This window comes from Hemicordylus capensis, chromosome 5 (genome assembly GCF_027244095.1).
Source record: "Hemicordylus capensis ecotype Gifberg chromosome 5, rHemCap1.1.pri, whole genome shotgun sequence".
In the NCBI taxonomy this organism is placed as follows: domain Eukaryota; kingdom Metazoa; phylum Chordata; class Lepidosauria; order Squamata; family Cordylidae; genus Hemicordylus; species Hemicordylus capensis.
In genome coordinates, this window is record NC_069661.1 from 220,352,497 (window position 1) to 220,496,342 (window position 143,846).

General features: G+C 45.8%; 3 protein-coding genes across 4 annotated transcripts; all 3 read left to right on the forward strand.

Annotated features, from left to right (window-relative positions):
- The first annotated feature begins 410 nt into the window (after window positions 1-410).
- On the forward strand, window positions 411-26,090 carry EIF3D (eukaryotic translation initiation factor 3 subunit D). Its single transcript, XM_053257946.1, has 15 exons — window positions 411-568; window positions 2,542-2,675; window positions 3,565-3,610; window positions 5,769-5,905; window positions 7,685-7,770; window positions 9,098-9,170; window positions 9,310-9,422; window positions 10,003-10,135; window positions 11,957-12,104; window positions 12,355-12,485; window positions 13,299-13,384; window positions 13,568-13,697; window positions 15,185-15,327; window positions 24,587-24,867; window positions 25,941-26,090. Exons 2-15 carry the CDS (start codon window positions 2,553-2,555, stop codon window positions 25,952-25,954), a joined length of 1,644 nt encoding a protein of 547 aa, XP_053113921.1. The 5' UTR covers window positions 411-568; window positions 2,542-2,552; the 3' UTR covers window positions 25,955-26,090.
- A 10,843-nt stretch (window positions 26,091-36,933) lies between these two features.
- On the forward strand, window positions 36,934-51,192 carry FOXRED2 (FAD dependent oxidoreductase domain containing 2). Of its 2 annotated transcripts, XM_053254139.1 has the most exons (8): window positions 36,934-37,469; window positions 38,438-38,689; window positions 38,815-39,081; window positions 40,744-40,910; window positions 42,015-42,180; window positions 44,370-44,611; window positions 46,360-46,530; window positions 48,243-51,192. In XM_053254139.1, exons 1-8 carry the CDS (start codon window positions 36,934-36,936, stop codon window positions 48,503-48,505), a joined length of 2,064 nt encoding a protein of 687 aa, XP_053110114.1. In that variant the 3' UTR covers window positions 48,506-51,192. The 2 variants fall into 2 exon arrangements, with proteins under 2 accessions (XP_053110114.1, XP_053110115.1); XM_053254140.1 differs by lacking the exon at window positions 38,438-38,689.
- A 3,201-nt stretch (window positions 51,193-54,393) lies between these two features.
- On the forward strand, window positions 54,394-88,895 carry TXN2 (thioredoxin 2). Its single transcript, XM_053254141.1, has 4 exons — window positions 54,394-54,545; window positions 59,600-59,880; window positions 73,883-74,006; window positions 88,207-88,895. Exons 2-4 carry the CDS (start codon window positions 59,600-59,602, stop codon window positions 88,321-88,323), a joined length of 522 nt encoding a protein of 173 aa, XP_053110116.1. The 5' UTR covers window positions 54,394-54,545; the 3' UTR covers window positions 88,324-88,895.
- The last annotated feature ends 54,951 nt before the right edge of the window (window positions 88,896-143,846 follow it).

A 143,846-nucleotide genomic window follows, 5' to 3' on the forward strand; every position in this document is an offset into this window, starting at 1 on the left:
CAGCAGGTACATGTATGCATGCATAGGTATTAACTGCAAACCGCCCAGAGACGCAAGTTTTGGGCGGTACAGAATTATTTTAAATATAATCTCACATATGAACTGAGGATAACACCACACGAACCTGATTGTGCGCTCTATTCTACAAAAGTTTATGCAATAATAAATGTGCTAGTCCTGAAGACACAAGATTTTGTTGTTTGAATAGTAATAATTTGGAAAGCGACTGCCTAATAGAATACAAACAACCTCCGCCTTCTGCCAGGTCAGCCCAAGCTCCTTACTTTACGATTCCAGCACACACATAAACTCGGTAAAGCTTTGCTTTACGGCGCCAATAGGGGCCGCTTTGGGAAGCCTCCCCACACCAGATGTAGCACCACTTTGTCATGTCGCTTTTACGAAAGTTGTGGAGGCGCGGCGTAATGACGCAATCGCAGTCAGCAGTGAAGCCGCGCCGGAAGTGGGTGCAAGCTGGAAGCCGATGTGCTGCTGACTACCGCGTTTTTATTACCCGTACCCCCTAGGACCGAATCTGTCGCCATCGGGGCCTGACTGGGTCGCACAGGTGAGAGGGGAGTCTGGGGCCGGTCCTGGGATCCTCCACGACACGGGACTCGGCGTCCTCCTCCCACACCTCGTTTGGTTGAGTCGCGCCATGTCCCGATGTGGGGCGAACCTCCGAATACCCGCCTGCCGCTTTCTGCGTGAAAAGAGCGCCCTGTACCTTGGCAACAGGCCCTGGCCTATTTGAGACCAGGATATCGACCCCATTCCGTTTTAGCTCCCGACCGTGACTGTACCCCTGTTCTTCATACCGCTGCCTTGATCTATGCTTTTAGGATTAAATAAAATGGCGCTTGACACCCATGGGTTTTTTGCCCTGTTGCAATGGACCACCGCCTTCGTGGTGACTGCCAGCATCGCGAGCTACTTGGTGAATCTCCATTGTCCCTAGCCAGTGGTCCAAATTGGTAGCTGTTCCCTGTGGCATATGCCAGAAGCTCCCATCAGTAGCCCCTCAAATATATGTGAGGACATGCAAGAGCCATTTTAAGACAATAATAGGTGGGATTAGTTCAGTTCTTGACAAATTTTCGTTGGATCTAGGAGCCAGCCAATGGAATTAGCAGATTTCACAACGGACGTTGTATGGGAGTGGGGGAAATTGGCTTCTGTTACCCTTACAACTTAGAGCTGAAACAGGACTGCCTGGAACAAATAAAGTCTAAATATCCTAGTCTAGGCACCACAGTTAAACCACAATTAGGTGCCATGGCTCCCTGGCATCTGGGATTTGTCAAACCCTGGACTAAATGACATTCAGCTCTCACCCAGACCTGTTGTTCAACATATGGAATGAAGTCATTAAGAGAGAGACCATTAAATATTGTGTCTGTGCACATGTAGCTACCTCTGTATGTAATGTGCTGTCTGCATGTAACTCACTGCATCTGTTAGTTCCAAAGTAAATATAAGCAAAAGTTTGTTAGCTGTGCTTATAGTTAATTATACCTTTTTAAGGAGAACATTTGAGAATTAAGTGGTCTCTGATGAAAGATTCTGGTTTTAAATTTAAATTCAGACTTTTATGTGTTTTTAAAAAAAAAATTCTTAAAGTATTGTGGATTTTAGGTACAGACATATAATCCCTAAATAAAACTTGATTGGGAGAGACCTACGGCCATGAAGCTCAGTACTATCTCATTACCATGGCCTAGTTGCTAAAGCCTAAAAATGGCTGGCTTTGCCGTTTTTAACCATAGGTCTGCAGTTACATCACCTTTGTTAAGACATAATTTACCAACTATAGCAATTGCTTAAATAAAGTGAATTGCTGTGTCTAGTATTTTTGTAATCTTCCCCATGAAGCCTGTGGTAGAGCTGTTTCTGGTGCATGATGAAATGTTGTGGCTTCCTGGGCTAATCGTTAATCATTAGACAAATTTTAATTTGTGATCTTGGTGATTAGTGTTTAGTAATGAAAAAAAGTATGAACTTTTCAAGAGAAAAGTTAAAAGGTACATTTCTGTTCACATGTTTCTGTTCAGCTGCCTTGGCAGTGCAAATCTTAAAACATTGAAAATCATGAGATACCACCTTGAAGTCATGTTTTGGATTCATTAGTTTTTTTAAGCATTAATTTTGGAGTCTTTGACCCAGAGTATTGGCACTGTATCATTTCCAAGATTTTCTTCACAATCATAAAATATTTAGAATATTAATTAATTAATTAATTTGAGATGCTCAGGAATCCAAAAGATGTCAGCAGACTGTACTGTCTTCTCTCAGGAGCTGCATTTCCTGTGCCTGCATTAGAGGAGGTATCCAGCAGCTTAAAGAGGTCATGGAGTACTCCATTCCCTGTGGATTCATTCACAGTGTAGTGTAATTTAATAATATGAATATCAAGATTTGGTCCTTCAGGTTTCCTAAACAACTTTATCCCATTGTGTTTAACTCTTGTTCCATTAAAAATAAGCATTTACTGCCCCTAATTTATTCTCTTATTCCCCCCATCACCATCTTATTTCTCTCTAGAATTATAGAAAATGGCAAAGTTCATGGCACCTGTGATCCAGGACAATCCCTCAGGCTGGGGTCCATGTGCTGTTCCCGAACAATTTAAAGATATGCCTTATCAGCCCTTCAGCAAAGGAGATCGGCTAGGAAAGGTACTTTCTGCATTGTTATGTCTAACCCAGTAAAACTGAACTGAATAAAATAAGATATTTCTGCATGTGGCCTGCCTTGCATGGCAGCCCCTGTTTGCTCGTTTTGACATTTTCTCCAAGATGTGGCTGTCCATTTAAGATCGTGTAATGTATAGACTGCAAAATTTACTGCCCTGTTCTAGGGATGTGCACAGAACCGTTTGGCGTTCCATTCTAGGAGCGCTGAACCAGTTCCGACCAATGGCATTCGAAGGGGGCAGAGGGTTGCTTTAAGGGGCAAGGAAGGCACTACCTGCCTGCCAGCCCCCACCCCACCACTTGCCCCCCACCGATGCTCCTCCAAAAAGCAGGTGTGTGGGGCTGCAGCGTACCTCCCTGCAACCGGGATCAGCATTGCCAAGCAAATGGCCAGCACACATGTGCATGCCATGCATATGCGCATCAGCATGTGTGTGGCCCCTTAAAGCGACCCCCCACCCTCCCGGATGTGTATGAAACCAATTCCATGCACATCCCTACTGTGCTCTGGACTGTTTTCTCCGTGCCATCCTACAGTCTGTACCTCAGTTCCTACAGCAGGACACAAGTTCACAGGACAGGCAGTGACTGAAGTTAAGCCAGGTCACATAACAGCATTTAAGGAGTGAACTGTGCAATGGGAAATGTCATTTTTCAATTAGTGTTGTTATGTGGCTTTGCAGAACTTTCAGCAAAGGATGAGCAGTCCTGGATTATGTGTTGGGTTGCTTGAACATTGTGTGGCCTGTCTTAAATGGGATCTGAGCCCTGAGTCAGTGGCAAGCTCTGACATAATATGTTTCATGACATTGGATGGTGTTGTGGGATACACAAGGATTTTCACTGTTGTTTTTACTTCTCTCTTGACTAGGTTGCAGACTGGACGGGAGCTACGTATCAGGATAAACGATACACAAGTAAGTAACACAGTGATTGCTCTTGCTTGGCCAGCTTCATGGGGAAGGTTACATTCTGATAGAGTGGATGTGAGCACGTATCCATAGAGGCACCTAAAGCTGACTGAATTAAATTCTCTGTTGGCTAGAGGGACTTCCTGAGTGGCTTAGGACAGGTTGTTTGTTACCTTCAGGGCTCCGTCTAAAAAATAGTAATATTACTGACCTTCAGCTGAGACTTCCAGAAGAAGTATGTACCATTTTGCCAACTCCATTGTCATGAGATGGAATGGCATTGAATATAAGGTGGGGTTTTTTGTTTTTGTTTATGCTTTCCTCCCCTTCCCTCAAATGTTTACAACATTAAGACCTTGACTCATGTCTAAAACAGACTTCTGTTGGCTAAAGCAAATAACTTTATGTTGAGATTTGATCATGTAAATACCAATGCTTGGGCATGCCTAGTCTTTCATTAGTTGAGAAGCTAGGTGCATCACATCTCTGTGCTGATCATATTAGAGAAGGAGTGTGGAGAATTCATTTTGTAAAGGTTGTTTACAGTGGTGTCGATGCGTTATGTCCAGGGCAGTTCTTGGTTTGAATTGAATCTAATGTATCAAGTAAAGGGTTGTATATGAGGCTAGCTGATTTTATGGCTCTCTAGGGAAAGGCAATAGTTTGGATTCAAACTAAAGATAATTCAAAATAGTCCAGTCAGAATTCCAGGACAGGTTGAACCAGGGCAGATATCTCATGATTGGTCAAGATTTCTCAACATTCCATAGGAGACTAGTATAAACAGAGGGGCAAAGCAGAACCCAAGAGAGTAGTTGCTGGTTCCAGGGACAAGGATGGTTGCAGATCCAGGAGGGAGAGGACCAGTGTTCTCTCTAAAATAGTTCATCTGTGTGCAGAATGAATTTTGTTCTGGGCGGCAGTATGTGCACACATGCATTCAGAGGGGAGCATTCCTGATTCAGCCTGAGCGGGATCTAAAATTAACTGAGTGGACATTAAAAGAAACTTGTGAGCACATGTACGTGTGCACACCTTAGAGGGAACACTGGAGAGGACCGCCAGAGCAGCAAAGAAGAGAAGCAGCAAAAAGTGGCAGGAGGGAGGGCAAACTGCAGGGAGGTAACACACTTAGAAGACTAAGAGGGAGAGCCAAAGGTTGAGCTTCTCTCGAGACACCTTTAACAAGCTGATTTGAATTGGTCTGACCCTGTAGACTCATCAGCACTTCTCCGTACTGGAAGACCTAGCAGTGAGATCAACAGCATATGCTTGAAGTAACTAGTGAGCAGAAGAAAAGACAAAGGAGATTAGAAAACTTTAGAAACCTGGCAGTTAAGTTGTTAACTGGGCAGAAAAAAACAGGAGCGGAACAGAATGAAGGCCCAACAGTTAAGTTGATGCTAGGCAAGGGGCAGCTCCTATGTAGAATCATAGGGCTTGAACATTCTGAGACTAAAAGAGACACGACATACGTGCACGTGCATGCATGTGCACATGCACCAGCCACTTCCGGTCCGAGGAGACACTGGGACGACAAGGAGGTATGCTGCTGCCCCGCTGGACTGTTTTTAAAAGTCAGTGCCAGCAGGGGAAATGCAGCAGGAGGGGTAAGAGCACCTTCCCCTGTCCTTAAAGATATCTTCCCCCACCTTCGAACCACCGGACATTTGAACCAGTTCGGAGGCCCGTAAAAGACCTTCGAACCAGTTCATGCACATTCCTAATGGTCACCTTTCAGAGGGCACTTCCTTGCTTTTCTCAGGATGCAAAGGTGAAAAATTCCATCTTCATTTTGTGATCCAGCCATGATTATATACAGGTATACCTCGTTGCTCACGATGGTTCCATTCCTCACCTACTACCGCGAGTAACAAAGCCACAAGTAACAAGGCACTCTGCCTATGAAAAACTGGGTTACATTCGGGGGCGGGTGGCAAAAGATGACCCCAAAGGCATTACCGTACTGTGTTAGACACCTGCGAACATGCAGAACCGCAAATAGCAGTTCCACGAGTAACGAGGTTTGCCTGTATGTGACTGTTCATCAAAAGTGCACAATTATGTTACAGCTCTCATTCTTAAGAAGGACCGTTCCAGTCCTAGGCCTTCTAGAAAATCCCAATTCTTAGCCGTAAAGTGGCTGATGTAATTATATTTCCAGATAAGTATTCATCCCAGTTTGGTGGAGGAAGCCAGTATGCTTATTTCCATGAGGAAGATGAGACCAGTTTCCAGCTGGTGGACACAGCACGAACACAGAAGACGGCATACCAGAGGAATCGTATGAGGTTTGCACAGGTATGATGTGGGTTGATTGAGCCCGCAGTGGCTGGTGTGCCCATTGTGGATGTATATGTGAAGCTGAACACCTTCTGCTTGTTGGATAGTTCCTCACTGGGGTTTGTAATATATTTCCCCACATACTCAACAGCACTAAACTCCTTCCTAACCAAATGCAATGTTCTGCTTGGAGTGATGGCAAATGGGGAATAGGGTGGATTTAGCTGAAGAGGTAATTATCAGATGATAAGCTTAGCACATCCCAGACTGCGTCCTGTTGACATTGGCCTGCAGAAGGTGACCAGCAAGGCTACTGCAGGATAGCCATTAACTGAATTTGACATAGGCATTAACTGCAATTTGATATGGGCACAGGTTGCTATAATAAAGTGGACCATAGTGCAGTGTTGAAATGCAGGGTGACTTAACAGCTGATGATTTAACAAAAACATGCATTTTAGCCAGATGTTTTGATTTAGAATCGAGTTCTTAAAATTTTGGTTTAAAGTATATAACAGATATATCTTTTTAAAATAACCTGCTTTAAAATGAACTTAATACAAACATAGAAGGCAGCGTCCAGCCTAAGAGGGTCATTACTACGTCCTGTTGAAATTAACAGGATTTAAGGTAGCCATGACTATCGCATCTCATTGATTTCAGTGGTGCTTAATCATGACTAACTAGTCTGGATGTGGCCCAGCATCTCTTAAAATGCAACTGGTAAATTTATTTGTAAAGTAAAGGGCACCGTTGAGTCGGTGTCGACTCCTGGCAACCACAGAGTCCTGTGGTTGTCTTTGGTAGAATATAGGAGGCGTTTATCATTGCCATCTCCTGTGCAGTATGAGATGATGCCTTTCAGCATCTTCCTGTATCGCTGCTGCCCATAGTCTGGGAAACACACCAGCAGGGATTCGAACCAGCAACCTCTGGCTTGCTAGTCAAGTAGTTAGCTTTAAAGAACTTATGCCTGTCTTACACCAAATAGTTTTGTAATTTGTTCAACAAAAATACAGTTTTTGTGCTCTGTGTGACATGACTGGAATTCTAATGCAGTTTGACACGATCACGAACATTAAGTTATCTGAAAATAAATATTGTGCCATATATCATTTTATAAAACAATAAAAATGTCAGATACTCAAAGTATATCCTTTGAGGTTGTATAAAGGCTTGATTCAATTGTAAGTGAATAGTTAGGGCTGTAGCCATCAATTTGCCTGTACTTTATGCACTGTTTCAAAGGCTTAATTTTCAAAGGCTTAATCCTCCTCCTTCAGCTTTGCTGGGCATTGCAGTCCTGATTGCAGTATATTCTACTCTTTTTGACAGGAGTCTGTTCATGACATTCCTAGCAATCCTTGTTGTTACTGTATCGCCATTCTGACTCCACAGCCACCCTTGTTTTTCCAGCCCCTAATCACTTTCTACAAAATTGGTGTTGTTTTCAGTGAAATTAGTGCTATGCAGCTGCCTGGAAGCAGTTTCAAGCCATTCTGCAGCTACCCCATCGCACTGCACAGTCGGAGCTGCCTTTCAAGTTGCACAGCAGCCTCGGCATGTCCCTAACGCCAACATTCCACTGTGCAGTATGTTGGCCACTGATCTTCTCATAGGTTTTTGTTACGTGAAACAATCGTTCTTTATACATCCAGCTTGCTTTTGAGTGTGCATCTCATACTTTGAAATGAGTAGACATTTTTAGTGTTGCTGTCCATTCCTTTTGCATTTCAAGAAATAATCCTGAAATGGAGTGTGTGATGCTCTCTTGTTCATATGAATGTCCCATTTCAGAGGAACCTTCGGAGAGACAAGGACCGCCGGAACATACTTCAGTTCAATCTGCAGACGCTGCCTAAGAGTGCTAAGCAGAAGGAGAGGTGAGCTTGCTGTGCCTAAGAGAGCTCGTCCTTTTTCATTTCTGGAAGCCTTAATTGGCTATTGTGCTAGGTTCCCCCCCCCTTTTTGATTTTAATTTATGCATATATAATTCTTCACATTTTCAAAAACACAACAAAAACAAATTCAGTATAAAAAACAAGGACACAATGACCTTGAGAGTGTAAGAACAGTATAACGTATCTGTCTTATAAAGAGAATCAGTTATACATACTGATGTCTTTGTTATATTTTGTTTTCCAATAAAAGGTTGCCTTCATTTTAAAATAGACTGGCTTGGTTTTGTCTGCCATCCCTTAGCCTTACTTGCTCTTTAAGTTCAGGCAATTGTGCCAGCACAGAGCTAGTCTTATAAATTATTTTATTATTTATTTATTTATTCAATTTTTGTACTGCCCTTCCAGAATGGCTCAGGGCGGTTTACAATTAAAACAAAACCATTAAAATCAGTTAACAATTAAAACAGTGTAAAACAACAACAATTAACAATTAAAATAGCAATATAGCAATAGCACTTACATTTATATACCGCTTTATAGCCGGAGCTCTCTAAGCAGTTTACAATGATTTAGCATATTGCCCCCAACATTCTGGGTTTAAAACATTCTGGGTTTAAACATTCTGGGTTTAAAATTCTTTTTAAAAACATCATAAAACAACAATCAAACAATAAGAACAATTTAAAAACCCGGAAAAACCAGGTTTCAGTATCAAGACCATTTACAACTATTTAAAAATCCTGGAAGGCCAGGCCAGACAGATAGGTTTTAAAGGGCTCTCCTGAAGGTCAATAAAGAATTCAAATTGCGTATTTCTGCAGGGAGTGCATTCCACAGTCCAGGAGTAGCTACAGAGAAGGCCCGCCTCTGAAGGCCCACCAGATACACTGGTGGTAGCTGGAGACAGACCTCTTCAGATGACCTTAACGTGCTGTGAGGATCACGCAGAAGAGAATCAAATTACCTGATTCTCTTGAAAAAGCGAATCAGTTACTGGGCAATTTTGTTGGCCTCTGCTCTGATATATTCTGATAGCTGAGTGGATTTTATGATATGGTTCCAAAACCAGGGGGGAAATCAAAACTGTCATTTTGGTCTTGGAAACCATAATATAGGTTTGAAATATCTTCACTACATTTGTGGGTGGCTGTGTGGAGTTACAGCCTAAAGCCACTCTGGGACACTAAAGGTCAGCAAATGTCCTTAATACCTAGCAGTTTAGGTACTGATTCCTCTAACGGCAATGAATGGTTTGGGGTCACCAGAGGCCCTTTATCGTAATTGAATTATTGGTTTTCTGTCATTTCAGAGATAGACTGCGTCTGCAAAAGAAGTTTCAGAAGCAGTTTGGAGTGAGGCAGAAATGGGACCAAAAGTCGCAGGTAAAGTAAATTGCTTCCTAACCAAGTGGGATTTTTCTCTGCCTGCTATTATCACATTGCTACTCTCCCACATTAAACACTGGTGTGTTGTCTCCCCGCTCTCTTCCATCTGCTTGTACTTCCACGTTCTGCACAGCAGAAGCCTCGCGACTCTTCGGTTGAAGTTCGCAGTGATTGGGAGGTGAAGGAGGAAATGGATTTCCCTAGGCTGATGAAGATGAGATATCTGGAAGTATCAGAACCTCAAGACATGTAAGTCTGTAAGGCAGCTGGAGATCTGGGCCCTGTGATTGACAAGTCTGTGGCTTATACACTCTTTTTAAAAAATATGCCCCACAACCTTTTACTGATTCCACTCTATCCTCACCGAGACGCAAGCTACAATTTGATGCCTGGGCACCTTTAAAAAGTTTCAGCAGCAGATTCTGTTATCAGTCTGTATAACTTCACTGTTTGTTCTGGGTTCTGACATCTGGACATGGGAAGACCTTGGTTAATATCCCATGAGGTTTTCACTTCGAGCAGGAAGATATTACAGCATATTGGGAGCAGTAGTTTGTCAGTTAATCTGGGCCTAGTCTAGATTCTGTGATAGCTGTGTACATCGTCTCTAAAGCATGGCTTTGCTGCTTAGAGATTGAAGCTAATGCCTAAGCTTCAGTTCAGTCAGTGTAGAATCAGAGGAGAGGCAGAGAATATTGTCTAATTCCACAGACTTTTCCTAGTGATTCTTGGATTTATTCCTGACATTAGTTACTCTGCTTTTGTCAGTCACTGTTTTCTCAATTCACTTAGGAGGCATTTCATGATCTCCTTTTCTTTGTACCTGCAGCGAGTGCTGTGGGGCCCTGGAACACTATGACAAAGCCTTTGACCGCGTCACTACAAGAAATGAAAAGACTCTTCGTAGCATCAAGCGTATCTTCCATACTGTCACTACTACTGATGACCCTGTCATCCGCAAGGTATAATATATATCATGCAAACTAGTTTTCTCTTGTTACAATGCTTGGATTTAAAAGCATGTAGGTGAGTGCCTTGTGCTTCAGATAACAAGAAAGTGATTTCCCTAACAAAGTGTGGTGTATCGGACAAGGCAAAGCTGTTGTTAGTAAAACATGCCTTTTGTAAGCCTGAGATTAGAAATTGCAGCCAGACGTATTAGAGAAATGAGTTGCCAATATCCAGAACAAGGAACTGCATGTGGAACAAGTACTGTTGTGCCAGTGCAAGATGGTTTAGTTGCACATGTGGGGATTTGTGCAAGAGCGCATATAGCTCTATAGCGCTCTCGGGCAAAAGTTCCCATTAAACCCAATGAGGCATGCCATGGTTATTATTATTAATTATTATTATTATTTACATTTTATATCCCGCTCCTTCTCCAAGGAGCCCAGCGCGGTGTACTACATACTTAGGTTTCTCCTCACAACAACCCTGTGAAGTAGGTTAGGCTGAGAGAGAAGTGACTGGCCCAGAGTCACCCAGCAAGTCTCATGGCTGAATGGGGATTTGAACTCGGGTCTCCCCAGTCCTAGTCCAGCACACTAACCACTACACCACGCTGGCTCAACACTCATTTTGAACACAGGAAAGGAGTTTCCCTAGGTATCCAAGTAACCAAGACCATCTTTCTAGATGTAGCACAACAGCATTGCAGTAGCATAGTGTCCTCCCACAAGTGATATGGTGCTCTGCAGGTCAGCCAGTGTATTCTAGGAATGTACACAGAACCGGTTCGAAGACCCTTTATGGGCCTCCAAACCGGTTCGACCGACCGGCGGTTCTGCCAGTTGGTGGGGGGGGGGATAACTTTAAGTGCGGGGGAGGGTGCACTTCCTCCCCCCACCTCCATGTTTCTCCTGCCGGCGCTTGGTTTTCTAAAAGTCCATCATGCACCAGCTACTTCCGGGTACATCCGGACAACAGGGTGGCAGGGAGGTATGCTGCCACCCCCGTTGACTTTTAGAAAACCAAGCACCGGCAGGGGAAACGTACGTGTGTGTGTGTGTGTGTGTGTGTGTGTGTGTGTGTGTGTGTGTGTGTGTGTAAGTGCACCCTCCCCCGCCCTTGAAGTTATCCCCCACCCCACCGTTGAACCGACCTGCACCGGTTCCGTGCACATCCCTAGAGTATCCTGCTGACTGAGAAAGATGGTCTTGGTTACTTGGATACCTAGGGAAGCTCCTTTCCTTGGAGACTTGCCAAAATCCAAGTCAGAACCCTTTCCAAAAGTGGGGTCGGTAATTTCTGTTTGAGCTACTTTTTGATGGTGAGGATTTTCATATATATTGGGTTTGGGGTACTGGAAAGAAGGGACTACATATGTTATGTTGAGTGTTTGAGGGGTGGGGTTCTATTATCTTGTAATTTTTCATATGAGTCTTGTAATTAGACTGATTTTAAAAAATCAAATTGAACAATAGATTAGGCAAGTGGCCATTTGTTCATTTCTGCCCAGTTTGCCAACTAAAACTCTCAAAGTGGTTTTGAAAAAATGATGGAAAGTTGAGGGGATATAGATCTTATCCTCACTTATATTAGAGACAATTATTTGCTTTAGTAGGCTTCCTGGCTTTCCCCCCTTGATTTTCATTGCTGCTGGATGGAATGTGTAGGGCTCTGATAATCTAGGAAAGGTCAGCTTTGCTACAGTTTCAGCAGCACTTTCTGCAGAGACCACATAATGCTACAGATATTACTTTGGAGGGCCATTTAGCCCTTCAAAGGGCCTTGTTTGGGTGAGGATTCCTTGTCTCATCCCTGTGGCTCTTTTCTCTACACAGCTGGCCAAGACTCAGGGGAATGTATTTGCTACAGATGCCATTCTAGCCACACTCATGTCCTGCACTCGCTCTGTGTATTCCTGGGACATTATTGTCCAGAGAGTTGGATCCAAGCTCTTCTTTGACAAGAGGGACAACTCTGACTTTGGTGAGTGGTTGTTGTTGTTGTTGTCTTTCCCTGATCATGAACGTCAAGCAGGAGGGTGGGTCATGATTGGGGATTTTTGGCTTATGTAATTCGCTACTTCTTTGAAGGAAAGCTTAATCTTTGGAGCAAGCTGTGCCTGGGGAAATCAGACTATTGCAATGTTTGAGACTTTAGTACTAACCAAGTTCAGTGTCCCTGGGACACAGTTCTGACCTTTCTGATCACTGTTTTTTCTTGACTGTATCTTCAGATCTCCTGACAGTGAGTGAGACCGCTAATGAACCACCACAGGATGAGGGCAACTCCTTCAATTCACCCCGCAACCTTGCCATGGAAGCCACTTACATCAACCATAATTTTTCCCAGCAGTGCCTGAGAATGGTACGAGTAAAGGAGATAATGGATTCAGAGCAGCTTGTTTTGGGCAGAAAATATTAGAAACTGGTTTTGGCTATCGAGAACTTTCTGCTCGAGAGAGGGTGTTTCACCTTTACAAGGAGAAACAGATTTATGTCCATCAGAAGGGATACTTTGCTTTTATAAGGCTTCTAGGTTAGAGAAATTACTATACATCTTGAAGTACCAGAAAAATAATGCTGATGTAATAATGGGGAATATCTCATTAACCCTCCTCAGACATTTGTGAGCACCACCGCACTTAGGGTTACAGCTTCTAAAGCAGGGAGAAAGTCCAGCCCAGAGCTGTCACTCACTCACTCCAGCCAGCTGTTCACGATTACAGCTCCATTTGTCTGCAGGGGGAAGCGCTGTAACTGTGATAGCCAGCACTTTTGTGAGCAGCAACCTCAGACGTTCCAGGTTGCTGCTTATGGAAGCGCCAGCCATCACAGTTAGGGTACTTCCCCTTTCAGACAAACGGAGCCATAAACGTGAGTGGCAGGTTGGAGTGGGGGACTGAGCGCTCCAGGGCGGGACTTCCTCCCCGCTTTGGGGGAGATAGCCATGAGTGCAGTGGCGGTTCACAAACATCTAAAGAGGGGGCTTTTGAAGTGGCGGTATCAAAGCCATATCAAAAAAGACCGAAGGAAGAATTTGTTGAAGAGGCAGTGGTTGAAGCTTTTCGTGCCAAAGCTGGACACTAGAAAATTACTCCGCTGAGGCTGCCAAAACTGTTGTGACCACATTAGCTCATGTAATTTGTTTGGTAAATATTCTCCATCGATTCTTTTACAGGGGAAAGAAAAATACACATTTCCCAATGCAAACCCATTTGTGGAAGATGACATGGATAAGAATGAGGTGGCTTCTGTTGCGTACCGGTATGTTGTCGCTTGTAGTCTGTTGGTAGATATTTGGGGAGGCACAAAATGTGCCTTCACAGCTGCCTCCATGAAAACTCACTGTTACTACCTTTGTGTACTGTTGTCATGACAACAGGGATTTCTCACATGCTTGCGTAAATCCCTAATGGTAAGATTACTGACTGGCTTCTTTGGTTGTAGGTACCGAAGGTGGAAGCTGGGAGATGACATAGACCTGATAGTGCGCTGTGAACATGACGGAGTGATGACCGGAGCCAATGGAGAAGTGTCCTTCATCAACATTAAGACACTGAATGAATGGGACTCAAGGGTGAGGAAGACAAGACAGTAAAGCTTAAGTCTTTATACTTTTCATGTATCCTGTTGCAGCAGACAAGGCCTGAAACAGACTCATGTATCTGCCATGTTATTGGAAGAGCATTGCTGGCCAGTCTTTTTACTTGCTTACTTTACTTCTGACAGCCAATGTATTTCTCCTGTCCTTTTCAGTGAAGTGCTTGTTTATTTAATACAGTAATATGCCGCTTTTCTGCCAAAGCACTGACAGCAGTTTATATTTGGGAGCAAGCACTGCCTTCTTTCTTCCTTTCTCAGTGATGAAGATCTGCCAATCATGCCCTTCCAGACTGAGAGCATAGGTTACAGAAGACGCTCCTCTATAAAGAATTGGACCATTGGTCCATCTAGTTCAGTACTGTCTACACCAGTGGTTCCCAAACTGGGAGCCTCCAGATGTTGCTGAACAAGAGCGCCCATTCCTAGCCACAATAAATTGTAGCTGGGGCTGATGGGAGTTGTAGTTGAACAACATTTGGGGGCTCCCAGTTTGGGAACCACTGATCTACACTGACTAGCAGCAGCTCTCCAGGATTTCAGATGGGTCTTTTCTAGCTGACCTGGAGATGCCAGGGGTTGAACCTGGGACCTTCTGCATGCAAAGCAGAAGCTCTTCCACTGGCCTACAGTTCTTCCCCAACCATTGTGAAATCAGTAGAGTTGAAAGAAACCAACTCTATTTATTGCACAATACATGTAGTGTCTCAGCTTTGGCTGATAAGCCTGCTGCAACCGTTTATTGAGATAAATGACCTCAGAACAGTAGTATATCTGCTGGACCATTGTAGTATATCCAGACTGGATTACTGCAATACGCTCTATGTGGGGCTGCCTTTATACGTAGTCCGGAAACTACAGTTAGTCCAGAATGCGGCAGCCAGGTTGGTCTCTAGTCATCTCAAACATACCATATCACTCCTATCTTAAAAGATCTACACTGGCAGCCAATAGGTTTTCAGGGCAAAGTACAAGGTTTTGGTTATAACCTATAAAGCCCTCAACAGCTTGGGCCCTGGGTATTTAAGAGAACGTCTTCTTTGCTATGAACCATACCGCCCATTGAGATCGTCTGGAGAGGTTTGTCTGCAGTTGCCACCGGTTTGTCTGGTGGCTACTTGGGGACGGGCCTTCTCCATTGCTGCTCCGAGGCTTTGGAACACACTTCCTGCTGGAATAAGAGCCTCCCCATCTCTTATGACTTTTAAAAAGGCAGTCCAGACGCATTTGTTCACCCAGGCTTTTAATTAGATAATGTTTTATCGTGTTTTAATAGTTTTGACGTTTTAAATTTTAATTGTTGAAATGTGTTAAACTTTTTATTGGTTGTGTTTTGTTGTTGTTATAAACCACCCAGAGAACTTGCATTTTGGGTGGTATAAAAATGTGTTAATCAAATAAATAAATAATATGGCATAGCTGCTGCTAGTTGTAAAGCCCTAATCTATATGTTTCCCTTTCCAGCATTGTAATGGAGTAGACTGGCGTCAGAAGCTGGATTCCCAGAGAGGAGCTGTGATTGCCACAGAGTTGAAAAATAACAGCTACAAACTTGCCCGCTGGACGTGTTGTGCGCTGCTGGCTGGATCAGAGTATCTTAAACTGGGGTGAGACTAGAAGGAGTGTGTCTGTCAAGTACTTTTAAAATGATTTCTATGCATTCTTCGGGTGTGCAACATATGAACAGGCCTGCTGGATCAGGCCCAAAGCGTATCTTGTCCATCATCCTATTTCACACAGTAGTCCACCAGATTCCTCTGGGAAGCCCCCAGACAAGAGCTGAGGGCATGTCCTTTCTCCTGCTGTTGCTCCCCTGCAACTGTATTTAGAGGCATCTTGCTTCTGAGGCTGGAGGTGGCCTATAGCCCTCAGACTAGTAGCCATTGATAGACTTGTCCTCCGTGAATTTATCTAAGCCTTTCTTAAAGCCATCCAGGCTGGTAGCTGTCACCACATCTTGTGGTAGAGAACTCCATAGGTTATTTATTTGTTATGTGACAAAGTACTTCCTTTTGTTGGTCCTAAATTTCTTGGCAATCCGTGTCATGGGATGACGCCTGGTTCTAGTGTTCTGAGAGAGGAATAAAAATTTCTCTCTCTCTCCACACCATGCATAATTCTGTAGACCTCTGTCATGTAGGGATGTGCAGAACAGCTCATGGTTGGAACATTCCAACTGCGAACCAGCCGTTTTAAAGTGTTCCAAGCTCGGAACAGACCGCCCTTTAAAGGCCTGTTCTGAGCTTGGAACAGAACAATCCTGTTCCGACTCAAAACGTTCCGAGCACCATTTTGGACTGCACACAAATGGTCAGCACCACCATGCAAATGGCTGCCGCAAATGCAAAGAGGCCAGAAAAGTGCCATTTTGGAGTCCAAAATGGCGCTCAGAACATTCTGAACTGGAATGGCATCTTTCTGACGGAACCACCGGCTCGACCAGTTGTTCCAGCAGAATGTTCTGAGGATTTTGTGTTCCGTTCCAAGCTTGGAACAGAATGCAAAATCCATTCCATGCACATCCCTACTGTTGTGGCTCCTCTCAGTCTTTTTTCTTAACTAAAAAGCCCCAGGTGTTGTAGCCTTACCTTGCAAAGAAGGTGCTCTAGGCCCCTGATCATTGTGGTTGCCCTCATCTGCACTTTTTCTAGTTCTGTAATGTCCTTTTTGAAATATGGTGACGAGAACTGTACAGAGAAGAGCATTATGATATTAGCAGTTTTATTTTCAGTCCCCTTGCTAATGATCCCTAGCATGGAATTGGTCTTTTTCGCAGCTGCCACAGATTGCGTCAACACTTTCAACAAGCTGTCTACTACAACCCCTGGATCTCTCTCCTGGTCAGTCACCAACAGCTCAGACAGCTCAGAACTTGGGTTTTAACCCCAGTATGCATCACTTTACACTTGCTAATGGTGAACTGCATTTGGCAGTTTGTTGCCGACTCCCCCAGTTTGGAGAGATCCTTTTGGAGCTCCTCACAATCTGTTGTGGATTTCACTACCCTGCATAGTTTGATGTCACCTGCAGTTCTCTGCTGCTTCAGTCCAAGGGTGTCTCAAATGTGAGTTATACTCCTCCATATGACTCTAGAGGCAGGACTGTGTAAATTAGGTTAGGCTTTTTATGGCTGGGAGGAGCATGACCCCTCCAGTTTTTCGTTCTGTGAGGCTCTAAGGCAGCTTCTCTTCAGCTCTAGCTTTTTTCCTTTAGGCTCTCTTGACTTTTTCCCCTTCTTTTACTGTCTTCCTTTTTTCTAATTCTCTCCTATATGTAAAAAGAAGAAGAAACCGCCTGCTTTGCCTTTATAATTTCGTTTTCCCCTTTGTGCCTCCACTTGTTTTTCCTATTCCTTCCATTGCATGGAAAGAGCAACCAGGCTACTCCACATGAGAGTACCAAAGGGAAAACAACAACAGGGCCTTCAGAAGGCCATTAGAGCAGCCGGGAACCCACCCCTGAGGTCCCGTTCACCGGCCTGCTCAGCGCAGCTCCTTGGAACACTCAGCCCCTGCTGAACAGCTGACGGGGTGGTGTTCCAGAGCAAAAGAGCGCTAGCTGCCATTTGTGAGGGTAGGGAAGTGGCACAGTCATTGACCTTGCTGCCGTTTCCCACCAGCCCTGTGGGCAGCCCGCCTTCAATGGCTGCAGCCCCGCTACCCCCGCACACTCCAAGAAGCCTTGCAGGGCGCACAGAGGAACGCCAAAGCCCAGAAGTACCAGATATGGCCTCCACCAGTGGCCAGAAACCCCAGAGGGAAACGGGGGTTCAAAAGGCAGTGGTGGCGCCCAAAGGTGTTGAAACAGGCCCAGCGGCGTCCAGAGCTGCAACAACACACACATTACTGACCAGGAGTGCAGTGACGGTAGCAACTTCACATCCGCTGAGCCCAGCCCAATTTGGGCTTTTGGTTTTTTCTACTTCCCCCATCCCTCAGGGGCATCCATGCTTGCCCAATCTACTCCAGTGAGTGAAGCCTTCTCCCAAATGCCAGGAGATATGCCACCTACCAGGGGCACTTGGTTTGGGTCCTTGTTGGCAAGCTCATATGAAAGGTATGACCAACTAAGGTCTAAAAAGCGAAAGTAGTCCAAGTGGGCTTCCTCTTCCTCCTATATCGCTGCTTCTTCAGTCTCAGAGGTGCCAGCCCCTGAAAAAGTGAAAACATGTTAAGAAAGCCAAAAAGTGGAGGTCTAAGTCAAACCAGAGGGATAAGAGTGTGCATTCATCTGAACACTCTGGCCCAGGCTCCTTCAACCCGATCCCTGTTACTCCACTTGATGAGGAACCCTAACCTGCTTCACAGGGTTGTTGTGAGGAGAAACTTAAGTACGTAGTACACTGCTCTGGGCTCCTTGGAGGAAGAGCGGGATATTAAATGGAAATAAATAATAACCCACCTCCCCAGAAAATCCAGATCCCCCTACAGACCCTTTGCGGGGAGGTCATCCTGATCAACCAAGAGAGGAAGGAGAATGGTCTGATGGTGAAGAACCTGAGAGCTCAGAAGCAACACAGCAACATTTTCAGTCCATAGACTTGGCTCTGCTCATGGCAAACGCGGTGCACACCCTGGAGCTGATATCCTCCTGCATCTCAGGAATCCCAGCCAATGAGTAAACCTGCGCTGGTGTTCCTGGGGTCAAAGTCAAGTAATATACTGCTGCCTATTCCTAAACAATTTGTGGAAGTGGCAAAAAGAGAATGGGTGGTTTCCACCTCCTCAGGAAGGGCTAATACTACAGCAAACAAGCTGTAGTCATTCTAACAGGAAAGGCGGGGGGAGATTTTCAACATGCCCCCCACGGACGCCCCTGTCATGGCTATGATCTCTGGTTCGGTCCTGACTAGGGACAGGAAGTAACACGAAGTGCAAGCCTTTATGGCGGATGCTATGCTTGACTCCCTCCAATTTGCATCCTGGGTGGTTATTGCTTCTGTGGTGGGCAGTTGCAATTTATGGCTAAAATACTGGCAGGTGGATGCCGCCTCCAAAACTAACATTACTGCTGTTCCCTTTGAGGGGGGAATCTTGTTTGGGGATGAAGCTCTAAAAGACATCTTAGTGGAGTCAAAGGATAAAAAGAAGGCCATGCCATTCTCGTCACGGAAGCATAACCGCCCCCAAGGATGGTGGCCTTTTCAGTCCTTTCGTCCCTTTAGATCAGCATTTGGGGGCAGGGGCTTCCTGTCACAGCACTCCTACTGGGGCAGATCTAGATCAGCCAGGCAGAGTTTTGGTAGTAGAGTAACCTTCAGCGCCCAAGCCAAGCAATCTAAACAGGCATGACTCGGGGGCAGTGCCTCTAGGTGGTCACCTCTCCTCACACTGGCACATCTGTGAGGCCACCACCTCAGACCTTTGGGTTCTCACCACCGTAAAAGAGGGGCTATGCCATAGAATTGACCAAGCCACTCCCACTCCAACCTCCTGCCTTCAACATAAACACCAGGGTTTGCAGGGAGCAATTCAATACCTGTTAGTAATCGGGGCCATAGAGCTGGTCCCAATAGAACAACAGGGCATGGGCATTTACTCTATAATCTTCACAGTGCCCAAGAAAGACGGCTCCCTGAGGGCAGTGCTGGACCTAAACTGCTTCATGCACAGGAGGAAGTTCTGCATGGAATCCCTGAGGTTGAGTGCGGAAGCACTACAACACATAGACCTGCTCTCCTCTATAGACCTCAAGAAGACATACTTGTATGCACCTATACAACAAAACAGCCACCACTTGCTCCATTTCTTCTACACAGGAGTCCATTACCAGTACAGAGCTCTCCCATTCGGCCTGTCATCAGCCCCACACATATTTATAAATATCTTATCCTATTTCCGGTGATTGCCCATCTCCGCCTTCAAGACGTGAAAATTTATGCTTAGCTGGACAATCTTCTCATAAAGTTTCCTTCAACCCAGACGGCCCTACAGTCTACAGGTGCTCAAGAATCACGGCTTCCTGATCAACAGGGAAAAGATCCTGTTGAGCCTGGCATACCAGCTTCTTCACCTGGGAGTCCTCATAGACACATAACAAGACAAATTGTTCCTGCCAGCAGAACGCAGGCACACATTGGAGGCCAAGGTGCACCACGCTCTGGCAAAGAGGTTACTCCCCCCTCTCTCCCAGGCTTCTGGGTCTGATGGTGACGAGTTTGGAGTCAGTTCCATGGGCACACTTCCACCTGAGGCCCCTTCAATGGTTCCTGCTGCCCTTCCACCCAGAGATAGCAGTGAAGTCCAGCAGACAGGTGACCTTGACTCAGTTCTACAATCAGTGCCTTGGTGGGTCACTGTCCCACATCTCTCAGTAGGAAAAGAATTCTTAGACGACCTGCCAAGGGTCATTGTGACCATGAACGCCAGCAAGAGAGGCTGGAGTGCCCATTGTCTCCAGCAGTTGGCCCAAGGCAGGTGGTCAGCAGGAGTGCCAGCACAGCATCAACTGGCTAGAGCTCAGGGCGATCTGCATGGCTCTTCGGGAGTTCCGTCCATCATTCTCCACCACGTCCTCATACACACAGACAACACCACGATCTCTGCAGGCGGAGACGGTCCTGCTGTTTCTATCGGCAGAAAAACATATAGCATCTTTGGCAGCCCATCACATGCAGGGGGACCTAAACACAGTGGCAGACTGGCTCAGTCAGTCAGATATCCTCCCAGAAGCTTGGCACCTGAACTCGGAAATATTGCATCTGATAGTAGCTCACTTGGGCCAACTGGTGGTGGATCTCTTCGCAACACGATACAATGCTCAAGTTCCCCACTTCTTCTCCAAGTTCCCCTACCAACAAGCAGAAGAGGTGGACGCACTATCATCGCCATGGCTAACAGGTCTCCTTTCCTCCCACACCTCTCCTGACTCGGGTGGTCCGACGAGTCAAGCACCTTGAAACACAGGTCATCCTAGTTGCTCTGTTCTGGCCAAGAAGACCATGGTTCGCGCTGCTCTCCAACCTAGCCATGGAAGCGCACCTGCTGCTCTGTCTATCTTTACTAGACACTACAAATTGGATGCCTTCGCCTCTGCCCAAGCAGCTTTTGGGAGGCGAGTCCTCCAGCAGGTTCTCCCTTTGAGTAGGCACGGGGCTCCCTCCCTGGTTGGACTAGGGCAGCAGCATGCCCCCACATGTGAGATGCCCTTGGACTGCAGCAGCAGAGAATGAAGCATTGGTTACTCACTGTGAAGGCTGCTTCTTGCTGCTGCATCCAAGAGTGTCTCAACCTACCATGCAGCACTGGCATCTACTTTACAGGAACCCACTGGCGGTACCACTTCTTTTTATTTGACCTACTCCTGCACGTTTTTAAAAAGAGAGAGCGAGAGAGAGAGAGGACTTTCCCCCTCTTTTTTCCATAGGAAGTTCCAGTCAGCTTGAGCTCGTTTGTACTTAATTACCAGTAGTGTACATAGTTTTTCTTCATAGAAGAACTCTTCACCTCTAGGCCTAAAAGAACTGGAGAGGTCATGTTCCTCCTAGTCTTAAAAAGCCTAACTCAATTTACATAGTCCTGCCTTAGAGTCACATGAAGGAGCATAATCCACATGTGAGACGCCCTTGGATGCAGCAGCAAGAAACAGCCTTCACAGTGAGTAACCAATACTCCAATAAGTTTTAAAAGCACTGGTCCCTGTACAGATCCCTGGGGGACCCCACTTCTTACTTCCCTCCATTTACAGAACTGTCCATTTATACAATTTTTAATTTCCCCAGACAGTTTAGAATGTTGTATCTCATCACCCCTGTCTGATTCAGTTCTTTAGCCTCCGGCCCTGAAACACTCTGTTCAGGCACAGGTAAATCTGTGTCCTCTGCTATGAAGACAGATGCAAAGAACTCATTTAGCTTCACTGCAATCTCCATATCCTCCTTAATAATCCCTTTCATTCCCTCATCATCTAATGGACCAACCGCCTCTCTGGCAGGTTTCCTCTTTCTGATGTATTTAAAGAAGTTTTTGTTATTCCCCTTGCTCTTCACTAAATGTTCCTCAAACTCTCTTTTCACCTCCCTTATTGTCTCCTTGCATTTCTTTTGCCAGAGTTTGTGTTCCTTTCTGTTCTCTTCATTTGGGCAGGCCTTCCAATTTCTGAAGGAAGTCTTCTTCCCCTTTATACTTCGTTGGCTTTACTTGTTGGCCGTGCTAGCATCCTTCTGGACTTGGTGGTACCTCTCCTCCTTTTTGGTATAATGTACATTCTTAACTGGGCTTCTATTATTGTGGTTCTAAATAAACGCCATGTGTTCTGGAGTGAAGTGACTCCTGATTTTCCCTTTCAGTTTTCTTTTCACCAAACTCCTCATTTTAGAGAAGTTTCCTCTTCTGAAATTCAAAGTGGCTATGTTAGACTTCCTTGGCAATTCTCTCCTCGCATATATGCTGAATTGAATCACACCATGGTCACTGTTCCCTAAAGATTCAACAACACTGACATCTTGTACCAGGTCCTGTGTCCCACTCAGGATTAAGTCTAAGAATGAGGCAGGGGATCTTTGTGTGGTCTCAAGGGCTAGATTTTGAATTGGAGCAATCAGCGTGTACCTTTTTTTCAAAAATAAATGGTTAAATTCTAGAACTTTGGTTTATTGTATTAGGCTGGTCCTTCCGTACCTGTCCCCTTGAGAAAGGACTTCAGGTGCCTGACACACCATGGTTTGGGTCATGTTTCCTTTGCTCATGTTTTGCAAAGACTACCATGTGTGAGCAAGCAAGACATTTGAGTCATACGGAACCATTCATTGCTTCATTTTTCTTCATTTGAACAAATATTTCTGTGGTACTGTGATAGTAAAGGATCTCTTTTAATTTTACTGAAACACTGATATTAGCTCATGGAATATTAGAAGCCACCTGGGCCATCCATCAGAATGAAAATCCTCAAAGTCCCCATTGTCTGTTAGTCAAGTAATTCACTGCTGATTTGACAGCCTTTACAACATAAATCCACAAAGAAATGTCACAGATAAACTAGCTCCTCTTACTAATAATACCTTGTGAAACTGGATACAGGGTCCTCGGGGGCATCAACACACATTTTATTCTTATAAGATTCCATCTAATTTTGGCTGCTGTGCAAGCATATGCCGCCTCCTTATCGGTCATGGTTTATTAGTCTCCTTGGCCCCATTTAGGCTGTGAATACTGATGGTGTTAATTAGGTCACAAATATTCTGGAGCATATGTAATGCTGTTAGTATATCAGTGGTAATAACTGCACAGAGGGGATGCAAATTCACTATGCTATTGGTATGCTGCTGGTGTAGTTGTGCATCTCCTAGAATGAGCATGTGCTCAGGTCACATGCTCTTTTATATGTGCTGCAATGTATTTTTCTTTTTTGCACGCACACAATTTCCTTAGTGTGCTGGAAACAGCCAGTTTTAAGTGCATAGCTGTGTTAAGTGCCACAGCAATGTGGGAGCGCTTAAGTACAGGCCTGCTCAACTTCAGCCCTCCTGCAGACATTGGCCTAGAACTCCCATAATCCCTGGCTAATGGCCACTATGGCTTGGGATTATGGAAGCTGGAGTCCAAAAACAGCTGGAGGGGCCAAAGTTGAGCAGGTCTAACATAGTACTTTCCCACATCATGAGGGTAACTTGAGAATACAAATACAATGAATATTTATATACCGCTTCTCAACAAAAGTTCCCAGAGTGGTTTACGTAGACGGATATAAATAAGTAAGTAAGTAGAAGCTCTGGATCATGTGGGAGCAGCTCACACTGCAGCTCCTCCTTGTGTCTGTTCATTAATTTTCAGGTGTGCTTTCTTCCATTGCCTCTGAATAGCATGGGCTGCAGCTCTGTAGCTACTTTATACCTTCTGGAACAACTCAGAATTGCTGGGCTCAGCTGATGTGTCTCTAAATGTTAGGCACTTGGTGGGGGCTGCCTGGTTTCTAGTTGCTGCTCTTATCTGTTCTCCTGATCCCCGCAGGCTCTAAGCAATTTGTATATAGGGGGCAGCTAGAACAATTGAGCCATGCAAGTAAAACTTAAACCAATTGACCTTAAAGCAAAATTTGGATACAATTAGTTGTTACACTGAAGTGCTTTTAAGGAGAAAAAGAAAAAAGAGGGGCATTAAAACCACCAGTGCAGCACAGCAAGCAGGGGCAAGGGGAGAAGGCATCAACAGAGGCAAGAATCGCCTGCACTGCCAATAGGCATATCAGTGCTGCGCTCACCTGCCTCTGTCTCTTGGAGTAAGTGATGATCAAGGTTGTAGTGATGGGGAATGGTTCTGCCCTGCTAGCCTAGAAGCCAGCATGTCCTTGGTGTCTTGCTCTGCTTTCTTCTCTCCCCCCACCCCACCCCCGCATACCCCCTCATATTGCAGAGTATGCAACTTAACTACCGTATTTACCCAAATCTAAGATGAGGGGGTTTTTTTCCCCTAGTTCTTGTCTTTTAAGGTTAAAATAACAGGAGGAACTTCCAGGCAGGAGGAACATCTTAGATTCAGAGTCCTCTTTCTTTTGGGTAAATACAGATATAACCTGTGCTTAACCTCTCTCTCTTTTAAGGCATTGTCTTACATTCAGAGTCACTTTCTATTCGGGTAAATAGAAGTTCTTTTTTGTGTGGGTTTTGGTTTTTTTTAACCCATTGGCGGGGTTCATTTTCCATTTTAAACATTCAGATGGATTACATCTTCACAATTGGAACCCTCCTTCCTGTTTTTACCCCTTGGGAAAGGATAATGCATGGAAAAAGGCTTCCTGCAGGAGTAAAAATGACGGAGGTGGAACTTTGTCAACACTTAAAGTGGCTGCCTTGCTGTCCCTCTAGTCTTCTAGGAGCTGCTGGGCTGGGCTGCATCATGGATTTCCCTGACTCTCCTTTCTCTTTCCCAGGTATGTGTCCCGATACCATGTGAAAGACTCTTCCCGTCATGTGATCCTGGGCACCCAGCAGTTCAAGCCCAATGAATTTGCCAGCCAAATTAATTTAAGCATGGAGAATGCCTGGGGCATCCTGCGCTGTGTCATTGACATCTGCATGAAGCTGGACGAGGGCAAGTACCTCATCTTGAAAGACCCAAACAAGCAAGTCATCCGTGTCTATAGCCTGCCTGATGGTACCTTCAGCTCTGATGAAGAAGATGATGAGGAAGAGGAAGAAGAGGAGGAGGAAGGTCTGTAGAGTAATAAAAATTTTCAGTGCCTGTTAGCTTCAATAATGCATGAGATCTGTTTCCATTACAATGACACTTATCACTGAGATGCTGATAGGTATTCCATTAAAGCAAAGAGAAGGAAATGGTAGCAAACTGACAACTGTGCTACATATCCACAGATAGAAAAGGAGGCCGTTTGAAGGCTGTATAAGAGCTGCGGCTTTGACTGTCACACTCGCAGTGTGTGGTATTTAAAGGTACCTCAGTGAGAGTAGCTGTTCAATAGATTGCACCTTTTCCCTTGTGCAGTAGAAAGATGAGTTTTGATACTCCTCCCTTACTCAGTTGAACACAGGAAACTTGCATTACACTGCTTTCATCCAATTAGTTCCTAGTCTCTTTAGCCCTCCCCATTCCATTTTTCATTGATCCTTCTTGCCTTTCATCTACTTTCACCCTTCTGTCTTTTGTTGGAAGGAGGCAGTCTTGCTTTCAAAAGCTCCCCAGTATACATGAAATAAGCAGTTTTCCTTTTAAAAAGGAATGTCAAGGTTCTTGAAATGCCAAGTCTGCAAGAGTGTCATGTGTCTTCACATGTTCTACACTCCTAGAACTTGACGTGTAGGTTGCAATTCTATGCACACTTTAAAAGCACCATTTTCTATTCACGCTTAAAACGTGTGTGCGTGTGTACACACATTATGTATGTATGCAGAAAAAAGACACAGAGAGATGCCTCTATAGTTCTCCGTGTATCTATTGGATCTTCTGAAAGTGAAATAGTTTTTCTGACTGCAGCGGCATGCCGACCTCGTTGGAACTTGTCAATTTCTGTAGGGTTTCTTATAAATTGTTTGAAGTGCAAGACTTGCATTTTTGCAGATAGGTTTTCAAATGATTAGCTAGTGGTGTGCTAAAAAGTCTTCTATATGTAGAAAGTTATAATCTGATTTTGCATATAGTACTAATTAACATTAATACAACTTTATTAACACAAATTGTCTTTTTTGCTTCCTTTTGAATGTTTTTGTTTGGTGGTCTGACTTGGGGTGGCAAGGAATGTTCCATTTCAACTTGTCTTTGTGTTACAGAGGAAGAGAGCTGAATATTGCAGCCAGACATCGGGGCAACAGCGGCCTGAAGACACATTTAGCATTCATGTTCTTGGCAGATGGAGCAAAGCTGGATCTGGAGCACATTTACTTGCTTAGGATCCCATGAATAAAATATCTTAAAGAGTTTTCCTTTTTGTCTAATTACTCAATACGCATAGTGAGATTGACAGTTTAATAACTTTTAACTTGCCCCTACAATCAGGCTCTGTACCAGATGACTGGAGAGTAGGTAATGCAACTCCGATTTTCAAAAAGGGATCCAGGGGGATCCGGGAAATTACAGGTTAGTTAGCTTAGCTTCAGTGCTTGGTAAACTGATGAAAAGCATACTTAAGGACAACATTGTTAAACATACAGAAGAACAGGCCTTGCTGGAGGAGAACCAGCATGGCTTCTGCAAGGCCAAGTCTGAACCTTTTGGAGTTCTTTGAGAGTGTCAACAGGCATATGGATAAAGGTGATGTGCTTGACATAGTATGCTGGGACTTCCAAAAATCTTTTGACAAAGTTCCCCAGTGAAGGCTCTTGAGTAAACTTAGCAGTCATGGGATAAAGCGAGAGGTTCATGTGTGGATTGGTAACTGGATGAAACATAGAGTAGGAATAAATGGGCAGTTTTCACAATGAGGGAAGTAGGAAGTGGGGTCCTCCAGGGATCTGTACTGGGAGCAGTGTTCATAAATGATCTAGAAGTTGCGGTAAGCAGCAAAGTGGCCAGATTTGTAGATGACACCAAACTCTTTAGCGTAGTGACTCCACAACAGATTGTAAGGAACTCCAAAAGGATCTCCAAACTGCAGGAGTGGACAACAAAATGGCAAATGCGGTTCAGTGTAAGCAAGTGTAAAGTGATGCATATTGGGGCAGAAAAGATCCAGCTTCACATATACACTGATAGGCTGTGAGCTGTCAGTGACTGACCAGGAGAGAGACCTTGGGGTTGTGGTGGACAGCCTGTTTAAAGTGGTGCCAATCATTGTAGCCAATACTGACTTAGACAGTAGATGGCTATGTTCCTATCCCACCAGTTTTAGGCTTTGAATTGTTCTACCAGGTTCAATCCCTGCCATCTTCAGGTAAGAGTTGGGAAAGTGCTGCCACCACCAGTCAGTCAATATGGAGCAGGACTCATAGTCTGTATTACGTTATCTTCCTATGTTTGTGGAGGTGAGAATGTAGGACTGTCAAGGGAGGTTTGATGCAGTTTGTGTGCTGTGACATGCTGGGATAATATAATTGAAACCGTTTTATACAAAAGTGGGCATCAGTTTCCTTTCAGTTCTGTACAGTGGTATTCACACCAATGACTTCATCAAAAGCAGTAATTTCTAAAGACTGCCCTTTGTATGTTGCCGGCAGCTACTTCCTGCATTATCTATTTGAGGGATTATGCATATTATCATCTTCCTTGTTTCACCTCTGAGATTGTGAATTCAAATACAAAAGAGTGTAATGCCTCCTCTGACATGAGAGGCTATTAGGAGCTATTACCATGAGTAATAATTTAATTGATGCCATTTGTAATCTTCCCCTGCCAAAAGCATGCCTTAGATTGAAGCCTCGCACAGGAACCCACTCCCTGTCAATTTAATGAATGTTTGTGCTGCAGCGCCTGAGGGGACGATTGCTTGAACCTCTGTATGATGCTCATTAAGGGCCTTGGCAGGCAGACCTGGCTGGATGCGGGTACTGCGGGGTTTTCTCTAATCATATTCCAACATCTCCTGCATCGACTTCTCTTACCAGCTGCTGTAGCGAGGCGAACGTGTCAAGCCCAGGGCTCTATAGAAAGAACTGGGAGTTCAGTTCCAGCCGCCGCCTTTTTTTTTTAATATGCTCAGTGGGTTAACTTCCCACTGTAGCAGATCCTAGTTCATTATCATCTTAGATCCCCAAAGCGCTTCACAAGTAATGAGCAGTTGTCGTTTCACCTGCTCTTCGAGAGCAACTTCTCACTGCCTCTTTAGCGGTGCACAGCAGTGAGGCAATGCACCACTGGTGGGTGCAGCACTTCCGTGCTGCTTTAGCAGCTAGATAAGCTGGCCTGGTTTCTCTCTCGAGAGGATTAAGGCTGCAACGCAGCCCCCATTGAATTCAACAGGACTTCCATCCAAGTAGAGCGTTGTGCTGTAAGAGCAACAGCTTATTTGGAGGAAATGTGTCTGCTCTGATGGCTTCATGTGGATGTGCAATACGTTATCGGTGGCAAAATATCTGATTTGTCAAACAGCAGCTGTTGCACAGCCCTGTTTCTCCAACAGGGCCTTGTCCCAGGTTCAGTTTACACTGAACATGAGCCTGACTACACACTTGACCCAATCCTATGCATGTTTACTAGGAAGAAAGCCCTATTTGGTTCATTAGCACCGCAGTCTGGATTTTGCAACACAATCTAATGGGTATGACTCTCTGAACCCATTTGTTTCTGGCAGTAACAACTTTTTGCTGGGACTTAATGCTGCTCTTCTGCCTCCGGTGGTGAGCTTTACCCTTGAATTCTCCTTCCTACTCCACAGAAACTCTTTGGAAGGCTAAATATACAAGCTCACAGTTGGGGATTACATACAATATTTCGTTTACAGGGATGCAAGACAGACAGAGTTTGATGCTGTGACAATGGTCAGTTAGAAAAGTGGCCTCATAGAAGGAGGGGAGTTTCAGAAGGGAAAGGGGGATTTTCCCTTGCTGACCCCCACCCATCCACAAGTTCTTCTGCTGCTGCCCTATAGAGCATTAAAAGTCAATTTTGGGAGCTGGCTACCAGCCCTGACCTGAATGCTATTGCTATATTGGGGGTGTGGAGCTGGAGAGTGAAGAATGGTGCCTTTTCCTCTTTCCTTGCGCTTGAAAAATCACTGCACAGTGCAGAGAATGGCACCTTTTAACCTCACAGGAATTCTTAAAAGTAGGCTAAAAGTCAGAGATTCCCTTCCCACCCTTGACTCCCCAAGTGGTGATGAACTACACCACCCATCCCTAGCCACCTTGATTGGGGGTGATGGGTGTTATAGTCCAACATCATCTGAGGATCCAAGGCTTAGAACCCCTGCCATCAGCTGTTAGGGCTGGAGCCGGCCAATTCCCTCTCCCCCTGCCCTCTATTTGCCATTAAACAGACAAAGAAGCCTGTCCTTTGACATTCCATAGCTTACAGAGCCCTTTAGAAACATAGGCAGCTGCCTTATACCAGCTCAAACCATTCGTCCATCTAGCTCAATATTGTCTCCACAGACTGGCAGTGGCTTCTCCAAGGTTGCAGGCAGGAGACTTTCTTAGCCTTATCTGGAGATGCCAAGGAGGGAACTTGGAACCTTCTGCATGCAAGCACACAGATGCTCTTCCCAGAGCAGCCTCATCATCGTACAGCACTTGCATGTAGCCTCCCATCCAAATGCAAACCAGATCAGACCCTGCTTAGCAAAGGGGACAATTCATGCTTGCTATCTTAAGTGGCGCAGTAGGGAAATGCTTGACTAACAAACAGAAGGTTGTCAGTTTGAATCCCCGCTGCTACTATATCAGGCAGCAGCGCTATAGGAAGATGCTGAAAGGCATCCTCTCATACTTTGCAAGAGGACACAATGGTAAGTCCCTCCTGTATTCTACCAAAGAAAGGGCGCCAAGAGTCGAAATTGACTTGACGGCACACTTTACCTTATCACAAGACCAGCTCTCCTCCCACATTGTTGGGGGTGGGGTGTGTTTTCAGAGTATATACCTGTGTCCATGAATGTATCTCTGCACACCTGGAGAGTCCCCTAACTATACAGAAAACAGCCTTATTTTTGAGGTGATTGTTTCATTTCAAACCCGATCGGCACTTGATCACCCAAGTTTGCTGTTAGAAGGCATGATATAAACATACTAAGCTGCCTTGTATGAAGTCAGGTCATTGGTCCCTTACAGCCCATCCAGACTGGCTCTGTCATGCACATCACAGGCAGGGATCATTCCTAGCTCTGCATGCAAAGCAATGACCACAGAGCTTTGAGAACTCTGCAGGGTTGCTTGCAGGCTGCTGCTATTGTCTGTTTGAGCTGCCGGGGAATTTGAACCCATCTGCAGGGAGCCTTGGAGTTTATGCCCAGGGGGGGTTGTTGCTGGTCTCATAAGTGCTGAACCATGAAGTGTTATCCTCACACACACACAAACAGCATTGTTCTTCGCCTATTATTTATTAAAAGAGCCCAATCTACAGACGCAGGGTGGTGTACAAGGCAAGAACAGCATCTGAGATTTTTTTTTTTTTAAAGGGGGGAAGAGAGAGAAAGATTTAAAGGCAAACACCTGGCGGAAAAGAAACGTCTTCAAATCGAAGACTGAGATGTCATGGCTTACTTAAATTCACAAGCACAGGAGCTCTCAAACTTGGGTCTTCAGATGGTGTTGGACTACAGCTCCCATCATCTTTCAGCCATTATGGCTGGGGAGGATGGCTGGGGACCCAAGTCTGAGAACTCCTGAAGAGCTAGCAAATTTGTGGCTGAGAATGAACTGGAGACATCCAGAAGTTTCTTACACTCAGTAAATTTGTCACTTCTCTTTTGGACTAGTGGGCGGTGGTGAGGAAGTGGAACAGCCGGCCTAAAGCCGTGGCTTCACACAGCCATGCCAAGTGTGCTTACACGCTAAGGAATAGCAGTGTATGGTTTTATTTTCAGAGGGGTAAAGGTGAAGTGTGCCGTCAAGTTGGTGTCAACTCCTGGTGACCACAGAGCCCTGTGGTTGTCTTTGGTAGAATACAGGAGCAGTTTACCATTGCCTTCTCCCACCACAGTATGAGATGATGCCTTTCAGCATCTTCTTATATCGCTGCTGCCCGATATAGGTATTTCCCATAGTCTGGGAAACATGCAAGTGGGGATTCGAACCAGCAGCCTCTGGCTAATCTGTTGCAGCAAAAACAATAGAGACTTTTAAGGCACTGTAAAAATAAACAGCTTTATTGTGACAGAAGCTTTTTGGCTAGAAGTGTTATCTTTATTTGGCAGCTATGTATATGCATACATAGGTCACTGCTTATCTTGCGTACATTTGAGCTTTCATATTAATGTTTATTATTTCTTAAGCACCTCAAATGCAAGGCACAGTACAAATGTAAAACTAACAATGGCAAGACTCTGCTCGTGAGTGTATAATCTAAACAGACACATAAGGAGAAGGAAAGAAGAGTGGGATGGTCAAGGAAATGAGGAAGAGACATTAAGTTAGTCTCAGCAAATTAGGGAAGGAAACTAGGGAAGGACTCCTAGACATTGAGACACTTCTTAAAGAGTGGAGCAAAATCATACAAATATCTCAGCAATTAATTCCAAAGAAAATGGACAAGAGTAGAAGGCAACAGATGTAACTAGCCTAGGCTAGTCAGGTTAGTTAGTTGAGAGCCAGTATGATATAGTGGTTATGCTGGACTAGGGTCTGGGCATTCTTCACACAGCAGACTTTACCGTGAGTTTACAGTAAGGCTTTACTATTTTTTGAAGAAAACTACTTTAAAAAAACAACTTCAAACTCGAAGTTGTTTTAAAAAACTGATGCAAAAAGTGGATTTTTAACCCCAAATATAAATCAGGCTACACTATAACACTCAGAGACAAACCCGAATTGTGTGTGAAGTGCTCCACTATAGCTTGCAGGGACTTGGGATAAATCTGCCTGTTATGTGAATGCACATTGCCCATTCCGGAAGAGATGCAAGTTAAAGGGGCTACCTGTGTAGAAACATTTTATTGATTTGATTTGATTTGATTTCTATACCGCCCTTCCAAAAATGGCTCAGGGTGGTTTACACAGAGAAATAATAAATAAATAAATGAAATGCCCAGGAAGAGCCAGGTTTCAATCCCTGTTCAGCCATGAAACTCACTGGGTGACCTTGGGCGAATCACTTGCAGCCTAACCCTGCGGACAAGGTGGTTAGAATTAACTGCAGGGGAAAAGAACCATATATACAACCCTCCAAAGTTGAAAGGTGAGATAAAACTGTAAATTTAAAGAAAGAAAGACTGGTATTAAGAAAAATAGGAGCCGTATGTCCTATTCAGACATTCCATTATACATGTGTACAGATGTCTATACACATGCACATGTTTTTATGTATGTGCATTTATTTTAAAAGTGAACCTGCATACAGATGCCCCCAAATGCAGGGTACAGATAGGAAGTATACTACTGTACAAGCATTCATATGTGTAAATAATTCTATGTGTATAAGGATAGGTACATATATACACTGCACACAGATTGTACATGTGTTGAACTTACTGTGTGAACGGGTCTCTAGACTACACACATTCAAAAGTAAGTAACAGAATGTTAAAAGTGTCTAAAATACAATAAGTGTACACAATTAAGAGCCAGAGTGGTGTGGTGGTTAGAGTGTTGGACTGGTATTAAGAAAAATACCAAGACAGCAAGATGCAAGTTGACCTCATTCACCCATGAAACTCACTGGGTGACTCTGCGTCAGTCACTTGTCTCTCAACCTAATCTACCCAACAGGGTTGTTGTAAGGGTAAACATAACCATATATCAATCTGGGGTTCTTGGAGATAGAGCAGGATATAAAAGGTAAAAATAAAATAAAGGCAGCTAATGCAGAGAAAACCCATCTTATTCTTTTTTCTATGCAAGCTGCTTTGAGATTTTTTTTTTGTTTAAAAACCGCTAGATTTTTTTTTAATGAAAGAACCTCGTGCAGAAATGTCACTGGCCTACATTTGGAGGCAAGGTTGCCAACTCTTTGAAATTAATCCCGGAGAGGGTTCCCCCGCCCCCTCCAATATGTGTTCCATTAACTTCTCCAGGATTGCTTTTGTTTCCTGAAGACTTGATGCCTAACCCAACTTGGTGTAGTGGTTAAGAGTGCTGGACTAGGACCGGCGAGACCCGAGTTCAAATCCCCACTCAGCCATGAGACTTGCTGCTGGGTGACTCTGGGCCAGTCACTTCTCTCTCAGCCTAACCTGTTTCACAGGGTTGTTGTGAGGAGAAACTTATAAATGTAAAATAAAAAAGAGAGAAAATAACCCTTGCAACTCCAGGGTCCTGGCCAGTCCTGGAGAGTTGGCAATCCTATCTGGTGTGTTCCATGGTTCGCAAAAGCATTTCTGTGGTGAGCAAGCAATAAATCTGCTGAGTCTCAAGGTGTCCCAACAGGAAAGGGTTTGCTTGAATTGTCTTTCGCGGGACACGTATGTTTGAGGAACCTGTCTCTTTAAAAGGCACGAGCTTCAGCTTTTTCCCTCAGCACGTGACCTGTAGACAGCAGCGGTGGCGCCAGGCAGAAGTTGCTCCATTGAAGCGCCCCAAGCACAGACGGCGTCACGTGACGCGCCTGCCCGAAGAGGAATAGCGCGAGCGTTTTGATTGGGAGACAGGAAGGCGCTCTGGCTGTGCATCTCGTTGCTTCTTCTTAAGGATTGTCTCTTATTGGAGGATCGGAGGGCTGTGGGTCTCTATCATGCGGGTCTGGCGGGCACCGCTGCGGGGCAGCCGCACGAGACCGAGACCTACCTGCACGTTTCGCAGCGAGTCCGACCGGACGCTCCAGGTACGTCAGCGCGTCACACACGCGACTGATCTCTCCCTTTTCCCATTGGGCGGGGGAAGAGGGTCAATAGATGTCATGCCTCTTCCCCGCCGTGGCCAATAGGGGACGCGCCATGTTGCTAGGGGAGGAGGAGTCTTATGCCCATCTACAAGGGCCCTGCTAGCTGGCCCTAGAGTTTATGCTTATGCCCAAACCCCACTGGCCAATTTCCCTGTGGCATAAGCAGCAGTTTTAGGGTTGCCAAGCCTTTAGAAATGAACTGGGGTTTCTTGAAATTGACATAAATCTCTTGATGACTGCTGGAAACAGTCCTGGATATTTCAATGGCTTGAATTTTAATTTCACTTGATGTTAAAAACATCCAGGAATAGAGTTGGCAACTCTAAGGGAGGTGGACTCCATAAATGGTTACCTCTGTTGCCCAGTGAGGACATGGTTGAGGTGGGGAGTTCCACTCTTTCTGTAGCACAAGGATTACACCTTCCCTTTGCTCCCCCTCACCACTGTATAAATGGTTAATGGGGCCAGCCAATTCTAGTGTGAGCCTACGTGATGTGAATGTACATTTAACCAGAAATTCGATTCCATTTCAAAAGTGGTTACTTCTGCTTTCTGTGCTGCATTGAAATTCATACATGACACATGCAAATAGGACATGAGAGTCAGAGCTGTTTAAAGATGGGAGGGGACTGCAGATTATCTACCAAGTGGGAATTTATTGTAAAAATAACTGAGTCCTGTGACTCCTGTGGCACCTTAAAGGAATAACAAATTTACTGAAGCACAAACTTTTGTGAGCTAGAAGCCACTTCATCAGGTGCATGAAATGTTTTTTGTGTGTTTTTCAGTTGACTGGTATAGTGAAAGAAAATTGTAAACAGTGGGGTAAGAGACCATGTTATAATTCTATGTAAACCTTAAGTGTATACAAGATAAACATAGTGACAATTTACAGCAGCAGTAATTGGTGATAAACTTACCAAGCTGTCATATACTAAGTCAGAACAATGGTCTATCTCGCTCAGTGTTGTCTAGGAACATAGGAAGCTGCCATATACCGAGTCAGACCATTGGTCCATCTAGCTCAGTATGATCTACACAGACTGGCAGCAGCTTCTCCAAGGCTGCAGGCAAGAAGCCCTATCTTGGAGATGCCAGGGAGGGAACTTGGAACCTTCTGTATACATATGCTCTTCCCAGAGCAGCTCAATCCCCAAAGGGAAATCTCTTCCAATGCTCACACATGTAGTCTCTCATTCATACGCAACCAGGGTGGACCCTGTTTAGCAAAGGGGACAAGTCATGCTTGCTACCATAAGACCAGCTCTCCTCCCACTGGGAGAACCCAGCTCTCCAGGTTTTCAGACTGGGGTCTTTCCTAGCCCTACCTGAAATTGTCAGGGATCAAACCTGGGTCCTTCCCCATGCAGACAGATGCTCTGCCACAGCAACGGCCCTTCACTGAGGAACTGATTATACAGTCTTCTTAGCCTTACTAAGTTAATGAATCCTGTAATGTGTCAGAAAACTATTCTCTCAGTTCAAGTCCGAACAAATAGAACCAAACCATTTGGTAAATTCTAATTCATGCTGAAGTCTCCGTCCTGACCTTCCCTTGGTGAAAAATGGTGACCTTCAGATCAGCAGAGCAGGCTATTTAAATGAAGGGCTTATTCCAGTTCTTATGTTGTTCCTGTGGTGCAAGTGTTCCTGGCTGCTCGGATCTAGTCAGAGGCAGTGTTCCCTCTAACAGGGAATCCCAGATGTCGTTGACTACAACTCCCATAATTCCCAGCCAAAGGCCATCACAGCTGGGGCTCCTGGGAGTTGTCATCAACAACAGCTGGAATTCTCTGTTTGAGGGAATGCTGGTCAGAGGGCTTGTTCTGTAGCAACAACTACATTGCACAATGGCCTATGTGGTAGGTTGACTCTGTTCTGTTTTTGTATATTCATTCCTGGGGTGTCCAAACTGCCATTCAAGAGCTATGTGTAGCTCTCAAACAGTTCAAATGTGGCTCTTGGGCAGTTCAAGAAAAACAAGAGTATAAGATAATATCTATCTTATTTACCCTCTCCCTTCCTAGCCATGTGCTGGAAGAGAAGGAGGTGGCAACAACTTAATAGGGCCCAAGATAGTTGTTATGTATTTCTTGCATTTATATACCACCTCATACCAATGTCCCATGGTGGATAGCAGGGCGCTATGGGTCAGTGACCAAAGCTGGAGAGGGAAAGTAGCCTAGTTGGAGGATTTCAAAAGAGGACATCACAGGGAGTTGCAAGAGGACGTCCTATTGATATGGATAAAGTGACAAGCAGTGTGCAGAACTGTTGGGGAGGGATAGAGAAGCCATGAAAGAAAAGGCTGGATAATTGATTGAGGGTTGGAAGTAGTAGCAAGTGACACTGTGGTTCCTGCTTCATGCATCACAACATTAACAGCACACTCTTCTTCAGATGTTAAAAAGAAGGGGGCACTGTGCCCATGTGCAGCATCCCAAGAGCATGCCCACAAGCTCCACTCCTGCTCTGGCATGCTCAAAAGCCTCACCTGCACTGAACGTGCCTACAGTCTGCAGAGACAAAAGCTGTGGGCCGTGCAGGCTGAGGCTTTTGAGCATGTCAGCACCAGGACATGATTTGTGAGCATGCATTTGGGATTGATGTGCATCCCTTTTTAAAAACATCTGAAGAAGGCTTATGCAATGTGTGAAAGTGCTACACACCCTTTCTGACCATAGGTACACACAGTCAAAAACCAATGTGTATTTTTTCAGAGATAACATAATACACTGGGGTAACATGGGCATACCACAGAGTACCCATGAATCTGTCCCTGTAAAGCCAGCATTTATCATACAAAAGAGTTTGTGTATGGCTGTCATACTTAGAAGCTCTCCTTTACTTCTCTGACCACTCCTTCCTGTACCAATATATCCCAATAGAAGATATGCTAATAGGAGCATAAGTGAAAACATTTTGGAAGCAAAGTATACACAACGTAGGTCTGGAGGGGTCAAGCAGGGCCAGGCTTTGTCTTCATATGTGAGCTGTTGCGGCAATGGTTTTTCCAGTGAAGTGGAGCAAAAGGGGCAAGCACTTTTAAAAGGGGACACCTATTTACCTTTTCCTCCCTTGTAGCTTCCATCTATGGCCAGGAGAGTGTTTCTCTGAAGAAGGCACCAATATTACAGCATTCATATCTCACTTCATGTTTTCCAGGAGTGAAACCAGTTCCCGTTAAATCCTGGAGAAATGGCAAGACACAAAGTTGAACATACCATGTATCTGGGTTGTCCAGTTCACTCATGCAGCATCAGGAGTTCCCCATGAACTGATTCAACTCTTGCCTTGTGGCTCTTACAAGTGCCTTGTCTTTTGGCACCAGAAGATATCCGAACACATTTGACCAATATGATGCCATCTCCTTCCAAGTGTGCACAAGACCTCCTCTTAACCTTTGCCCTGTTTGTGGCTTCTTCCTGGGCTGATGGCCTTTCGGTATTCCCATACCATGACTACTGCATCCTTGGGGCTGGCCCCTCAGGTTTGCAGATGGCCTATTTCCTCCAACGCGCAGGCCGCAACTACGTGGTCTTTGAACGTGGCCATGCACCAGGACGTTTCTTTGCCTTGTATCCACGCCATCGTAAGCTTATTAGTGTCAACAAGCGCTACACGGGCAAATCCAACAGTGAGTTCAACCTTCGCCATGACTGGAACTCCCTGCTTAGCCATGACAGCCAACTGCTCTTCCGACACTACTCTCGTGACTTTTTCCCTCATGCTGATGCCATGGTGCACTACCTAGAAGACTTTGCTTCCTTGCTGGACCTCCAGGTGCGCTATAACACATCCATCACCCATGTGATGCTGGAAAAGGATACCAAGGCATGGAATGGCCATTACTTCATCCTTACTGACCAAAATGCACAGTTCTATAAATGCAGGTATGTTTTAGAAAGAAACCCACCTAGCCCATTAGAAAAATGTCCACGTCACAGTTCCATCTGTCGTTCCACACAATGGCTATAGATGATGGGAGTTGTAGTCCAATATTCTGTTTTCACTGGCAGCCAGGACATGTGGGTGACAGCCTTCTCGTGATTTGTCTCCAGCATCTAATATTTGGAGGAATATTGCTTCTGCATATGGAACTTCCATTTCTTATTATGGCTGCTAGCCATTGATACTATTAGACTCATTTTTGTCCAATCTTTATTATCAGAACCTTCTGAACTATTGGCCACATTCTTTTGCAGTGACTTCTATTAAGTTAAACATGCATTGCGTAAATAGGTACCTAATCCTTTCTTGTGTGACCTTAAGTGACAGAGATAGGTGAGAAGAAGAAAAATGTCTCCATATATAATATCTTCACACTATTCATAACTTCATTTTAGAAATTATAAATATTACCTTTCTTTGTCAGGAAGGTGCTCCAATTCCTCAATTTTTTGAGATGGGATGAGCTGAATTGTATACAGTGTTCCAAATGCAATTGATTTGCATGAAGGCATAGTACTGGCTGTTTTATTTTTAACCCCTCTTCTAACAACTGCAACATTGGGTTTGCCTTCTTTCACTGCTGTTGTATACTAAAATGACAAATTTTCAGGCAACTATGGACCTTTGACAACAAAGCTATTGTCTTTTTCTGGCATTTACATATTGCACTGGTAAGTTCCAAGTGCAAAACGCCTGTGAACTATCTGAAAGTGAGTTTCAGAACTTCCAGTTTGCTGTATTCTTAATCGTTATTGGATTAGTACTTCATCTGCATACATCTATAGCTGATAAACCTCCGATTATAGTTGCATGATTCCAGATAGCTTGCAATAGCATTGAGTTGGGATGGATTTTTTTTGTTTTCTGCATGTTTGCTGAGCCTGATAGCAACCCTTACCATTTGTTGCAGTGTTCTTTTAGTAGCCACGGGAACGTGGGTTCCCCATGAAGTGAACTTTCCCGGCTCAGAGTATGTCGAGGGCTACGAGTCTGTGTCCATCGATCCTGAAAATTTCATGGGCCAGTCTGTTTTGATCCTGGGCCGTGGGAACTCGGCCTTTGAGACAGCAGAGAACATTTTGGGCGTCACCAATTTTGTACACATGATTAGCCGCTCCCGGGTCCGCCTTTCTTGGGCCACTCATTACGTTGGAGACCTGAGGTAAGAGCCTCTGTCGGTATGTGTACTAAAGATGTCCAGGGCTGTATTTTAAAAACAAAAGGACCCCCACCACCAGCAAAGCTTTAAATCCCATCTGTATGTGTATTTTGTACTGTCTTCCTTAGAGCCATTAACAATGGCCTCCTGGACACGTATCAGCTAAAGTCTCTGGATGGACTCCTGGAAGGTGACTTGGAAGACCTGGTGCTCATCAAAGATAAAAAGGGAAAGCTGCACATCACCTTGCGTTTCTACCTGGAGAACAGCAATAGCAGCAAAGCAGAATCTGTCCCCCTTCCGCAGGATGAGCTGGACAACTTTGCCACAAGAGCACCCTATGACCGAGCCATTCGCTGCCTGGGCTGGAAGTTTGACTTCTCCATATTCAACAAGTGAGACAGAGCTGGCACTGGGGAAAGAAGGAGAGAGAGGGTGTATCAGGAGTAGCTAAGACATTCTCTAATTTGGAACTTAGCCTGAGGACAGGGTTAGCCTGTCCACTAGCCTGTCCACTATAAATAGTACCAAGGGCACCAGTTATTTGGTGAGGGGGGGGGCACTACACGTCTCCTTTCCCCTCTCCAAACAACCACTGACATGTCTGACTTGCTGGGTGTGCCCACTCACTCTCCTCACTGGAGGGGGATTGCGTTGGGGCACGGAGGAGGAAAAAGAGCAAACAAGCAAAGCCTGCCTGGCCTTGCCTTGCTCTCTCTTCTATCCTGAACACTGTCCTTAATTTTTGAGTGTTTTTAGCACGGTCATCCTGCAATAGGATTCCTTTCAAGGAATGAACTCATGTAATTCAATAATCATTTGCTCATACAAATGTAAGGTGAGTAAGCAAACAAGCAAGCATGACAAACATCCAAATTATCCTCTCATTTGAAAGGGCCTGCAAACAGAGAGCGAGCGCCAGATATACAGCCTAATTTAACAGTATCTCCAAGGCCAGGAGGGAGAAATCCTCATGCAGATACTCCACTGTGTCTCATCGGGCTGGGCTGTTGATTCTGCTCATGAAGCCCACTTTGTCTCTGCACTAGCTTTGAGGAACCAGTAGTTCTTTAGAATTAGATTGGAGGAGTGAGAAGGGGAGGGAAAGGATGCCATGTAGTTTTCCTGGCACAGCCCCAGGCAATCAGAGGGCAATGTTGTAGTGGCTGTATCCTCAGCTGTGTCCCAGTGACAGTGTGGATTGCCTGATCTCATAGGAATATAAGAACATAGGCAGCTGCCATATATCAAATCAGACCATTGGTCCATCTAGCTCAGTATTGTCTACACAGACTGGCAGCGGCTTCTCCAAGGTTGCAGGCAGGAGTCTCTCTCAGCCCTGTCTCAGAGATGCCAGGGAGGGAACTTGGAACATTCTGCATGCAAGCATGTAGATGCTCTTCCCAGAGTGGCCCCATCCCCTAGGGAATATCTCACAGTGCTCACGTGTAGTCTCCCATTCAAATGCAACCAGGGTGAACCCTGCTTAGCAAAGCAGACAATTCATGCTTGCTACCACAAGACCAGCTCTCCTCCTCCATGCAATAATTACATGACACAGGCAACCAAATTGAAATTTGGCCAAAGACTGAAACTGATGATGGGAACGTAGAGAGATCCCTGCCTCTCCTATGCTGCTTCTCAATATAAGCAACCAGACAAGTGTGTAAATCACGTCAATGTGGCAGAGGGTGGTTGGGTTCAAGATGCACAGCACTTGTCCTCATCTGATGATGCATACAGAAGATGACACCCTTGCAGCCTACTATGAATCCAGATTGCGGTCCCTTCATGGATGACCACTGTGGTGTAGGCGCCGCTTCTACGTGGTCTGACCCCATGCTGTACCAGCAGCATCTCAAAGAGGAGCCTTATGGCTCAGGTGTATGTATGGCGGTGGCTCCTTCCCAGCTCAGTTTTGCTGGCACCCTCTTGTGGAGAGGATCTCCTCTCTAATGACCAGCTCATTACATCCAATCAATTTGATGTGTCCAGCAAGCCTCCAGTCTCAGTTTTCCAGGTCTTGGCTTAACTCTATTTGCTTTTCTTCTGTCCAGATCTGTTGGGCTAATGAAAGGCAGAGGCAGTAAGAAGAAGTATCCTTTGATCAAGCCCAGCTATGAAGCCAAAGCCACTCGGGGTCTCTTTGTTCTGGGCACTGCAAGCCACTCCGTTGACTTCAGAAAATCTGCTGGAGGCTTTATTCACGGGTTCCGATATACAGGTGAGCCAGCAGAGGAGATGAATGGGCTGAAGGTGGTGTGTGTGTGCAAAGCCAAAAAACAGCGATTGAAGCACTGTGTGACATGACATGCACATTGCAATGCAGCATCCATGCGGTTGTGCTAGAGCACTCTTTCACTGTGTGCTAAAATCTTCTTTGAAATAGTGGCCAGGAATTGTGCAGCTGTGTTTTTGCAATTCTTGTGTATAGCACAAGAGCACCATTGTGCAACTGCATGAACTTAATGTTATTTATTTATTTATTTATTTATTTATTTATTTATTTATTTTATTGACATTTTATATCCCGCTCTTCCTCCAAGGAGCCCAGAGTAGTGTACTACATACTTGAGTTTCTCCTCACAACAACCCTGTGAAGTAGGTTAGGCTGAGAGAGAAGTGACTGGCCCAAAGTCACCCAACTAGTATCATGGCTGAATGGGGGTTTGAACTCGGGTCTCCCCGGTCCTAGTCCAGCACTCTAACCACTACACCACGCTGGCAACATGCATGTAATGTTGCACGCTACGTCAGCCAGTAGACCTAGCAGTGACTGCTGGTGGAGCACTAGCAGGTTCCATTATGGAAATCGGCTGGCATCTATGTAGCAACAGTGACCGGGTTCTTTTCCTGGGAGCAGCTTTGCTAATGGGGTGCTTCTTTCCCATTGTTGGCTGATCCACGCTTAAATAGTTACATTATTACACCAGCACTAGCTACACAGTTCCTGTTAGAATTGACAGTTCCCATTGCAAGGATGGTCAACATGTGGCTCTCCATATGCTGCTAAACCACAACTTCCATGGCCCCCAGCTACCATTTATTATAGCTGGGGATGATGGGAATTCTAGTTTAGCAAAATCTGGAGAGCCACATATTGCCTACCCCTGGCCTATAGCTTGAGGAGCTCTGGAACAGCAAGGGAATATGCACCACCACCTCTACTGCTCCTGTAGGGTGAAATTATTCCATACACCTGCTTGCTGTTTGACTGTATCCACTAACCCTCCCAGTCCCGCTTTTCAGTGGCTTTGTTGTATGAGCAGATCTCTTAACTCATCACATACTTTAAAATAGTCTGCCTTGTTCTTCCCATCTTGTGCAGCTCGTGCAGTCCATCGCTTGTTAGAAGTCCGCCATCACAGCGTCCCCTGGCCATCCTCCAGCTACCCCATTATGCAGCTAACAAGCGCCATTGTCAGGCGGGTGAATGAGGCATCTGGGATCTACCAGATGTTCAGTGTGCTAGCAGATGTCATTCTGCTGAAAGAGTGAGTACTTTATCCCCAGTCCCCTCTCTTTTACAGGCTGGTGCAACTGAGTATTCCTTCCTGCCTGAGGACTTTCAGGCCTTTGTAGTGTCAAGGAATTGATGAGTAATGTTGTGAGTTTGCCTTGGTCCAAGGTTGCACAGAGACATGCTAATACTGAATTTAAGGCTTCAAGCAGATCAAGATCCGGAATTGAAAATTGTTATTTCATGGCCATTCAGTGGCTAATAGGAAGAAAACTAGCCCAGCAAGCAAATGTCATTTCCCCACCGGCATTTGGAGAAACTCAGTTTGCTGTTAGAGCTGGGGCCTGGAATTCTACATTGTAACCAAAAACTTAACTCAAAATCTGCAGTTGGAATAAATTGGAGACTATTAGCCAGAGCTACTTGATCTGAATACACAATTCTTGCAAATCTGGAGATTCAGTTGAGATTTGGCACCTGTGACCAAGATGGGGAGGAGGTAGTCTGTCTGTAGTTTCTGACCATGCAGTTGTCAGTTGTTACCACCCCTCTATAGCTGCTTAGAAATCAAAAGAAGCAAAGGGGAAGTTACACTGGCTATGCACACCACATAATTACAGCTGCCAAACAACAAACATTGAAGTGGCTACCGTTCTGTTTGTCTCCATTCATGCTCAGTCCGTTATGATTTCCATTATTCTTTCCTCTTTGCAATAACTGCAGTACAGAAAGAATGATGAGCTGGTGTAGTGTAGTGGCGAAGAGACTGAGCTGTTAAGCAGGACTACCCTGGTTTGATTTTTACCTCTGCCATGAACTCAAAAGGTAGTTTTTAGGCTAGGGATAGACAACCTTTGTTGTCCAAATCTTGAAGTACAACTCCCATCATCTCCAGCCACAATTTGGGATACCTTCCTGAGTACAAAAAAGCAAATTTCATTTTTATTATAATTAATTTGGACTTTATCCATAAAACAACTGGCTTAATATTAGCCACTTAAGTCTTTGTTTCCTTTTCTTGTTATCACTCTTGTTTTGAAGGCAGCAAGAATAATAGGCAAAGCTGGAAATATTTCAGGTCCCTTCTTACCTGCATTCTAAAAATGCAAGAGGGGCACTGAGGAATCCAGGGCCTAGCTTCAAAATATCTGAACTGTCTTTTCAGCCTTGCTCTTCAGACTAACAACTATACTCAAAGAATATTCTGCTATAGAGCTAGATTCCGTTTTGGGTGTAAATATGGTGCATTCTCATTTAATGCAAGATTAATTTCTGAAACAGAAATTACTTGCCTATATAAATCCTACAGTATATTTATGTAGGAACAAAAATAATCAGATCTGATTTGGGATTCATGCAACTGCCTGTGAAGTTGTTTCCAAGTACAAAACTCATACTAAGGCGTTTTGTTCTCACAACCATTCTGGGGAGGGTGGGGGGCAAAGGCAGAATGCAATCCACTTTCCCCCATACGATCCATGGCGCTCTGTGATTGCTCACGCTGCACGCCCACACGGCCAGGGCACAAACAATCACTGAGTGGCGAGGGAGCAAGGGGAAAGCAGGCTGCAGCCTCCCGCATCCCACAATGCACCGCATGAGGAGTGCGGTGCATTGAGGGATTTCCTTGCTGCTGGATGCTCTAGCCTCCCAGCTCTGTGGCTGCTCAGGCTGCAGGCAGTCTGAACAGCCACACAACTGGGGTAGAAGGCCGCAACTGCACCCTTCTACCTCACTAAAAGCCCAGGAAGAAAACCTAGGCTACCCGGTGGGATAGCTCCAGGATTGGGCCCGATTTTGGCACTCCACACGAGCAGCCCTACCCGAGTAGGACTGTGGAAGCCTGGCTAGGACTACTCGTGTGAACAGCCCCATTGTGTAGAGAAGTCCTGGCTTACAGCTATGGAGTGGCAGCAGAAGGGGAGTTTCATTGGAAATCCTTGGATAGTGATTGTTAACCTCATGAGCAAGGCTGAAAAGAATATTTCAGTTTAGAAGTTAGGGCCTAAAATTCCTAGCTGCCATCTTTGCATTTTTTAAACACTGGCAACAAGGGATCTGGGGTATTTTCAACTTTGCCAACAATTCTCTCTGCCCACAGTCTCTTCTACCTTAAGCCTCAGAACAATAGCAGGGGAATCATGGCTTCTGGCTAGTGTACTGAGTACACCCACTAAAAATGATCCTTGAAAAATATATGGTTAACATGATGGTTGTGCCTAGGAATGCCACAGAATTTGAGTATCTGGAGGAGTATCCGATCGGGGTCCTGCAAGATCTGGAATGGCGCACAGGGAGAAAAGTTGAGAATGGGCTTTTTGTCATCCTGATGGAGTATGGGAAGAACTTCTCTGGGCCTGACAAGGATGTCTTCTATTATAACCGTGCAGTGGGTGAACCACAGCATGCTTGGCAGTCCAATTTCCTGCATCCTGTAATTTATTACTACAAACACCTCCCCTCTGGTAAGTGAAGCTGTTTTTGCTCCCCCCACCCCCACATATTAATTACTACTTTCATAATGGTACTTCTGTGATCATTTAAGATATTGGAAATCTTGAGTGTTCTATAGGGGAACCTTTCATTCCTTTAAGGTATCATTCACAGAACTCACAAACAGGCCAAAGATGTGGACTTTAAAATGTTGAAGCCAATAGTAGTTTAGCCGCTGACTAAAGTGTGAGCAACATTTCCTACGGGTGTGTAGATGTTGGTATACAAGGATAGTGTACTTGACATCGTTGCTGAGAGGAAACATGGCAGGCTCCTCTCTGAGGGGTCATACCATATTAGAAGCAATCTCTCCTTCACCTTTCTTTTAGGGATGTGCACGAACAGGCACTTGGCCAGTACGGTGGCGGGGGGTTACCTTTAAGGAGCAGGGAGAGTGCTCTTCCCTCAAACTGTGTTTCCCCCGCCGGCGCTGTCTACAAAACTGCTGGTGTGGGGCAGCAGCATACCTCCTCGCCGCCCTGGTCCCCGCACGCGCACCAGCCACTTCTGGTCCAACGCACCAGCGGTTTTGCACACAGCGCCAGTGGAGGAACACAGCGTGGGGGGATGAGCACCCTCCCTGCTCCTTAAAGGTAACCCGCGCCCCCTGCTGCTGATCCAGCCCAAGCTCTGAACTGGTTCGGCAGTCCAAAAAGGACCGCTGAACCTGTTTGTGCACATCCCTATTTTCTTCCTGTCTGGTATTGCATTTGATTTAGTTCAGCAAAGCAGTTCGACCATCCATTTACTGTTGAGGGCCCTCTTCTAGGGAAATTGAGGGTTTGGAAATTCGTGGGTAATTATTTATAAAAAGATGACAGTAATTCTCTGTATGACTTATTGTTCTATATGTTAAAAGTGATCTGTATATTAATGCAAAACCTCCAACAGAACTCTTAATGGCGGGGAAAGAAGAAGTCTTAGCTGTAAATAGGCTATGTCAAGAAGAGAGATATTTCTTGACAAGGTTCCCAGCCTTGGGTCTCCAGATGCTTTTGGACCATAGCCATTGTGGCTGGTATGGTGGGAGTTGTAGACCCACATCATCTGGAGACCCAAGGTTTAAAAACCCTGCCATAACCTATAGATTGCCCTTCTAGTCTGCCCTATCATGTGTTACTCTGTCCTTCCGTATCTCTTGAATCAAACCAGAAAATGTTTGGGCTAGGGCTTTGGCAGCTCTCCAGAGGAAAGAGGAATAAAAAATAAAATCTGCATACTATTTCAGGAGAGTTGTTGTGGGGGATAAGTGCACTGATACTTGATCATAGTGTAAACCAAAGGCCTTTTAAGATGACAAAATAAAGCTCCTTTGGTTTTTAGTGCTTTACTAGTACTAATTTAGTACCAGTGAAAGTGCTGTCTCAGTGTCCCAATTGAGTTAGCTTTGCTGGTGATGAAGAATAGAGGAATGTAAGTTGTCTGTCACTAGTGATGACAAATAGCCAATAAGTGCCCACAACAACCACATTCCTCTCCAAATTGCAATGAATGTTCTTGCTTAGAAGGATCTTTTTTCCTCAGAAACAAAATATTACCTTTTTATACTGGGAAACGTGGTTTCCCCACCAACTTGTATACAGCCTGGCAGAAAAAGCACTTCCTTCTGCTAGAGAACTGGAGTTGGACAAATAAACCTCATTCATTTCCTGTTCTCCTACCTCTCATCCATCTTGGATAACTTTTCTCTCTCTTGTTCCTCTGACTTCTCTCCCAACAGAGCGTGATATGAGGCTTTGCCCACCAGACTGGCCCCTGCCCCGCCCTGATGCCCTCCATCACATTGTGGAGGACTTCTTGACAGATTGGACTGCTCCAAATGCCCACATCCTTCCATTGAGACGCTTTTTGGAGAATTGCCTGGGCACTGACCTGCGCAGGTTCTATGCAGGTAACAAGGAAACATAGAGACCAATGAGGCAGGGAAACAGGCCAGGTAATCATTGCGGTCCCTTTGGGCTTGGGGATGTGAGCTCTCCTTTCATCATTGTGACTTTTGAACTGAAGCAAAGTGCAGGAGCTAGACCGAAATCACCAGAGCCCCTGGTGGCGCAGTGGTAAAACTGCCGCTCTGTAACCAGAAGGTTGCAAGATCGATCTTGACCAGGGGCTCAAGGTTGACTCAGCCTTCCATCCTTCCGAGGTCGGTAAAATGAGTACCCAGAATGTTGGGGGGCAATATGCTAAATCATTGTAAACCGCTTAGAGAGCTTCCAGCTATAGAGCGGTATATAAATGTAAGTGCTATTGCTATTGCTATTGCTATTGCTATATGATATATGTACCTCAAAGAGACCTAATTTCTTTGCTTGCTGTGAAATCCCAGACAGTGTGGGGACCATAACTCAGTGAGAGAACATTTGCTTTGCATGCAGAAGGCTCCAAGTTCAGTTCCTAATAACTCCAGATAGAGGTAGGAGAGACCCATCTGAAATCCAGAATTGCCCCTGGCAAGCTAGATAATGATACTGATCTAGATGGACCAATAGTCTGACTCTCTAAGGCAGTGAAGGTAACAGAACCTCAAAGATTGCAAGGGACCACCACCACCACCACTGTATTAGCAGTGACCATTTTAGACCAGAGTACAGTGGTATCACTATGCAGGCACTTGTTTGAACTGGATATTGAGCTCTGCAATAAAGTGAATACTTAAAGGGGTGTGTGTGTGTGTGTGTGTGTGTGTATGTAATAAATATGGAATAATTGGATGCTATTCATATGGAAGAGAGCTGGCCTTGTGGTAGCAAGAATGACTTGTCTCCTTAGCTAAGCAGAGTCCACCCTGGTTGCATATGAAAGGGAGACTAGAAGTGTGAGCACTGTAAAATATTCCCCTTAGGGGATGGAGCCACTCTGGGAAGTTCCTTCCCTGGCATCTCCAAGATAGGACTGCCTGCAACCTTGGAGAAGCTGCTGCCAGTCTGTGTAGACAGTACTGAGCTAGATGGACCTATGGTCTGACTCAGTATATGGCAGCTTTCTATGTTCCTATGTAACAGAGAGAGTGTGTGTGTACGTGTGTATGGGCACAGAGCTGCACACAAGGCACTCAAACCCTGCCTCTCACTTCTGAGATTTCAACTATATACACTGGTTAATATTATTCCAACATTAATTTGTTCAGTAATGGGTAGGTTTTTTAAATATTTTTTGGTCATTTTTTAGCATCTAGTTTATTTTGCCTAGGAAGTAAGTTATATAATCCAATATGTTCCAGGCTTTTTTCCTACAAGTTAAATACTAATACTACAATATTTATATGCCAGTTTTCAACAAAAGTTTCCAAAGCAGTTTACATAGATAAATAATAAATAACTAAATAAGATGGCTCCCTGTCCCCAAAGGGTTCACAGTCTAAAAAGAAACATAAAACAGATATCAGCAAAAACCACCGGAGGGATGCTGTGCTGGGGTTGGATAGGGCCAGTTGCTCTCCCCCTGCTAAATAAAGTGAATCACCACTTTAAAAAGGTGCCTCTTTGCCCACTTAGCAGGGGATAGATACAGTAGGACTGCCTTTCTCAGTGTCGACCTAGAAAGTGTTTAATTTTTACAGAGGGTTGTAACTTAGAGCATTTCTTTTCCTTTTACCTCCTATAGAGTCCTGCTTCCTTTTTGCCCTGACTCGTCAAAAGTTGCCTCCCTTTTGTCAGCAGGGTTACATGAGAATGCAGGGGCTTATGGGTAATGAGAGACTTAGGCATCACGCAATAGAAGCAGGGCTGCTTGAAGACTATGCTGCTGTGGACTCCCAAAATGAGCAAGAGGGTGGCAGTATGCAATCACATGAACAGCTCCTGGAGGACCACATCATACCTAATCACCAACTACAGCATCTCGTGAGCACCAAGGATGAACTTTAGCCTTCTTCCGTCTCAAAATTTACAAAGATTGTGGTCATTCTACAATGCTACCGATCTGCAGAGGATCTCCAGCTTCCATGAGGTGCAATTGGGTTCCTATCCATTCCTTTATGGGGACCAGGACTTGCCAAAGAGTTGTGCAGATCTGTTGTTTATTTATGAAGAGCAGAATGGTTTACAAGATAAGTGAGGGCTGCAACTGGGAAATGCTGAGGCATCCCTTTGCTATTGTTGCCTGTTGTTGTTTGATGATGATAGAATCTGCTGTATGGGCCAATCTCTGGTTTGTCACAAGGAGAAAAATGGGATACAGATGGCTTGCCAAGATATATTATTCTAGATTGCATGTTTTGTGGTGATCCACAAGAGAAGTCATTGGTCATGAATGCTATGTGTACCATGTTCTTGCATATACTTGCAGATTTTTATGTGCATGAATTTACAAGTAATGTGGTGGAATTGGTTGGATGAGGGACTAAAAAGATGGTGCTGTTATTGTCCAGGGCAGGGAAATATCCACTGCCTCTAAGAGGGAGGGGTATCTCTCAAGCTAAGCATGTGTCCCTTTGTATCATGTTGCCAAAACATACTGCATCCTTAGACAGTGGTTTGTTCTGGGGAACTGGTATTCTTGTGTGCCAGCTTGCACTTCTTAGCAGGGACAGTCCTTGTGTCCTTAAATCAAATCTACTGTTTGCACTATACCCCGTTAGAAAGCTTCCTTAATTCCGTTCAGTCAAGATGAAATGGTATATCCTATTTTAGGGGGTTTCCCCTAAAATATCCCTATATTTTCGGGTTAGGTAGGAAAATGTATCTGCACTTTATTGCACTCCTATGTCCAGTGATACACTACTCTCACTCCCTACAAGTCAAGAGAAGCAAACTGGAAAGCGTTAAAGCTCGTTCCTCTTACTTATGTCCCTGTCATCTTTAAGAGATGGAAGGGGTGGGCTTTATAGCCTCTAACTCTGCACTTAGGTTTCCTAGATGACACTGCTATTGATGCTCCAGGGCCCCCTTGCAGCACTCCATTTTAGCTCTCTCATTCATCCATAAATATCTACTTCTCCTGTCTTGCCTGCTGCAGAGAGTAGAACTGAAAGGAGACTCCTCCTTGAACTATCTAGCACTAGTACAAATGCTGCTGCAAGTTAAAATTCCTCTGGGCATTCATTATATGGGTTGATGGTGTGAGATGGCATCTGTAAGGCAGCCAAGGCCTGCAGCACAGTGGCAGAGCACATGTTTTGCTTGGAAAAGATCCCGGGTTCAGTCCACAGCATCTGGAGTAACTTACAACTTGGAGAGTCACTGCCAGTCAGAGCAGATAATATGGCACTGGATAGGCCAATAGTAAGAGGGAGTTTACTGCATTCATATTAATGAAGTTGTAGGAATTTCATGAGTTATGAAGCCTGTAAAAAAACAGATCCTCCCCCCCCAAAAAAAAGGTGGGGGGAGCTCTCCCTACCAGGTAGCTTCTAGTACTTGCTATGTCCTCAGGATCTTTTGTTCAGTCCAGATCATGTGACAATCATACAGAGACCCATCATACAGGAAGATTTTAATTCCTTGCCTAAGGAATAGAACAAACTCACTCTGTTCAGCCACTTGCTTCTACCCTGCTAATTACCTCAAAGAAGCCAGTGCTTTATATTAGACACATTGCCTAACTGTGACAGTTTTCTGAAAAGTAAAGCGGGAAAAGAGACACCTTTCTATTCGGTTCATCATTTTGTATTAGGGTGAAGATAAGACGTATTCTCTTGACCAGTGATGGTGAGTTATTCACCTACATTGTGAATTTGGCTTTGCAACTGCTGATACAAGTGCACACACTCGTACATCCAATTAGCAAATTAGCCCCTATTATTCCCCCTATATTTGTGCATCACATCTAATTTTTTTTCATGAGGCATTTGTGCATATACGTATCCATCCTTCATTTTAACTAAATTAATTAAACCAGCTCTGGGAATTGAGGGTGGGAATATATTGATAATGTCATTAACACTAGCCAATATGTGCTCTTCCCCTTCTGTAACACAATTGGTGTCAAAAGGAGGAACTGACTTTGTCCAGTTCAATCTGAAACCATGCCAGAAGCCTGCAGGTTCACTTTACCCCCTGCACAGCTCGCCTCAATGTTTAAAGGGTAAAAGGGCATGATCAAGATAGCCATTTTATTTTTAACTATATATAATTCTGCCATGATCCAGAATTTGCTGCTGTTTCCTAACTACACATGACCAATACAGCTGGCAGAATGAGTGGAATGAATTGATTGGTTCAGCAGAATACAGTTGAAGAGGTTACAGTTTCCAACTAATATACATTTGTCTCTGCCTTCAAGGGTAGGTGTAGCAAAACCTTTACTTTTACTGCCAAACCAAGAATTTATGATGTCACTCCCACATTCCACTGCTTTGTCATCAGTGCCTATCGCACTCAGACATTTGCAGAGAGTCCTATGGCTCTGTGGTAGCCTGGGCAGTTACAGATTATTTTCTATCTTTACAAAAACAGAAAAAAATATTCATATTTCAGTACAGTATCTTTTAACGCTTACTTTAAAATACTTGTCATGATCAAGTGGATTCCCATTGTAATGTTGTTGTATTGCAAATATGTTTTGTATGATTGTGTTCTTTAAGTGAACGTTAAAAAAATGTTTTCAAAGCTAACAGGAGAATTGGTGTCTTTCTTTGGAATGGGAAGAGTCTGGTTCAAATCCTATATCAGCGGGGATCTTTTAATGTCTTTTGATAGGCAATTTCATTTTGGGGTGCATAAAGGAAACAGCACAGGTATCTTTGTTCAGAACTGAAGGCTACACAAAAAAGCATCATAACATTAGCATTAAAATAGTGGCTGACATCCTGACTAAATTTACTCAAGTAATTCTAATTCAGGGGAGAAGAAAAGTGATTTCCATAGGGGAATTTATTCTGTCATGAACACAAACTTCAATGAGAGATTTTCCACAGGATTCAGATTATATCAAGGGACATCACACTATTTCTTAGCACTATCTCTCACCCTTTGCTGACAATCTGAAGAATCCACTGAAAATCTGTCCTTTTTCAATACTACTTTAGAGTAGTGGGATGTCCCCAGAAGTCATCTGGATCCCATAGAAAATCTCATCAAAATTTGTGTTCACATTCGAATAAATTGCCATCTAAAATTCTTCAAAATCTCCATGAATAACTTCAGTCAAAGCTGCACACACTGGAGAGTGTGGTGTTGGAACAAAGGCATGTATCCACCTCAAGTGATCCAGAGTACTGTATACACAGGGTACAGGCAGTTTTGCTATTAACATGTAACTGGCCATTTTTGTTTTCTCTGCTGAGGGCCAAGTGGCCCTAAAGAAAAAGGACCTTCGGGAGCTCATGATTTCCATGTAACTGTATTCTGCCCAACTTCTTAAGGCCTTCAGAGATGGTGCAGCTCTTACTTCGACAGGGAATATGTTCCACATCCCCAGAGCAACTTTGGAAAATATTCACTGCTGAGTCACCACCAGATGAGCCACCTCTGACTATCTTAATTGGCAGCAAGGTTCATAATCCACTTTTAAAGCTGATGGCCTTATCCCTAAATCTGCTTTATTCGGAGCTGAATCTTGTAATTGTGCTAATAAGTTTGGTGAAGATGTTAATATGTGAGAATGCCTCACAGCAGGCATCCATTCTCTTCTGTATGAGAAGAGAAGATGCCTCTTCTAAGATATCTCCTACCCAGGGGCGTAACTATAATAGGGCAAGGGGAGACAGTTGTCTTGGGGCCCACTGCCTTGGGGGGGCCCCCAGAGGCAAGTCACATGACTGACTCCCCCATCCGTGCACCTGCCTGGGCTTCCTTCAGTTGTATTCATCCTCCAAAATTGATGTGAGTGTTAAGACCTGGAGCTACCAGAACAGCATGTCTTTCTCTAGTACCAATCAATGACTTGCATCGCCCACAATTTACAAAACCTTTTAAAAAATAATTTAGGATGATGTTCTATTGTGGCACATAACCCCTGCTAACTTGGCAAAGAGGCACCTTTTAACATGGTGATTCTCTTTATTTAGCAGGGGGAGAGTAACTGGCCCTATCCACCCCAGCACAAAACCTCCAGTGACTGTTGCTGGTGTCTGTCTTGTGTTTCTTTTAGATTGTGAGCCCTTTGGGGACACAGATCCATCTTATTTATTTGTTATTTCGCTGTGTAAACTGCCCTGAGCCATTTTTGGAAGGGCGGTATAGAAATTGAATTAATCATCATCCTCATCCTCATCTGAGCTTCAGTGAGGGGGGCCCATTTTAAAATCTTGTCTCTGGGCCCACTCCAACCTTGCTACGCCCCTGCTCCTACCATTCACAGATTTGATGTCATTGTATCAGAAATAACTTCTTTTAAAAGTGGGGTGGGGGGTCCAAATAATCGAGGCAATTAATTGATCAATGTAAGCCATGAATTTGACACAATGTTGCAGAACTAAAATGCTTTTAAAGTAATTGGGATCTACATAATTTTAAAAGTCAATGTTATTTAGTAGAATGTTCCAATAAAACTCTGTGGCAATAGTTTGCTCATTATCATTCTGTTATAGTATCCAAGCTGTGGTGTGGTCTGAAGGCAACAACCCTGCTGAAGCTACATGGGTTTTGGATCTTGTCAGTGGCAAATGGAAATGGGAGACTTCTTAAGAACTCTGTGTATGCTGTCTTGAGCATCTGGACAAAACTGAGGGCATGCATAAAATAAATACCTATCAAATTTATTTTCCCCTCCTGTACTGGCCCTTAGAAAACTGACTGTACAATATGCTGGTTATCACCTGTCGCTCACACACATTGAACGTGGTCTCACCTTAGTGTCTAAATGGAGTACAGCACTCCTGCAAAAAAAAGAAGAAAGGGGTGCTTATTCTCCTTTGTCCAGGTATTAAAGGGCATGTGCTTTCTAATAATTACCTACAGTGTGAGACAAATTCAAAATGGCAAAGACATTTTACTAAGGATAAAGGGCAGTTTTAAAAGTTGGGTTGAACTTGACATCTAAATTTGGCATTTCCCTAAGCATGAGTTATATCTGAGTCTGCATAGATGTGCCTTCCTCTCCCCCACATCCTTTCAGTAGTCAGCAACATTAACTAATTTATCTGGGACCTGACTGTGACAAGATACTCTTGTTTTGCACATTGATAATCCAGAATAATTGTCACAGCCTGGTTGTATTCACAGTCCTTAATGTGGATCAGAATCCCCAGTATTTGTAAACATGCATTGATAAAATGGAATAAATCCACTGATTTGTTGCTACGGCAAACTCTTCTCGATTTCACCCGTTTTGGAACTTTGATGTCTGATTTATCTACAGGCTTGCTTTGTCTTAATTGCTAGTTGAAATTTTAAATTAACTTGTCATTTTAATTGATATTACTTTTTAAATGGCTATTTTACTGTGAACCGCTTTGAGAACGATAATAATGAATGAATATGGCATACAAATAATGTAAGTTTGTTTCAAAGGTGATAGAACTAAATAAAGAACAAAACTTAATCTGTGCTAAATTATCTAGGATACAAGCCCTGAGACAGAAGTAAACAGTACAGGAATAAACTTAACTTAAAAGTATATGCCTCTTTTGGCATAACCTGTGAACTCCGACCCTGCACCCCGCAAGACAGCGGTGCAGTGATAACAGTGACGTCTAGCTTGCTAATTGGACATGTAGGCATTTGTCGCGAGCACGGACCTCTTCATCAGCCAATCGACATCCAGCGTGAAAAGTTCTACCTTAGCGATCGGAACGACTTCCTCTTCAACCAATAAGCATACAGGGCACGCTCCCTTCTGTGGCCACAAGATGTCCTGCCATTTGCCAGAGTTCTCAAGAACTTCCTTTCGCCAGCCAATCGGCAAGAGAGTCTTTATACTTTTTTTTTAAACGATACGTCTCTACAGCCAATCAGTTGCCAGAGTGAGCCAACCTTCTGATTCCTAAACGTGCGCGTGAGACTCTTCTTCAGGGGGGTCTGAAAGGTGAGAGAGGGGAAGGTGGCTTTTCTTACAGCTTCCATTTACTTTCAGAGGTAGAGAGCGGTGGTAGTCAATTAACCCTAAGCATCTACGCAGGACATTTGGGTGGGAATAGAGGTTACGTGTAAGAGGCATTTTCTTAGAGAGTGCAAATGGTAGAGTTCGGAGAAAACAGGCTGGGCTGCATTTCAACCGGTTTTCGCTTTTAGACTAAAGAGAGTGTTTCTGAACACATGCAGAGTGCCATTTCCTTATCACCGAATAAGCCTTGCCATACGTCCGGTGCTAGAAGAAAGGCCTGTCTCCGATCAGACCTTGAGCTTTGGGGCAGGTTGTTTGCTTCAGTTCCTCCTATGGGGGTGTGTGGGATTAAAGCACGAGGAGCCGCAAGAAGAACTGGCAACACATTTTCTGGCAGGACTCCTGAATATTTAACAGCCTGCTTAGTGGAAGTGCAGCGAATTAAACTGTGTTCCTTGCTGCTTCTGTATACAAGGGAAAATATTGTTATCAATTACATGTTTGCTTGTTAAAGACACAGCAACCCTGCCAGGAAAAACTAACTTTATTTACTTACTTACTTATGTACGTACATTTTATATCCCGCTCTTTCTCCAAGGAGCCCAGAGCGGTGTATTACATACGTAGGTTTCTTCTCACAACAACCCTGTGAAGTAGGTTAGGCTGAGAGAGAAGTGACAGGCCCAGAGTCATTGGCAACTGTAGGTAGAAATTAAAGTGACTGAGAGATTCTCAGGACAGGACAGGAGGTTGGTTCACTTCAACTTTACTTATTTAATACATGCAGGATCTCCCCCCACCCCCAGCATCTCAAAGTTCTTACTCTGTAAAGAATAGTTAACTAAGACCAGCTTTAACTGCACCTTGTCCATATTTAACAGCAAAATATTGTCTTTCTAGCTTCCTTTTAAAAATGCTCTCACTATTTTGTTAGTGCCTATACTAAAAATTGAAAATTTGTAAACTTTAGTAGTATCTTGAAAGAAAATTGTATTTACAGCTAAATTCTAGGCATGTTTACTTTCAGGTAAGCATGCATAGGATTGCAGCTTTAAATGCATAAAATACACATTTTGGAACAATTTTTTTAATGGGGAGTACTGCTAGCCTGAAAACCAAGGCAGTGAACATCAGAAGGTGCTGTGGAAAATTACATTACCGTATTTATTTGCAAGTACTGTATAAGTATTTGCATAAGTAGTTTCCTAAAAGATAAAGCAACTCCTTGCTCACAAGATAAGTGACTACTGCCTCTGATGTTACACTTTATTTGGGCTAAGTGTTATAAGAAATTCAAGTGCATATACAACATACAAATAATATAATTTTCTTTAGCTTTTTGCCTTTTGCCACCTTAAAAAAACACCAAAAACCTTTAGTAGATGCTATATCCTCCTTTCCTGCATGCTACAAGAGCTCCTGAAGTTGGCATTTAGTTGTTTGCTGCTATTGAGACCATACTGACTTACGTATCTCATAGGGCTGTTAAAAGGATTACTGAGATAATGGCTGACATACTGCACAGTGTTACATGAGCATTGCAATGGAAGGTTTGTGCAGTTGTGCAAAAGTGTTCTTGCACAAGCGCAAAAATTGTTCAAATGGAGTTGTGTGACAGTACAGCTATTGGATATAATAATCGTACTGTTGCACAACTGCATTTGTGCATTTGTGCTCTTGCACAATTTATTTATTTAAATAAACCACACAAATGTTACGTTGTAACATACAGGTAATGTTGCACAGAATGTCCATCAGTGTATTTGAAGTACTTTGCATGCTCAGTCCTGTATCAATTCTAAGTCTGATTAATGTACTATACATTGTACTTTTCTGATTTTCTCTGCCAAATTCAGAGCATATCACAGCCCGAAGAGCTATGTTATGATTACCAGGTAATGCATTTTAGGATAAATGAGAACCACCTACTCCCAAGGGTTTTCTGCCCACCCAACAAGTTCATCAGAGTGGCCTTTGCTCTGTGTGCAACATTGAGAGAAGCTAAATTGCCGTGCACATGGGACAGGGCCTTCTTTGTTGTTGCCCCCAGACTGGAATGCTCTTCCAGTGAATATCCACTCTTTGACATCTGTGGCTGCTTTTAAACAACAACTAAAGACCCTTTTATTTGTTTAGGCTTTTACCCCTTAGGGGAGGGCTGCTCAACTTCGGTCCTCCTGCAAATGTTGCCCTACAAATCCCATCAGCCCTGGCTATTAGCCACTGTGGCTAGAAATTATGGGAACAGTAGTCCAAAAACAGCTGGAGGGCCAAAATTGAGGTCTCTCAGCTCTCCTGCTTCTGCTAGGCTTTTTAATTATTGTTTTTTGGTGTGTGATGGTTTTTACTGCTTAACTGTTTTTAAGGTTTTAAGTGTGATTTTTATGGAGTTCTGTTGTATTTTAACTTTTGTAAACTGTCTTGGGATGCCTTATGAAAGGCAGTATAAAAATTGAACACATTTTAAAAAACAAATAAATAAAATAAACTAATTGTAAAGCCCTTGTACTCTGAAAAATACAAGAACATTCAAGCTGTTTCATGACGTTCTGTTGAAGGCCTTGGGCAAGTAACTTATCACTCAACCTGAAGTGCTGTGTACAGCAATTGGGCTGTAGCTCAGTGGTTAAAGCTAGTATTTTGCATTCAGGATCACAGGTTCAAATAGGATTGGAAGACCACGGCTTGGAGATCTGCTGCCAGTCTTTGTAGACTATACGGAACTGAATCAACCAGTAGTCTGACTCCTAAGAAGGCAGCATTGTATGCCTTACAGTTTGTTATAATTAGAGATGAAAACTGTAAACCATTTTGCACAGTGAAAAATCCAGTTGAAATTATAGTAGCTATAATGTACTCTAGAAATAAGAATAAGGGACTACAGTGGGGGTGTTTCAGTATGGGAGCCTGAAGCTCAGGAATAAGGAGTGTTTTCATATAATCTAAAATAATAATATAAAATAATTCAATAAAAAGGTAGATGTTGATCAGTGGAGGCTAGAATGGTAGGATGGGAGAAGCAGGAAGCTACCAGGCAGAAATTATGGAGGGTTAAGAACTGGGGAGGGTCCTGTATCACAAGAGTGGCTGCCCAATGGCCCTCACAACCCTGTATTTTCCACTTGCACTTTATTTACATACTAGCTGGGCCAGGTGAAGAGCATCTGCACCTTTGGCTGGCCCACCCAACACCTCTGCCTTCCCCCTCGCCGGCCTGCCCAGCTTTCTGGCCGACCCGCCCGCTTCTCCCCGCCTCCCGCGCTTTCTGGCTGGTGGGCTGGCCAGAAAGCCAGGCCGCCACCTCCTCCCGCCTGCCCGCCAACTCCCGGCAGCAGCCGCCTCCTCCCGCCAGCCGGGCTGCCGCGACCTCCTCCTGCTGGCCGGGCTGGCCCGCCACCACCTCTTCTGGCTAGCATCCCTATTTTCTGCCTTGGTCCCGAGACCTCTTGGGATAGGCCCATAGTGGTCACGGCTGCTATAAACTCCTGAGCACCCCAGACAGATTGATCTTGAAGTGAACATTGAAGTCCCCCACTACCATAAGCCTGGGAGACTCCAACACCAAGCCTGAGACCAAGACTGTCATCTCAGTTAGGGTCTCTATTGGGCAGCTCAGTTAGAGTCTCTGTTGGGATCATTAGTACACCAACAACACACCAACACCCAGACTATCCCTGGTCCGCAAACTTAAGTACACACATTCAATATGGTCAGACACCCCTATATGTCATTGGTGGGCAAACATGACCCTCTAGCTGTTGTTGAACTGCAACACAACAATTTATTGTGGCCAGGGAAGATGGAAGTTGCAGTTCAACAGCAGCTGGAGAGCTGAGTTTGCCCACCCCTGCTATATGTTGTAACAAGAAACTTTAGTTTGTCTTTCAAAATATACTATACTGAAACACTTTGAAAACTTGTCTCTTTCTTTGGAGAACTGTGATGCTCCAAGGAAACAGACTGGTTCTCTATAAGTCCGTCCCCCCACATCACCACCACAGAGTAAGACACATGTCCTTTTGCCAGACTTCATGTTGACATTTGGACCCAACAACTCTGAGGCTGAGCCAAGATCAATGTTGCAGCTTAGGTCAGGGGTTCCCAAGCTTGGGTCTCCAGCCACAATGGGGACCCAAGACTGGGGACCTTTGACTTCGATTGTAGCCTGCAAGGCAGGTTTGACTGTAAACTTGTGGGCAGAGCTGGTCCATTTTATTGTCCTTTGTACAGTGCTTTGATGTAGGCACTAAAGATATAACAAATATTGACTTATCAGAGCTTTGGTGACATTGCATGTGGTGTGAGGATAGGGCACTGTAATACTGGAGGGCAGCACTGGAAGCTGCAAAGCAAATTGGGAGCAGAAACGGTTTGTTTAAATGGGATGAGGTTGTAGCTCGGTGGTGGAGCATCTGCTTTGCAAGCAGAAGGTCCCAGGCTCAATCCCTGGCATCTCCAGGTAGTGCTGGGGAAGCCTCTTGCCTGGAAAGTCACTGCCAGACAGTGACAATACTGAACTAGATGGACCAGGGTCTGATTTGGTATAAGGCAGCTTCCTATGTTCCTAAGTTCAAATGTGGGCTTAGGAGTATTAGCAACAGATGGACATATTATTATTATTTTATTTTTTATTATTTTTTACATTTATATCCCGCTCTTCCTCCAAGGAGCCCAGAGCGGTGTACTACAAACTTGAGTTTCTCTTTCACAACAACCCTGTGAAGTAGGTTAGGCTGAGAGAGAAGTGACTGGCCCAGAGTCACCCAGCTAGTTTTATGGCTGAATGGGGATTTGAACTCGGGTCTCCCCGGTCCTAGTCCGGCACTCTAGCCACTACACCACGCTGGCTCCATAGAAAACAGCAAAAATTGAGAGTCCCTGTAACCTTTGGAAAGGGACTGAAAAGCAGAGGAAGAGCTAAGCTGGATGTACAGTGCACAAACCTGGGAATGGGGAAGGCTATTGGTGGCCTCCATGTTTTGATGTTTCCTCCCCATTGTGGCACTTCCTTTTTTGTGCGCTCTTTCCTTTTGCAGATGGCTCAGAAACTCCTACTCAGGCCGCTTCTGTCTCTTCCCGTCAAGCAGCTTTTTGCACCTCTGGGTTCCCAGCACTCATTGTTCCTATCCAGAGCGTCAGCCGTGCCATGCAGCATCCCCTTCCACAGACCGCTTCCTGTCGCTACTGTGCCTGCAACTATTAGGACATTTTCCACTACTCAGGTCTTCAGGCAAACCTTTAATGTCCAAGATGGAGATGACTTCCAAGACCGAGTATTGAAGAGTCAGAAGCCGGTGGTGATAGATTTCCATGCACAGTAAGTATTTAGAGGCATCTTGCCTCTTAGGCTGGAGGTGGCCTATAGCCCTCAGGCTAGTAACCATTGATACATTGAAGACTTGTCCTTCATGAATTTATCTAAGCCCTTCTTAAAGCCACTCAGGGTGGTGGCAGTCACCACATCTACTTTTATTATACCATTTATATCATCTACATTGTGGGAGGAGAGCTGGTCTTGTGGTGGCAAGCATGAATTATCTACTTTGCTAAGCAAGGCCCAGCTTGGTTCGCATTTGAATGGGAGACTACATGTGTAAGCACAGTAAGATATTCCCCTTAGGAGATGGGGCGATAGCTCAGTGGAAGAGCACCCGCATGCTTGTATGTGGAAGATCCCAAGTTCTCTCCCTGGCATCTCCAAGATAGGGCCGAGAGAGACTCCAAATGGCTTGGCTGGGGAGGGTCGTCCTCTACCTCCCAGGCTGAAGAAGCTGGCCGCTGCTGTGCTTTTTTGTTTTGCTTGCTCTTGAAGCGAAGAAGGAGATAGTCAAATACAAGTAATAAATTGCCTCACACTGTGGAAACCTGGCACTCAGGCCATGGTGGGGTCTTGGAAAGCTCACTCTGAACCTGGCAAGAGGTCCCTGATAAGGAATGCCTGCAACAAGTACTGTTGATTATTGCCCCATGTGCAGTGTATTGCCCCGCCCCGCCCCTCCATCATTTCCCAATAGCCTCCCTTGTGTCTGAAGGAATTTGGCCCAAATCAAAGGTAGCCTTTGTTGCTGGAATGCAAACTCCACAGGACGATACTGACCTCTTTTTCTCCCACTTCCCCCTACTTCATGTGATTTATGATTTAGCGTATTTATATACCGCCCACTACCAAAGTCTCTAGGCATCTCTACAACATTAATACAAAACAATTTTAAAAAACAATTTAAAACATATAAACGTTCAAATTAAAATAGCTAAAAACCACTAAACAGTAAAAACTTGGCTGACGAGGTGTATGGCATAAAGTGATTTATGATGGCATTAAGATGCACTGTGTCAGCAGTCTGCAATCTAGAGATAAGTGCCATGTATTTGTTTTGGATAAAATATTGTTTATATATTTTATTTTAAAAATATTGTTATCCCTCTCTCTTGTCAGAAGACAAAGCTAGATTGCTGAGACTGAGAGGGAGTGACTTGCCTAAGGCGAAGTATTGCGTTCCTAGCAGAGGCGGGATTCAAAGCGGGGAAGTTCTGATTAATAGCTCAGTTTCTTGTGCAACATCAGCTCATCTAACAAATGGCAAACATTAAACCTGTCAAGTAAAAAATGAAGTTTTCTTTAAAAAACAACAACCAACTAATACCGTGATAAAACGGCAGGAAGAGTCATAAGCAATAAAACACAGCAGGAATCCTGCAAACAGTAAACAGAATAGGGCCATAGGTCAGTAGTTAGAGCCAGTGTTTTGCATGCAGAGTATCCCAAATTCAATCCCCGGCCTCTCCAAATGGGACTGGAATGGACCTTTGCCTGGAGAGCTACTGTCAGTCAGTGTAGAGCAGGCCCGCTCAACTTCGGCCCTCCTGCAGATGTTGGCCTACAACTCCCATAATCCCTGGCTATTGGCCCCTGTGGCTGGGGCTTATGGGAGTTGTAGTCCAAAAACAGCTGGGGGGCCTAAGTTGAGCAGGCCTGGTGTAGAGTGTAGACAATACTGAGCTAGATGGGCCATAAGAATATAAGAAGAGCCTTGCTGGATCAGGCCCAAGGCCTACCTAGTCCAGCATTCTGTTGTCCACAGTGGCCCACCGGATACCCCTGGGAAGCCCACAAAGAGGAGAGGAAGGCATGCTCTCATTGCTGCCCTATAGCTGAGACATAACTCTCTCTAAACCTGGAGGTAGCATATAGCTATCAATATTGTTCTATTTATTTACTCCATTTATGCCCCACTCTTCCTCCAAGGAGCTCAAGAGTGCTGTACCTGGTTCTGTTATCCTCAGAACAACCCTATGAGGTTGGTTACACTGAGAAATAAGTGACCAACTTGGAGTCACCCAGTGGATTTCATTGCTGAATGGAGGTTTGAGCTCAAGTCTACCCGGTCCTAGTCCAACACTATGTGGTCCTCCATGAGTTTAACTAACACCCTTTTGAAGTCAACCAATCTGGTGGCCATCATCGCATCCTGTGGCAGAGAATTCCATAGATTAGATTATGCACTGTATGAAAAAGTACTTTCTTTTGACTGCCCTACATTTCTTGGCAATCAGTTTCATGGGATGACCCCTGGTTCTAGTGTTGTGAAAGAAGGAGAAAAATTCCCTCTATCTACTGTCTCCACACCATGCATAATTTTATGAACCTCTGTTATGTCTCCCCTTAGTCACTTTTCCTCCTAAACTACAATGGCCCAAATATTGTAGCTTTTCCCCTGGTCATTTTGGTTGCTCTCCTCTGCACTTTTTCCAGTTCTGTAATATCCTTTTTGAGATGCGGTGAGCAGAACTGAACACAGTATTCTAAATGTGACCATACCGTAGGTTAATATAATGGCATTATAATACTGGCAGTTTTATTTACCACCAACCTGTTTGGTGGCTACACGGAGATGGGCCTTCTCAGTCGCTGCCCCAAGATTGTGGAATGCACTTCCTGCTGAGATACGATCCTCCCCATCTCTGGCAATTTTCAAAAAAACACCTGAGAACCCATCATTCTGCCCACGCTTCCTCAGCTTCCTAAATTTTTTAGGTTTTAATCTCTGGTTTATTTTTAAATAGTTAAATTGTTTTAAGTTTTTTGTATATATTTTTACCTGTTTTTATGCTATTGTTAACTACCCAGACACGAAAGTTTGGGCTGGTGTACAAATTTGATAAATAAATAAAATAATAAATAAATTTTCAGTCTCCTCCCTCTGACTTTGTACAAGACAGCTCCATATGTTCATATGTTTTGCAGGTTGTTAATGATTAGAGATAAGGACTATAGCTCTGTGGAAGAACCTCTGCTTTCTATGCAAAAGGCAGAGATTCAGTCCCTGGCTTCCAGATAGGGCTGGGAAATACCCATCTGAAACCCTGGATAGATGCTGCCAGTCAGAGTAAACAATACTAAGCTAGGTGGGCCAATAGTCTGACTCGATATAAGGCAGCTTACTATGTAATCTGTATAAACAAGTGTAGAGGCCAGCCCAAGTTGACCCAAAGGTTAACCCAAAGACTTTATGAAAGAGCCTGGTTTTAGCCTGGCAACTGAAGGTGTATAGTGTGGGGTCCAGGGATGCATTCATTTCACAAAGTTGCCCTGTTCTCTGCCACATTGAGCTCATAGACTGGACAGTTTGATTAATATTTGTGTGCCTCATTTTCCTTTACCTACCTGTATCAAATGCTCTTAGAGCTGAGTGGAAAGAGTTTTTTAGCACTAAGATTCACAAACCTTGCTCTAGAAGGTTTGTGAACTGAGTGGGGGAAGAGGGGAATGTGCTGGAATTTCTTCAAAGGTAAGTCAGGTCTGACTTACACAGAATGAAGTGGTAGAATGGACCATACTACCTCAGGGTGCAGGTAGGAGATATACTTTTTAAAAATGTTTCATTTCCTAAAAGCTCCCTGGAAGCAGAAAACGAACATCCAAGAGAAAGAGCAAGGCTAGCCCTTACATTGGAACATACAGTAGGAAGCTTCCATATACTGAGTCAGACCATTGGTCTATCTAGCTCAGTATTGCCTTCACTGACCAGCAGCAGCTTCTCCAAGGCTGCAGGCAGGAATCTCTCTCAGCCCTATCTTGGAGATGCCAAGGAGGGAACTTGAAACATTCTGCTCTTCCCAGATCGGCTCCATCCCCTGAGAGGAATATCTTACAGTGGTCACACTTCTAGTTTCCCATTTATGTGCAACCAGGGTGGACCCTGCTTAGCTAAAGGGACAAGTCATGCTTGCTACCACAAGACCAGCTCTCCTCTCCTAAAAATAGGAAGCTGCCATATACTGAGTCAGACCATAGGTCCATCTAGCTCAGTATTGTCTCTCCTTCCTGTGCTAGTTTTCTATGTACATGAAGGGCTTTCTCTTCTTTCTGACAGAAGGAAGTGTTCAGAGACATGATTTCCCACTGAAGTCTGAAGTGGTACAGTGTGCCACCTCGTTGTACTACATGGATAGACCAGGCCTCCGATGAAACAGCCTGGAAGCTTTGTTAGTGGCATTTGTTACATAACAGCACAAGAAACTGCCCTCTACTGAGTCAGACCATGGTCCATCTAGTTCACTGTTGTCTGCACCAGGGATTCTCAATGTTGGGTCCCCAGATGTTATTGGACTTCAACTCTCATAATCCCTAGTCCCAGTGACCTTTGGTTGGGGATTATGGGAATTGAAGTCCATTAACATCTGGGGACCCGACGTTGAGAATCCCTGGTCTACACAGACTGTCAGCAGCTTCTCCAAGGTTACAGGCTAAAGTCTCTCTCTGCCCTATCTTGGAGATGCCCGGAGGGAATTTGGAACCTTCTCCATGCAAGCATGCAGGTGCTCTTCCCAGAGCAGCTTCATCCCCTAAGGGGAACATCTTACAGTGCTCACATGTAGTCTCCCATTCAAATGCAAACCAGGGTGGACTCTGCTTAGCAAAGAGGACAATTCATGCTTGCTACCACAAGATTTATTCTCATCCATATTCTGTGGAGGGGTTGATGTATGGTGGAACACCAGGGAGTCAAAACACAACTGCAGTATAGGAGGGCTTTAATATTGGCAACAGCTGTATTAATAAATGGAGGAAATTCATGTGTGTGCACGCACGTCGCACACACATTCCTCTGTAATGTAGCCACATGTGCAACCTGGGCTAGAAGGTTTTGTGGACATATTGCCTGGAATTAGAGGCCTATAAGGTGGTGCTAACTGAGCCTTCCTTGATATAGACTAGCCAGCAACCTGCTGGAGGAAATGTAGTGGCCATTTCCCTTGTAGGATCTAAGGTAAAAGGCAGAGGAAGAGAGAGGATGGGAAAAGGAATATCATTGGAGGGGCAGATTGAGACATCCCTTAGGCTAGTTGTCTCATTAAGATCCAGGGGGGAAATAGCCACATCTGCCTTTACATTTTGCACTAAGCTTCTAGCTTTTGTGACAGCAAAGAGCAGTTGCATGAGAGAGCAAAACTGGAAAGGGTATAAGTCAGGGGTAGGCAACCTTGGCTTTCCAACTGTTGTTATACTACAGCTCCCACCACCCCCGCCACAATCAGGGCCAGGTTATGACATGCTGTGGCCCTAAGCCAAGAGAGGGCAAACGTGGCCCTCTAGTTGTTGAACTACAACTCCCTTCATCCCCAACCACAATTTATTATGGCTGGGGATTATGTGAATTGTAGTTCAACAGCAGCTGGTGGTCAAGTGCACCCACCCCTGCACTAAGCTATGTCAACCTTAAAAGGCCCCATAGCACTGCAAAACAATTAAAACAACCATCCAGTGAAAATAGAAATAATGAAACTTTATTTTTACCTGGTAAAGATGCAATGAAAAACTAATAGCCTAACAAAAATAGTTATCATGCAATGGATGATATGCTTATTTGCATTAGAAATCCCCTTTAATGAAAATACATTGTGTAAAACTTGAATTTTAGTCATTTGTTTGTATTCAGAGTCTCCCTCATAATGTGAGACCCTAAGCCCACATTAGAAGAGAGGACTGCTGGTCTTGTGGTCGCAAGCATGACTTGTCCCCTTAGCTAAGTAGGGTCCATGCTGGTTGTTGCATATGAAAGGGAGACTTGATGTGTGAGCACTGTAAGATGTTCCCCTCAGGGGATGGAGCTGCTCTGGGAAGAGCAGAAGCTGCCAAGTTCCCTCCCTGGCATCTCCAAGGCAGGCCTGAGAGAGATTTCTGCCTGCAACCTTGGAGAAGCTGCTGCCAGTCTGTGTAGACAATACTGAGCTAGATAGACCAATGGTCTGACTCAGTATATGGCAACTTCCTATGTTCCTATGTAACAGAGAGAGTGTACGTGTGTACGGGCACAGAGCTGCACACAAGGCACTCTCACTTCCTATGCCTCTCACTTCCTATGTTCAGCTTCCTATGCAGCTTCCTATGTTCCTAAGCTGTAGCTTACTTAGCTTGTGCCTAAATCCGGCACTGGCCACAATTTATTGTGGCTGGCAGTGATGGAAGTTGTAGTTCAACAGCAGCTGGAGAGCCCTGGTTGCCTACCCCTGCTCTAAATCAACGGAACAAGATTTTTTTCATAAAAGAAAAAGGCCGAGTCCATTGTACTTCAACTCCCATTTTCAAATCCTGGTAGTCAACACTTTTAAAGGTCTGTTTTTGTTTCTTCTATGTGTGGTAAAGAATTTCAGAGTAAAAATACTGAAGTGTAAAGTGCCCACTAACAGTAATTTGGCATCTTTCCTGTTCTGGAATGTGAATTATGTTAATTAGCTCCAGCAATTCAGCTCACAATATGTTCACGATGTGGAGGCTGTTCAGCAGGGAAGGCCACATCCGCTGCTTGGTTGTGTATCTTTGTGTTAATGTGTCACAAGCAAATGGCAAATGTCACAAGTTTTGTTATACTGTATGCATTTGTTGCACAAGCGGAGGCTGTCCGAGCATGCTGGGGTTAGGGTTACTTACTTACACTAGAGAGACTATACAAACTCATACTCATAAATAATACTCAAACTCATACTCATAAATAATAATAACAACAACAACAACACTTGGCTAACTGACCTTTAGTTCAAGAAAACAATATAAAGAGGCTGTTCACACGAGCCGCCAAGCCCAGGATTAAGCAGCCAAACCTGGGCTTGGCTGCCCCTGAGAACAACCAGTATCCACGCAGATCCTGGCAGTGCTTTGACGCTAAACCCAGTGCCCGAGTCAGGCTGTTAACCAAGGTTAAGGCCGCAAATGCGCCCTTAACTTGGCTCCCTCCAAGCAGCTCGTACTGTCACAAAGATGGGCGCCCCAGAGCGTCCGTCCCCTGGGGGTGTCCCCCAGTGCTCAGCATTTGGAGCGCTGTGGGTTGTGTGGGGTTGTGGCTTGCATGCCACAGGGGCTTGGCGTGGTCGTCTGGGGGAAGGTAGATCGAACCCTGCCTCCCCCACTGCCTGCCCAACCGCACGGTCATGTGAGTAGCTCCAAGTTCAATCTGACTGAGCGGTACCCTTTGTCAATCTCTGCAAGCAGTGCCCAAATGCTACTAGAATTATTTTCAGCCACTTTCATTGGCTTTCAGCCTGAGGGGGAGAAAAAGGAAATGGAAAAAAACATACGGGCAGTTGGTTGCCTAGCAACTAGGGAAGCCGTGGGAGTTGCTTTCCCCTGGTATCTTCATTCAGAGCAGGGTTTATGCCAGCCTGAAACAATTTGTCCCAATCAGCAGTGAAGATGGAGGCAGCAACAGTGAGAAGATGAGGGGTGTGGGCGACAGCTAGCATGTTCTTTGCTCAGACAGGGAGTAGACAAGTTAAGGGCTTCCTCTGTTCCTTGGCTGAGCTCCAAGACATATCAGCCCTGTTCAGATGTAATGTGAAACTATGCGGTCATTCACACAATCACAATCTGTTTTACCAGGTTTGGGAGCTGTGTGTGCTCCCAATTTTCGGTTGGTTGTATGGAAGCAAGGTAAGAAGAAAACCTGGGCAGAAGTGATTGAGGTCATTCACACAATCGAAAACTGTGTTCTACCCAGGTTTGGGAGCTGTGTGTACTCCCAGTTTTTGATTGTGTGGAAGCAAGGTTAGAGGAAAACCTGGATAGAAGTGATTGTGTGGAAGCAAAGGTTGCTTCCACACAATCACTTCTACCCAGGTTTTCTTCTAACCTTGCTTCCACACAATCAAAAACTGGGAGTACACACAGCTCCCAAACTTGGGTAGAACACAGTTTACGATTGTGTGAATGACCTCATTGTGTGGAAGCAAGGTAGGAGGGAAACCTGGGTAGCTTCTTCCTACCTTGATTCCACACAATCACTGCTACCCAGGTTTTCCTCTAACCTTGCTTCCACACAATCAAAAACTGGGAGTACACACAGCTCCCAAACCTGGGTAGAACACAGTTTTCGATTGTGTGAATGACCTCATTGTGTGGAAGCAAGGTAGGAGGGAAACCTGGGTAGCTTCTTCCTACCTTGATTCCACACAATCACTTCTACCCAGGTTTTCCTCTTACCTTGCTTCTACACAACCGAAAATTGGGAGCACAGACAGCTCACAAACCTGAGTAGAACACAGTTTTCGATTGTGTGAATGACCTGTGTGGTTTGTGTTACTTGTGGTTAAGAATCTACACCATGGTTTGAACTTCCCGGTATGCAATAGGCAAACCGTGGTTTAAGAGTTGCTAGTCTGCTTTTCATTCATTGATTCATTCATTCAGTTTATATACCGTCCTTCCTAAAGTGGCTTAGTTTTACATTAAAACCAAAAACACAAGATAAAGTAATTAAAAAGCAAAACAAAACATTTAGGCCGAATTAAAACTCATTAAAATTAAAACTAGATAATAGTAAAAGTAGGCCAAGGAGGACTTCTGTTTTCTATCTCCTCAGGGCAGCTTCATAAGTTCACGCCCATCTCCATGGTGCAGCAGCCTCTAGAGGTGTAGTAATGGCCTTTCATGAATTTAGACATAAAAGGAAACTGCAGTTAGCACAAAGTGAAGCTATTCACACAACCGTGTGAAAACGGGCTAATGCAGCCCAGCCTACTTTTGCGCGGTTGTGAGAACCACCAGGCTTGCGGGCAAGCCCGGTGGTTCTCTGGTGGCTAGCCTGCCTAAAAACCCCTACCCCTAAATAAGGTTAACGGAGCAAGCACTCTGTTAAGCTCGTCCTTTTGATCGCGTGTCAGCTGCGGCTGCCTGCAGCCATGGCTGACACACTCAGGACGGGGGGAGAGGGGACCCCAGGAAGGCACCGCGCACTTGTGCATTGCCTTCCTGCAGTTTGGTGGGCCACGCGGCAGCGCTCTCCTTCCCCCAACCACCAGAGTTCCCCGACAGAGCTGCGGCCGGGTGCGCCCAATCTGACCAGCAACAAGCGACTGCTCGCGTGCAGGGAGGAATGGGCTAAGCCCGCTCTCCTTGCCTCAGTGGTTTGCAAGTCAGCATCAGACCATGTTTTCAGATCCTGGTTTATCAACTCCAAACAAACCATTTTGTGGGATGGCTCGGGTTCAGACACAATGAGCCGGGTCACACAATCAGTGAGACCCGGTTTGGGAAGGGAAGTGGGGAGAGTGGGCTAAGCCCGCTCTCCCCGCACATGAGCAGGGCGGGAGCCAAAGTTGGGAGCCCCAATTTAATTAAACCATGGAACGTAGGAAGCTGCCATATACTGAGTCAGACCATTGGTCTATCTAGCTCAGTATTGTCTACACGGACTGGCAGCAGCTTCTCCGAGGTTGCAGGCAGGCATCTCAGCCCTATCTTGGAGAAGCCAGGGAGGGAAGCTTCTGCTCTTCCCAGAGAGGCTCCATCCCCTGAGGGGAATATCTTACAGTGCTCACATGTGGTCTTCCATTCCAATGACCATGCTTAGCTAGGGGGGACAAGTCATGCTTGCTACCACAAGACCAGCTCTTCTCTCCATGCTTTCACGTTGTGTCTGAAACCAACCACTGTATCACCCTAACAGTCATTATATTGATTGATTGATTGATTGTTAAATTTGTATACTGCCTTTCATTCAAACAATCCCAAGGCGGTTCACATAAAAATTAAACAACAAGACTATAAAGATGACACAATTAAAATATTAAGCTAAAATATAAAAACAAATCTGACTACAAAGATTTAAAATAAAAGCATAAGAACTAAGTATACAAAACAATCAAAGCTAATGCATATTTTGGTTTTATATGCATTGATACAACCTGCTGAACTCCCAATTGTCTGATGAAGCTAAATGGAGTAACACAGGGAAGTTTTTAGTGTACTGTTCAGTCCCTGTAGATGTGAATATGGTCACTTGTGGCCATAGAGTTGGAGTTTCTGCATTGCATTAAATTACTCAAGGTTTAGGAAGGTTTTTCTTTCCTTTTCCCCCTGTCCGTTCCTTTTTTTAAAAAGGCAACTCTGAATATTGTGATAAATGCTTGGAGGAGGCAAAGAGACTGCAAAGACAAAGGCAGCTGGAGATCCAGGCAGCTTTTAGGATGATGATATGAATAACTTGCTTTCCTCAGGCCCTGTGTTGAATTGGGCCTTGTAGCCTTGGGTTTGGAGTCACCAGTGCCCTTCTGCATGCGGAAGGTGTCTTCCACTCACAGAAGAGCTGCTTTAAACCTCCTGTTGAAGTGTTGCACAAAAGAAGTGGCACTAAACCCAGAGATGCTTTTCTGCTTGCACAAAAACTTTTGCACAAGCAGAATAAGGGAAACTAGCTGGGCCAAGTGCAGAGCATCTTCACCTCTAGTTCGCTCGCCACCGCTTTCTCCCCCCGCTGCTGCTTTTTTACCCGCCTGCTCGCCGCCTTCTTCCTCCCCCCCAACTGTCTTCATCACCCACCCGTCTTCTTCTTCCGCCATCTTCTTCCCTCCTGCCTGCCCCCGCCATTGTCGTGTTCTTCGGTCACCCTCCCACCACCATTCGCCGCCATTTTCTTTGCCCGCTGGCCAGCTACCACCACCATTTTCTCTCCCAGCCCCATCACGAAGTCTCGAGAGCTGCCACACATAGGATTAGCGACAGGTATGCCTTAGAGAAATATATATAATATAAAGGTGGCTGTAGAGCCTACCCGTCGCAGCACAGGGAGCGCTTGTGCCAACTCTTGCACATTTGCAGAATAGCACTAGTGACAATTTTCCACTTAAGTTCTTTGGGCACAGCCTATGCTCTTTGTTTTCTCTTGCATCTTTTACCTCTGCTGAGGGAAATGTTGGGGATGTGCACAGAACTGGTTCGGAGGACCTTTATGGGCCGCCGAACCGGTTCGAACTGTGGGTGGTTCCACTGGCTTGAAGGTGGGGGAGATGCTGCTTTAAGGGCGGGGGAGGGTGCACTTACCCTTCCTGCCACTTTTCCCCTGCCGGCGCTCTGTTTTTAGAAATTCCATTGGGGCAGCAGCGTACCTCCTTGCTGCCCCATCTGCCTACTTTACCGGAACTAACCGGAAGTATATGACGCGCCTTCACACGTGGCGGTCGCAACCTGTGCACGCGGGGCGGGCACAACATGCCCACATGTGCACCAGCTCACACAATACTTCTGGTTAGTTCTGGTAAAGGGGGCAAAGGGGGTGGCAGGGAGGTATGCTGCCACCCCAACAGACTTTCTAAAAACAGAGTGCCAGCTGGGGAAGAGTGGCGGGAGGGGCAGGTGCACCCTCCCCCACCCTTAAAGCAACACACACACACACCTTCGAGCCTCCCCCGCCCAGTTCCGTGCACATCCCTAGTGAATGTATGAGAGCAGTTAGGACTGCATGTTTGCTTCCTGGTTTCCCACCCACCCACCCACCCTGCTTCCCATCATCAGTTCAACTCAGAAGTGAGGCAGGAAGGCAGAATGCCTTCGTGAACCCAAGTAGGTGGAGATCTATTTCTTTGCTCCCAATAGAATTGCAGAATGTCAGAGAGTTGGAAGGGGTCTTGAAGGTCTTGTTGTCCAACCTTCCTGCTCTGTGCAGGAAACTGCTACAGCTTCCCTGATAGATGACAGCCTCTGCTTGGAAACCTTCAGAAAAGGAGAGCCTACCAATGACCTAGCCGGGGGAGACTATGATCCTCTCTTATTCCTTGAAAGGCTCTTGTGCTTTTTAAAGGTTTGCCTAAAAAGCAGCAATTCAACAGGTGCAGCTTTTACCAGGCCTGGAGATGCAGTGATTTTTGGGAAACTTTCATGGGGTGAATATGTGCCTGCTACATAGCTGTTTAAGGCACAGAAGCTCTGCCTAAATCCAAAGACAACAGCCCTATTAGGGGGGCCATATGTAGTGGTAAGGTGATCTGCTTCTAAATATGTTGCTGCACATGCGTTAAGCTGAGACGCTCTTTCCCCTTCTAGGGTTTCCTCTCTTTTGACCCTGCAGTTTCTAAGCATTACTTGGTACATTATCTTGGCAACGTGGTAGCTGTGACTGCCCATTTACTCATGGGCATGGTCCCCTGCTGCAGCTATAATATATTCCAATCTAGTCATGGTCCAGCCAGATCATGTAGTTGCTTCCCACACAGATACAGCAACAATTCCTGGATCCACTAGGTTTGGCATAAGAAATAACCACATAATCTGGCCTTGTCTTCTGATTGGTGCTTGCATATGTTGCTGCTGGAGTGATGTGCAACCACCACTCCATCACTGGCATCTTGTGGGGCACTGTGTGAAACAGGATGCTGGACTAGATGGGCCTTGGGTCTGATCCAGCAGGGCTGTTCTTATGTTATGTAGATGGTCTGACTCTGTATAAGGCAGCTTCTTATGTCCCCATGTTCCTTTTTAACAGAGTGTGGCAACACATTTTAGTTTTGGTTTTGAGTGGCATGGACATAGATCTGCAAATATATGTGTAAAGGAAAAGTGTGCCATCAAGCCGATTTCGACTCCTGGTGCCCACCGAGCCCTGTAGTTCTCCTTGGTAGAATACAGGAGGGGTTTACCATTGCCTTCTCCCATGCAGTATGAGATGATGCCTTTCGGCATCTTCCTATATCACTGCTGCCCGATATAGTACCAGTGGGGATTTGAACTGGCAACCTTCTGCTTGTTAGTCAAGCATTTCGCCACTGCGCCACTAAAGGTGGCATAATGTATGTGTAAGCAGTGCTAAAAAGAGTCTCTGTGTAAATCTAGCAGTCTTTTTAGTGGTTGAGAGCCCTTTATGCATGAAATTTCTTCACAGGTGCAAACTAGCATGAGGGGGGGGGGCATGTGTGCTGTCCTAAAAGAAAATAACCCAAATATATTGTTTGCAGTTTCCCATCAATGGGGAAGCTGCATCTGACAGTGGGTGCCTAATATGCCCATGGACAGATGTTTGATCTTTACACATGAATAGGATATAAGGGCTTTCACTTTTGTAGTGAAATATTCCTGAGGCTTAGTAGATAGAGCTCAAGGCGAGTCAGAAGTTGACGTATTTCAAATCTTCCCTCACTGCCTCCCATTGTTGGATGACTGTTAAAAAGAATCCTCCATGGTGGTGTATCTTAAGTGATATCTGCAATAGTTTCAAACGTTCAGATGTGAGCATGTTGACAACACAAGTATAGTGTGATATGTGAACTTGCTTTTGTGGAATTCGAAACTCTTAGGGCTCTCTTGTATGTGAATCTTGGATCACTCTTGCTTTTCAGACCAATGTTGACTGGAATGTATATTAGATTTAAAAATAGTTTTCTACTGTTATTGCTCTATGTAACAAATATGTCCACTAAGACTCTCTTGCATATGAATCTTGGATCACTCTTCCTTTGCAAACCAACGTTGGACAGAATGTAAATTAGATTTAAAACTAGAACTATTTTCTTTGGAAAACTGTGCTCTGTTTTGCACTATTAGTTCTCTGTTTAATAAATATTTCCATTATTAGTACTCTACTTAATAGAGCACTAAATAGTGTTCTGTTTTCCACTAATTTCTGTGGGAAATAGTGCTATCTTGCTCTCTGCCCATATTATCAACATTCACACATAGCATGAATGAGGCTCAAAAGGGCGTTCCCAGTGTTACATGTGGAAATGCCCTTAGCAGTTTGTAAACTGCGGCTTGGTTCACTGTCAAAAGAATTCTAGAGAGGAGCTGTCATTAGCGCTCCCAAGAGCTCTATCACAAACAAACCAATTCTAAAACAAACAAACCAATGCATCGTGAACTTAATAATCCAGGCACCAGCACGTAGCCTGATACTTAAAATTCAGAGGTTTCCCCTGTGGTTATTAAACTTGAAAACTAGCTCACGTCCCACTCCCCAGAAGCAGGGGAGAAGGGGCTCGGAGTCTTCAGAAAAGTGCTGCCTTCTCTGCTGCTGCTTTTCCCTGACTTAACACTAACTCTGTTTGTTTGCTTGGAGGTGGTGTGGCCCATGCAAGATCCTGGGCCCCAGACTGGAGAAGATGGTGGCCAAGCAGGAGGGGAAGGTGCTGATGGCCAAAGTGGACATTGATGACCACACAGATCTAGCCCTTGAGTACGAGGTATGTGCCCACAAAGACCCCGTATTTGTCTATGCATGCACTTGACAGATCATATTTTGCACAATGCAGTCTCATTTGCTTTGTTGGTTCTGATTACCATCTTGCAAAGTTTGGCAAAAGGGTTCTCTTTTTCTGTTTTGTTTGTTTTATCCCCCTTTGGCAAAATGTACAATTTCTTTGCAAGCTTTGGGATGAAAGAGGAGTCCAGAGGAATGGAGCAAGAAGGATATATGAGTATGGCATGGGAAATGCGGGCCGTGATGGCGATGCAGGAGCTGCGTGATGCATGGAGGTGCCCTGCCTCCGATTTCTGGTCTTTCAGCTGTCATTGACCCACCTACACTTTCAGCCTGTCCACCCACTATTATTTGAGACTTAACACCAGGAGGAGGTACAGAAGAACCCAGAAGTTACAAATTCCTTGTGCAGAGGGTTTGCAGTCTAAGTGAGAAAGGGAATGTGGCCAATAAATAAAGTAAGTAGCAGGGAAGCTGTGGGTCATTTATAGTGAACAACGCTGGAGAAATATTTCTGGAGAAGGTAGGAAAGGCCTATATGAGGACATAGGAGGCTGCCTTATCCCAAGTCAGACCATTGGTTCATCTAGCTCAGTATTGTCTACACTGACTGGCAGCAGTTCTCTAAGGTTTCAGGTAGGAGTCTCTCCCAGCCCTACCTGGAGATGCCAGGGAGTGAACCAAGGACCTTCTGCATGCCAACAGATGCTCTTCCACTGAGCTACATCCTCAACCCCCTTAGGGTAATATCTTACAGCAGACAGCACTCACATGTAGTCACCCATCCAAATGCAAACCAGAGCAGATCCTGCTTATCAAAGGAGATCATTCATGCTTGCTACCACAATACTATGAGCCCATCCTCCTTGATCTTCATTGTGAGGAGCAGAACTGAAGGATGTGTTCCTTAGTGGCAAAATAGGACTTTATACTTAACTAGTGTTTTCAGGCCCATTGTGATAACGGGCGCTAGTAGGGGAGAGTTTCCCCCCCCGCCCCACTTCCTCTGGCCTCCCCCCCCACACCCTCCCAGCTGGCCGAGAGTTCCTTACCCAAAGCAGCCCGCGACAGTCGGGCGATCAAAAATCCATTTTTTGCGAAGAAGAGAGGAGCTCCCGAACAGAGCTCCTCTCTGTGCTAAGCCAATGCCCAAACTGCTGCTATGGACGCAAAGGACGCAATAGGCGTCCTTTGCGTCCATAGCAGCAGTTTGGGCATTGGCTTAGCACAGAGAGGAGCTCTGTTCGGGAGCTCCTCTCTTCTTCGCAAAAAATGGATTTTTGATCGCCCGACTGTCGCGGGCTGCTTTGGGTAAGGAAGTCTCGGCCAGCTGGGAGGGCGGTTGGCGGCCATGGCGGCGGCCGCGGAGGCATTCTTCTGGGCCGTTTTGGCCCTTAATCATTTGCGGGGGGGAGCGGGGAAGGAGTATTTGGGCAGCTGGGAGGGCGGGAGAGTGGGCGGTGGCGGCGGCCGGGCAGACTCTGGGGGCGCCGCTGCCGGTCCGGTCCGCCCCCGCCTCACATTCCCGGCCGGTCTCCCCGGATGGGCAAGGGCCCCAAGGACTCGCAGCCGCCTGGCTGCGGCGGCGGCGCCAGGCCTCGGCGGCGGCTCTGCCGCCGCCTCGGCCAGCTTTCCCCGTCGCCTCCTCCCCCCGCCCGGCTTCGGCGGCGCGGCTCCACCGCCGCCTTGGCCACGCTGCGTCCTCTGGCCGAGGCGGCAGCTTCGCCGCCGCCTCGGCCAGTCTCCTCCTTTCCCGCATTCCCGGCTTCTTCGGGGCGGCCGCTTCTGGCCGCCCAAGATGGCCACCGGGTGCCGGCCGTCATGTCTCCCTTGCCCTGTTCTGCGCCTGCGCTTCGCGCAGGCGCAGAACAGGGCAGGGAGGCACGGACACACGCTTGGTGTCCGTCCACGGACGGACACCAAGCGTTTTATTAGAGAGGATGCCCAACTTGCTGCTTTTTTTTTTTTTTAAAGGCAAGTTGAACAAGAAAACCAACCCTCCTTGCTATGGCTGGCCTGTACTAAACCCCATGATCTAGCATAACAAAGATGTAAATTTCAACGTGTGTACCGCTCATAAAGGATACGGCAACCTTGGTATGCATGTGCGCATGCGCACACACAGTCTTAGTAGGAAATAGGAAGCTGCCTTAGAACAAGTGTCTAGACCATTGGTCCGTGTGGCTCAGTGTGGTCCTGGGCACTGACAGGCAGTGGCTCTCCAGGGCTGCATACAGAAGTCTTTCCCTTCCTGGAAATGCCAGGAATGCAGACAGAAGTCTTTCCCTTCCTGGAAATGCCGGGAACTGGCCTTGAGGCCTTTGGCATGTAAAGCAGATGCTCTTCTTCTGGGCTGTGCCTGTAGTTCATGGAGTGAACTGGCTCTGCCCCCTAAGCCACCATTTTGCATCTGGTTCCACTTGGTGGGCATTGGGGCTCTCGTGCCAAATAAATTCGATCCCGCAAGCCTGATCCTTATCCACCCAGGAAGATTATGGAGAATTAAGAACAGTCTTTTGCAGAAGAAATCTGCACTTGCAAATGTATATCCAGCCACCCATAAGAGCTAGAAACTCATTGGCTTACGTACTGCGCAGTCTAAGTAAGATGCTCATGTGCTGCAGCATTCTACTGAAAAGCAGAGTGCCGTTGCTTGCAAATATGCAGAGCCCCCATTGCTCCTAAACACAGCATCGTCACTCCAGTGACCAAGTTCCCATTGAGAATATGGGAGCATTGTCACTGTAGCGATGACTCTGTGCTTGGGGGCCATGGAGGCTCTGCATATCTGCAAGCCGTAGTAGAGTGCTTTTCAGAAGAATGCTGCAGCATGTGATCATCTTGCTTAGAAGGCCCATAGACTGCACAGCAGTTTTCTCTCTAATTTTTTTAATCTGTGTCTGGGATGAGTTTTGTTCTGGGTGGCAGTATCAAGGCAGTGTGTGTGCACATGCATTCAGAATGGGGCCTTCCTGATTCAACCTGAGCAGGATCTAAAATTAACTGAGCGGACATCCAAAAACTTGTGAGTGTGTGCACGCCTTAGAGGGAACAATGCTGCACAGTATGTCAGTCATTTTTTTTTCTTTAAGAAATCGAGGGTTATTATTTCCTTTCTGAATCTGCTGCCAGACTGAAGCTATAATGAATTACAAGGCCTCTGCACCACTTTCACACTTAGGACCCAAGAAGGGCTTTGAAAGGATAGAGAGAAGGGAACATAGAGGATGGGAGCGTAAAAAAATAAAACTGCATAGCATTCCTTCCGTCCCCACACCTTAGGGGAAAGCCCCCAGACTCAATGCTCAGCATTTACACTTCAAAGGAAGATTTTGGAGAACTACTGCCAACCATGGTAGAAGCCTTGAAGCTTCTTGTTTTTGGACTACCATTTCCATCATCTCCAGCCTTTGGACATTGTGGTTGGGGATGATGGGAATTGTAGTGCAAGAACAGGAGGTTCCCTAAGAACCTCCTTTATAGTAGTATTTGGGTAGGTGTCCCGATCCCCTTTTTCTGCATAAGGCAGCTTCAAAAAGCAACTGGAACTGAAAAGCCCTTCTGCCTGTGGTCTCTGGATGCTAACCATTTTGTTTTCCCTTGGGGTTTTTCCAAGGCTCATTCTTGTCTGTGGAGTCCCTGCAAATTGCCCGTCAACCTCCAGCTCCTCTCTGTCTCTCCCACCCCTCTTCCTGCCTCTGTTTACAAGACATTGGCTGACATCTCAGCCTGCAAATTTCACAATCTCTCTGCAGCAGATTCTTCAGAAGGAAGATGGCAAGGGAGAGACCTCCTCTGTGAGCCTTGGAATGCCTGTGCATTCCTTCACAAGGGCCCCGGCCTGCCCCAGGCTCCAGGCTGTCCCAGGGGAGCATCCATGAAGTGTTTCTTGCTGTGAGAGAGAGAGAAAAAAACTTTCACAAGGACTCTTCCCAGAACTGATTCTACACAAACCAGAGCTTTGTTCTGGTTCACTCTAGGTCCAACATTTGCAGCTCCTCCCAACATTTGCTGGTGGAGAGGATTTTGCTGGTGGAGAGTATTGTCCCTCCTACAAGCCTGGGACAAATACTAGTATTATTATTTTTATTTGTTTGTTTGTTTATTTATTTATTTTTACATTTCTATCCCGCTCTTCCTCCAAGGAGCCCAGAGCGGTGTACTACATACTTGAGTTACTCTTTCACAACAACCCTGTGAAGTAGGTTAGGCTGAGAGAGAAGTGACTGGCCCAGAGTCACCCAGCTAGTATCATGGCTGAATGGGGATTTGATCTCGGGTCTCCCCGGTCCTAGTCCAGTACTCTAACCACTACACCACGCTGGCTCTCTCAGGGTTGATACCTGGGTTGGCCTTTCTCAGGGTTGGCCGTTCTGTGAGGTAGTTGCCTCATGTGGAGGAGTGCAGGAGATGGCAAGCACTGAGCCCTTGTCATCATGGATGCCACCAGCCCATCCACCGCCAGCAGCCTTCCTCCACTGAGAAGTACACTGTCCATATTTCTCATCTTTTCCCTCTCCCCTTATCCATGGGATGGAGAGCTGGTCTTGAGGTAACAAGCATTAATTGCCCCCTTTGCTAAGCAGGGTTTACCTTGGTTTGCATTTGGATGGGTGACCACATGTGAGCGCTGTCTGCTGTAATATATTCCCCTTAAGGAATGGGGCTAGAGTTCAGTGGAAGAGCATCCGCTTTGCATGCAGAAGGTCCCAGGTTCACTCCCTGGCATCTCCAGGTAGGACTGGGAAAGACTCCTGCCTGAAACCTTGGGGAGCTGCTGCCAGTCAGTGTAGACAATATTAAGCTAGGTGGACCAATGGTCTGACTCTGTATAAGGCAGCTTCCTACGTTCCACACAAGCTAGGAATGTGCCTGCCACCATTGATGGCCTAGACTGAGAGTGCTCATGCGTCAAGAATGCTAAACACCCACAGACTGTGGGGAGGGGAGAGATGTGTCATCATATCCTTTGCCTCCGGCAGCAAAGACGTCTCAAACTACCTCTACAAATATCTCATTTGTTCAGTGGTGGAGCCATCCTTGCTCTTGACTCTTCCTCTTGCTTTCTCCGTCCCCTTGGGCCAGGGGCCTCTCCTTGCAATCTCCCTCCTGCTGGGGTGACCAGAATAACAGGAAGGCCCTGCCTCTGCCTGCAGCCACCTTGCCTTGAACTCTGTCCTTTATTTCTTTGCCTCTTTCTCTTATTGGCTTGCTGCCATAATTCCTGTTACGCTCCAGTTGAGTCGATGCTGCTCTCTTGACAGCCCTTCTTTTCATACTGCTGCTGTATGATAGAAGCAGGTGCAGTTAGCGTGCTGAACCAGGGACACAAAGACCTGGGTTCAAATCCCCACTCAGCTTAGTGGGAGAACCTTGGGCAGTCACTGTGATTTGGCCTAACCTACCCCACTGGGTTCTTATGAGAGTAAAGTTGGGGCCACGTACACTTCCCTGAGCTCCTTGGAAGGAAGGGTAAGATAGAAGTGTTGTAATAACAGTTCTATCAGACTTTGGAGTTTAAATATTGTACATTTGTTGTTTATTTCCCTTTTTGTTTTCGCACCCGCTCCATCAGCTTTACAGTTACTTCCCTGTTTTCCCCCCTTCTAAAAATAATAAATTAAGTAGTAAATTTATTTATCATTGTGGTGGTGCTGTTTCCTTCAGTGGGCTGCATATCATCACCTGTAGAGAAAACCCCCTTAATATTTCCAGGGAATTTTTCACACAGAAATTGCCCCCCAAAAACCAACACAAAAAGTTGATTCTTTAACCCTGGTTATAAATTGAGCTATACTTTAAGGGAAAACCTGAATCGAGTGTGAAGTGCTTCCTGATAGCTCACAGGGACTTTGGGGTAAATCTGGCTGATATGTGAATGCATACCCTCCATTCCAGAGGAGATGTGAGCTAAAGACCCTGTGTGAAAAATGTCCAGGGGCATAAAAAGCAGATTTTATTCTGTGAATTTAAAAACAAAAGTAATAATGTAGAGACAGTGGCTGACATCCTCACTTAATGGTGCACACGTACAGCCAAAAAGTCTATATGTAGAGCACTGCACTTCTGAAAGAATGAATGTTTGTATGAGTAGGGTGGTGATTTTCTCCAGTCCACACACTCACACAAACACCCGGCAGCACTCCATACGATCTGAAAGTAGGTCCCTGAGAGTTGTGCAGCCCTCAGGCAGGGCTGTCCTTAGAGACCCCTGACAGGGGGCGGGGCCTGGGGTGGTCGCCCTGCTTGCCAGGCCCTAAGGACAGCCCTGCCCTCAGGGGATCTACTTCCAAGTCACATACAGTGTGTCTGCTGGGGGGGAAGTTGTGAAAATTGCTGCCCCACCCATGTGAGCATCCATGCTTCAGAAGCACAGATGCTAGCACTGTGCATGTGATTATTATTATCTTCTATCTATCCTATATAATAAAAGGCTAAGTGAGTGTCTGTGGCTTTGGAATGTTGGCGTCTGTGTTCCTGTCTCCCTGGGCTGTTCTGGGCCTGCGCAAAGCGCAGGCCCAGAACAGACCGCAGGAGACACGACCGCCGACACCAGGCGGCCATGCTGGCTGGTTCTGTTGCTGCCGGCCGGCACTCTGGGAGGCGGGAGGGAAGAGGAGACCGGGGCCGGGCGGGCAGCAATCTGGCCGGCGGGGATGGCACTCTGGGCGGCGGGAATTCCCCTCCCGGGCTGAGGAGAAGCGAAGATGCCCACCACTGCGGCAGCGGGTGGCTCCTGGTTTGTTTAGGGGTTGGGAAAGGCGTCAAGAAGAGGAGGACGCGCAGGAGAAATGCAACCTGCCCAGCGCTCCGTCCGTCTCTTCTCGAGTCGCGGAGGAACTCTGCGCGGCCTCACGCGCCTCCCCGCTGGGCAACTCTGTTGAATAAGGAGCAGCTCCGGCCCCCGGCGGCTCCTCCTCTCAGGCCACTGAGGCCGGCTGGTGCGTGAGGAATGTGGACTGGCGGCAGGCCAGCATAAGCCCGGAGTAGCCCTCGCCTCTCCCCGGCCGCAGCTGACCGCCTTCACCGCTTGCCGGCTGCGTTGGGTTCGGTCTGCTCCAAGCAGGAGCCCCTGGTGGCGCAGTGGTAAAACTGCCGCCCTGTAACCAGAAGGTTACAAGTTTGATCCTGACCAGGGGCTCAAGGTTGACTCAGCCTTCCATCCTTCCGAGGTCGGTAAAATGAGTACCCAGAATGTTGGGGGCAATATGCTAAATCATTGTAAACCGCTTAGAGAGCTCTGGCTATAGAGCGGTATATAAATGTAAGTGCTATTGCTATTGCTATTGCTATTAAGCAGGAGCTATTTAGTGTGGGCATTAGAAAGAACAAGCCCGCCCCGCAGCTGCAAGCTTAACTCAGGAACTTGAGCACTACTACTAAAAGTGGTCCTGGCCAGGTGAAAAAAAGTGCACTGAGAAAGTGCAGATTAAAGTAAAAGGGCTTGCGGATGTCGGAAGAGCCCTGCTGGATCAGGCCCAAGAAAATGTAAACTGTAAACCGTTTGCAGCCCGGGAGGAGGAGTGGAGGGCCGGTAAGATAAACATTTTAAAATGCGGGGGGAAGGGCAGGGGGGAGGGGGAGGGCAAGAGGGAGTGGGGCAGTGGGGAGGGGCAAGGGCAAGAGGGAGTAGGGCCGGGGGGAGGGGCAAGGGCCAGAGGGAGTGGGGCCGGGGGGAGGGGCAAGAGGGAGTGGGGGAGGGGAAAGGGCAAGAGGGAGTGGGGCACTCTTGGCGGCGGCGGCGGAACTCTCCCCTACTAGCGCCCATTATTTTAACGGGCTTGAAAACACTAGTATATATATAATTCTCGAAGGCATACCCGTGGCTAGTCCTATGTGTGGCAGTTTTCACAAGAGTTCATGAGCAGAAGAGCCATGACTGGGCAGTGGAGATTCCATATGCAGACAAGGAGGAGCCTGTGATAGCAGAAGCACCATGGTGATTGGGCAGTGGAGATTCCATGTGCAGATGGGCGAGAGGAGCCTGTGTTATGGTTAAGGTCAGTTGGAATGCAACTGTTACTGGTCGGAAGATGTTCTTGATTGTAGAGGAACAGAATCTATCTATCTATCTATCTATCTATCTATGGATAGTGTGCAGAGGTCTGCAAAGAGAGGGGTTGTTAGGGAGGAAAGGAGAAGGAGGCTGCTGTTGCATGAATTAGATGAGGAAACAAGATGAACAAGGTCTGCTAACTCAGGAAGGGAGAGAGAAAGAGAAAGAAGGGAGGGGAAGAAAGACAGAGGGGAAGAGTGAGTGGAGGAAAGAGAGAAAAAGAAGGGAGGGGGAGAGAGAAAGAAGGGAGGACGAAAGACAGGCCCGAGCCTGTCAGTGGCCTGAGGGGAACGAGCGGCCATGGCGGCACCCATTGGCAGCAAGGAAGGGCCCAGTCAAGCACTGCTGCTGTTTGGGGCTACCGAGGCCATTAGCGGAGGCGGGCAAGGGATGGGCCCGGGCCTGTCAGCGTCCTGAGGGAAACGAGAGGCCACGGCGGTGGCGGCAGCAAGGAAGGGCCCACTTAACTGCTGCTCCTATGGGGAGGAGCAGAACCAGGGAGCGGGTGAGAGTGGGGAGGTCTCTGGGAATAGGGGGCTGCAGCTTGGCCAATAGGCACGAACAACACTGCAGCTGCAACCAAGAGGGGAGAGGGGGATGGAAGCAACCGGATGGAGGAGGAGGAGGAGTGCCGCTCAGGTGAGGGTGGAGAGGTCTCTGAGGTGAGGGGGGCTGTGGTTGGCGGTGAAGGGAGCAATCAAGTACTAGCACACAGATGCTCTGCGTGGGTTGAGTTAGTTATTATTATTGGCTGGACATGTGGACCATTAGTGAGGATGTTGACCAGTGACCAGGAATACTATAACATTTTCCCCCAATGAGAAGGGCCAAGGAAAAGAATTCCCCCTCCTACAGAAAAGCAACCCAGAACCCACTATTCAGGGCTACAGGGATGGATGAAGGGAACAACTAGCTTCCTTTGCTCAGAGCCCCAGTTTCTCGTCTGGTACAAATGTGAGAGGAACAGCCTCCTCTTCATTGGTTGTCAAGTGAGCTGGAGTGAGATGGCAACATAACATCATCTTATGTTGCCATCCCCAAAGTGGAGAGCATCGGATGCCTGCTCGCTATTTAAGCTGTTGTTTGAACAGGCAGCCATTAAATGTGGAGTTTGAGATTGGCTTGCTGTGGGTGAAGGACAACAGCATGTACAGCACCTGTTGACTTTCACCAAGCATAGAATGTTTGTTTGTTTGTTTGTTTGTTTTAAATAAATAAATAAATAATAAAGCATAGAATGTCTTAAAATTACAATTACAAAAAATAATAATCATAGGAACATAGGAAACTGCCTTGTACTGAATCAGACCATTATTCCATCTAGCTCAGTATTGTCTACACAGACTGGCAGCAGCTTCTCCAAGGCTGCAGGCAGGAGTTTCTCTCAGCCCTATCTTGGAGATGTTGCCAGGGAACTTGGATCTTCTGCATGCAATCATGCAGATGCTCTTCCCAGAGTGGCCCCTAAGGGGAATACCTTACCATGCTCACATAGGTAGTCTCCTATTCAAATGCAAACCAGGGCAGGCCCTGCTTAGCAAAGGGGACAGTTCATGCTCGCTACCCCAAGACCAGCTCTTCTGCAGCTGTGATGCTGTTACTCAGAAGACCCTGCTCTGCCACAGGCTCCGCGACTTCAGGCAAATCTCTTTCTAGATGGATCCTTCTCCTGCAACTGGAATGGGGGAGAGTAGGAAGAGCTGCCCGATCTTTATTCTGTAAAGTTATATTGGCAACATATAGCCCCATAACATTGCAGGTGATGTGAACTAGAGTTTGCTTTGGTTGCAGGACAGACTAGAAAAATGTGCTTAGGAAATGAGATTTGGTGGTAATGACCCATGGCCTATGGAATCTCTGTGTTATTTATTTAATGGTAGGCATTCCCACCCCCAACCCTTAGGATAAAGGTGCGCTGCAAAACTTCCAGAAGTTTTTTGCTAGGACATATTTAAAGGAGCAATCCTTCTTCAACTGATTTTTTCACCTGGTCAGTGTCAGAGTTTAGGGGTCATAACTTTCACATTTTTTGCCCAACTTGGGAACCAGGGGGTTCAAAATGACCAAAAGAGATCCACAATGTATTGAAATAATTTGTGGGAGCTTCATGAAGAAGATGCAAAAAAGACATTGCAATGTCTCTTTGCAATGGCATTGCAAAGAAAATATAAATCTTGCACTTAAGGAAAAAATAGCACCTAGAACCCCAAGGCTTGATCTTTCAACTGCATATTTTACACCAAAGTTGTCTCAGTTTGGTTATACCATTTTTAAAAATCTGCCAAATAAGGAAAATGTAATTATTTTCTCATGGAAGAAAGTGTAGTTGTCATTATTCTGTAATGTCCATGCATTGACTCTCCAACTGCTTTTCGTGGAGTGAAAATGGAGTGCGCACACATAGCAGTAAAGTACTATGAGTCTGTTCACTGGTAGAAAATGAGTGGGGATGGGTGATGCTTTGCCCTGTAGCGCCTTATCTGATTGTTGCATAGCTTCTGCTAGCAGGCTAAATGGCAACAATTTCTGTGTATAATGTGCTGCTGAAAGACCAAAATAACTAGAGGAGGTCCCCCACCCACCCCCCTGAAATCTGAAAATAAGATTTAATCCATGCATTTTACATATTTTGCATGGTCTATTCAGCATCTTTTCCCATGATGTCCCTACAAATTATTTCCATATATTGTGGCTCTCTTGCAGTCATTTTGACCCCACTGGCACCCAAATTGAGCAAAAAGTGTGCCAGTTATAGCCCCAAACTCTGACATTGGGTATAAAATTCAGTTTTAAGACTGTTTCCTTAAATGTTTCCTAGCAAAACAAAAAAAACCCAACACTTCATGAAATTTTGCAGAGAACTCTTATCTCAAGGACCGGGAGACATTGCCTCCAAAAATAAAAAAGATATGCAGAGATTACATCGCCTCCTGAGCTTGGGAGGTGGGGGCAGGATGCCATGAAAAATGCAGTGATGGGCTGGGCTTTGCCTCAAGCCCTGTTTATGTTATTCTGCATTTTGAAGACCTATGGTGAAGTTTTGTAGTTGATCCCTAGAGGGCACTAAAGAACATCAGTTTTAAAAGCCTAATTATTTGCATGTTGAGACTTCATTTCAGGTTTTTTTTTTCCCCTTCCCCGCCCCCACTTTTTTTTTTAACCATCCTGGCTTAACCATGAGATGTGGCACTCTAAAGAATTGTTCTGCATTGACCAGCAGAGGGGAAAGGGTGGGGCCAAGTTAAAACAATTCGTTGCATCGAGATTGTCTGTAGAAAGAGCAGTTTAGATCTTCAAGGGCTTCCCAGTGGGGAGGGTTGCGTGTGGCAAACTGCTGATGGTAGCAAGATGCAATGGGGGAGCTTGTTTGATGAGAAGGTGCATTCCAGGGATGGACAGCATGCAAGATAAGGATGGGACATGACCCAGTGACTAAGCTGTCTGCAGATAAGGGCGCCAGAGAAGCTGTGGAATGTGTCAGCCCCTTCTAAAATATTTACAAATTCCTCCCCTGCCATTCTTCACACTAATGGGCCTGCTCACATATGGGGCCCATAATCTGTGGTTTACAAGCCTTTCAGAGCTAGACCCTGCAGCATTACAATGTGAACTAGATCAGAGCCTGAATACCTGTCTCCTCCCATTGGTCTTCCTTTTCTCTCCTGATCCCAGCTGCTGCCTTATGGTTAGGCAAAAACTAACATTAAGCACTTAATAGATCAAGAAATTGAATTCCAAGAAAAGGAGAGAAGATGAGGCCAGACAGGGTGGCAATGTAAGCCCAATTCTGACCTTCCTCTTTGCTCCTCTTCAAAGCAGGGCTGTGAAACATTGCCCCTCCAGCTGTAGTTGGACTACAGCTCCCATCGTCCCTGACAATTGGCCACTGTGACTGGGGATGATGGGAGTTGTGGTCCATCAACAGCTGGAGAGCCAAAGTTGTTCAGCCCTGCTTTAAAGCCTGTTGCTGGCTCAGCTGTGTATGTTCAGCAGTTGTGTCGTACAAGTGCAAAAATGTGACTGTGGGTGCAGAGTTTGGACCTTGGTTTTCTCTTTCTTTTTTTTAATTTTTTTTAAAACTGGTTTCTCGTTTTTATGGCTGCAAAAAAGAGAGGCTTGAGAAGTATGTCTAGATCCCTCTGAAGCCAGCGGGTGGAGTGCTGAGGAATTCCAAAGGGCGGGGCTTATGTGTTCCACATCTTTCTTTGCTCCTCTCAGGACAAGCACCATGCAGAGTTGAAGCCTGTCTCACCTGCATACACATGTGCACACAAACACAACCCCTTGAAGCTGCTCTGAGTGCATATGTGTATGTCTGACTCGCACTCAGGCAGCTTGACATTGCAAAGACCTACGCACATGTCCATTCATTTTCTCCATGCTTCCTCGTGTGCACCTTTAAAGCCACTATCCAAAAGTAGAGTAATTTTTGACCAATTTGTGAGTACCAAAACCTGAAACAGCAAGCATTTCAGGCTCTACAGAACTCTTCAACAGGCTAGATGGTAAGCAAAAGGGCGGGGGCGGATGTTGGAAGTGCAGCTTAAGGGAATGGGTGATCGTCCAGAACTTCCTGCCATACTGTTATCTCTGCATTACTCTGCTGCTGTGCAGCTGGGGTGTCCATGTGTTGTTAATGTGGGTTTGCCACATGGTCAGAGGTGACAGACAAAGGCAGCTACAGCCACCACATGGCAAGCTTTTAAGCAGCTGCAGCATTCTTTACTTGTGGTCTTGCCTTTCAGAGATGCAGCAGTTTAGCCTGAAACCTGCATGGATTAATTCTACTTCCCTCCCCCCGCCCCCTACATTTTAACAAGCAGCTACTAGGTTCCTTTGGTTCCAATGCTGAAAAGGCAGATGTTTTAGAAAATGGCCAGGAAATGTTTTTTATTCTCTTGTGAGAAATGTGTGGGCGTGTATTCTGCCCTCTTTCTGTGTTTTCAGAACTACTTGTGCTGAAGCAATGTGCTTAAAATTGATTTGATAAAACCAAGATGGAGGCTGGAAAGCAGGAGAGCAGCACCCTTCACTGTGTTTCCCAAATAAGTAACTTATCAGAATCCTAGAAGGTGTGACCCTGCTCACATATTGTTCAAGACATGAGCCCGATTCAGACATTATGTTGTATGAGTGTACAGATGTCTGTGTCCTATGTTTGTGTGAATTGATGTACCTGCATTCATTCTAAAAGTGAATCTGGATGCAGGCCCCTCAAATGCATGGTACAGATGGGAAGTGTTCAATGTAATGTGTGAGTACCTGTGTTCAACATAACATGTGACTAACTGTACCTTTGTGCAGCTCTGCACTTGTGTATGCTGTACACTCATACAAGTGTTGAACATAATGTGAGAATAGAGCTTCCAGTCTAGATACAGTGTACACAGATACAGATCTGTATAGAGATATAAGCCTCATTCATCATTATGCTGTATAAGTGTACAGATATCTGTACACTCGTACATCCGTTTGTAACTGTACCTGTGTTCATTTTAAAAGTGAACCTGGATACAGGCCCTTCAAATGCATGATACAGATAGGAAGTGTACTTCTGTACCTGCATTCAACATAACATGTGAATGACTATACCTGTGTACAGATCTGTACCTGTGTACATTGTATACTCATTGTACAAGTTTTGAACATTACAAGTTTTGAACATAATGGGCCTATAGTTATTCACATGTTACGCTGAAAGCAGTTACAGTAGTAAACCTCCTAGCTGTACCCTGCATTTGATAAGATCAGTAGTCAGGTTCACTTTTTACAATGGATGTACAGTCATCTGAACACATGTTTTCAACATAGTGTCTGAACAGGACTGTGGATTTGTTGATACATTTGACTGTGGGAGAGTATCTGGATCATTCTTTAGAAGCTCCCTTTCTACAAAATTTCTTGCTGGAATTGAATGACTGCGACAAGCTGTTTTTGCAAAAGAGAGTGAAATGGTTCTGCTAAACTTCCCGAGAACCCTGCTGTCTGAGGAAACATTAATCATTCACTTCTTTAAAGAGTCCTACCTTTGTTTTAGTGTTTGCTTTGCCTCTTGGAATGATGTTCATAGGTCAGTGGAGCACAGCTATTCTTCCACCTGTCTTTCCCTTTGTGTTTTTGTTCCTAGGTTTCAGCAGTGCCCACAGTCCTAGCTATGAAGAACGGCGATGTGGTGGATAAGTTTGTGGGGATAAAAGATGAGGATCAGCTGGAAGCCTTCCTGATGAAACTGGTTGGGCCCTGAGCAAGCAAGGACCACTCTCTCATGTGCACCAAGGCCCCCTCGCGTTTATCCTTCTTCTCTGTTTCCTTGGAGGGGATGAGGGAAAATTGGACAGCCTTATAGAAGCTGAACTAGTAGTGATTTTGAGGGAATGGATGGCACCAACCTCTTCCTTTTTGACAGGGGATGAGGAGCAGTTATTCTGATCTTGGTGGGATGGTTGATCACTTAATGGCAGTGGGAGAACAGAGTCCACTGCCTATTAGGAAATAACCGGACTTCTATTGAGGTAATTCAGGACTTCTGTTGAGGTAATCTCCCTTATCCAGCTGGTGCAGTGTAGACCCAATGTAGTTAATAATTTCTGCCTGTAAGATAGTGAAGGATCTTGTTGAAAATCAGTCACTCTGCCTCATCTCTCCTGTCTGTGTCTTCCCTTCTTCCTGGGGGTAGTTTGAAGTCATCTGCAGCTCTTTAGCTGCTGCCACAACACCTGCCCCCTGCTGCTGGTTATAAACTGAATGAAGAGAAACCATTGTTTGGATTTGTTTTGTTTTGTTAGATCTGTAATAAAAACAGCTTTAGTAAATTGATTTCATTCCCTTTCTTTCTGGATTGCCTCATGCCTTGAGGTCTCTCCCTATTCCATAGGGGAACACCAAAAGTTCTTCCACTTGGATTCGGTGATCATGGGTTTGAACAGGGGGCATTAACAAAGTGATGTCAAAGGTTGGTTTTGGGAAGGAGAGCCGGTCTTGTGGGAGCAAGCATAAATTGTCCCCTTTGCTAATCAGGATCCACCCTGGTTTGCATTTGGATGGATGACAACATCTGAGCATCCTCTGCTGTAAGATATTCCCTGTACACCCAGGTTTAATCCCTGGCATCTTCAGGTATGGATGGAAAATTCTCCTGCCTGAAACCTTGGAAAGCTGCTGCCAGTCAGTGCAGACAATACTGAATAAGATGGACCAGTGGTCTGAATCAGTATAAGGCAGCTTCCTATGTTCGTTTTTGCTACCACATTAATCCTTAATGCTGGAGCAGCGTCACAAATACTGCTTTAAAGCCTTCAAATGGCTGCTGTTGGAGAGACAGGATGCTGGTCCGAATTGATCTTACTCAATAAAGCTATTCTGCATCTTTATTTCATGGGCCTGAGCAAATTCTTTCTGGTCCTAGAGCAAGGAGGGATGGATGGTGCCTCTGAGTCTGGGTTTAGCTTCCAGTGCAGTGTTTATGGAACACTAGCCCATCTGCAATGAGAGCATTTGTAGGCATGAGAAGGGAGGTGAGGTTTTAGACTCAGCCTCCCATTACTGTCATGACTGTTTGGAATTTAATTCAATGTAATTGCTTGCCACTGACTAAGAGGACAGCCAATGTGAACCACAGCCTGTGCTTTCTTTGCTGTATGGTTTAGCCAGCACAACATCTCCAGGCTAAGCTCTTTGAAGTTTTGTTTGACTTTAACAAGGGAATCCTATTTCAAGCTCCAAACCATGTTCTTCATTGTAAGGCCGGGGGGGGGGCGGGCAATGGAGGCCCCCATCAACTCTAAGTGTGGCTCGCTGACTAATTGTTCATTGGGCCTGTGTGAAACTTTGGCCAAAGCTGAATACGCCCAGTTCCCCTGGCACCACGTGGAGACACCCGTTCTCATTGTGCAGTGCTGTGCTTTGCCCAATGTGGGTGGTGGTGGGGGGTCCCTTTAAGGGAAATTGAGTCTTCTTGAGCCCCTGCACCATCTTGGAAGGTGTGCATGAAGCACCGGGAAGTGTAGCCCTCTCCAGCGCTTTCCTCTTAGAGCTCTTAAGAGAGGGCTCCATCTCTTTTAAAGGACCCTCCCCACACTGAGTACTGTGTGGAGGTCAGCACAGAGGGGAAATGGCTCTCCCGTGGAAGGAATCTTCTCGCCAAAGTGTTCTCCACTTGAAAAATAGTAGAGATCACTGCTCTAAACATATAGAAGGGGAAAAACCTGATGTTACACAGCAGGGCCATGGGTTATAACTACTGTAACCTTTAGACCAGGCCTGCTCAACTTAGGCCCCCCCCCAGCTGTTTTTGGACTACAACTCCCATAATTCTCAGCCACAGCAGCCAATAGCCAGGAATTATGGGAATTGTCGGCCAATATCTGCAGGAGGGCCGAAGTTGAGCAGGCCTGCTTTAGATTCTGAGGGGATTCTCACGATCGGGCAAAAGCGGGCTAAGGGAGCCTAGCCCACTTTTGCCCGATTGTCTGCTGCCACAGGAGCCACGCGGCTCCCAGCAGCAAACTCTCCTCATTCCTCCTCCCCTTAGACGAGATTAGCGGAGCGAGCATTCCACTAACCCCATCTTTTCAATCGTGTGTTGCCATGGTGCGGTTCCGCGCTGTGGCAACACACAAGGAGACCCCCGCCAGGAGGCTGGAACAAGCCTCCCCCCAGCCCTGGAGGTCTCTCCAGAATGCCCCGCCCGCTTGCGTGGGGCATCCTGGAACTTCCGGGGGGCCGTGCGGCCCCCATCCCCACAGCCCCCACCGGCTCCAGGACAGAGCTGGCAGGCTAAGCCTGCTCTGCCCACAAACCCCTTCCCGGCCAGTCTCACTGATCGTGACTCTCTGACTGCTGGGTTTATTTGTCTTCATCTATGACTTACTTGAACTCCTCCCAACTACTTATCTTCTGCTTTTTATTGAAAGCCTTTTAAGTGTGTAGCTATACTAGTTACTTGTTCCATAAAGTGGCTAGCATCTATGTTTGCCTTTTTGAAAATTTATTTAAACGAAACAACTTCTCCCTGAAAACCCAATGCAAATGCTTATTGTTTCTCAATGCTATCTTTTTAGGTACTTCTGTAGAACAGTGTTTATCTTTGTAAGACTAAGAAGGCAAACTCCACACTAGTTCTTCTGGGCACTTAACTCTTCGTTGACTGTTGACACGCTCCCTTCTCTCAGCGTACAGGATCGAAACAGCAGAGATAAGTGGAAGGAGAGGGATTTTGCTCACCTTGTTATAACAGACAATAAGCAGCAGATATTCAAGGAATGGCGTTCATCGCCCCCTGGCTGTTTTCCTATGGCTGCCACTGCCCAGGCAGCAATGTTCCTGCCAGATCTCTCAAGCGGGGTTCTGCTGGGCCTAGTCAGCTTCAGGAAATGGGGCCAGGAAGGGAGAGGAGGCTGTATCCTAGCTCTGTCCTTTGGCTAAGCAAAGAGTTTGACCGGTTGCTAGAGAGCTTTGCTGCTGGGGGAGGGGTCACATCTTAGGAATGAAAAATGAAGTGATTGGTACTTGCTTTTCAGGCTTTCTTGGCACATTGTGAGAGGACAGGGCTTCTTAATTCTGCTCTCTTGCCTCCTTAAGTATCCTGTCCACTTATTTGCAGGCTTCTCTGTTCAAAAACACTGCAAGCTACTATGGTGGTGTGTTCACTTAATGTAAGCCTACCTGTGGAGATAGATGATAAAAAGATTTCTCCCCCTCGCATAACACTAGAAGCGGGGGGGGGGGGGCGGTGTCATCCCATGAAACTGATTGCCAAGACATTTAGGACCAACAAAAGGAAGTACTTTTTCACAAAACGCATAATCAACCTATGGAATTATCTGCCACAAGATGTGGGGACAGCCAACAGCCTGGATGGCTTTAAGAAGGGTTTAGACAACTTCATGGAGGACAAGTCTAGCAGTGGCTACTAGTGTGAGGCCTATTGGCCACCTCCAGCCTCAGAGGCAAGATGCCTCTAAATATCAGTTGCAGGGGAGCAAACGCTAGAGAGAGGGCATGCCCTCACCCCTTGCCTGTGGGCTTCCCAGAGGCATCTAGTGGACCACTGTGTGAAATAGGATGCTGGCCTTGGGCCTGATCCAGCAAGGCTGTTCTTATGTTCTTATATTATGTTTTTATGCTTTAGGGTTGCCTGCTCTCACCCCAGAGATGCAGTCTGTCCAAGACAGGCGTGGGCAACCTTGGCACACCACTTGCCGTGGCTGAAGGTGATGGAAGTTGCCATTTAACAGCTGGAGAGCCAACGCTGCCTACCCCTTGTTTACGAGAGCCACAGTCCCTGGACACTGGTTTTGGGGTGGGGCTGTAGCTCAGGGGTAGAACACACACTTTGCATGCAGAAGGCCCCAGGTTCACTTTTGTGCTGGTGGTGTGGAATAGATCTTGGGCAGCAGGACTGGAAAGATTCCTGGAGAGCTCCTGACTCCATACGAAGTAGCTTCATATGTTCAGAGCTACAGAAAATGATGCAACCAGAAGCTACCAGAGTAACCCTGTGTTTCTCTTCCTCTGGTCTAACTGCCCCCCTTCTGCTAGAGCAATTAGGATTCTGTGTGGCCTCCAGGAGCACATTAGGGTAAGAAACAGGGTGGGACAGGATAATCCACACCTGCATTCTCCTTTGCAGCTGCCAGTCTATTAAATAAGCAGAAAGGGGATGTGGAGATGGCAGACAGGACAAAATGGCAAGATGATAACCTTTGTTAGCAAGATATGTGTAAGGAGCATAAGGCTCTGCTCCATAGAAACTCGTGTCCATTTGTCTCTGAATTCTGAGCATACTTTCAAGCTGAAACGATGAGGGATAGAAGCTTAGATCCTCAGGACTTTGATTCTGGCACAGGGCTCCAGTTCTGTACTTGCTCTGTGCAGTGTTGAAACAAGCACATTTCCTGCCTGTAGCAAAAGGAGGCATTGTCAGAGACGTGCAGGAAAAGTCTGGGAGGGGGAACAGGCCTGGTATGTTTCGACAGTGGTTAACTTTCATGCCCTACCATAAACAGAGAACAGGAAAAAACAGCTGCAGGCACTGTGACTTTGCATTGTGTGTGTAAGAGCCTGCATAAATTGGCTGTTTTATCACTTCCTTCCATGGCTCTGGGGCTTGGGTGGTATTGTGCACTATCAGGACAAGCCAAAGATTTACTGGCAGACCTTAATATATGCATGCAATATGATGACCACAGTTGTGCGTTCGTTTTTATATAAGGTTGGGGTGCCTGACAATTTCAGGGAAGGCAAAGGGCAACTTGCATCTCCTTCCCCTCACAACATCACAAGTAACTTTTAAAGTGGCCTAAAATCTCTTTGAGGGTTTGGAAAGTGTTTGAATTAAGAATCTGAAACATCAGAGAAGTGGAGAAAACAAAGATGCTTTTATTATGCCGCAAGGCTGGCTTTTAATTTCTTATCCTTTTAATTTTCCTTTAATTTGCCTCTGCAAAGGGTAATTGCTCTGGGCCCTGCTATTGCAGCTGCCGATGGAAAAGGAAGGCAAGGGTGACCATCGCTCAGGGATAGTAGAGGGCTGTTCTCACAATGATTACTGGGGTGAGAGAAGAGCCTCTGGCTCTTGTTCGGGAGCCATGCACACTCTGATTGGGCATCGTGCAAGTTCTGTAAGCAAGAATAAAGAAAAGAAAAGAAAAGAAAAGTACAGAGTTCTATAAGCAAGGTAAAGAGAAGTAAAGTTGTGCCGTTAGTCAGTGTTGACTCCTGGCGCCCACAGAGCCCTGTGGTTGTCTTTGGTAGAATACAGGAGGGGTTTACCGTTGTCATCTCCCTAATAGTATGAGATGATGCCTTTCAGCATCTTCCTCTATGGCTGCTGCCTGATATTGGTGTTTCCCATAGTCTGGGAAACATACCAGTGGAGATTCAAACCAGCAACCTCTTGCTCCCTAGCCAAGTTACTTCCCCAGTGCACCATTAGGTGGCTATATAAGCAAGGTAAAGTAAAGGTAAAGTGTGCCGTCAAGTCGATTTTGACTCCTGGCGCCCACAGAAGCAAGGTAGGAGAAGGGAAAAATGCTTGCCTGCAAGCTGGGTATGGGAGCCCAGAACTTGTGCTGCTGTTTCCAGCAGGAGGCCTCTGACCTTCTCAAGACCCCTCCCACAGACAGATTATCTGGGGCTCGCTTCTCCCTCGGGATGGCAAAGCATCCTTAACCCCACGGACAAGCACATAGAATTTACTCTTAGGAGGATACACTACAACACCTCCCTTGCAACCTGCTCAGCAGCAGCATCAATACTGGCAGTAAGTAGCTCACTGATCTGGCTAGATGACCTCTTGCAAGAATCCCCTTCGGATCTGGCCCACCTAAGACAGCAACTTTAAAAAAAAATAGCAACAAATTAAAAAATGGAAGGAAAGAACTTCCTGCGCCTCCTGCCTCTGGATGGATGGATTGATTGTATTTATATACTGCTCCATATAAAATCTCTAGGTGATTTCCAACTAAAACCCAACAACAATTAAAACCTAAAATCATATAAAAGCAATTAAAATGTGTACCAGCTCACAGGTGAGCCTTTCCCTCTCCACCTTCCTTGCTGGTAGAATGCTCACGATGGCCAATCAGGAGCGTGCATGGCTCCCATGAAGGGAGGAAGCTTCCCTGCCCTAATGCTGGCTGTGAGAACAGCCCTACCAGATGCTTTGCATACAGAAGGTCCCAGGTTGAGCTTCTGATATCTTCAGGTATTGCTGAGAAAGACCCGTGTCTGAAACTGTAGGGTGTTCCTGCCAGTCAGAGGTGTACCTTGGTCATTTTGGAGCATAGACCTAAAGGCCTTTGGAGCCCGCCCACCCACTGGCAAGTTGTTTTTATTTATTTGTTTGTTTGTTTATTTATTTATTTAATTTATACCCCGCCCAAACTTACGTCTCTGGGCGGCTAACAACATTAAAACACATATAAAGGTTAAAACAGTTAAACATATAACACATATAAAAGTTAAAACAATACAGTAATTTAAAAAACATAAAATTAACAGTTCTTTTTAATTAAAAAGCTGAGAAGGCTTGGGTAAAAAAATGGGTTTTCAATTTTTAAAAAAAAAATAGCCAGAGATGGGGAGGATCGTAACTCAGCAGGCAGTGCATTCCACAATCTCGGGGCAGCAACCGAGAAGGCCTGTCTCTGTGTAGCCACCAAACGAGTTGGCGGTAACTGGAGATGGACCTCAGTGGGTGGTGGGGTTCCTAGCGAAGAAGATGCTCTCTTAAATACCCAGGACCTAAGCCGTTTAGAGCAGGGATTCTCAAACTTGGGTCCTCAGGTGTTATTGGACTTCAACTCCCATAATCCCCAGCCTCAGTGGCCTTTGCTTGAGGATTATGGGAGTTGAAGTCCAATAATAATACCTGAGGACCCAAGTTTGAGAATCACTGGTTTAGAGCTTTAAAAGTTATAACTAGCACTTTGTATTTTGCCCGGAAACCTATTGGCAGCCAGTGTAACTCCATCAGCAAAGGAGTAATGTGGTCTCTCCGAGATGACCCAGAGACCAACCTGGCTGCTGCATTCTGAACCAACTGAAGTTTCCAGAATACGTACAAAGGCGGCACCATGTAGAGTGCATTACAGAAGTCAAGTCTGGTGGTTACCAACAAATGTACCACTGTTTTGAGGTCATTGATCTCGAAAAATGGACGCAGCTGGCAGCCTGGGAAAAGTTATGGGAAAATGATTTAAAATTTACTGCATGTTATGCTATAAAAGAAAACTATTATAAAATGATGTATAGATGGTATCTGACACCAAAAAAATTGGCATTAATGTATAAAAATGTTTCAAACAAATGCTGGAAGTGTGGACATTTTGAAGGCACATTCTTTCATATGTGGTGGACCTGTGGGAAGGCTAAAGCCTATTGGGATATGATATATGATGAATTAAAGAAAATATTTAAAATGACATTTCCTAAGAAGCCAGAATCCTTCCTGCTGGGAATAACACAAGGTGCAATTTCTACAACTAATTTAACACTTTTTATGTATGCCTCTACGGCGGCTAGAATTATATATGCACAGAAATGGAAGACCAGTGAACTGCCTTCAAAAGAAGACTGGCTGATAAAAATTTTGGAATATGCGGAGATGGCAAAACATACAGCACTATTAAGAGATCAAAACTTGGAATGTTTTAAAGAAGATTGGAAACCATTTTTGTTGTATCTAAAGAATTATTTTCCTACTATGGACTTGACAGCAGGGTTTGAAATTTAGTAAAAATCGCAGGTTGGTTAGATTAATTATGTTTGTAAGGGTTTGAATTTATGTTTTGAATTATTATTATAGCAAGGGTAAATTTTATAGTTGATGATTCACGAAGATATGTGAGTGGGAAGTCCACCTTTTTTGTGTGTATTTGTAATGAATGATAATATTACGGTTGTTAAAATTAATAAAAATTGAATTTGAAAAAGAAAAAGAAAAATGGACACAGCTGGTGTAACAACCGGAGCTGATAGAAAGCACCCCTGGCCACTGCCTCAACCTGAGAAACCAAGGAGAGGTGTGGATCCAGGAGTACTCCCAGACTGCGGACCTGTTCCTTTGGGGGAAGTGTGACCCAGTCTAGAACAGGTAGATCAAAATCATCTCTGGAGTTCTAACCCTGCACAATAAGTACCTCCGTCTTATCTGGATTCAGCTTCAGTTTATTCTCCCCATCCAGCCCATTACTGCTTCCAGACAGGCATTTAGGGAGGATATGCCATCACCTGAAGAAATTGACATAGAGAAGTAGATCTGGGTGTCATCAGCGTATTGGTAACACCCAGCTCCAAATCCCTTGATGATCTCTCCCAGCGGTTTCATGTAGATGTTAAAAAGCATTGGAGAGAGTATGGAGCCTTGAGGGACACCATACTTAAGCTCAGATTTTGAAGAGCAACAATCTCCAATTGACACCATCTGGAACCTGTCCGAGAGGTAGGAGTGGAACCACTGTAAAACAGTGCCTCCCACCCCCAACCCCCTCAGACGCTCCAGAAGGATACTATGGTCGATAGTATCGAAAGCCGCCGAGAGGTCCAAAAGGACCAACAGAGTCACACTTCCTCTGTGAATTGCCAACTGGAGATCATCCATCAAGCCAACCAAGGCAGTCTCCACCCCATAGCCCGCCCAAAAGCCAGTTTGAAATGGGTCTAGATAATCAGTTTCCTCCAAGACCGTCTGGAGCTGAGAGGCCACCACCCTCTCAATTACCTTGCCCAGCCACGGGAGGTTGGAGACAGGCCTATAATTGCTCAACTCTGAGGGATCTAATGCAGGCTTCTTTAGAAGAGGTCTAATAATTGCCTCCTTGAGACAAGGAGGCATCCTGCCCTCCCTCAGAGAAGCATTTATGATTTCTACCAGGCCGCCTACAACAGCCTCCCTGCTAGAAAGAATAAGCCATGTTGGCCAAGGGTCAGGAGAACAAATGGTAGGCTTCACCAATCCAAGCAGCTTGTCCACATCTTCAGGAGTCACAAACTGAAATTGATCTAGTCGAATCGTATAAGAGGAATTGTTGGACACCTTCAGTTCAGACATCAAATTAATTGTGGAGTCTCCATCTAAGTCGGCCCGAATCCGAGATATTTTGTCTGCGAAAAATTCATTAAACACATCACAGCGGGTGACTGATGTTTCCAAATTCTAGTTCAAGGGGCAGATACTAGCTCCCTCACAACCCTGAACAACTCCACCGGACATGAACTCGCAGAAGCAATACGGGCAGAAAAGAATTGCTTCTTTGCCGCACGTATTGCCTGAGCATAGATCTTGTGTGCTCTATGTCGTGATCTGTCAGATTTGAGTCGAGTCTTTCTCCACTTGCGCTCCAATCGCCTACCTTGCCGCTTCAGCCCCCGTAGATCTTCCGTATACCAAGGGGCCAATTTTGAAGTGGGTCAGAGGGGACGCTTAGGAGCAATCATGTCTACTGCCCCGGTGAGTAAGTTGTTCCAATTCTCAACCAGGGCATCAACAGGATCACTGGCAAAACCAACATTGAATCCTTCCAAGGCTTCTTGGAATCCTGCTGGATCCAATAACCTCTTTGGGCGGACCATTCTAATAGGCCCCTGATGAAGTTAAGCATCATCCCTCTACACACATACACCCCGTTACACACACAGTATTTTTAACACGTGGGTTCTTGAGGGCACAAAAAACCTCACAAGAATGTAATATGAAACAGGTATTTTTTAGCAGAAATATGCATTAGCAGAAACATTTCAACAAACAACATATTCCCATCCCACATACTTCACCACTCCACCCTGGTCTTTAAAGTAGAGGTCTCTCTCAGCCACCAGACACAGTGCAGGCCAGCGGTGCAGCACCCATACCACCAGGGACAGACTAAAGAGGATGGGGGGGCACCCAGGGTGTGTGGACACCCTGAACTTTGGCCCAAAAGTCCAGGGGTAAGAGCGCCTCTGCTGCACAACTTCAGCTCTCCATCTGTTGCTGGACTACAAATCCCATCATCCCTGATTACTGGCCACTGTGGCTGGGGATGGTGGGAGCCGTAGACCAACAACAGCTGGAGGGCCGAAGCTGTGCTGCCCGGGAGTAAGCAATACTGAGCAAGATGAATGGATTCTCCAGCCCTGTATTAGGCAACTTTTAAAAAGGGGAAATGCTTGTCCTTCAGTCTTGACAGAGGAAGAAGCAGGAGCAGCTCAAGGTATTGCAGCACCTGAAGCAAGGCACAAAGCAATGCCTTGCTCCATGCCTCTGGTGAGGTCAGTCCCCTTTTAAACTCGGCCCTTACAAACTCAGAAAGTGCATGGGGAGCCAAGAGGAGTGGAGGTTTGGTGCCGACTCTTCTCTCCTCCTGCTTCATGCAGGTTTTGCAAAGAGTATGAGGAGACTGCTCCTTGCAAAGTTGGCAAGGGTCAGAGCAGTCCCAAAGAACTGTTCTGATGGCAACAGTGGTGCTGCCCTGCTGACACCTCCACAATCTGCCGCCTGAGGCAACTGCCTTAACTTGCCTCATGAAAGGGCTGCTCCTGGGAAGAGGGGTTTGACGCTTCTTGCTCCATGCAGCTTTGTTGTGATGGACTTCCTCTAAGGCAGGCCTGTTCAACTTCGGCCCTCCTGCAGATGTTGGCCTACAACTCCCATAATCCCTGGCTATTGGCCACTTGGGCTTGGGATGATGGGAGTTGTAGTCCAAAAACAGCAAGGGGGGGCAAAGTTGAACAGGCTTACTCTAAGGCAAGACTGCACAACTTTGGCCCTCCTCCAGCTATTTTTGGACTACAACTCCCATCATCCCCAGCTAAAGTGACCAGTAAGAAATTATGGGAGCTGTTGTGTAGCATCTGAAGGAATACCAAAGTGGTGCAGCTCTACTCTAAGGAGTCATATAGAAGACCATTTATCAGCATGGTCTGTTTTTAACTTGCCCTTACAATGCTTCTCCTTTTTGTCTGTTCTAGCTTGGACACCATGTATTATTCTATTCCTGCCTTAATATAAATTGCAGTGTGGCTTTGTTACACAGCTGCTGTGCTCTGCTTCAGAGATTACAATTTATGTATTGATGCACCACTGACTTCAAAAGCTCAGTTTCCTAAAATAGCTCACATAAAATGTTCCTGTCTGTCATCTTTTTTTTCTTTTTCTTTTTTAACCTTGGGAGTTATTTGGCCTCTATGTCTAAGGCAGTCATGTAATGAGGTGACTGAATATGCCAGAGATCATGTAGCCTAGTGGTTAGAGCAGTGGGTTATAAAATCTGTTCTAGTCCTAATTGGTTAGTTGCCTTGTATAAGTTTGTTTACCAGTCTGCTCCTCTTGCCCTTCTCTGCCTTGTTCAGTGTTTGATTGCTTGGATTCATGCTGCCCTAGAATCAAGTGGTTCTTTGTTGTCTCTGTCGACCACACTGATGGGTTTTGCACCTGTGCGGAAGCTCAATTGGGAACCTTCCAAAATTCTTAATCCCTTTTTAGTCGTAGCCCCGCCCCCTTTGTGGTGTCATGTCCTTCTTCCCTCAGTTCTTCATTGTCCACCATTGGATCAACAGCTTTATCGATGAGGTGCCTTTCTTTACTCAAAATAACCTTTTTTTCTTTTACTTTGAAAGTTTTTTACTGTTGTATGGCTAGCAAAGTTAAGTTTAAAATGTGCATCGTTTGCTGGGCCAAACTTCCATCCACTGACAGACACTCCTGTTGCCTTGTATGCCTGGGCGAAGCCAACAGGATAGAATCTTGCCCACATAGCTTCAACTTCACAAAGCAAGCAAGGAAAAAAAGAGCTCTCCACCTGCGCTCAAACTTATGGGAGAAGGCCCTGGCTGCACCTACAATCACATCAATGCCATCCACAGAACCACATGCTCCTTTGTCGGATCTTACCCTGTCAGGAATTCTTGAGCCTAGTTCCGAGGCTAAGGATCCACTGGTTCCAGCTGCCGATGCTGAAACTCAACCGATACTGATGCCACTGAATTTGAATTCCCCTTTGGTTCCTACGACCTTGACATCGACACTAACCTGGAAACCGTCAGCTAAGCCCAAGCAGCTGATTGCTCTGGCAAAAAGGAAACTGGCTAAGCCCCAGGACCCAATTAATACAAATACAATGAATATTTATATACTGCTTTTCAACAAAAGTTTCCAAAGTGGTTTATATCTAAATAAATAAATAAATAAAATGGCTCCCTCTCCCCAAAGGGCTCACAATCTAAAAAAGGAACATACGTTAGACACCAGCAACAGCCACTGGAGGGATGCTATGCTGGGGATGGATAGGGCCCAGTTGCTCTCCCCCTGCTAAATAAAGAGAATAGCCACTTTTAAATGGTGCCTCTTTGCTCAATTAGAAACAAGAGGGATTAAGAAAAAGAAGAAATAATCCATCAAATCCAGTTCTTCCATATCGGCACTGAAACCCCAGTTCTGCCCTCCTTGCAACATGTCAAGATTCCAAATAAGAAATCCTCCACAGAGCAGCCATCCTCTACTATTCTATCTGCCTCCCATTCCTTTTTATCCCAAGAAGAAATAATCAACTTTCTGGAAGAGACCCGCTTCTCCAGCCCTGACTCTGGCTCTTTCAATCCCGAGTCAGGCATTGGTACCAAGTGATTTATTTAGTCACTCCAAGGACCGACTTCAGCCTAGATCATAGACCCAGCCACTCATGTGGAAGGACTGGCAGAGACCATATGATGATGTAGAGGATGAGAGGGACTATGCTTTGGATGACATCCAGGATGTCGAATCCCAGACTGTGGATCTCTATGATCTGGCAGACAGAGACAGACCAAGAGACGCTCGCTCCTATGGAGGGAGCCATTCAAAGCACCATTCTCCATATGACAGGACCTGAGAAGACAGGTACATAGTCTGCTCCAGATTTCCATCTCCTCACTATAGATAGATCTCCACACAAAGCCGTGACCCTTCCCCTACCAGGCCCATTATTTATACTACACACTCTCTCCCGGTGCCTATTACAAAATGTCCAGATCCACTTCTTGAGCTTGAGGTTGTTCAAGGTCATTTCCAGACTTTAGGTCGAGAACAAAGGTCCTCTTGCACTCGAGGACAGAACCATAGTAGACAGCACTACAGAAGCAGATCCTGCTCCTACATACGAACGGACTGACCCCAAGGCAAGCATGCTGTTGAGTCGACCCAAATGTCGAGAGTTACTCAGCAGCAGCATCACCTGTCACCTGCAGTGGCACTTGCCTCACTGCAAGCACCCACAGTACCAACGGGGTCTACATCCTCGCTGCGACCTGCAAGTTCTCAGAACACCTGTCCCTCCTAAGGAAGCAGCCTATCCTGTTCCAATGACTTCAGTCTCATCTCAACAACCTGAATTGGAGGGACATTTGCTCTCAAAGGCAGAATCAGAGGACTCAAGAGGTTAGCACACACTCATTGCCTTTTGGATGGTATCCCTGAACCAAAATCTGAGTAACTAGCAGAAGAGGTACGCAGTCACTCTGAACACGTCCTGCGTATGGCAACCTCATTAGGGCTGCAAGTAAAGCTGCAGACATAACCAGTGGAAGATCCAATCTTTGGGCTGATTGATTCAGATTCTAATTCTCCAGTGTCCCTGCCTACGTTTAAGCCAGGGGTGGGGAACCTTGGCCCTCCAGCTGTTTTTTAACTACAACTCCCACCATCCCTAACCACAGAGGGCCAAGGTTCCCCACCCCTGGTTTAAGCCTATATAACACAATCCTGCTGAGAAAAACCATCTGCCACGCAATCTACTTCTAAGCATTTAGAATCCATCTACCTCATTCAATTGGACAACTGCACCTTCTTACAAAAGCATCCTACACCCAACTAAATTGTTGTAGAAACTACACAATCCCTTTCCAGGCACAGAACCTAGTTGACTTCAACTGAAAAGGAGGGACGAAAGCTAGACTCAATTGAGAGGCGCTTGTATTCAAGCTCCACACTGCAACTAAAGATCACAAACTATCAAGCTTGTATGGAGTGATATAAACATTTATGATGGGATAAATTAGGGCCTCGTCTTGACTTTATAGCACAAGGGCAGGGGGGCCTGGCCTTGGTCATTAGGAAAGAAGCTTTCCATTGGGCAAAGCAACAGCTTAATTCTTCTCACCACCAAACAGATTGTGCTGCTCATACTATGGTGACTCCCATCGCCCTTTGTAGACATGCTTGGCTCCACTCTTCTGGACCTTCTAACCTTGAGGCTAGAACCAACATTGAGGACCTTCCTTTTGATGAAGAGGCCTTGTTTGGCATCAAAATGGATGAGACCATGGAATGCGTGCACAAGTTAAGAAATACTGCTTGTTCCATGAGCATGACATCTACTCAAACTAAGTCACCTAAACCCTAGAAATGGATCAAAACTTCGTCTTACAGGTCTTCATTGGGGACACAGGGATCTGACCATTCCGTTCATTCTCACAGCTCATCAAACTACAAGAAGCCCTTGCAATTCACCAACCAGAGGCACTCGGTTGAAGCCTAAGCCACCAGCCTACCCTAAATGTGAATGACAACTACAACCTTCAGATTGGTACTTGCCTCAGACCTTACTTGCAGGCATGAGAGGCCATCACATCAGATACTTGGGTGCTCACCATCATTTGCATAGGTTATGCCATATAATTTATAGAACTTTCTCCTCCCTCCTTGGCAGGTATAACATGACCTACCACCACCCTCCTGGAGGAAATGAATACCATTTTGGAAAAGGACATTATAGAGCCAGTACCTCTGGAGTCTTCAGGAGGTTTCTTCTCCCAGTATTTCACAGTCCCCAAGTCAGATGGAGGACTACACCCCATCTTAGATCTCAGGGCTCTCAACATGTTCATCAAGTACAGCTGATTCAGGATATTTATCAAGGATATTACTCAGCTCCTGGCAGAGAATACATGATTCGTGTCAATAGACCTGAAAGACACCTATTACCATGTCACCATTTGTCCACAACAGCGCAAGTATCTGCATTTTCAGATATGCTCCCAGCAATACAATTCAAGGCTCTCCCTTTTGGTCTTTCACTTGCCCACCCTCCGAGTATATACAAAGTGCATGGTGGTAGTCGTGGCCTATCTCCACAAATGCAACATCCAAGTATTGGATCCAACATCTATCTCATGGCGGTAGTCATAGCTTATCTCCACAAATGCAACATCCAAGTATTTCCTTTTCTTGATGATTGGATTCTGGTGGCTGAATTGCCCAAGACTCTTGCCCCCAACATCAGTACAACTCTGTGTCTCATCAACATCCTCAGTCTTCAACTTAATCTAAAAAAATCTAATTTGCCTTCCTTCAGAGAGATAAATTTCATAGGTATAGTCTTTGATTCTTTTACAAACCAGATATACCTGCCAAGATAATGCATCCAGAACATCTCTTCTCTGGCACACATTGTAATGAAGCACCCAACTCGTATCGTGAAAACTCTTTCAAAGACTGCTAGGTTTAATGGCTGTGGTTCCTCACACAAGGCTAAGGATGTGTGTGATCCAATGTTGGTTCCTAGACCACTTCAACCCCCACTGGGAATCCCAGACAAAATGCTTGATCCTTCCCAGCATGATTCACAGATCCCTGAGATGGACATGTCACCACAAGTTCTAGAGAGGAACACTATTTGTGTCGTGTCTCCTGCAGAGGACAATAACGACAGATGCATCAGAATCCGGATGGGGAGCCCATTACTCCAAATTTCAACTGAATGGGCATTAATCTCTCTCTGAAGCGACACATCACATAAACTTCCTTGAATTGCTAGCAGTCTTCAAGGCACTCAAAAGTTTCTTCCCACACATACAAGGATCCCATGTACAGATACAAACACCACCACAACCAAGTCATATTTGAACCGACAGAGGGGAACAGGCTTATGATCCCTCCTAGTTCTTTCTTCAGATCTGGAATGGGGCCATATTGCATCATATAGAACTATGTGCAATCCACATACAGGGTCAGGGAAATTCCCTGGCAGATGCACTCAGTCGAAGGACAGTGGTCTCACACAAGTAGCAAATGGACACACATTGACTAAACCAGATATTTCACCACTGGGGCACTCCAGAGATCAACCTCTTTGCCTCCCAAAGCAATCACCAATGTTGCCTGTTCTGTTCCAGGGCCGGGAAAGGCAGGCACTCCCTAGGAAATACCTTTGCCTGCAATTGGGGCACCCACTTCATGTACATTTTAACTCTGATTCCACTCCTACCTCGAGTTCTTCAAAGGATTTGAAGAGAGGGTGTACGGGCAATTCTTATAGCCCCATGGTGGCCAAGGAGATTGTGGTTTCTGCTGCTTTGGTCTGTAGCAACAAGAGAATGGGAACACTTACTTCTCTCCCTCCACCTTCTCTCGCAACAGAACAGCTCTCTCCTCCACTCAGATGTAGGATGCCTACGTCTCACATCATGGCTGATTCTTCCAGACTCAGTCCAGATTTCTTGAATATCTTGAAGGCAGTTAGAAACCTGCAGCACAGAAAATGTATGGTCATAAATGGAAAAGATTTTTGAGCTATTGCCAACAGCATGGCCAAGACCCCAAACCTCCATTTATAGATTTAATTCTTGCTTATCTCCTACATTTGAAGCAATTGGGATTGTCTATCTCCTCACTTTGGGTCCATATGGTGGCCATTACAGCTGCATTGTCTGCATCCCAAAGGGCAATCCCTTTTCATGCAGCCAGTAATAAAGCAGTTCTTAAAAGGACTATCTCATACTTACCCTGACAGGCAACTGCTCTCCCTGATGTGGGATCTGCCCCTAGTACTTACCCAACTGATGCATAAGCCATTTGGACCAATGGCAACTTGTAATATGAAGCTGCTTTCATGGAAAACTATTTTCTTAATACCTTATATTATCACTAGAAGAACCTCGTTTACAGGTAAGAACCTGTTGTTATACAAGGTGTGGTCATAGCTTACTACCCAAGTGCTACAGACAGTAGAAATTCTAGATTAGAAATTTCCTTAATAGCCATCACGTCAGGCAGAAGGGTTAGTGAGTTGAGAGCCCTTAGAGTAGACCTGCCTTACCTGGTATTCCACAGAGACAAGATTCAACTTTGTCCAGATATTGCTATCCTGCCTATGGTAGTCTCTTCATTTCACAGAGCACAGGATATTTCACTCCCTGTGTTCTTCTCTGAACCTTCAGTATGGCTGAACTGGCGCTGCACAGCCTAGACGTCAGATGAGCACTAACCTTCTATGTGAAGTGCATGGTGGAGTTTCTTAAGGACAAACATGTCTTCATCTCCTATGGACATAATACATTAGGGACCTGTCCATCATCCCAAACCTTATCCAGGTGGATTGTGAATGCCATCACTCTGGCCTATCAGTTAGCAGGAAGGCCAATGGAGCACACTATTCACATGTACTCTACTAGGGCTCTGTTGATTTCCACAGCCTTTGATAGGAATGTGCCACTATCTTTTATCTGCCAAACTAACTTGAACACAACCTACCTCTTTCATCCATCATTATGCACTGGATGTCAGGGTGCACAAGCATGCAGTTTTTGGCCGGACTGTGCTTCAATCCATCTTCCAGTGACTGCTTCCCTCCAACAGGTGAGTGCAACTTTGCTTGCAATGCACCCATCAGTGTGATCGACAGACACCATGATGAAGAACAACAAGAAGTTGCTTACTTTTAACTGAGGTTCTTCTAGTAGTCATCTGTCAGTTCACACACCCACCCACCCACACTTCCTCCCCACTGCAGTCTCTTTCAGATTGGTGGAGCCTCAAACTGAGGGAAGATGGATTTTATACCGCAAAGTGGGCGGGGCTCCTGCCAAAAAGTAACAAGGATTAAGAACTTTGGAAGGTTCCCAATTGAGCTTCCACGCAGATGCGAAACCCATAGTATGTATCAACAGATGACCACTAGAAGAACCTAAATTACAGGTAAGCAATTGGTTATTACACAAGGTCTGGGCATAGCTTACTACCCAAGTGTTACAGACAGTAGAAATTCTAGATTAGAAATATTCTTAATGCAGTACTTGCTCTCCAAAGATATAGGCATGTACCATGTGGATTAAAGAAAATGCTAACTAAAATAAGTTAAACCACCTCTTGTTTCCAATTGTCTTATTCACAGCCATCATTGTGGTTATATATGGAATCCAAGATAAATGACTGTGTTGAGTTTTGCAGTAGCACCACAACCAGGAAGGCTATTCTATGTATGGTAATAAAGGGGCTGATTTGCTGTTATGATGGAAATCCCCCGGAGGCGGAGACCAGTACCAACAAATTTATTATCCCTGAATTCCTTGATGACCGAATGAGGATACTTCTGGCAACAATCTTTGCTTTGTGAACTAGCATGTCCAAAATGCTTTCGTGAAAGGATTCAGCATACATAGGAACATATAGGAAGCTGCCATATACTGAGTCAGACCATAGGTCCATCTTGCTCAGTATTGTCTACACAGACTGGCAGCGGCTTCTCCAAGGTTGCAGGCAGGAATCTCTCTCAGCCCTATCTTGGAGAAGCCAGGGAGGGAACTTGGAGCCTAGATGCTCTTCCCAGAGTGGCTCCATCCCCTAAGGAGAATATCTTACAGCGCTCGCACTTCTAGTCTCCCTTTCGTATGCAACCAGGGCGGATCCTGCTTAGCTTAAAGGGACAAGTCATGCTTGCTACCACAAGACCAGCTCTCTTCCATGCATATTACTGCAATGCAACGTGATCACACTACTAACTGCATTACATCCGGCATCTCCCATCTGTGGTATTCTCATCTGCAAAGTGTTCAGGTTTTGTTTGCCAAATGGCTCACAACAGAGAATGAGGCTCTCCACACGAGCAGTGTGGACAGCCTTACTGGGCTCGGCGGGGAGAGTGGGCTTAGCCCGCTCTCCGCACAGACGAGCAGTCACTCATTGCTGGGTGGCCAAACAAGCCGCCCACACGACTACCGGCTCCGTCCCGGAAGCGGTAGGGGCTGCAGGGATCGGGGGCCGCCTGGCCCCTGGAAGTCCCAGGATGCCCCCGAGACTGGGAGGCTTGTTTTAGCCTGGCGCTGGACTCCTCGTGAGTCGCCGCAGCACAGAGCCACACCATGGCAACTCACAATCAGGGAAATGGGGTTATCAGGGCGCTCACTCTGCTAACCCCGTTTAAGGGGAGGGCTTCTTTGGCAGGCCAGCCGCCGGAGAACCACCAGGCTTGCCCGCGAGCCCAGTGGTTCTTACAATGGAGGGAAACCGGGCTGGGCTCCTTTCGCCCGTTTTCCCCCCATCGTGGGAATAGCCTCAATGTGTTACATTTGTATTTGTTGAAATGAATTCTCAATTTGAGTGTGTGTGTGCATGTTATTCATGATGGAACTCCACTCTTTATTATTGGCACATTCAAATTATGCATAGAAAAGAATGTTGTGGTGGTTGGTTGTGCCGTTGAGTCGGTGTCGATTCCTGGCAATCACAGAGCCATGTGGTTTTCTTGGTAGAATACAGGAGTGGTTTACCATTGCATTGCCTTCTCCCATGCAGTATGAGATGATGCCTTTCATACCTTCCTATATTGCTGCTGCCCGATATAGGAGTTTCCCATATTCTGGGAAACATACCAGTGGGGATTCGAACCACCAGCCTTCTGCTCTCTAGGTAGGTTGCTTCCCTCTTGTGCCATTAGGTGGCCTAGGAAAGAATGGCTTAACCCATATTTAGATTGTGAGTGTAGGCCACTTATTTATTTATCACATTTCTATACCGCCAAAAACAAATGTCTTCTGGTGGTTTACAGAAAAAATAATAATAATAAACCACAGATTAAAACCAAATTAAAACCAGTTAAAAGAATAAAACAACAGCAGCAGCAGCGACAACAACAAAGCCCACATACAGCTAATCAAAGGCTTGACACCACTTACAGTTAAAGTAACAGAGGTGAATACCATATCCGTGATGGCATTTCTGCGATTGAAAGGCCCAACCTCCCAATCATGGAAATGCTGGCCACTGCAGATGTGGTATTCATTTCTTCAGATGAACTCCACTTAACCATGAGCAGAGGTGGCGGTGGCCCCTTGGGGGTGGCCCAAGTTCTTTGAACCCATTCGTGCAATGGTTGCTCTGCCCCTGGTGAGCAGCACTGCTGGAAACGTGAGTGATGAGCCAAGATACAAGTGCAGCATCTTTTACCATACTGTCTGAAGAGGACTACCGATGATGGTACATGTATGGAACATAGGAAACTGCCATATACTGAGTCAGACCATTGGTCTATCTAGTTCAGTATTGTCTTCACAGACTGGCAGCGGATTCTCCAAGGTTGCAGGCAGGAATCTCTCTTAGCCCTATCTTGGAGAAGCCAGGGAGGGAACTTGAAACCTTCTGCTCTTCCCAGAGTGGCTTCATCACCTGAGGGGAATATCTTGCAGTGCTCACACATCAAGTCTCCCATTCATATGCAACCAGGGCAGACCCTGCTTAGCTATGGGGACAAGTCATGCTTGCTACCACAAGACCAGCTCTCCTCTGCTTTTTCTACACCAGGAATTCCCAGCCTTGGGTCCTCAGATGCTGTTGGACTACAGCTCCCATCATCCCTATCCACAATGCCCTTTGGCCATTTGGGGATGATCGGAGTTGTAGTCCAACAGCATCTGGGAATCCAAGGTTGGGAACCCCTGGTATACACACACTGGGAACCTAAAATGTCTCTAGCATCTTCCCAGTGTGTACATGTAACGGATTGCACAACACATGTGTTATCAAACATTCTGCATTGTGCTAGAAATAGATCTGGCTAATTGCTGGCTTCTGCATTTCCACAGAGAGAGCATTCATTCCATTCTCTGTTCCAGCAGGCATCTCACCTGAGACCTTTTGCACAAGACACAGGTCTAACCTTCTTTTCAAGGGTCTCTTCAGAGCAGGGCTGCCCAACTTTGGCCCTCCAGCTGCTTTTGGAGTGCAAGTCCCATAATCCCCAGCCACAGCAGTCAGTAGCCAGGGATTTTGGGAATTGTAGGCCAACATCCGCAGGAGGGCCAAAGTTGAGCAACCTTGCTCCAGAGCCATCTTCGACTACAAATTCTTACAGTCTTGTATTAACAACATTCCATCTCCCGTAAACCTACCTTTCCCCTTGGTATTTAAGGGAGAGAGTGTGCATGTGTGAGTGAGAGTGAGAGAGAGAGAGAGATTCGGAGTAACAAAAGTAGACACATCTTATTTATTTATTTATTTATTTATTTATTTATTTAAAATATTTCTATGCTGCCCAAACTTGCGTCTCTGGGCTGTATCAAGCTCATTGATGGGTCCTGATAAAAGTGATATTTTAAGAACATAAGAACAGCCCTGCTGGATCAGGCCTAAGACTTATCTAGTCCAGCATCCTGTTTCACACAGTGGCCCACCAGATGACTCTGGGAAGTCCGCAGGCAAGAGCTGAGGGCATGCCCTCTCTACTATTTTGCTGACACTTGGACTCTCACAAAAATCAGCCTGTCATTTCAAGCCTTTTTTAATTTGTCTTTTAAACTTGAGCATAAACACAGTCCTATAAACATACATTCCTATAAAAGATCTTAGTAAATAATACCAGCATCCAGACAAATAGATGTGGTGTGGGCCTTAACTATTTCCTTCTTTAAGGAATTCTGACTCTGACTTTGCTATGCGTCATATATGTACAGATCTGTTATTGCATATCTTGCACGCTGCTTTGCATGTTGGGGCCCTGAGGAGGGCTAGACTTCTGTTCTTTTATTTTTTTAGTGGTAATGAGATTCACTGTTAATAATAGGATGTACATAATGCTGAGGCATGTCTTCAAATGTTTACATAACTTTGTTGTTCTTTATCTGAATTGCTAGCTATTGGCAAGGCCAGCTCAACTCAGCAGGGATATTTTTTATTCATATGCCAAGTTTCATCTTCTCAAGTTTTTAAAATAATGCTTCCTGGGAAATGATAGCCATAGTGTACACAAATTCTGCAAAAAGTAAAAGTCACTTCTTCTTTTTAAAGTGTTTTTTAAAAGTAAAAAATTACTTTTAAAAAAAACATAACGTTGTAATTAAAACAGACTTAAAGGTCAGATTTCCCAGAAAGAATCACCTGGGTTGTGGTGGTAGAGGTTGGAGGTGGTGAAAAGAGGCAGGGAAGGTGGGGGGAGACCATATCTGGGAAAAGGCAGGGAGGGGGGAGTTTGCTTGTGATAGCTGAGTGCTGGAATGCACTCCTCAGAAACAGCATATGAGGTTTGGAGTACAAAACTAATTATTTTGCAACCTTTAACTGCTGTAGTGACTAGCGCCAACTGGCAGATGTTTGCAAAATACTTTGAAAAAAGGGTGCTGTATAAATTAACTGTGCCTTTAAATAATGTGTTGGCTGGTGGATCTGTCCTGCAGCAGTCTTATGCAGCAGTCTTTGTGCTGGGAGCACCTCCCTGTCAGGCAGTGACACTGGGTACAAACATTCTCTGCAGGAGGCTAAGAACTCACTCAGGGTTAATGCAGAAAATCACCCCTCTGGCTGCCTGGAGAAACATGTCTGAAAGATGAGAATACATCTCGAAAGAGGTAGGGCAAGTAACCACATCCTCCTTTCTGAGGCTGAAATTTTCTGCTTCAGTGTTAACTCTGCAGGGGAACAAAGACGATTAACCAGAATGTAAACTATGCTGCCGTTTATTATTTTTTTTAAAATGGAAACGCATATCATAAAGTCCTTGTTGTCCTTCAGCCTACTGGTTGCAGGAAGTTCTGCAGGTGTCTGGTTTAGTTTAGTAGTGACAGAAACAAGAAGAGCTATTGTTCTGTGTTTATAATTACACCATTTTGCCACTGGGCAGGAAACCCCCTAACACATTTTCCAGTGAGTTCTCTGCATTTTTTTGCTTTCTTCTTGGGACATCAGTCACAGGTCTTAGTTCTTATCTGGGTGCTGTTGACACTTGATTTAAATGTTGATCGTGGGCAGGGCATATGCTTAAAGGTGGTGTTTGCCAAGAGATAGAAGGCTGTGAGGCCAGGCTGGGTGAGAGACATTGGAAGGAATGGACATAAGTGGACAGGGGCCCTGTTGAAACAAACCTTAGGGTTGGGTGTGATGATGGCAGAGCCTGAGAATGCTCATGTGCCAGTCGCCACTGCTGCCTTGTCAGGATGGCCTGAGAATGCTGAGTACCCACCCACAGATGGGTGGGTGTTATATTGTCCCTCGCCTTAGGCAGCAAACTGTCTTGGACCACCCACCCCAGTTCAGTTTGATCCTAGTCCAGGGCTGGGCAAACGTGGCCCTCCAGAAGGTGTTGAACTACAATCCCCTTCATCCCCAGCCACAATTTATTGTGGCTGGGGGTGCTGGGAGTTGTAGTTCATCCACAGCTGGGGGGCCACGTTTGTTCACCCCTGCCCTGGTCACTTGCTCAGTTCCACTGAGCCACTTCTCTTAGGTCCACAGCCCAATGTGATTTATTCAGCTCAGTTTTAATCCGTGGTTTTGTCAACATTCAGGCCCAGAGGTCTAGATCAAAATCCACCCTGTGCTATTTTGTGGCCACAGATATTATTAAATAGGGGTGGGGTTTTTTTGGGGGGTGTAACTACTATGCACAGCCTGGTCTCAGTCTGAACTCCCTCACTTTGCATGTACTACCTGCATGTTTGAGGCAAAATTTGGCTGGGCTTCTGTAACAGAGCCAGAATCCGAAGAGTTCCAAACCTGTCTGGTATTCCAAAACACTTTGAACACCTATCTTTCTGAAAATATGAGTCCCAACAGCAGCTGACAGCCAGGCTAAATTACTCATGAGTAATCCCATTGAAATTAACGGGGCAAGTTGGTCATGATGACCAAGTTATCCTGTTAATTTCAAGGGGACTCCTCATGAGGAATTTGATCTGGATGTCAGCCAGCAACTACAGCCCTCGGAGTGGGGGGAGGAAGTTGGACAGACTGTGGGAAATGCAAGACCCTGCCATGGCGAGTTCTGCTCCAGTGCCTTGATGGGCCCATCGGCAAGCCTGGGTGCAGACTCTCCGTGCTCTAGTCTGAGCTGTTTCTGCTGCCCTTTAGGATGGAGGAGGGGGAAGAGGAGGACAGGAAGTCCTCTCTGCTCCCAACCCACTAATTAGACAGGAATGTTATCTCCATCGCAGATGTTGCCTCTGACGTCCCCCTAACCTCCTGGTAAAAACTAAAGAAGCTGCAATGCTATTTGTTCTTGAAGTAACTCTGGGGACAGGAGAGGCAGGAAAATCCCTTCCTTGGGATGAATAAAGAGTGAGGAATGCTGCCCCTTGACAATTCTTGAGCAATGGGATTGGCTGTCGCTGCTCAAGCCCTTCTCTGTGTTCTTGCCCACCCACACACTGCCACCATCGGCCATTTTTCAGGGATTAAATGTGCTCTTTCAGAGGTGGTGATTGTAACATCTCATGTCCAGTAGTATCCGTACCCTACTGTAACTAAGCTTAACTACAGGCAACTGAAATAATGACATATTATTTTCCTGGTTACCCCATTTCCCTCTCCTCCCTCTGTGGTCTCCATATTGAACTTGTAAGCCCCTTGCGGAAGAGTTCTGTTCTCCCCTTCTCTGTAAAGCATCATGTCCATGGGCAGCTCTATATGAACAATTATAACTGCTGAGACAAAAAACAACAACAGCCATACAGTAAAGGGAGTCACATGCAGTTGTCTGTTTTGTTGTGTGCAGGGATTGGGATCAGGAGTCCGCATTGCTGGGGGCTCTCTGCTGGGACTTATGCCTCCTGACCCTTCTGCCCATCCTCTCCATGTGAATAAGCAGTGGCATGAGTAAGCAAGAGAAGAGGAGCAATTGATGCTTGCCTCACCCTCTCTGGGTGGCAATGCGGATTAGACCCAGAAGAGAGCGCAAGGGAATGAGTCGGCAGTGGTGGGGAGGAGAGGGAGGAGGGATAGCTGAAGTCACTGGCTAGCTGCCAATGGGCAGCTGAATTTGTAGATCCACCCCTTGTTGGGGTGGTTGTAGACTGCAGTGCTCCTACAGAATAATGAGGGAGGAAGGGCCAGAGCTTGGGGTAGAGCACATGCCTCGCATACAGAAGGCCTTTGGTTCAAGCCCTGGTATCTCCAGGTCCAGCTGAAAAAGACTCCTGCGAGAAACCACAGAGAGCTACTGCAACCAGTCAATAAGAACATAAGAAAATCCCTCTTGGATCCGTCCAAAAGCCCATCTAGTCCAACATCCTGCTTCACACAGTGAGCAAGCAGGTGCATCTGGGAAGTCTGCAAGTGGGAAAGAGGGCAACATCCCCGCCCACTGGTGTTCCCTAGCACCTGGTGGGAAAGTACAGCCAACCAGGCTAGTAGCCATTGATAGAGGTCATTCACACAATCAAAAACTGTGTTCAACCTGGGTTTAGGAGCTGTGTGTGCTCCCAGTTTCTGGTTGGTTGTGTGGAAGCAAGGTAAGAGGAAAACCTGGGTAGAAATGATTGTGTGGAAGCAAGGTAGGATGAAAACCTGGGTAGCTTTTCTTCCTATCTTGCTTCCATACAATGAAGCTATTCCCACGATCACTGGAAAGCGGGCCAAGGGAGCTTAGCCCACTTTCCAGTGGTAGTGGGAAGCACCTGGCTCGCAGGTGAGCCCGGTGCTCCCAAGGCAGCTAGCCCGCCTAAACCACTCACCCCCTTCTATGAGGTTAACGGAGTGAGCGCTCAGTTAACCTCATTTCGTTGCTCGTGTGTTGCCACGGTGCACGGCAACACATGAGTAGACGCCAAGGCTCAGGGATCTCTCCAGGATCCCCCGTGCCTTGCGCAGGGCATCCTGGAACTATTGGAGGCTGCATGGCCCAATCCCCGCAGCCCCTGCCGGCTCTGTGACAGGTGGCTGATCCGGCTGCCCAGCTACGAGTGGCTGCTCATCTGTGGGGAGAGCGGGCTAAACCCACTCTCCCAGCAGAACCCCCTCAGGCACTTCACACATGTGTGAAGTGCCTCAGTTACTTCTACCCAGGTTTTTCTTCCACACAACCAAAAGCTGGGAGCACACACAGCTCCTAAACCCGAGTAGAGCACAGTTTTTGATTGTGTGAATGACCTCATAGTGTTGCTCTCCAGAATTAGCATGAAGTCTCCAGGAATCTGTTGGAAATTATCTTGTGGTGAGAGAATCCCTTTCTCAATATAGCAGAGTGCACAGAGGCACAACACACAGCGGATTTAGTTAGGCATGCGTATGTGCTGAGAGAATTTCCAACAGAATCTGCCTCAATCTCCAGGTGACTATTGAAAGCAATCCAGAAACTTTAAAGGCTGATATTGGGGGAAATATTGTGGTGAGGAGAATCCCCAGGAATAACTTCAGTCAAAGTTGGCGAGCCTAATAAGGCAACTGGATATATGTTCAACTTTGGCATCTTGTTGTGGGGAAAGTGGAACTCAAAGCTGGCCTAACTGTGAAGTAGTTGCTTTGGGTGGCAGGTTTCAGGAGGCGCACCATGTTCCTGCCTCCAAACTCCATGGCTATGTTAATTAAAATAAATGAGTGGGAAGGGTTGTTATTTTGCTGTTTTGCTTCAGGTACAGAAAATGGCCTCATTGAGAGCAGCCCTGCTGTTGCAGCTAAAGGAAAGAATAGAACATGTTCTACAGTAGCAAGACTTTTTTCCCCTGTAGACTGTAGGAAGCATAGACCAGTCCCAGTCCTGAGACCAGGGCTGCACATCTTAGACCCTCCAGCTGTTGTTGGACTACAACTCCCATCATCCCTGACTGTTGGCCACTGTGGCTGGAGATGTTGGGAGTTATAGTCCAACGACACCTGGAGGGCCAAAGTTGTGTAGTCCTGCCCTTAGACCTATGGCTGTCAATCACTGTTAGAGAAATTTGGAAAATTAAAAACTAGCAAACCTTTAAAGGCTTCTGCTTTGTTTATCATCCCAGCTGTAGGTGCTGGGATGCCAGGCAGAGACCAGCAAGTTGGAGGTTAATTATATAGTAGAAATTTGGCATGAACTTTCATGAACATAAACACTTTCTGGATTCCTTCTTTCCTAGTAATACAATTTTTAAAGCATTTGGTTAGTCTATTACTCATTTATTTTTCTTCATGCTTATAAAGGCTATGCTTCACAGCTGTGGGATCACAGCAGCAAAGTCTGCTCTTCCTACAAGGGCAATGATGTCTGTCATTTCTCACCTCCACCAGCCCCCAGCTAGGAGTAAGGTATGTCCTGTAAACCTGATCCCCTGATTTCAGGGTTGCCAGAGCATAATCATAACTGGCAGATGAGTAATGTAGATCAGATCTAAGCCTAAATGTAAACATCTCCACAGGGAAACAAAGGGAAATTGGATAGGTGGCTGCCCAGCTGCAGAGCGGCCTGAGATAACATACACAAAGTCACATTTGGGCTTTCTTCCTTGCATATCCAGAATGCAATCACACCGCTTGGAACAGGTGTGGTGGGAGGCAAATAGAAGCGGCAGCATGGAGCAGGCAGAGCTTGTTCCACGAAACCAGAATCTAAACTGAACTAGTAACTACCATCCAGAGTGCTGGTCTTGTGCTAAAAAGGTAAAGTGTACTGTTGGGTCGATGTGACACAACACCGACTCCTGGCAACTAGGGATGTTTATGGAACTGCGGCGGGGGCGCTGCTTTAAGAGTGAGGGCGGGTGCACTTACCCCTCCCACCACTTTTGCCCCGCCGGCCTCTGTTTACTTCCAAGCCCATCGGGGTGGCAGCGCACCTCCCTCCCTGCCAGCACGGGCCGTGCCAGCGCACACAGGTGTGCCATATCCGGACAACAGGGGCAACAGGGAGATAAACTGCTGCCCCGATGGGCTTGGAAGTAAATGGACGCCGGCAGGGGGGAAGTGGTGGGAAGGGGAAGTGCACCCTCCCCTGCTCTTAAAGTTAGACACCCCATGCCGTCGAACCAGCAGAACTGCCAGTTCTTCGAACCGGTTCGGAGGCCCATAAAGTTCTGTGCACATCCCTACTGGGGACCACAGAGCCCTGTGGTTGTCTTTGGTAGAATACAGGAGGGGTTTACCATTGCCATCTCCCACACAGTATGAGATGATGCCTTTCAGCATCTTCCTGTATTGCTGCTGCCTGATATAGGTGTTTCCCATAGTCTGGGGAACATACCAGCGGGGATTCAAACCAGCAACCTCTGGCTTGCTAGTGAAGTCATTTCCTGGCTGTGCCAGTAAAGGTGAAAGTTGTGCAAGCATTAATTGTCCCCTTTGCTAGACAGGGTCTGCCTTGCTCTGCATTTGGATGCTGACTACGTGTGAGTGTTGTAAAATATCCCCTTTAGGGGATGGAGCCATAGCTTTGTGGACGAGCATCTGCTTGCATGCAAAAGGTCCCAGGTTCAGCTCTTGCAGGCATCTTCAGGTAAGGCTGGGAGAGACTCCTGCCTGAAACCTTGACGAGTGAGCTAGAAGATGGGCCAATAGTCTGCCTCAGTCCAAGGCAATGATCGATGTACCTAGGCCACAGCTAGAGAAAAACAGTAGGCTTGTACACTTGACTGCTGGCAGGGTAAGAGAAGCCCCCAACCTGGGCAGGAGAGCCAGCTGTGCTCTTGATTTTCCCTCAAGTGCTTGCAAACATTAAGGGGTAGGAGGCAGGAAGAATTATTGTATGTGAGGTGGCAGCTGGAGAGGACGAGCAAGCCCTGCCCAGGTCCAGACAATCATTCTCCTCACCTCCTACCTTAATACCTGGCAGTTGGAAATCAGGAGTGGGCCTCAGACGCGTAGCAAGCAGCCTGGCGGCCCAAGGACAGAGTTCCCGGGGGGGGGCAGTGCACACTGTGTGTGTGTGCCCCCTCCATCTTTGAGGCCCCCCCCTTTAATTTTTTGCGGGGTGGGTTGCTCACTCTGCCCTCTGTACTGCCACTGCCCTTTGCTGCCCACTGCAGCCCCACTGCTCATACAGCTCATAATCCTCACCGTTGGGGGGAGCAGTCACGACACGCAGTGCAGCCACGACCCATACAATGTGTGATGTCACAGCACACAATGCTATCCGTAATCAGAGTGCGCAGGCACATTACCCCGAGAAAAGCCACGGGCCAGCTGGAAGTCTGTGTGGGGTGGGGGGAGAAGCCCGCCCGTCACCACCACAGGGGAGTAACCTGCTCCCCCCGGCTGTGAAGATCAGTATGAGTGGCAGGGCTGCGGCAGGCAATGGGATAGTGGTGGGCACCAGTGTGGGCTGTTGGCCCCGTGACCAGTCCGGGCCCAGGGACATTTGCACCCCCTTGTCTAATGGACTCTATGCCCCTGTGCCTAACTCCCCTACCTAGGCCGAGTGCTTCTCCTACCCTGCCATTGGTTGTGTGAACAAGCCTATTGGGTGTGATGGACTTGGAGGAATGTCCGCTTGTTTTGAACTGGGTCACTGCAGCGGCATAGATTGCTGAGTGGGGCACTGCTGCTCCCTGCAGCTTCCAGATGCTGGTGGTATTGCCGGTCATGCCTTTTAAAGGTACCTCTCGCCGTCCTCACCAGCCGCTGCTGCCAGCAGTACAGTTCTTACCTGTATTCTGCTTTTTCATGGATCCTGTACCCAGCTTCGTTTTAAAATTAATTCATTTTAAAATTAATGCAAGTACAAGCCATCTTCAGATAATTTTTTTAAAAGGGGCTGTACTCACATACAGTGTCTCGACAGTGTCCCCACAAGCCACACACTCCTTGTGGAGGAGACCTAGAGGCGGGTCTTATGATCAGTGAGACCCGCTTTTGCTGTAATTGCGGGGAGAGCAGGCTAAGCCCGCTCTCCCTGCAGACGATCCCTGCAAAAGCCCTGGGCGGCCGTATTGGCCGCCCAGACGATTACCGGCTCTGTGACGGAGCTGGCAGGGGCTGGGGGGAGAGGGGGCCGCGCATCCCCCGGAAGCCCCAGTATGCCCTGTGCGAGTGTGCAGGGCATACTGGGGAGACCCCCGGAGCCGGGAGGCGGCTTTTCGCCTCCCGGTCGGGGGTCTACTCACGAGTAGCCGTGGTGCGGAGCCACGCTGCAGCTACTCACGATCCAATAGCCCGGGTTTGCGGAGTGCTCGCTCTGCAAACCTGGGCTTGAGCAGGTCAGTCGCTCCAGAACCACCTTACGCTCAACAAAAATTGGGCTAGGCTCTCGTGAGAATAACCCCCTAGTCTTGTCCACCCTGGTTTGCATTTGACTGGGAGACTACATGTGAGCACTGTACGATAGGGGCCACTAAGGGGATGGAGCCACTCTAGGAAGAACACCTGCATGCTTGCATGTAGAAGGTTCCAAGTTCCCTCACTGGCATCTCCAGGATAGGGCTGAGAAAGACTCCTGAGAGAGACACCTTGGAGAAGTCACTGCCAGTCTTTGTAGACAATACTGAGTTAGATGGACCAATAGTCTGACTTGGTATAAGGCAGCTTCCTAAGATGTGCTCAAAAATCTCTCTCTCACAGCCCACACTTATGGGATTTGTCTGAAGAGACAAACACTGTAAAACTGAAGGAGATTGTTTCTGTAACTGAGTGCCTTTAACATGGTGATTCTCTTTATTTAGCAGGGAGAGAGTAACTGGCCCTATTCACCCCCAGAAGAGTACCTCCAGTGACTGTTGCCGGTTAGAGACGTGCATGGAACCCGTGGCGGTGCAGTCCGGCACCAGTGGGGGGTGGTTCTTTAAGGGCGGGGGGGTTGCACTTACCCCTCCCACCGCTTTCCTCCCACCTGCGCTCCATTTTTGGGAAACAATTTTGGGGCGGCAGTGTTCCTCCCTGCCACCCCTGCCCCCGTCCTGTTGTTAGCCAGAAATATCGGAAGTAACAAGTGTGCGTGCGCTTGCCGCAGTGCACGTGTGTGCTTGTTACTTCCGGTATTTCCGGCTAACAACAGGGGCAGGGGCGGCAGGGAGGAATGCTGCTGCCCCAAAATTGTTTCAAAAAAAGCGTGCCAGCGGGGGGAAAGTGGCGGGAGGGGTAAGTGCAACCCCCCACCCTTAAAGAACCACCCCCCGCCAGTGCCAGACTGGGCCATGTTCGAACTGGTTCGGAGGCCTCTATCATGGCCTCCAGACTGGTTCATGCACATCCCTATTGCTGGAGTCTATCTTATGTTTCTTTTTAGATTGTGAGCCCTTTGGAGACAGGGATCCATCTTATTTGTTATTTCTCTGTGTAAAACACTGAGCCATTTTTGGAAGGGCGGTATACAAATGAATAAAAGAAATAAGTATGAACAGTGCAGGTTGATGAGGCTTTTGACGTGTCAGCACCAAGTGGGAGCTTGTGGGCATGTACAGCATCCTCCTCCACTTTTTAAACATCTGAAGAGGGCTACAGTAATTCACACAAAAACATGATGTACGTGTGTATAGACATCTGAACATAGGAAGCTGCCATATATTGAGTCAGACCATTGGTCTATCTAGCTCTATATTGTCTTCACAGACTGGCAGTGGCTACTCCAAGGTTGCAGGCAGGAATCTCTCTCAGCCCTATCTGGAGATGCCAGGGAGGGCACCTGGAACCTTCTGCTCTTCCCAGAGTGGTTCCATCTCCTGAAGGGAATATCTTACAGTGCTCACATTTCTAGTCTATTCATATGCTACCATGATGGACCCTGCTTAGCTAAGGGGACAAGGCATGCTTGCTAGCACAAGACCAGCTCTCCTCTCCTAGGGATATAGGGCTAGTATCTCTGCCTTTCATTCACCATTGAGGAAATACCATCCGCTCCCACTAGGGTTGCCAGCCCTTCAGAACTGCTTTGGACTCCTCCCCAGAAATCAGCATAAATCTAGGACTTGATCATGTGGATAATATACATTGGGGGTGGGGGCGATGTGGGAGGAGGGAATCTCCTAGAATAGCTTCAATCAGAGTTGGCAACCTCTTCTGGAAAGAGAAAGATTAAGATTTTTGGCCATACCCTTTTCGAAATCAGACTGTTTATGTATTTATGGGCCTGTGCTCTTCTGGAAAAGGGGCCCATTTCCTTTCAAGGCGGCGGGTAGAGGTTTGTCTGCAGGCACGTAGCAATCTCGGCCTGTGCCGAGGCTGCCGGCGGCAGGAGCAGGAACAGGAGCAGCAGCCCTGCCCGGCTTTGCCTCCAGGCAGTCATTAGCGCAAGCAAAGTACAGCTTTTCCCTTTTGTGCGGTAATCTCCGATGACAACCGGATCTCTGGCTAATGGGGCTTCTGCAGCCCCAGTGATGCAAACCGCTTTCCTCCCGAGGAGCGAGAGGGTGACGGCCCTCCCGTGTCACACCAGCCGGCGCGTCCGGTGGCGGCTGGAGAAAAGCGGCGTCCGGGGGAGGGGATGTCTCTTTGTCGGTCTCCCAGCTGGGCTGAGGGAGGGATTTTCCCAAGAAAAGAGGTCAGTGGGTTTCTCCAGCCGAGGATCAGACTGGCGAGGGCGCGTCTCCCGCCGGCTCCCGAGGCCCCGCCCCCTACAGAGCTCTCCCTAGGCCTCGCGTGCCCATATAAGGCCGCGATTGTCGCACAGGACCATAAATAGGGGTGATGCTGTCATCACCTGCCTGCTCGCTGGATTTGCTCAGGGCACCTTTCCAGCCGAGCCAGATCCTTCCTGCTTGCCTGCCTGCCTGCAGTTAGCAATTCCGCGCTCTCCCCGTCCCCGCCCCTGCCCGGGGCATTTCTCCAAGCCGCCCATGTCTCGACGCGTCGCATCTGCATCCCTGAGAGCAGAAACACGCCCGCACGGTGGGAATCCTCCTTTTCCGCGGACGGGAATAGTCCTTGTTCCCTAGCACCGAAACGCATCTGCGAGGGCGGATATGGTTGCAGCTTTGGCACGGGCGGTGGGAGATCTTCTGAACAACCGTTCAAAAATCAAGACTTCCCTTCCCCCTCGAAAATCCAAGGAGACTCGCTTAAAATCGGAGAAGTGCATCTTAGTATGTGCAGAATAACACGAGAGGAGGCTGTTCACTCAGGATTGTATCCCTGAATTAAACGCCCATTTTCAGGAGTCTGGGAACATAAGCACGTCTAGAATCCATTCAAAACACCAGACCGCCCCCAACTCCGTCCATTAGACAAAAGCTCCTTATCAAATTTCTGGTCAAGCACATTTATAGTTTGTCCTCTGGTTTACCACCCTAAACACCCTGATTAAAATGGGCCACCATGAAGTCTGCTTCATGAGTGAGTCCATTACAGCAAAGAGCAGGCTGAGACACAAAGCAACAAGGCGGGATATAGAAGTTCCAGATTCACATACTCTGGTTGGAAGATTATTTATTTATTTTATTTACATTTTCTATCCCGCTCTTCCTCCAAGGAGCACAAAGTGGTGTACTACATGCTTAAGTTTCTCAAGTGACGGGCCCAGAGTCACCCAGCAAGTATAATGGCTGAATGGGGATTTGAACTCAGGTCTCCCCGGTCCTAGTCCAGCACTCAGAAGAACATAAGAACAGTCCTGCTGGATCAGGCCCAAGGCCCATCTAGTCCAGCATCCTGTTTTGCACAGTGGCCCACCAGATGCTGCTGGAAGCCACAGGCAGGAGTTGAGGGCATGCCAACATAGGAAAGTGCCCTATACTGAGTCAGACCATTGTTCTATCTAGCTCAGTATTGTCTTCACAGACTGGCAGCAGCTTCTCCAAGGTTGCAGGCAGGAATCTCTCTCAGCCCTATCTTGGAGACGCCAGGGAGGGAACCTGAAGCCTTCTGTTCTTCCCAGAGCGGCTTCATCCCCTGAGGGGAATATCTTGCAGTGCTCACACATCCAGCCTCCCATTCATATGCAGCCAGGGCAGACCCTGCTTAGCTATGGGGACAAGTCATGCTTGCTACCACAAGACCAGCTCTCCTCTCTCCTGCTGTTACTCCCCCGCAACTGGTACCCAGAGGCACCCCGCCCCCGAGGCTGGAGGTGGCCTACAGCCCTCCGACTAGTAGCCGTCAATAGACCTCTCCTCCATGAAGTTATCCAAACCCCACTTAAAGTCATCCAGGTTGTTGGTTGTCACCACATCTCATGGCAGAGAATTCCACAAGTTGATTATGCGTTGTGTGAAAAAGTACTTCTGTTTGCTGGTCCTAGATTTCCTGGCAATCAATTTCATGGGATGACCCCTAGTTCTAGTGTTATGGGAGAGGGAGAAGAATTTCTCTCTATCCACTTTTTCCACACCATTCATGATTTTATAGACCTCTATCATGTCTCCCCACAGTTGTCTTTTTTCTAAACTAAATAGCCCCAGGTGTTGTAGCCTGGCCTCATAAGAAAGGTGCTCTAGGCCCTTGATCATCTTGGTTGCCTTCTTCTGCACCTTTTCCAGTTCTACATGTCCTTTTTGAGATATGGTGACCAGAATTGTATGCAGTAGTCCAGGTGTGGCCGCACCATAGTTTTGTATAAGGGCATTATAATATTAGCAGTTTTATTTTCAATCCCCTTCCTAATTATCTCTAGCATGGAATTGGCCTTTTTCACAACTGCCACACATTGAGTCGACACTTTCAACGAGCTGTCCACTACGACTCCAAGATCCCTCTCCTGGTCAGTCACCGACAGAAGAGATCCCATCAGTGTATACTGGAAGCTGGGGTTTTTTGTCCAAATATGCATCACTTTACACTTGCCAACAATTAACCACATTTGCCATTTTGTTGCCCACTCCCCCAGTTTGGAGAGATCCTTTTGGAGCTTCTCACAATCTGTTTTGGATTTCACTACCCGAAAGAGTTTAGTATCATCTGCAAATGTGGCCACCTCGCTGCTTACCCCTGCTTCTAGATCATTTATGAATAAATTAAAAAGCACCGGTCCCAGTACAGATCCCTGGGGGACCCACTTCTTACTTCCCTCCATTGCGAAAACTCTCCATTTATCCCTACCCTCTGTTTCCTGTCTTTCAACCAGTTAGCAATCCACACATGTACTTGTCCCCTTATCCGATGACCACTAAGTTTCCTCAGGAGTCTTTGATGAGGAACTTTGTCAAAAGCTTTTTGGAAGTCCAGGTAGACTATGTCAACTAGATCACCTTGATCCACACACTTGTTGACACTCTCAAAGAACTCCAAAAGGTTGGTCAGGCAAGATTTACCTTTGCGGAAGCCATGCTGGCTCACTCCCAGCAGGGCCTGTTCTTCTAGGTGCTTTACAATTTTATCCTTGAGGATGCTTTCCATCAATTTGCCTGGAACGGATGTTAAGCTAACCGGCCTGTAATTTCCCAGATCACCCCTGGATCCCTTCTTGAAAATTGGTGTGACATTTGCTACTCTCCAGTCTTCTGGTACAGAACCTGACTGCAGGGATAAGTTATATATTTTAGCAAGGAGGTCAACAATGTCACATTTTTGTTCTTTGAGGACCCTTGGATGGATGCCATCTGGCTCTGGTGATTTGTTAGTTTTCAGTTTCTCCAGACAGTTTAGAACATCATCTCTCGTCACTTCTGTCTGGCTCCGTTCTTTAGCCACCATCCCCGAAAAGCCTGGTTCAGGAACAGGTATATGCTCAGTATCCTCTGCCATGAAGATGGACGCAAAGAACTCATTTAGCTTCTCTGCAACCTCCATATCCTCCTTAATAATCCCTTTCACTCCCTCATTGTCTAATGGTCCAACTGCCTCCCTGGCAGGTTTCCTGCTTCTGATGTATTTAAAGAAGTTTCTGTTATTTCCCTTGATGCTTTTAGCTAAATGTTCCTCAAACTCTCTTTTCGCCTCCCTTATTGTTGCCTTGCATTTCTTTTGCCAGAGTTTGTGTTCCTTTCTGTTCTCTTCATTTGGACAGGCCTTCCAATTTTGGAAGGAAGTCTTCTTCCCTTTTATGGCTTCCTTGACAGTACCCGTTAGCCATGCTGGCATCTTCCTGGACTTAGTGGTACCTTTCCTCTTTTGGGGTATACAATCTAACTGGGCTTCTAGTACTGTGGTTTTGAGCAAACTCCATGCACTCTGGAGCAATGTGACTCTCCTGATTTTCCCTTTCAGCTTCCTTTTCACCATACTCCTCATTTTGGAGAAGTTTCCTCTTCTGAAATTCAAAATGTCCGTGTTAGATGCCCTTGGTGATTCTCTCCCTGTATGTATGCTGAATTTGATGGCACTATGGTCACTGTACCCTAGAGGGTTGATGACACTGACATCACGCACCAGGTCCTGGGTGCCACTAAGAATTAGGTCCAATGTTGCCTTCTCTCTGGTTGGTTCCAAGACCAACTGTTCTAGTACACAGCGTATCTAGAAATTTGACCTCTTTGTCATGACCTGACTGTGAATTTACCCAGTCTATGTGTGGGTAATTGAAGTCACCCATGATTACAGCCCTGCCTCTCCTTGACGCCTCCCTGATTTCCTGCGGCAACTCCCAATCACTGTCAGTGTTTTGATCCGGAGGGCAATAGCACGTCCCCAGTAGCACGTTCCCTTTCAGGCCTTGTATTGTCACCCACAGGGTTTCTGTGGAGGACTCCAGTCCACCCAGGTTTTCTAGCTTGTTAGATTCTGTGCCTTCTTTAACATACAGTGCTACTCCACCACTAACCACTACACCACGTTGGATAAAGAAGTCTTAGTAGTGGCAGCCAGGAACATTACTCTGAAACAAGGTGAGAGACGGGGACTGGTGTAGTGGTTAGAGTGCTGGACTAGGACTGGGAAGCCCCGAGCTCAAATCCCCATTCAGCCATGAAACTTGCTGGGTGACTCTGGGCCAGTCACTTCTCTCTCAGCCTAACCTACTTCACAGGGTTGTTGTGAGGAGAAACCTTATTATGTAGTACACCGCTATTGGCTCCTTGGAGGAAGAGCGGGATATAAATGTAAAATAATAATAGATACACCAGATATAACTGTAGTCGAGAAGAAAGAAAAACAAGTGAAAATAATCAACATAGCAATACCAGGGGATAGCAGAATAGAAGAAAAAGAAATAGAAAAAATCACCAAATACAAAGATCTACAAATTGAAATTGAATGGCTGTGGCAGAAAAAGACCAAAATAATCCCAGTGGTCATTGGCGCCCTGGGTGCAGTTCCAAAAGACCTTGAAGAGCACCTCAACACCATAGGGGCCACAGAAATCACCATCAGCCAATTACAAAAAGCAGCTTTACTGGGAACAGCCTATATTCTGCGACGATATCTATAACAATTGACAATAAAATTCTGGCATCCCAGGTCCTTGGGAAGGACTCGATGTCTGGATAAAACAAACCAGTCAATAACACCTGTCTGACTGTGTAAACAAGAAATAAAACAACTGTGGAGCACAGCCTGAGTGTCTCCTTCACACACACTTAAACAACCTTCAGATTGCGGGAGGGGAATTTCAGGTGGCAGCCAGGAATGTATCTATCTTTGCAGAATCCAAGCAGCACTTTTCAGTGTATACACCTCTCCCTATGGAAATTGCACCCACAACTATATACATTTTGTGGTTCTTTAATTCCTGCCTTCTCATTAAATAAGGTTGTAATGGTGTTTGTTTTCTATATTTAAAAATTCTGGTTATGTCTAAAACCCAACATTGTACCCTGAGTTCCACTGCGTTGGGTCATTGTACACACAGGCAGGGGTGTAGCAAGGCTGGAGTGGGCCCAGAGACAAGATTTTAAAATGGGGGCCCCCCAACTGAAACTCAGCTCATGAAGTAAAGAAATCTTAAATGAGGCTGAATAAGCATAGTAAAAAAAATTATATATATTCCCCTATGTGCCACAATAGAACATCATCCTGAATTATTTTTTAAAAGGCTTTGTAGATTGTGGACGATGCAAGTCATTCAATGGTACTAGAGAAAGACATGCTGTTCTGGTAGCTCCTGGTCTTAACACTCATATCAGTTTTGGAGGATGAATACAACTGAAGGAGGCCCGGGCAGGTGCGTGGCTGGGGGAGTCAGTCATGTGACTTGCCTCTGGGGAGGGCCCCAAGGCAGTGGGCCCCCAGACAACTGTCTCCCTTTGCCCTCTTATAGTTACGGCCCTGCACACAGGCACATATAGGAAGTCATCCCTACACACACATACTGCTTGTATGGTGAATGCAATAAATTAAAATATTTTGTCCGGGTGATAAACTGCAAGTGTTAGTTTGATAATCTTGCAAGGGTCTAATATAGACTGTAAGGTATCCCTGCTAACTTGGCAAAGAGGCACCTTTTAACGTGGTGATTCTCTTTATTTAGCAGGGGGAGAGTAACTGGCCCTATTCCGCCCCCCCCCAGCACAGTACCTCCAGTGACTGTTGCTGGTGTCTATCTTATGTTTCTTTTTAGAATGTGAGCCCTTTGGGGACAGGGATCCATCTTATTTGTTTTTTATTTTCTCTGTGTAAACCACCCTGAGCCATTTTTGGAAAGGCGGTATAGAAATCAAATCAAATCAATCAATCAATCAATATTAATGGTAAAGTGTGCCGTCGAGTCGATGTTGACTCCTGGTGACCACAGATCCCTGTGGCTGTCTTTCGTAGAATACAGGAGGGGTTTACCAATGCCTCCTCTCACGTAGTATGAGATGATGCCTTTCGGCATCTTCCTGTATCACTACTGCCCGATATAGGTGTTTCCCATACCAGCAGGGATTTGAACTGGCAGCCTCTGGCTTGTTAGTCAAGTCTTTTCCCAGCTGCACCATTAGGTGGCTAATAGGTTGTTTAATGCTACAAAGCTGCTTAGTATGCACATTTGCAGCATGAAAAAAATATATATGCTGCATTTCACACACTGAAGTAACCCTGCATTGCCTTACATTGTGATTATTCTGGGAAAGTGTGAACTGCCCTGGCTTGTGAGTACACATCTACCATGGGATGTCATGACTGAAGATATCCAACTATAAAGGTCATGGCAGGCAACAAGTTCTCTTTGGCAATACGTCCCTAGAGGAACTGAGAAACAGGACGTGTCGTTCCATGTCTCCCCAAGTGAATCACACAATTGCTTTTCTTTACTATTGGTCAAAGGGCACATTGAATAACACGTTTAGGTTATAGCAACATTAAAAAAATGCAAACATGATCTGAGGTAGTAGTTTAATGTTTGGGCAGGATTTCCTAGTTCTAGAGCCACAGCATCAAGTTGGGAGTTGTGATCATCCCACAAAACCTCTGCTAACTGGGCAAAGAGGCACCTTTTAATGTGGTGATTCTCTTTTATTTAGCAGAGGGAGAGTAACTGGCCCTATCCACCCCCAGCACAGTACCTCCAGTGACGGTTGCTGGTGTCCATCTGATGTTTCTTTTTAGAATGTAAGCCCTTTGGGGACAGGGAGCCATCTTATTTATTTATTATTTCTCTGTGTAAACCGCCCTGAGCCATTTTTGGAAGGGTGGTATAGAAATATAATAATAATAATAATAATAATAATAATAATAATAATAATAATAATAATAATACCAAGGGATAGCAGAATAGAAGAAAAAGAAATAGAAAAAATCACAAAATACAAAGATCTACAAATTGAAATTGAAAGGTTGTGGCAGAAAAAGACCAAAATAATCCCAGTGGATTAACTGAGCAAAGAGACACTTCTTAAAATGGCATCTCATATTTAGCAAAGGGAGAGCAACTGTCCCGATCCAACCTCTGCACAGCATTCCACCTGTGGCTGATGCTGCCTACCTTATGTTTCTTTTTTAGATTGTAAGCCCTTTTGGGGAAAGGAGCCATCTTTTTCTATGCAAACTGCTAAGGGAATTTTTTGTTGAAAAGTACATAAATAATAATGGTTTTTAAAAACCTACTGCCATTTGGCTGGCCACCTTAAGTGGCACAGCGGGGAAATGCTTGACTAACAAGCAGAAGGTTGTCAGTTCGAATCCCCACTGCTACTATATCGGGCAGCAGCAATATAGGAAGATGCTGAAAGGCATCATCTCATACTGCATGGGAGGAGGCAATGGTAAACCCCTCCTGCATTCTACCAAGGAGAACCACAGGGCTCTGTGGGCGCCAGGAATCGAGATCGACTTGATGACACACTTTACCTTACCTTATAATGCTGGAAACAATCTTCACGAAGAGCTATTGTTAGGTTGAATATTTAGGGAAATAAAACAAAAATTCTACATCCCTGTGCCAGATTCTATGCGTACTCAGTTTTGCCAGGCCAGTCTGTCGCTAGCCACCATGTCTGTAGACTTTTTCGTACCGAGGCAGAGCAATCGAGTTGAATTAATTAGATTATAAGTAGACCAGGCTGTAAGGTTTTGAGTTACATTACCCAAATGTCTTTCAGGGACAAAGCCATACGTGAAAAGAACCTATTCCCTTTGGAACTATCACAACCAAGAATATGGAATGCCTATAATCTACAGCACGATTCAAGATACCCAGAGCCCTTGGGACACAGAAACAGGAACGTATTTTGTGTCAGGGAAGAAGAACAGGTATCTAATTCTCTGCCCCTCCCGTCCTATGCAGGCAACTTCTCTGTGCAGCCCTTGGATTACGGTTTCTACACTCTTTGAGTGAAATGGCTGTTAATACCATTGTTCCTGGCACCCTCCCCTCCTAGGATCCTGCCAAGTAATGAAATCATTGTTGTGTTATCAGGATCAACTGTTGGCTCCCTTTGCTGTGGCAAAGCACAGTGGCTACTCCCTTCTTTGCAGGATCTCCTTGAAGCTTACTGTACCTAAAGGCATGCTGAGTAACCAAGCAGGGAAGTGGGAAGGTAAAAGGGCCATGCTATGCTGGAGCCAGCCGGATCTTAACTCCACCTACACATCAGATAAACAGAGGGAAAAGGAAGACATAATGGCACTGAGTCAGTCCTGGTTTTCATTTTTCTCTAACTCCTATGGACAGACTGCTGACTGCACTGCAAAAAGTACAAAAATCAGTTGAGATTCTTCTCAGGCACCAAATCCAAAGTATGTTCCAAGAAGCTTAATACAATCTTTGTTCAGATTTTCTCTTGTTGCTCCCAGTAATTATTATTTAATTGTTACACTTATTATCCCATTGTAACTAAAAGGAGCACAGGGTGTTTCCCCCCTTTATCCTCACCTTAGTCCTGTGAGATAGGTTAGGCTGAGAGATTGTGACTGGCCCAGGGTTCCCTCACCTGGGGCGGAGAGCTGGTCTTGTGGAAGCGAGCATGAATTGTCCCTTTTGCTAAACAGATCCACCTTGGTTTGCATTTGGCTGGATGACTCATGTGAACACTGATATGTATTTTGTTTATTTATTACATTTATATTCAGCTCTTTCTCCAAAGAGCCCAGAGGAGAGAGAACATGGTTATGTTTATCCTCACAACAACCCTATGAGGTACTCGGGTGTCTCCCTGGTCCTAGTCCAACACTTACACCACACCCAGATATTGCCCTTAAGGGCCGGGATGGGGATGGGGCTGTACTGTAGCTCAATGGAAGAACATCGGTTTGCATCCAGAAGGGCATCCTTGGCATGCAGTAGTTCAATCCTTGGCAGCATCTCCAGGTAGGACTGGGAAAGACTACTGCCTGAAACCTTGGAGAGCGACTGTCAGACAGTGTAGACAATATTGAGCTAAAAAGACTCATGGTCTGACTTGCTATAAGGCAGCTTTCTGTGTTCTTCTGTTCCAGGGTTGTCCAGTAAGCTTTGTGGCTGAACAGGATTTTGGACCCAGTCTCCCCTGTCTAAGTTGAATTCCCAGGACAGAGCATAATACTCTATGTTTCTGTGCCAGAGCATATGCTTACCCAGTTTTGCCAGGTCAGTCTCTCCCCAGCCACCATATCTGTGGACATTTTCAGTATCAAGGCAGAGGCTCTGAGCTGAATTTATTAGATTCCAAGTGGATTAATTTAAGCAGTATATAAGTACTGGTAGCAGTAGCAACAACTACTCTGTCTTAACGGTGACATGCAGTGATTTTAAGTGGTTTTAAAATATTACTATTGTTCACAAGCAATAATATATTTCTTTTATTGCTTTTCTATATTTTATTTTAAAAAGCACTTTTTTGGTTCCAGATCGGAAAGGTAGAGCTTGTTCTGCTCTGGAAGACTCCCATGACAACAGGGGAATTGTCAAATAAGCAACTGAGTGTTTCTGTTAACAAGAGAAAGGATTCTTAGTTATACTGCTTAATTGGAATTCTTTTTGGTTTATTTATTTTGGTTACCACCAGTTTAACTCCACTGCCTAATTAGCACTCCAGAAGGGAACCTTTGTTAAAGATCTGGCTGCACAAGGAATGAGGGAGGCCCCTTTGCAATATACTAGAATTGACTTTCCTTAATTACCTTAAATAACAAGTAGTACCCTTTCCCTATCATTTGCTTTCCCATGTGAAATATAGAGTATATACAAGGCCTTCATGACTTGTGATCCACCGAGCCAAAAGCAACCCACTACCAGGAACTCAATAACCCTCCTAGGTTTAACATCTGCCTGGGACAGCAGAAACATGGGTGTGGAGCGTGGAATATATGGAGGGTTTTTAGTCTGGAAAAGAGGCGACAACAAGGGAACATATAGAGGTTTATAAAATGCATGGAGTAGAGAGAGTGGTCAGAGAGAATTTTTTCTCCTCTCTCACAACACTAGAACCAGGGGTCATCCCATGAAACTGAAGGCCAGGAAATTTCGGACCAACAAAAAGAAGTACTTTTTCACACAGTGCATAATTCATCTGCTATGGAATTATCTGCCTTGGGGATGTGGTGATGGCCACTAGCCTGGATGGCTTTAAAAGGGGCTTAGACAAATTCATGAAGAACAGGTCTATCAATGGCTACTAATCTGGTGGCTGTGGGCCACCTCCAGCCTCAGAGGCACGATGCCTCTCAATACCAGCTGCAGGGGAGCAACAGCAGGAGAGAGGGCATGCTCTCAGCTCTTGTCTATGGGCTTCTCAGAAGCATCTGATGGGCCACTGTGTGAAACAGGATGCTGGACTAGATAGGCTTTGGGCCTGATCCAGGAAGGCAGTTCTTATGTTCTTAACATAGGAAGCTGCCTTATACTGAGTCAAACCATAGGTCCATCTAGCTCAGTATTGCCAACACCTACTGGCAGCAGTGCTCCAAAGTTTCAGGCAGAAGTCCCTCCAGCCCTACCTGGAGATGCCAGGAAGTGAACATGGGATCTTCTACTTGCAAGCAGATGCTCTGCTACTGAGCTAAGTCCCATCCCCTGAAGGGACTTAACTCATATGAGCACTATCTTACAGCAGATAGTGCTCATATGTAGTCTCCCATCTAAATGCAAATCAGGGCAGTCTCTGCTTAGCAAAGGGGGCAATTCATGCTCCCTACCGCGAGACCAGTTCGCCTCCCCTAAAGCACCTGGTGGCAGGCCACTGTACATGGCGTGTGGCTCACAAGTTGTGCATGCCTCTTGTCTCTCCAGATGGTGGTTTATTCCAACATGACCACCGATCATTACAGGTGATTTTGTGAGCAATCCAGATTATGTTCTTCATATCTCATAACTTAAATTCTTTACACAAACTGCATGACAGTCCATGAAACACCAGTGTTTTTTCATACTATGCTTATTCTAAATTGGTTGCAGAAGGGAAAAGTTTCCTCCACTTTGTGCAAAGAGGAAAAGGTATAGACAGACCATAGTACAACCTGTAGAGCAGTAGTTATAAGCCAGAGCACAAATCAACATTTGAAAACTTCTGCACATCCACTTGGATTTTAATTGTTCTACAGCTCAGTTGATTTGGCAGAAATTCAATTGTTAGCTTGATTTTATGTGCCAGTGTACTGAACCATTAGCTCATAAAGTCAAACAGTAAGGTCCCACCATTGGCAATCATATGACTTAGCCTGCCCTGTCCACTTGCACTGCTGGGACCTGGCCCCAGTCCCTCTGTAGAATAGCTGTGGTTCATAAATCATGTTCTTTATGTGAGCAAGACGGCCTTTGGCATGGGATGCTAAACCTATGGGGGATAGTTTGGATCCCCATATGGGCACAACTCTGTGCCCAACTTTTAGTGCAATGCCAGTCCAATCATGTGCATGTTTATGTACAAGGACGTCTCACTTAATTCAGTGGAAATAACTCCAAACTAAGTCTAGGGAGTTTCAATGGCAAGAACTCCACTGGCCATGTTCATGACATCTCTTTGACTGCAGCAATGTAGGACTCTGTAATGCCTTAAGCTAAAGCTGTACCCAGGGATCCAGCTGCTACTTACTACTGCAGCCTCCAGATCTGAAAAAGGGTCTGTAGTGATCAGTCAATGACCAGCCCCTCTTCTCCCTTAAAGAGTTAACCAGAAGTGAACCCTGTACTGACTGACAGACTGGTGAACTCCAGGGATCAGCTGATCAGCACAACATGTGGGTGGGACCTAGACAGCCATTGGGAGGAAGAGAGGAGTTTCTTTGTTAGAAATAAGCAGGCTGGGGTGAGGGCAGGACGTGTGGCCATGGAAGATGGCTGGGGAGATCCATCTTGCAGGAAGCTTGATTCTCATCAGATGGTGGTGAGTTTTCAAGGAAAAAGGGATTCAGCCTAGGGAACAGTTTGTTAGATTTTGCGTTAGAAACTTATATTTCTTTTGTATGCTCTGTATACCCTTGATACTATTCTAGGATGGTCTATCTGTAAGCTTTTAAAGGTTCTTTTGTATCTTTCTTTCTCCATGTTCTTTGCAACTGGGTAACCACAATTTTTAAAGTGTGCTGCCTCAACATCATCTAGGATGCTTTTTGAAGTATTATTGTAACCTACTGTGTATTTCCTTTACCTGTAACTAAAAGCTGAGAGAGCCTCAGACTGAAGCAGTCTGCAGCATTTGAATAAAGTTTTGTTCCCCTTTTTGTTCTTTACATTTTGCAAGCCTCTCTGAGTGGATTTTTAACTCAGGAAAGGGGGAGGTGGGAAGGGGGTTTCTCTGGTGCAACATGCCTTATATGTTCAGCAACTATCAGTTTTCTCACCTTGTGTAAGCTTGCATGTGGAAGGTTTTTGTATACTTTTCCAATAGCAGAGCAAAGAGAGTTTTCCCTGGGATTGCCATCCAGACCTGGGGGGCGGGTTTAAACACTGTCAATATTTGGGTGGTGGTGGAAGTCCAGATCCTACCAAGATTACTGGAACGTTTGGAGAAAAGCCTTTGCCCAGAAAGCATAGAGGGGACGATTCCGCACTTTTCCTCCCCTCACATGGGCTTGCTCTGAAAAGGCTTGAAATTTGTTACAGGATCAAATTTATTTGAAACTTGCACTGTTAAAGAGAATTGTTCTGCTCCTGCCATACTTCAGGCTGCAGCCTCTACTTGCCTGTTCCCAGGCAGTGGGGAGGGTGGGAGAAGCTGGAGACTTGGTGGTCGGGGAAGCTAGACTTGCTGGGTGTTTCTTAATTGCTCAGCCTTTAAAAGGGACAAGAAGCCCTGTCCAGATCTAGAGACAGCAACCTTAATTTTGTCAACACTACTGTTTGCTTCAAATAGCTACTTTGGGGGGAATGATGCATTTTTTGGCAGATGAACAATGAAGGGGGAAAGTGTAAACTCACTTCCCCATATGCCATGGTCTCAATCCAGATCAAACACTCGACCCTCCACCTTGCTTGCTTTTTGAAGAAAAGGGGGAGGCACTTACTGTTTACTTCCTGTGTTGAGCCCATCTCTTAATGGTGGGCTTAATGTAACCTGTACTTTGGCCCTTTGGTGTGGACCATTTGACAAGCTTTTAAGGTTTTCAGGCTAGAGACAACTGTGAATGTTTAAATTTGCAGAAATGTGGTAAATAATTGTCTTGATTATAGATATGAAGAACTGAACTAAGGTGAGGAAAACAGAGGTCGAAAGTGAGGATGTAGAAATTAATTTTTACCAGAAATGTTGTTTGCCATGCTTACTATACATCAGGGCTTCTCAAATTTGGGTCCCTAGATACTGATGCTCTCCAGACAAGCAGTGTGGAGAGCCTACATGGCTTGTGCAGGGGGAGCAGGCTTAGCCCACTCTCCCCGCACATGATCAAACACCTAGCCCTCGGTGGCCAAATCAGCCACCCACGACTACTGGCTCCATCACAGAGCTGGCAGGGGCTGTGGGGATCGGGGGCTGCCCAGGGGCGGATTAAACTTTTTGCCACCCATAGTCGAAAAGGCTTTTGCTACCCTTTTGCCTTAAACAAAAATGGTTTGCCTTTTTTTGTAATAAGGTAAAAGTTTGTGTGTGTGTGTGTGTGTGTGTGTGTGTGTGTACTTTCTCCTCGCCCACTCCACCCTTGCTGCAGTCGCCACTGTCCACAGAGAAGGGTGGCAAAATTTGACGAGCGGCAACATTTGCTGCTCCTCAAATTTTGCTACCATAGGCAAATACCTACTTTGCCTCTCCATTAATCTACCACTGGGGCTGCCCAGCCCCCAGAAGTCCCAGGATGCCTTGCGTGAGTGCACAAGGCATCCCGGGCAGACCCCCAAGGCCAGCGGGCTTGTTTTAGCCTCCCGGCGGGGGTCTCCTCACGAGTCGCCATGCTGCGGAGCCGCACCGTGGTGACTCACAATTGCCAAAATGAGGTTAGCGGAACACTCGCTACGTTAACCTCATTTAAGGGGAGGGCTACTTTGGCGGGCTAGCCACCAGAGAACCAAGCCCAGTGGTAGTCATGATGGGGGGGAAATCCGGCTGGGCTCCTTTAGACCAGTTTTCCATCATCGTGAGAATAGCCTCATTATTTGATTGTTTAACATGTTTATATACCACTCAAAACTCATGTCTCTGGGTAGTTTACAGTAAAACAGCACAAATTAAAACAAAATTAGAACATTAAAAGAATATAAAATTTAACACAATGTTAAAATGAGAGCCAGCATAGTGTAGTGGTTAGAATGCTGTACTAGGACCGGGAAGACCTGAGTTCAAATGCTCATTCAACCACGAAACTCACTGGGTGACTCTGGGCCAGTCATGTATCTCTCAGCCTAACCTACCTCGCAGGGTTGTTGTGAAGATAAACATAACCATGTACACTGCTCTGGGCTCCTTGGAGGAAGAGTGGGATATAAATGTATAAATAAATAAATACATACATAAAAATGTAGAAATATAATTGTTCATCGCTAGAAGTCATGTCCCAGGTTCAAGTCTTCCTCTACTTCCTGCAACTAGAGACTATCCCCACCCCTGACAGCGAGAGACACAGCCTGGGTGCAAAAGTGTGTCTTAATTACCTTCTAAAAATTTATAAGAGATGGGGAGACTCTTGTTTAAACAGGGAGCACATTCCAAAACCTTGGGGTGTCAATAGAGAAGGTCTGTCCCTGAGTAGCCACCAAACAAGCTGGTGGCAGCTTCAGACAGACCTCTCCAGATGAGAAGGATTACAACTAGATGTTAGACTACAACTCCCATCATTCCCAACCACAATGGCCAAAGGACATGACCATAAACATGGTCCTGTTTATCTTAACAACTTTGTGAAGGAGTTTTTAGGCTGAGAGGTAGACTGGCCCAGAGTCACCAGGTGAATTTAATGTCTGAACAGGGATTTGAACCCAGGTCTCTCTAGTCCTAGTCCAATACTCTGACAGTGAGAGTCTTAGGCTCTTCTCGGCCCTCCTTACTATAATTCCCATAATCCCTGGCTATTGGCCACTGTGGTTGGGGATTATGGGAGCTGTAGTTCAAAAACAGCTGGGGAGGCCTAAGCTGAGCAGGCCTGGTACTCTTAACCACTATAAAAACATCTGGGGGCCCAAGTTTGAAAACCCTTGCCATACAGCAAAGCAGAGAGTCACCTTATGGGACCCCACACCCCATTGATGGTAGTGGAGAAAATGTCCTTTCAGATTTGAAAATAATAGCATGGAGGTCTCTCCATATACAACTGTACATGATGAAATGGCAAAATGTATTAAAAAGGTATACAAACATATAGTCCACTTGCTGTTAGCATGTAGTAAAGGAAAAGCGTGCCGTCAAGTCGGTGTCGACTCCTGGTGATCACAGAGCCCTATGGTTCTCCTTGGTAGAATACAGGAGGGATTTACCATTGCCATCTCCCGCACAGTATGAGATGATGACTTTCAGCATCTTTCCTATATCACTGCTGCCCGATATAGGTGTTTTGCAGGGCTTTGAACCAGAAACCTCTGGCTTGCTAATCAAGTCATTTCCCCGCTGTGCCGTTAGGTGGCATGTAGTACCAAAAGGAAACCGAGGAGACCTCCAGCGATGTGCCAAGGTACATAATATGTGCTAAAATGAGTGGCAAAGAGTTGGTATTCTAGCACGTTGAGGTAAACTGATGTTGGAAAGCAGAACTGGTATCCTGGAGGTATCAAGGAGAAGGAAGGTCACAAACCAAGAGCTGTGGGATAGTAGGTCTATATTCAGCTCCTTCTGTTCTGACAGATATCTCTCTAAATTGGTAGCACTCACTATCAATGTTGTTCCTCCTATTAACGTCATAATTAAAACAGTCATCCATCCCCCAGAGCTATTATCCTTCTGCCTAATACAGTATGACAATGCCTTCACCTCTTATGATATACCTTTCTCAGTTGAAACTTCTGCACGCCTCACTTTCCCTGGGAAGAGGCTGGCATAGCAACACAGCACAATCTGTGCCCACAGTGGAACACTCAAGGAGTTATTAACCTGGTGAGTAATCAGTGGAGCCTTGCAAAAATCCCATTATACTTAGTATTGTTTTTGGCAGCCACCGCAGGATTCTGCAGGCCTAAGCATTTGTTTTAGATCAGAAGTGAGGAGATGCTCAAAGCAAAGTGTTATTATCTACTTATTTAGGATTTGTGTTGGTTCATTAAGAGAAAAAATGTCAACATGCTTTCAGTGTGGTTTTGTGTTATCAAACAGGTGATAAGGCCTCACTTGGTGTCGGGATGAGAAACAATTGTATTTTGTCCTAGTGACAGAAGGTACTGAACCATCATTATCACTCATTGATTTGATTTGCTGCTTCTTCCAGCCAATAAGAAAGGAGTTTCTCATTTTACTTCTATTTTCTTTAATTTAAATAACACTCATCTGCCACAGGTGCATTTTGGATATAGCCTTGTGTTGTTTCTTTTTGTGGATTCAATCCTTTTACGATAATACGTTTGGGATTATCTTTAGAGGTTAGCGGGTTATTTATTTATTTCCCTTTTGCTTTTTCAGTAAAATTTGTTTTTAGAAAAAAATCATTTTATTGTCTGGATCACCATCACTTTGTTCTTTTAGATGCCAGGTAAAGAGACCTTTTTGTTCACACAGGCCTTTTAAATTTGGGTTTTCAAATTTGTTCTGATCTTTAACTAACTTTAAAATGAGGTTTTAAGCTGCTTTGTATTGTATTTTGTATTTTAACCTTGTTTTGTCTCTTATGATTTAATGTTATGTGTTTTTATTGTATGTTTTAATACTCTGTTGTGAGCCGCCCAGAGAGCAATTTGCTGTGGGGCAGCTAACAAATAAAGTTTATTATTATCATCATCATCTCTCGAATTTAAAAGGAGAAATAGACAGAAGTTCAAGCTCCCAACCAGATAAATGGAATTTAGGATAACTGTGTAATGTACTTACCAACACTGGATTTTTTGCAGGTTTGACAGGATGGCCCTCCAAACAAAGCTTGTAGACAGATAAAACCTGTAATTCTCAGAACCAAAAAATGAGGGCATATCTATACTACAGACTTAAAAGGGTTTAACATCTTCTTTTCAGGGCTGCCTGGGAATAGTAGTTCTCAATGGAGTCAAGGAGGAATCTTTAATGGAGAATTCTTGGCACCAGGGCCAGCGTGTGTTTAAACACCAGAATGACATGCCTAGAAGGTAACACAGAGCCATGCAATGAGGGGAAAGGGTTATGGTGGTGAGGGAGATGGGGCTGGGCCAGCCCTGCCTTTCTTGTCCATGCATGCTGCTTTTCCCTATCTGGCATCTCTGCTTTGCTTTCTAGGCCAGCTGTGCTGAGGTTTCAAAGATTAGATCAGGACAGCTCATGTGGGAGTGCTCCCTCACCAGCTGCCACCAATCTGAACTTAAAAACCACGGTGCAGCCTCCCTAGAAGATAAGGCAGAGCTGTGGGAAGGGGCAGCAAGGTGCCAGAGAGTGGGCAGTTGTGGCAGGCAGGTAAGGCAGTGCCCATGGGTGGTTGCGGGGGCAGAGCAAAAGCCTGCACTCACCACCTCATAGTGCAGGCACCACCTGAGGTTGTTGCCTCAACTCGCCTTATTGGTGAGCCGCTCCTGCTTTGCAGTCTCACCAAACTACCATTCCTAGGATTGTCTGTAGGGATGTGCACGAACCGGTTCGGAGGCCATGTTGGAGGCCTCCGAACTGGTTCAGAACCGGACCAGTCAGGCGGTCCGGCACTGAGAGGGGGTCTACCTTTAAGGGCGGGGGGTAGAACTTACTCCTCCTGCCGCACTTCCACCTCTGGCGCTGCGTTTTAGATTGAAGTTTTTGGGGCAGCAGCGTTCCTCCCTGCCACCCCTGCCCCCGTCGTTGCCCGGAAGTCACAGTAATACGAGCATGCATGTGCGTGGCGCGGTGCGCGCGTGCCTGTCGCTGCCGTGTGCGCGCGTGCCGCACACATCACTCGCACACTGTGTGTGACGTATGCAGCGCGCGCATGGCGGTGACAGGTGCGCGCGCACCGCGATGCATGCATGTGTGCTCGTATTACTGCGACTTCTGGGCAACGACGGGGTCAGGGGCGGCAGGGAGGAATGCTGCCGCCCCAAAAACTTCAATCTAAAACGCAGCGCCGGAGGGGGAAGTGCGGCGGGAGGGGTAAGTTCCATCCCACCCGCCCTTAAAGGTAGACCCCCCCTCAGTGCTGGACTGCGCCGCGTGGTTCTGTGCACACCACTAATTCTCTGGGGAAAACCATGACAATTAAAGTGGTATAAAACCCAACTTACGCTTGTAGTGTTTATATGCCCTTAATGTGTATTCACAAGATATTTGGCATGTGCAGCTAAAGGTACATATCCTCAGGTATGCAAAGAATCTTGCAATGGAGGACTTTATATCCTGCAGTTAATGGTTTCTGAAAATGGGGCATTATCACCCCCATCGTGGGATCTTTTAAAGTGTGGAGTAGAGATGAGAGCAACTGAAATAGACTGGGGAGATGCCAGCTTTCCTGTCTGAAATGATATAGATTGAGGAATCCATAGCAAAATGTAAAATGGGAAATCTAAGGGTCTTTCCAGATGGCAATAAACTGCAGGATGTTCAGCGCTTTTGTGCCAAGCATGATCTTATTTCTTGTACACATGCTGCCTTCTACAGATTTCCAAACTATTTCCTCATGCAATCAAACGCTCTGCACACACACCAAACAGGGACATTGTACAATTTTTGCAGCACCACCTGCCAGCCAGCTCTTGCATTCCAAGAAGAAGCCATCCTTTTTCAATACTACTTTTGTGGCAACTGGGGAAAGGGGTGGGTTCTTCTTGGAATACAAGAGCTGGCCAGCAGGTGGAGCTGTGAATATTACACAAGGTCCCTGCTTGGCGTATGTACAGAAGGTAAGATCATGGGAGACTGCAGCTGGTGTATCAGCCTACAGCTAGATCACTCTTGGAACTTGCGCAAAAGCTTTGAACATCCAAAGTTTATTGCTGTCTGGAAATATTTATTATAGTTCATATTTGGGTCAATACTGCAGAGTACAATGGTGGGCTTCCACAACTTAGATAGAAAGGAGCAGAGGCGTATCTAGGGAAAGTAGCGCCTAGGGCAAGCACTGACATTGCGCCCCCTGTCCAAACATCTGACACCCATCTTTCAGATAACTTTACCATAATATCAGCTCAAAAATACAAGTCAAGTTCGTTAATCTTTCAAAAACTATTTAGCAATGGACGTAGCCAGACCAAAAAATGCTGGACAACTATAAATTTCAGTATGCTGGGGCTCATGAAATACCCAAATACTATGTGGAGGTGTACTTGGAAAACTAAACAGAAGTGCTTGTCTAATTCTCTACTATGCATTGTAGCATCACTATTACATAAATTTTAAAAATAAATGGAGAATTTGACTTTTCCCAGATAGTCTGAAAATAATTAAAGGATATGCAGAGTAAACTGTGTCACTGCTTGGAATATATTCTAGTATTTCAGAAAGACAGTTAAAATGAGAGAAAGAGAGCAAGAAACTCCCAGTAGGCCTTAATACTAAGGATTTCACACTTATTCAAAAACAAACTCACCATTAATAGTCATATTATTAAGACATCACATTTAACCCACTTATCACAAGAAGCAAAATAAGAGCAAATGAATACAATCCTAGCTCATAAGCTTCAGCTCAGTATTCACAAGCCCTGATTCTCTGTACTTAGTGCCAAACTAAATCTGTGTACAGTGATTTATATTAAATATATATATTTAAAAATTACCTGTGGCCCCTTTGGGGGGGCTTCCTAAAGGCCATGTGTGGGGGTCTGCAAAGGTTCTCCCTCCCCCCGCTGGCCTCTAGGGCCTCACAGGGACCATTTGAGCATGTGCGGTGGCCGTTTTTTAAAATAATTTTTTTTAATGGCCACTAAAAACAAAATGGCCACCATGCATGCTCAAATGGCCTCTGCAAGGCCTGGTAAAAAGTTGCCTATTACTTGGAGACCAGTTAATCATAGGAACACAGGAAGCTGCCATATACTGAGTCAGACCATTAGTCCATCTACTCAGTATTGTCTACACAGCCTGGCAGTGGCTTCTCTAAGATTGCATGCAGGAGTCTCTCTCAGCCCTATCTTGGAGATGCCAGGAAGTGAACTTGGAACCTTTTGCAAGCAAGCATACAGATGTTCTTCCCACAGTGGCCCCATTCCCTAAGAGGAATATCTTACAGTGCTCATGTGTAGTCTCCCATTCAAATGCAAACCAGGGTGAACCTTGCTTAGCAATGGGGACAATTCATGCTTGTTACCACAAGACCAGTTCTCTTTCATACATGAAAGAGCATAGGAATAATATTGAAAAAACTAGGTGGACCAGTTAAAAGCATATTTTACAAGGAGGTGCTACAACGTGAGAAATATTTACCACGTGAGAAACACAAGGATTCATTTAGCACGAAAGGCATCTAATTTAGCAATACCTTCTATAGTGCCAGATTTGATGAGTGGGTTGCCCAGTCCCACATGCTCCAGTATCAAGCAACTATGGGGTTGAATATTGACCAGTTTCCCAGTATTACACAAGCCTGTAACTGAACATGCTGTAAAATTATGGACGTAATTAGAGCTTGATGCAATAAACATTGAAGAAAATCTTTTAGATATTCAGAAGTTCTGCTGCAAGGAAAGGAATAATAGTTTGGTTGGTGACAAACATTCTGAAGAAGTCTTTAGCAAAAAAAAACACCTTAGGAGCTCTTTCAAAGCGTCATTGAGCCCATTTTCACGACACATACTACCTGGGTAGGAGAGGAGAGACTCAGGCAGCTCGTGTCATCTGCACCACTGGGAGGCCTCTTGACCCAGTTGCTCCAGGCCTGGGTAGCCCAGATCGGCAACCCAGGTAAGAAGGTGAGGTAGGAGGAAAATGGAGCCTGTCCTACCTCACTTTGTGGTCATCTGAAGCACTGTGGCAGTAAAAATGGCTACCAGGAGTGGTAGCCATAAAGTGCTGGGGAAAGCAAGGCCAGGGAGAGGAGTGCTGATGCAGGCTGCCTCTGCTGCTTGTGTGGTGCATTGTGGGATATGGAAAGACTTCCTTTTCCTGATACAACTTAAGGAGTCTGCCGCCATGCCGGTCGTGTAGGCGCTCAAGCTGCAGAGCCCAGAGGAGGCTCCAATCGTCTGCGAGAAGGTAGGTAGGATCCTTCCTTCCCCCCAGCCCACCCCACTTTGATCATGAGAATGGCCTCATCTTATGCCAAAGGAGCAGATGTATCTGTAACCAAACATAGAAAGCGTGATTCTGAATAAGGCCATCTTTGTTTTCTTATGCTCTTGGTCTGGGATTACAGCTCCTGGTGGCAGGGTCGTACTGCCACTATGGAGTTCTGAATGCTGCCATAAAACATTGGCAGATTTCTGCCCTTTGACATCACCAGGGCATGCTGGAACATTCCAGGCTTCACCTTACTTTTTTCCACAGCCAAGCAAATAGAATGAAAACCACAACAGAAATTTAAGCAAATATTTGACTTGAATTATTACATCAGCCTAGGCCCAAGGTAAATATCACACAATAGAAACAGAGAAGAAAACAAGCCCAAGTGGTTTATGACAATCTAGGAAAAGAGAGAATGGTGTACTGATTGGTTGTCTTTCTTCCCCTCCACATTGTTCTGTGGGGACCTCCTTTATCCTTTCCTTCTCTGAACCTTGTGAAGATGTTTTATCTACATTATACCTTCTGGCATGTTACAGACAAAAAAAGGACACAATCCTATTCTCACAGTTACATACTGATGACATTTCTTTTCCACATGCTATACATTAAGTGGACCACAACAGTTTAGTTCTTTAATTGTAAGTATGCTATAATAGAATGCTTAATTTCACAATGCATCGTGCTGTAGAGTAGCAATAGCAATAGCACTTACATTTATATACCGCTCTATAGCCAGAGCTCTCTAAGCGGTTTACAATGATTTAGCATATTGCCCCCCAACATTCTGGGTACCCATTTTACCGACCTCGGAAGGATGGAAGGCTGAGTCAACCTTGAGCCCCTGGTCAGGATCAGACTTGTAACCTTCTGGTTACAGGGCAGCAGTTTTACCACTGCGCTCACCAGGGGCTCATTGTAGCTGAACATATCTGCAATTCCAGACACTGAGACTGTTCACACGGCTGCCCTGGGCAGGCAGGGAGGCACGGGGGTAGGCTGCTTTCCACTTACCTCCCCTCCAGATGGCCAAGCAGGTCGGCTTCAGCATGCCTCTCGCGCACCCACACAGACAGCCCTGCTCCATGCAGCTCCTTGCAGCTCCAGAGCAGGGCGGAGGGATCTGGGGCCAAAACATGTTGTTGCATCCTTCAATGCAACGCGTGGCACACGTGTTGCACTGAGGATTCCCCCGTCAGACAGGGGCGCTATGCACCCGTCACTGTGATTCTTCGGCCTGCGCATAACCCAAGGAATCACACGATTCCCTGTAGCTGGGGTAAGAGTGCAAGAGCATAACCCTCTTCCTAACCCTCTTGCTTCTCACGACCAGCCTAACCCTGCTTGGGGCAGCCCAGGCAGGGTTAGGCTGGTCGTGAGAATAGCCCCACACTCAGCAACATTTACTATCTGTGGTGGATTCACAGGAGGGGAAGGAAGGGAAGCTATGCACTGGGACTTTATGTACACATGTATGTGTTTATGTACACATTCTCCCCCGCCCAGGCAAAGGAAT

Excerpts from the sequence above, each read along its gene's own strand:
- FOXRED2 (XM_053254139.1), top strand. The coding sequence starts at position 36,934 with ATGATGCCATCTCCTTCCAAGTGTGCACAAGACCTCCTCTTAACCTTT. Across the intron at positions 39,082-40,743 it reads GACTTCTCCATATTCAACAA|ATCTGTTGGGCTAATGAAAG; the intron begins GTGAGACAGAGC and ends TCTTCTGTCCAG. Across the intron at positions 46,531-48,242 it reads CCTGCGCAGGTTCTATGCAG|AGTCCTGCTTCCTTTTTGCC; the intron begins GTAACAAGGAAA and ends TACCTCCTATAG.
- EIF3D (XM_053257946.1), top strand. The coding sequence starts at position 2,553 with ATGGCAAAGTTCATGGCACCTGTGATCCAGGACAATCCCTCAGGCTGG. Across the intron at positions 12,105-12,354 it reads GAGGGACAACTCTGACTTTG|ATCTCCTGACAGTGAGTGAG; the intron begins GTGAGTGGTTGT and ends CTGTATCTTCAG. Across the intron at positions 15,328-24,586 it reads TCAGAGTATCTTAAACTGGG|GTATGTGTCCCGATACCATG; the intron begins GTGAGACTAGAA and ends TCTCTTTCCCAG.
- TXN2 (XM_053254141.1), top strand. The coding sequence starts at position 59,600 with ATGGCTCAGAAACTCCTACTCAGGCCGCTTCTGTCTCTTCCCGTCAAG. Across the intron at positions 59,881-73,882 it reads GTGATAGATTTCCATGCACA|GTGGTGTGGCCCATGCAAGA; the intron begins GTAAGTATTTAG and ends GTTTGCTTGGAG. Across the intron at positions 74,007-88,206 it reads ATCTAGCCCTTGAGTACGAG|GTTTCAGCAGTGCCCACAGT; the intron begins GTATGTGCCCAC and ends TTTTGTTCCTAG.